This window comes from Corvus moneduloides, chromosome 2, assembly GCF_009650955.1.
Source record: "Corvus moneduloides isolate bCorMon1 chromosome 2, bCorMon1.pri, whole genome shotgun sequence".
Taxonomy (NCBI): Eukaryota; Metazoa; Chordata; class Aves; order Passeriformes; family Corvidae; genus Corvus; species Corvus moneduloides.
In genome coordinates, this window is record NC_045477.1 from 23,622,545 (window position 1) to 23,765,737 (window position 143,193).

A 143,193-nucleotide genomic window follows, 5' to 3' on the forward strand; every position below is an offset into this window, starting at 1 on the left:
GCTGGACAAAACAAGTATTAAAAAAGAAAAAAAAAAAAAGAACAAAATTCAATATATGTAAAAATTCTCCATGTGTGGTAAATCTGGATGCAGTGTGGACTTGAAGGCCAAAGAAAGAGGAATGAAATATAAAATGTTGCTAAAAAAATGTATAAACCCTGCTCCATACGGATCTTAGATGGAGAAGGAAGTGTATATCAGCATTATGTTCTTCCCTGCAAAGAGAAAGATGGGATGTTTGCCGGGAAGCGTGGAAACTGATTTCAACTGGTTTATTACTCAGATTTTTTCCAGATAATAGTCTTTATTTTTTCTTCTCTAATAATTAGGTCTAGGTAAATGGTATTTGTTAATTAGACTTTTATGATTTCAATTTCATGAACAGTAAATTCCTAGGTTTGCATATAATACTTGTTTCTTTATTGTCTGTAAGCAAGAGTTTGAGTGCAACTGTGGCACTCAGCAGAATCACAGAATCATTTAGGCTGGAGAAGACCTCCAAGATCATTGAGTCCAACCTTGACTGAACAATTCTGTCAGCTACACCACGGCTCAATGTGCCACATTCAATTGTTTTTAGAACACCTCTGGAGTGGTGACTCCACCACTTCCCTGGGCAGCCCATTCCAATACTCGACAACCCTTTCTGTGTAAGGGACATCTTCCTGATATCCAACCTGAACCTCCCCTGGCACAGCTTAAGGCTGTGTCCTCTTCTGTCACCGGTTGCCTGAGAGAAGAGACTGATCCCCACCTGGTACAGCCTCCTTTCAGGGAGTTGTAGAGAGTGATAAGGTCACCCCTGGGCCTCCTTTTCTCCAGGCTAAACACCCCCATCTCCCTCAGCCACTCCTCACAGGACTCACTCTCTAGACTGTTCCCCAGCTCTGTTGCCCTTCTCTGGGCACTCTCCAGCACCCCAATGTCCCTCTTGCTGTGAGAGGCCCAGAAGTGGACGCAGGACTTGAGGTGTGGCCTCACCAGTGCTGAGTACAGGGGGACAATCACTGCCTTGCTCCTGTGGTCGCTCTATTTCTGACACAGGCCAGGATGCCATTATAAGGTGGCCCTCTTGGCCACTTGGGCACACACTGGCTCATGTGCAGCCACTGTTGACCAGCACCCCCAGGTCCTTTTCTGCTGGGCAGCTTTCTGACCACTCTTCCCCCAGCCTGTAGCACTGCCTGGGGTTGTTGTGGCCAACGTGCAGGACCCAGCACTTGGCCTTGTGAGCAGGTGAGTGATAGCCATGAAAAAAATAAAAAAGAAGCAATGAATAAAAGAAGTAATAACTTCCTTAGGCCTCCGGCATGAGACATTCTCCTGCCTTCCAACTTGCAGTATTCCGTAAGACCAAGCTCCTCTTGTGATGTTTTCTGGAGAAGCTGGCAAGTGAGACATACTGCAGTCTGCTGCCAACCACAGGTCAATGGGCACTCGGGGAAATTTTCCTCTAAGGCAGGAATCGAGCAGACTTTTAAGTTACTGCCTCTTCTAGTCCAGTCCTGAACTCAATGATGCATCTTTATTTCCTTTCTCTTGATGTGAGAGAGACCCTGTTATGATTCCTGGAGATTTGTTTTCTGCATGCAGGAGCTATGCTCAGTCTTGGCTGTACTGCAGCAACAGCTAAAAACCTGAAATGCTTTTGTTGGTGTGACCTGTTCAGTCCCAGACCATTTTGCTAAAATAAGCAAAAAGAAAGGCAACTGGTGTAGTGTGTTTTGTATTGCTGAGCGAGGCACCTTGCTGATTCCGCTGCTCTCATTTCTCATACTGTAACCATCTTTGTTGAAAGCATTCATTGCCATTCACCTTTAGGAATTTAATTTGCATAATCATTTTTTCTTGCAGGGCTTTGGAATTGGCTGATCTGGACTCTCTACTTCAAAATATCTTAACTGTGCTTTTCAATATGCACACAATGCTGTGAGCTAGAACAAAACGATCTTGTTGTGTTACCATAGAGACTTCCAGGGTCTAAGAAGGGTTCCTGCTTGAAATCGGACTGTTAAAGGGACAAGGGCTGTTAAAATTTGATGAAGGGCTTAATCCTTGACCAGGCAGTGGTATAAATCAGTGCCACCAGGGTGAAATGAACTGGCAGTCCCCATGCAGTGCTTTACAGACAACACTCTTCAATCCAACTGGTCCAAAAGGGGCTGTCATCTTGGTAGACTCAGGGGAAAAAGAAAAAAAATAAAAGAGGTGGAGGGAGCAGGGGAAAGGTCTGGGACATTAACTTGGAAATCCTGAATCACTTCATGCTTTTCCTTCATTTTCCCCCCACCTCTTTTGATTTGAGTTCTAATTAAAAAGCTTTCCTTTGCACTTAGACAACTCAACTTTGCTTTTCAAGCATACATTTTTTAAACACAGCTAAATGAAGGCAGGCATGAGGGAAGGTGCAGGGCTGACAACTCTGCTCTGGAGACTGAAGTCCTGCATTCACAATTAAAGGCAAGTAGTTGGACTATAGCTGCATTCCTGTGGTGTCCTGGTGAAAACAAGATTTGGACTGAGAGGACACTACCTTCTATGATCCTGTAGAGTTTTTAGTGTTGGTGCTGTAATTGCCAGTTATAATGATTATTCTGTGCAATGGAGGGAAGAGAAAATGCCTTGCTCTATACATAAAGGGAAGCAGAAATTGGTTGGGAGTAGATTCAGTAACAAAACCTTCTGGCATTTGTCTTTACTTGGGACTACAGTGTCTGGGCTGCTTGTGTGAGCATCAAAAGAGTGCCTAAGAATCCTACTTGCCAACTTATTTAAAAGCTCTAGCAAAATGGAGTGGGAGGCTGTACTCTGATCCATATCAAGTTAATTGGTGTTGACTCTGGAGTTAAAATTCCTAAATGGCCATTAGAAAGAGCAGTGGTGAACATGTCTTGAAAATTCACCTTTTGTCATTATCTGACAGTGGTGGGAGGTGCAGATCTGCCTTATGTTATACATGGAGCTGTTTTTTCCTCTCCAACCGTGGCTGTTGATTCAGTCCCATAGAACATCCTGGCTCTCAAGGCTGGTGAAGGCAGAGTTTAATCCTTCCTGCTGTCCTTAAGTCAGCTCTGATGACTTCTTCCTCTGGCTTAAATCCTGGCTCTGATGGACTCACCTGATGACTGTTTCATTATGTAAAGAGCACTGTAGTGTCTCTAGGACAAGACAGTTCTGCTCCCTGTCGTTTTGCTGTGAAGCAAATCCTTTCTAGTCCAGGCAAATGTGAATTATGTACACCCTGCCTTGCACAGGAATCCATGTCATATTGTGCCAAAGCAGTGTGTTCAACAGAGCTAAATTTGTGCACATCCAAGACACTCTTAACTCTTCAGGTGCCATGTACTCTCATAAATACTGTGTGGGCCATGACTAGCACTAGGCAACAGCAAGAAATGCTGTCACTAATAGCTTGGGAACTTGCATTCCTGTCAGCAGTGATTTAGAGGATGGTTTAGACTTTTTGCAGGACAGATGAAAGGGAGATCATCTGGCATGGGCTCTGGGCAGCTTCCCAGCAGCATAGCAAATGCTGCAACAAGGAGAGGCTTGAGTCTGAAGTGGAGCAGGGGCAATTAGAAATGTTAGCCAGCAGGTCATGTCAAAGTGCAAGCTTAGTTTTGTTCTGATACTACTTCATTCTTATGTTGCTTCTAAACAGAAGACTTCGTTTGCTTCCACATGGCTGCCGAGATTTTTTAGGAGTCACCCTTGGGATGCCATTGGCTCCCTGTGTTGAGGGATTAAGTCAGACTCGGAAGATGCTGAGCACTTGTCCCATGAAAACACCGGCAGGTGGGGTGAGGTGTATTTAACAGCTACTTCAGTGTGGTGGCAATAGGTACCATCATTCTTTATAGGGGAGAAACCTTGCCCAAATTGACCTTTAGGCTAGTAACATGTATCCCCCTCATCATTGCGTCGGTCACCTCTCTCACCCATGGGCACGTTGCACTGTGGATACCAAAGATCTGAGCCCTCTCCTCCATCAGTCCAACAGAGATGCTTTGCTCAGCTGCAGAGTAACATAGACAGTACTGTGGTCCCTGAGCCAAGCAATCATCTGCAACTGGAAACAGCCATGAATGTATTAGAGAGATACCTACATTGCTCTGTGGGCTTGGAAAGCTGGTGTTTGCTGCACGTGGAACTTTCTGTCCTGTTCCCTCCAGACTGCTCTGTATATCCTCAGGGTTTTCACCATTACCTGGGATATCTCTGGCCTTTGTAGGTAACTTACTGGATTAAAAGTTATTTTTGCAAGTTATTCATACAGGCACCATTAGTGATACCAAAATTAGGAGAAGTGGCCATATGTCCACTGGCACAACGATTTTAGCCTCTTGTTTTCCTGGATTCCTTATCCATTTTCATTCCTCATTGGAAAAGCAAGTAAGTGGCTGAAAAGCATCATGCATAGTTACTAGTTGCCAGTGAAGATCAAAGAGTTAAGAAATGCAGAAGACTGCAATATCTTTTATTAGATCAGCAGATGTAACAAGGAAAAAAACAGATGAGTTTTCAAGCATGGAAGCTCTTCTTCAGGTCAATGTGCCCAAAAGCATGTTGGTATTTTCAGCTACATCAGCTGGTCTAGTAAAAGTTATTGCTTCTCCATAGAAGTTATTGCCCCTCACATATCTTTAGACCATCACAGCCACAGCAACACTGCTACTAAACAAGATTCTCAAAGACCCATTTTGTATCGCAACTGCAGGAATACATCCACATGAGTCCTAACTTTAGTGTATTTCTTCTCAATTTTGTCATCTATTTATTTTCTGTCACAGCTGCGTGTAATAAATTCTTTCAGCAGTTCTGGGGAAAAAAAAGAAGAGTGATTGATTTCCATTTTCTGAGCTTTATGGGGTGTGCTACTTAGAAGAGTTGTCATTACCACCATTTGCTGGTGTTTAGTGGAAGATTTAATTCACCTACTGAAATGATTTGGGGAAATCTGTCGATGTACAATTTAGAAAGTTCTTATGTAAATGGCAGCATTATGAAATGCTTTTATGTGGACACAGCATCCCCTGTTTCCTGACGGGGTGGCAGCATGTGTCTGACAGGGTACAATGGACAGTTGTTAACCACAGCAAGAACAGCGTGTCCAAAGAAAAGGTTTAGTCAGAGCCTTGGGGACCAGTTTGTATAAAACATGTCTGCATGGGCAGGATTTGGGGGAGTGAGTGAGAGATGAAGGATTTCAAAATGTTGAATAAAAAGCTTTGGTTTTGTAGACATCAGAACGCTTAGGGGACTTTGGGCAGGAGAAGAGGGGAGGGAAGAGGATTTTGTAGCTGATGAGGTTTGCTTTTACTGTGGGAACAGCCAGGGAAAACTCAGGAGATGTGAAAACATGCAGAGAGTTGACAAGATTGTGGATTATCTCAAAGCGCATTGGGATGCTCCAGGATAGACAGGAATTGCATGTGTGGGGTACATAGAAATTTATTTATTCCCCACACTACTGGTGGAAAGGAGCACCTTGCAGTGCAGTAAGCAAAATCAGCGTGTCACAGGTACTACAGGCCTGTGATGAAGAAACCAGACAGACCCGTGTGCCCATGAGGGTTGAAAGGTCTAGGGGAAGCAGTGTCTCAACCCAGCTCCTGGAGTTTGGCTGTATGGCTCCCTTCCCATGAAGTGGGGACAGCAGGGAGAGATGGCTCTTGATGTGTGGGTCAAAGTGGTTTTGGAGAAAGAAACGACGCAGTGGCCTACTTCAGTGCTGAGAAGTTTGAAAGTACGCCTAATCCACCCGGGTTTCCATGGACACATCCGCTCCTGCCATCTGGCATCGAAGGAGTGCGGAAATTTGTTTGTTTTTTCAGGGCTGGCTTCCCTCAGATATTCCTGAGGTCTCACTATGTGGCTGACATGCAGGCATAGGCCATTGCTGTGACAGAGATCAGGTTATCCTGACCAACACGTGGACTGGGCTCACCCCAAAGCCTACGCTGGCAGTGCGTTGGATTCACAGCACCTGCAGTGGACTGCGCCTGATGCTGGACAGCGAGGGCATGTGAGAGTAAGCCAGTAAATACCCACCTCTCCCAGTGCTGATGCTCCTGCTTGTTCCACTATGCAGGCTTTCAAAAACACAAACCTTTACACTTGGGACAGTATTTCCACATAACCAGTCCTGTGGCCAGTAGAAAAAAAATCTGTGATAGATGAGTTGACAGGGTTATTTCTGTTTCTTCTTCTATTTAGTGACCTCTGTTTTGTATACACAGGTGTTCAGCAAAATAAATCAAGGGTTTTGTTTGAATTAGTTTTATTGAAAAGCTACAGACATAGTTAATTTGGTGTATCTTTGAAGGGCTGTCATATTTCTTCTCAGATAGGATTAAAACAGTTCAATCTGCAAGCTCTATTTCCTCTGTCAAAGGGAGATAACCAATTCCACAGACTGAAGTTATTAATGATCAACTGAGTGAATTTTATCCATCTCTTTATATCTTGGAAGGACACCTCACTGAAGCTGATTTTGATCAATTTGTAAGCAATGTCACCTTCAATAAATTCCCATCTGACAATAGATAACCCAGTAACAAGCTGGGAGACAGCAATGGTGATGTAAGACCTGGCACCTATTGCAGCCCTTGAACCCAACTGCATCCCCACTGGGTTTTTAGAGCCATGTTAAGGCAAAAGGGGAAAAAAAAAAGTAGAATCATCCTGGAAAAAAGCTTTCTTTTCAAATTTGACTCACAAAGATGTTTTTCATTGAGACATGAGAATTACATTACTTATCATAATTCTTTCAAAACAAAAAGGTGGGAGCAGTTTCTTCCTTTTTTTTTTTTCCTTCTTTTTATTTTTTTTTCCTTTCCTTGCCCAGCCTAGCATGCACAATCTTGGAAGTATCTTGGATGTTCAGTTTAAGGATCCTGTGTGTGTTCTTCTGAGCAGTGTAGCACAACTGAGTCCTGCAGTGGTTATCTGCCAGCATTTGACACCTGGGATATGGCAAAGCATATCTCTTCTATCCATGATGTGCTATTCCATTGATGCCAAGGAAGAGGTATAGACACTCACTGGTGGGAAAATAGACTGCTAGAGCAACAAATAGCTGTGCTCATAGCTCTAGTATCCAACTGGCTGGAGTGTGCTGCACTGACTGGATAAATGGTTGGCATAAGCCTAACATTTTGGGGAAGGCTCAAGGACAGCTAAAGTGTAAATTCAGAGTTCCAGGAACAGTATCTCCTCGTCCACGTCCTCTCTGTACAATCTGCAAGCTATTTTTGGAAGTGGTGATAAGGTGAAGAGGGAGCCAGAGTGAGAGGACTGACTGGTGCATCTGAAGATTATTATTCCCTGTGGCTGCTCCATCCTTCTGGAGTGTGGCCACAGATTGTTCTTGCAATTGCTGCAAGAAGCAGCTAAAGTCACTTGCTGTGTCACTGTGGTTTGTAGGTATGGTACAGTATCTGGTGTGCTGACGAGCTCTGAAAGCTGATTAAAATACTCCCTGCTCCTAGCAGCTTGCATCAGGAGGGAGTAATTTGGGTCCATTTTGGGCAGAAATGCTTTCTCTGACTACCAGGCTCTGGATTCACATAATGCTCACTGCACTTTTTAGGAAGCACATTAATTCATCCACTGTACAGGGTGAACTGATCTTTGCTGTTTACCTGCCAGCTGATGCACAGCAGGATGCAAGGAACAGTCCAAAGTGAGCTGGGATGGCATTTGCTAAATGCAGGGTGTCCTTATACTAAAAAACACACTTATTTCCATTAGGTTAAGACAGCTTCTGAGTCTTGGCAGATCAGGAAGGCAGTGCGGCACTCCTAGGGAGAATATGCAATTTTTCTTGTTTTCATTTGATTTGTCTTTGCATCTTTTCATTCTTGGAAGTGATCTGTAGGTGTAAGGGTAGTGGCAGGCCATTGTGCCCAACATGCTCTGTGCTCTCTGCCCTTGACTTTGATGAAGGAGGTTATGTTTGGCAAGAAACATTCATGGGCCTTCATTGTAGGTGAATGTGTGGACATACCCATTGTATTCCTCCAGGTGGTCACTGTGCGTATGCCCAAGGATGGGGGTTTCCTGGAACTGCTTCTGATCATAAAATCATCATGTTCCTTTGTCCTTTTGCTTGATGAAAAATACAGCAGGTCAGCTGGAGGAAAGAGAAGTGGTCTGAGGGAGTCTGAGAAAACTTCAGTTCCCATATTGCCACAGAATAAGGGGAACAGCTGGGCTGCGACTCTCCCTTCGATGCTTTTCTGAAGTGTTATGCTTCAGCTGCTTGAGCTTTTGCCAAGAGCTGACCTTAATGGAGCAAAACCCTCTTTTAGCCTGCTTGCCATGGCAGGGCTGGAGTGATGGGTGCTTTGCAAGAGCGCTAGAACTGTCAGACCACCCGTATTGTCAGGTTTCATGTCTGAGAACATGCAGCCTGCACCCAACAAACCTGGAAAGAGACTGGAGGGTACATCCCCTGAGTCACCATGTGGCGCCTTCTCGCCTTTCTCTGCCACCACTTGCTGAATGAAATTGAAGCTTATGTGGCAGGCAGCAATTTTGCTGCCTGATAAGGGTAGGTCAACTGTTGCTCCTTATAAACAGAGTTAGTACTTTTATTTCAGAACCAAGATAATCGGTAAACCTGGACTGCTGGGGTGATGTTTTTGCCTAGTCCTCTTGTAGAAGTGTGCCAAAGCTTGACGCTGGGCAAGGCAGAGCTTAATCTAGGCTGGTGAGATGGTAGTTAGCTTGCCACATACTGTTTTCATGGGCACCAGCTTGCTTTTTTTCATGTTGCTTAAAGCAATTTCTGTTTTGATACCCCCGAGGCTTTTCCTTGCCATTTTCACTCCAAGGCACAGCTCTCCCCCACCCCCTTCACAGGGGTAGTGCAGCCATGTAAAGGGTCAGAACACCTTTTCAAGCAACCGAGGAGGCAGAAACCTGAACAGTGCTGAGCAATAGGGTAATCTGGGCAGGGGGATGCTCCCAGGGACTGTGATTGGGAAGGAGGTTGGGAGAAACATCACAAGGTGAATTTGCTGCCTGCAGGATGCAAAGGCTGCATAGCTGTGCTTTGGTGGGGAGGAAACTTTGGGTAGGGGAATGAAGCAATTGGACATTTGACAGAATTGTTAGGGGGTTTTCCTTGCCAAACTGCTTACTTTCACAAAGCAAAATTACCGTGATCAGACTTGGACAGGGAGCTGGCTGTGCGTGAGGAATCAGTCTGTGCAAGCTTTCTGCTTTGATCCTTTCCCCAGATGATCACCCTAAATTCATAAAGGGCCCCTTTCCTCCTTTCCCACCCTCTACATATACACTTGATGTGTGCTGATTTCCAACTGATTAATTTTTCTGTGTAGCCTTAAGGACTGCAACGTGACAGTGACACAAGCTTGTGACACAACTTGTTGGCGATTCCTGTATGACATACTATTGCAGTTCCCCGACTCCAAGAACTGCCTCGCACCCTTTAGAGATACCTTGGTCGATTTTGTAGGAGTGCTGAATGCTCGTGTTTCCCAGACTCCTGAATGGCAGAGTTAGGGTGGTTCATACCTTTGCAGTGTTTATACTGTGCGCTGCAGTGGTGACCAGTCCCATGCAGCCCATCCCAAATATTTTGCTGTGTGCTGCCGCTGTCGTCTTCAATGCAGCTGTAGGCAGGCTCTGGAAAGAAGAAGCCCCCACGCTGCCGCGATGATCCGGAGGAGCTGTGGGGGTGCAATCTCCAGCCCTGCGCTGGACCGCACCTCCTCACCCCGGCCCATGTAGCATCCCTACGGATGCAGCGGCGCCGGGTTGGCGGGGAAGGGGAGGAGGGGGAACCCCCAATTTGTGCGGAGAGAGGCGGAGGGTGGTGGGACGTGCCGCTGCGCGCCGGGACGGTGCCACGCGGGGGGTGACAGCCGCAGCCCGGCGGGTTGCGGGGGCGGCTCGGGGCCGCCAGGCTGCGCTCTCGGTCCGGCCGCCGCGCCTGCCGCCCTCCCCGGGCGACCGGGGCTTGGGGCACGGCGGAGCCTCGCCGCGAGCGGGCGGTCCCGGGACGGCGGCGGCGGCGGCACCACCGGCGGCGGCACCTGCGGCGGCGGGGAAAGGCAGGGCTCGGCGGCCCGCTCCGCGCCCCTCGCCCGGCCCGGCATGACGCGGCGGCGCCCCGGCGGCGGCGGGAGGTGGGTGCCGGCAGCCCTGGCCGCGCTCCTGGCCCTGAGAGGTGAGTGCTGCTCGGGCGGAGCGGGGCGCGGCAGCCGCGCACGGGGCATCGCCCCGGGGCCGCGGGGTCGCCGCCGCCGGTGCCACGGCGGTGCCCCGCTCGTGGGGAAGTTTTGATTGCGGTCCCGCCGGTGATGCTCGGGAATGCGGCGGCGGGCGAGTGCTTTTGCAGGCAGGCGTGGGGAAAGAGCGCTGCTCTGCTCTGCTCCTTCTGCTGCCTCCGCTGCACCATCCTTCCTACTGTTCTTATATATACATAGTCTATTTATTTTTTTTACGGTGCTGTAAAACTTGCTTTAAACTGGGCTTCACGTTAGGCTCAGTTGTCTGGGCCTAGCCCCTTGGTGAGCTCACCTGTGTGGAAAACTCTGGTCTGTCCCTCAGGCCCTGAGGCAGCAGGGAACTTTCCGCAGAGATGGTGACAGGCTGCCCGGAGCCCCCTGTGTCCCCCTCCCATCCTCTGCTCTGCCTCCTCCTTCCAGGCACATGGCGCACCGCTTCAGCTCTAAGATACGTGCCTGCCCCAGGGGACGTGGAGACTCCACCACCTCCCGCCCTCTATAGCCCTTCCGAAATAAGGTGTGTACCGTGGTGTCTGTGCGGAGAGGAAGCAAATTGCGTATGACAGGTGCTACTCACATCACTCAGTGCACTGCCGGGGCGCGCCAGGAGGTGCTGCATTAAGGGCAACAGAAGAAACTACCAAGTGCAAGACGTTCAGACTCATCTGTTGATCAGGTGGCAATGTCTTCTTTCAATAATGCTAAACTTTAGAGCAGGCCTGCTCGGTTGTGGTTTACTGAGGTCTAGAGGGCAGTTTTCTTAAGGTCTGCCCTTTAATGCAGATACCCACTAAGCAGTTCTGCACAACTGTGCTTAGCAGTGAGCAGCCCACACCTTTGAGACAGCTGAGCCACCTTCACTGCTGGGAAACTGGGAAACCTGCTGCAAGAGGTCCCTGAGACAGCGGGAGAACAGTAAGAAATGATGGGATCTCCCATGAGAAGACCAGAGATGTCTCAGCAAGGTCTAGATGAAATCTCCTCACAGTCGGGATCTGGGTGGAGTCCGTTGCTTGAGTATCTGTGCCTGGCTGTCACTGCCGTGCAAGGCGCAGCAGGCTTTCCCCTCTACCCAGGATCTGTTTAGAAACAAGTCTTTTGATGGATAAGATGAACTTTTCACAAATACCTCAGCCTCAAAAGCACCTTGGGTTCCTATCCTTAGAAAATGTTTGGGAGTCTGAGTCTCCTGCATTAACTGGAAATTGCAGCTGCTGACTTAAAAGAGATGAATTATGGAAAAAAAAAGTTTACTAGTATTAAATTGAGAGAAATAATCTCAGCTTTCATACTTCACACTATTGATTTGCTTTTTGTTCTTTTCCCAGTTTGGAAAGCACGTTCAATTACTTTCAGGTTCTCAGTGCTACAGTTTTTTTGTCTGCAGACATTGCAAAGGTGTAAATGTCTAGAAAGTTACTGGGCTTGCTCCAGTTAGAGGCATATAAGCAGTGAAGTGCTTCTGTTGATGTGATATCACTGCAAAACCATAGAACAATAATCAGATTTAAGGTTGAAATCAAAGGAGTATTTAATTTTCTTTTAAAGCAGAAAGATTGACTCAATATTTACTTTTTCTGGTTGAGGGCACATGGGGACAATGACATTGGAGACAACTAGGTGTGGAAACACTCTTTTCCATGAAATATTTACCTGCAATAGTGTAATGGTTTTTCTTGCACTTTCCTTGAAGACTTCATAATTACCTGAATGAAACACCTGTGTCTCAAGCTTGACTTTTTTCATTTTGTCTTAGGAAAAGTCTTTAGAAGATGGTGGTAGATGAAAATAACTGTGGTACACAGTTATTTCTGTGGTACACAGCATGGCCATATTTTCAGTTGTTCTTGAATGTGAAAAGAAAACACTGTAAGGGATAAAGAACAGACATACACCCAGGAAAGCTGAAATTAAATTGGGAGAGTTTTTTCTAAACAACATTTGCAGAAGATTAGTAAGTGTGTTTCTGCTCTGGGCTGCCAAATATGGCTAGAAAGAGTGATTTTTAAAATTTTTTTCCTTTCTTGAGATTTTAGACTGGTTTAGAAGATAGAAGGAAAATGAGGGGGTCATATGCAAAGAGATACCTAAATTAAAAGTAAGATTTAAAAGTAAAAGGATCAGAAATTGTTAAGAGTGTATAAGGCGGCAAAATACTTAATGCCAAAAAAAAGAAAATTGTTGGGGGGAAAAAAGTCCTTGGAGGTCTTTTCATCATTCTCACGCTTTATACCTACAATAATATACAATTAGACTTCACAGTGATATTTAAATCAATTATTATAATGCCATTTTCTTACGTTGTTTTGCAATTTATAGAATAGCAATGGTTCTTTATAACTGGTGCTAGCTGCCCACTTTTTCTGGGCCTGTTATATCCATGTGTAATGGTCCTGGGCCAGGAGCAGCATCTATGTTCTCCCTCTAAAGCATTATAAGCATAATAATTTTTTGTGGAAGTAATATTTTCTCAGGAGACATTTAGGAAAAGACAGGAGGGAATTCACTTTAGAGCTTTGAAACCAAACCTGTGATTGCTAATCAATCCTCCTATGTCTCCAGAAATAGTATCCTGCAAATTGTCAAGTGTGGTAGAAATCACACATCGGGTACAGTTAGAGTGCAGAGCTGACGGGTGTTTTAGCTGCGTGGTGTTTGGATCCTGTGACACAGAATTGCAACAGGTGTGATTTCAGTGTGTTACAGTCCACTGCAGATGGATCTTGCAAGATCAGGGTGCCTGGCTGCAGTGGATTAATGCAACAGCAGGTCTACAACTCCTCACATGACTTTTTGAAGTCACCAGCCTGAGGTCTTCACAGCTGAAACCCTTCTGGCCTTGCAGCACCCTTGTCCTAGCCCACGGGTGTTTCCCAGCCCTGCAGCAGGTCCCCAGCCCTCGCAAGGGAGTACTGTGTCAGTCCCTCGCCCTTCCACGCTTTTGCAGTTTTTTGGGACAGATTGCCATTTGTGTCAAGCTGAGTGGTTTTGTGACGTGTAGATAAATCATTTTGCTCGCGACCTGACCTTGGTCCCCAGCGGTAGGCACAGATGCATTAACTACTTCTTGTGTCTCTGAAGTGGGCATCATTACCTTATTTTGGAAACTGATTCTTTATCTCCGCTTCTTCGGTATTGCCTAAACTGCAATTTTCTTTTTATAAGATTCCATTCTCGAGGGATCTCAAAGTGCCTCAGGAGCAGCTATATTTAGTTGCTCAGTAGTAATATGGATATACAAAGTATGGTATAAACAACCCTTTAACTTAGGAAACTTAGGAATTGTTTTTCCTGCCTTCATGGGGGAGTAGAGTTTTTATTCTTGTAGCAGTAGTACAGATGGAGAAAGCAAGACTCAGAGAGACCTCATGACCCACTGAAGGTCAGCGGATGATGGTAGTAGTCTTGAGTGTCTTGGAGCAAACTGTAACCACAGGAGGATGCTTAAATTTATGCAGCAGGTTAAGCAATAATGTAATGGTCCTCTTTAGGGATGTTCACTACTAAATTGTGGTGAGTCATCTATATTTAGCAGGATGCTACTATCATCATGCTTTTTAAGTAAAGTGCTTTTAACACAGTTTATTTCAAGGAAAAGTGCATGCACAGAAAATCTGTTCTTTGTAGTTTCTTCCTTGTGGACCATTAGTGCTGCCTTCCCTTTTGTAAATGTTCAGAGAAAAATTTAGCTCCTGGTTGTTTAACAGACTGTAGTGTAACAAGGACAGTTCTCTGGTTATTACTACCTTGTGTTTGCACAGTCATTTATGAACATTAACTAATTGAGAGTCTCCAAACTTACTTTGTGAGGGCAGTCAGTTTGATTTATAGCCTGGAAAACTGATGTGTGCAGAGATGAAATTATTTTCTTGCTGTCAGGTAGGACATTTGCCCAGCCTCTCCTTTAGAGAAGTCACAATTACAGGGCTTCTGGTCATATGCCTCCCTACTTTATTCTCCCAAGTGTTTCATCACTTGTGCACCAGGGAGAAAGCACAACATTTTTCACTGTGCACAGTGAACTTTTAAGTTTTTTTTTTGTCTTACAAGTTTTCATCTCTTTGGTTATGGAGGTCACTTGTGACCTGGCTTCTGCCTTTTTTTTTTCACTGCTTGAGCTGGTCTGAGAACAAATGCTCTATTTCATCCGCATTGAGGAATTTGGCTTCATTCTAAATGGAAGTAGAAGTCAAATGCTTTGATGGTTTTCAAAAGAAATTTTTGAGAGAAATTCCATCTTAGGACACTGATATTTTGTCTCTTTGTGGGGTTGTATAGTTATACTACAAGGAAGTACCCTAAGAAGAAAGAAATTTTGATGTGAAAAGTCAAAACTTTTCATCCCAAAGATGCTTAAGTTGGATGTTTCTGTATTTTTGACTTCTTCTCCCCCTGTTTTTCTTTTGAAACACAGTTATGATTTTACAAAACACCCCATGTTTCATAAGTTTTGGTTTAGTGGAAGTAGCTTCAGTAAAAGCCTTTAGTGGTTGCTGCTTTTTATTTCTACAGGGCATTTAAAAAGAACAGTGATAAAACAGGCTGGCATAAGTTGGTGGTACCTGTGCACAGTCTCTGCCCATTATTTTTGCCATCTTGACATGTGTATGCAAACACCATGTACACATTTGTGGCACTGTTCTTGTCTTTTCCTTATTCATTGTGCTGTAGAGCACTGTACTGGAAGAGACAAGTTTCTATTTAAGAAATACAGCAAATATTTGTTAATATTTATTTCCTGTTTGGAACAGTTGCTGTAGAAGTCAGAACAGGACTAGCAGGTCCAGCTCAGTCCCTTATTATTTGTGCATGTGCAGAGCCACAGCTCTCCTCCTGGCAGCGTAGCAGTACTTGTACATTTGCATCTCTGCATGAAGCTAATTTCAAGTGTAATTTTGGTATTAGACCGATCAGATTGCTTACTTAGGGACAAAAACTTGTGCATTTATTTTCTCATACCCTCGTGAGCCAATCTAGCTATGAGAACAGGAGCTTCTGTTTCACAAGCATCAGCAGGAGAAAGCCCATGTCTGAACTCCACTTAGTTACCTCTGGGCTTTGATTTTACCTGAATGCTGAAGCCAGGAGTGTTGTTTGTGGGGAGGCAATGACACCCTGTTTACAATCTGTGGCGCATTTCCGCAGCAGCCTGTCTGAGCAGCGCTGGGCCAGGTCGGCCTGCTGGTCTGTGCTGCCTTGGCCAAATCTGGATGCTCCAATGGGAGGTGCCAAAACCTCCTCAGTGAGAAACTGGGGCCAAACATTTAGCAAAGAGGAGTCTGGTGTCATATCTGTGCTACAGGTTGCCCTACGAGTAGGCTGGTGTATGTGTTGCTCTGGACTTCAATGCCTACACAGCCCAATTTTCTCTTAATTTTAGGGTGTGTCCACACTTCACTTCCTTGCCATAAAATGAACTAAGTCATAAGTATTCTTTCTACCAATACAGAGCGAATAAAGAATCCATCTCCTCCCCTTTCCTCAGGGAAGCCCCCTCCACTTGCAAAGCCGCAGGTGTAAAACCTCCATCGTTGCCAGGGGCCAGGTTGAGCTGGGCTAACTGAGCCCCTGGTGCAGCATCCTCAGCTGGTGTCCAGAAGGGTGGGTGTGCAATGGCACTGGACACCAACACCTCGGCCCCCCGAGTGGAGGGGCTGCGGGTGGGCTGCAGGCTCAGCTCTCCCTCTGCCTGGCACATTACTGGCCTCTGCCAGGAGCAAGTGGGTTGGCACACCCTCTCTGCAGGCCCACTGGGGGGATTACTTCCTAATCCCCACTAATTAGAAGTTGGCTAACGCCTGGACACATGAGGGTATAGTGACGTTATGCTTTTTGCATTCTATTTTTTGGGTTTTTTTGTTCTACCTGACATATCTGTGGATGTTTCCAGTATCCTTATAAATGCATGGGCCTTTGTGATTTCTGCTGAGCTCTTGACTTTACATTAACATGAGCTAATCATTCCTGGTAGTTAATTATTGGCTGTGTTTAGAAGAAGCAGAAGAAGTAAAAACAGAGAAGGAAAATGACAATATTTTCCTTATGTCTGGTCATGTTTCCTGCTCTTTGGTTATGCTGAACCACCTTTCTTTTTTTTCTCTTGAAAAAACGAACACAAAAAGCCCACAATCAAACAAACCCCACAGAGAAGTACCTGTTTCACTTCTTCATTCCCATTTGACAATTTCTTTCTATTTAACTCATCTCCAAGTTAAATTGTCCCAATTTTAACTGTGCTTGACCGGTAAGTGTTTTTGACTAGTGAATGATGAAACCTTTCTCTGCCTTCTGCATTTGCAACTGTGCCATGCAGAAGTAACTGCAGCAATTCCAGCTGAGGGTGCACTCTCAGTGTTCAGGGCGGCATTTGAATACTTCCAGCATCCTTTTCAGCCTCTTCCTTTAGACACCCTGACAGCTTGCTTGCTTCTTTGACCACTGTTGTATGTTGAACAGATGTTTTCATTGAGCTGTTCACAGTGATACCAAGATATTTTTCTCAAGTGATTACATTTGAATTAGAGCCCCATGGTATATGAATAGTTCAGATTATTCTCTCAACTTCTCATTACTGTCCATTTGGTAATGTTGAATTTCATCCTGCATTATGCTGCCCACTTGCTGAGCTTTGTCAGATCCCTTGGAAGTCTCTCTCAATCTTCTTTTGTCTCAGCCAGCCCAAATCACTTTGCCAGCTTCCTGTCTCTCTTCCAGATATTAAGAAATGGATTAAACCACCCCAGAACTGGTATGAAACCTGGGGGTAATCCCTTGTAATCAGGGCCAGAGTGAGGACGGGGGAGAGGGGCTCCCATGTCTCTGAGCCTGGGCACTGAAGAGTGGGGCAGCAGCTCTGGACTCAGCCTGACCTCAACTGGCCTGAACCGCACTGGGGGCAAGGCAAGGGGGGGAACTCCCACACCAGGCAAGCAGGGGAGAGGTCTGGCACTGAACTGGCATCCTGCCCAGAACAGTTTAGCAGGTGCACTTTGAAGTGACAGAAAATTAATTACTTAGTCCTGTCCTTTTCCTTCCAAAATTTGAGTGGATTGCAGGGCCACAAGTTCCCCTGAGCAGAGATCAAGCTGGTTTGTCTCCTATTGTGTGCTTTTAGGGGCTTAGGGTATCAGGCTGGTTTAACCAAGCCCTGCTGCCACTTCCAGGTTAGCCTGTACCCTCTCTTATGGAGAGCATGCTAACTTCAAGAACTGCCTCACCTAGCTTGCTTGTCTTTCCTAGCAGTTACAGCCACTTGAGAAATTTCTTTCTTCAGCTGTTCTGCACTTCTGGACTTGTCCCTTAAATATACTGAAATGATTGGGTTTTGACTTTTGCAGTTGGCCTTCAAATTTGCTCTCAGTCCTAGCTACCATTTCATGAAGCAACTGTTTAGATTGAGTCGCTTCTTGTTCCTTTTGTTTGGCCATACAATATGCTCTCTTGCTTCTCAGCAGGTTTTTGTTTAGGGCACCGAGTACCTTTTCAGTGATGATGCTGAGATTGCTTCAACATGCCACCGTACAGCGTAACAACCTTAGTTCCCCTGCTTCTGGAGTTAGGTTGTTTTGACTGTTTCGGCTTTTAATTGTTCTTTCTAACATGTGAGAGGCCCAATGCAAAGTCCTGTTACTGTTTTTCTCACGGGCATGGTAAATTTGATTATGTAGCGGCCCCCGTTACTTTGTATCTTTGTATCAATTACAGTGTTTTAGCTTCTAAGTGTGCTGGGACGAGTTGTTCCAAGTCCTACTTATGCTCTTTTAGACGCTGCAGAATTGTAACCTGCTGTGACTCTTAGTTAATTCCTGCACATGTTGCTGAACTCATCATTTTTTTTCTGTTTTCTTTGACTTTGTTCCTTTGCTCTCACTCCACACTGTGCAGTAGATGTTCCTTACCTGATCAGGAGGCCATTGGGAAATACAGGTTGCTTTAGTGAGACTTGTTTTTTAGTTAACTTTTCTACCTCTTCAGCCACGACTATCTATATGAGATTTGTGTATCACCCATCTTGCAGTTTGATGTCTCTGCCTCTTTACCCACACTGGATTTCCGGGCAGGGCATGAGTCTGTGATGACTTCTGCAGCTGTGGGCACACAGACTGCAGGGCATGTTGGACACTGTGTTGGTTGGTGTGGCTGGATAAAAAGGTTGTTACATCATGTTGTAGGGGCTGGTTCACTGCATCAAACCTGAAGTGCTTCCTGGAGCCTTTTGCTCCAGCTCTGACCTGTGCTCCCGTGTGGTCTATCAGCATTAGCTGCACTCTGAACCATTTGGTTTAGAGGCGATATCTCAGCAAATGCAGCGCCGCTTCTTGCTTAAAAGGTCCCTGGGAGCTCCTGCAAGGAGTGCTCTGGATCCCTCCAGCTCCTGTGCACCACTGACTCTGCTGCCTCTCACTGCCTGCACCAGTGAAGGAGGCCTGGAGCTCCCCACAACCCTTGGGGAAGGAGACAGGGATGGGTGGAAGATGGGTTGCTTTAGTGAAGCAGAAGGTGATGGAGGGCTTCTGCAGGGCACTGCTGAGCTTGTGTGGTTTCTGGGCTCTTTCCGTAGCTAAATGTGTGCTTGATCTTCACTGTTTGATGGAGTTTGCTGTCTGAATGTCTCCATTGGTTGTGGAGCTGCTCGTGTGCAAACCTGCTTGGCTTTCTGGCTGTGTGAGCTAGTGACTCGGGAGAGGTTGGGAGGACCTTGGCTACTTGGCAGAGGGACAGAATGGCCTCAGTCTGTCTGCAGAATCGTCGTGTCCTTGGTTTGTCAAGGACAGCCCTTCCTTTTGCCCCTGAAACAGCTGGTGCGCCCTGGGCCCTTATTACGGGACTCATCTGCAATCAGCGCCTCGCTCTCTTGTGCTGGAAATGCCTTGGACACGGAGAGCAGCCTTGTGTTTCTCAGCTGCACGGAGTTGCAGCAAGGCTGCACTTTGCTTGTTCTTTGGGGAATGCTCTGTGTTAGCTCTACAGTAGCTTTTTTGCACAGTTTCTTCCGTTGTCTCTGCTCTTGCCCTTTTTCCCAGTGGCGGCTTTGCTTTTTTTTTTTGCTTTTTTTTTTTCTTTTCTAAGACTGCATTTCAGCTGCCACATTGACAGCAGTTGTCTGTTTATGCACAGAATAGGTACAGCGCAGTCCGGCTTCCCCCACCCCCTTGGTCCCCATCCTCCAGCCCTCCTGCACTAGGTGCCCTGTCCTCCACAGCTTCAGCCTCGCTGGGAGCTCCAGCCCTGAGCTAGAGGGCTCACAGCGAGGGGATCGCTGCAGGTGAAGGGGGGGGATCTGAGGCATCCCACCGCCACCGGCTTGTGTTGCATCCTAATTGCAAAGAGCCCTTCCGGCGTCAGCAGTTTGTGGGAATAATTGACAGGAGGTGCCGGCGAGGTGCTGAGTCAGAGCGAGGTGTGCTTGCCAAGTCACTGCAGCAGAAGGAGTCCGATCGCCTCGTGTGGAGGGAAGCCAATGGACGGTGGGTTTCCTAGCTGCCTTTGGGCCTCTTTCTTTCCTCTCTCTGAGGCTGCAATTCAGCAGCAGTGATGCTATGCATGTAAGGGACAAACCAGGGGATCGGGGGAGCTCTTTATTTTTTTCTTTTTCCTTTTTGTTTTTTTTTTTTTTTTTTGGCTGTGAGCACTGGGATTAGGGGATGCAGGCTCCATTCCCACCTGCTGCCACTGGGTTTCTGTGCTGTCATTTCTGTGCTCTGAGCAAGCAGAAGGGGTAGAAAACACATGTTGGGGGTTAGTGTCAAGAGAGTGGCCCTAATGACAGGTTGATGTCTCCTGGGAGAGGAAAAGCAGCGTGTGACATCCTCAGCTGGGCAAGGGGGAGAGCTATGCAAGGCGAAAAAAGCTGCAAAATAAAATGACTGAAAAGGTATTTTGTCCTGTCCTTCCTGAGGGTTGTTTCTGCTGCAGTGTCCTACCATTTATTTAGGGGTTTGAAACTGCTTGCTTGACACGCAGGAAGATGAGTGCTTGTCCTATATACATCTAGCACCTGATGGACCTCCAGGTCAGACTTGTGAGAGCTTTGTCATTGATTCCTGACCTTCTAGAATATGGCTAACATCAGTGTTTATACCACTGCTGAATCTGTCCCAGAGGTCTGGATCCTTTCCTTTGCCTTGCTTCACCCTTGCAGGGTGACTTCAGTTGTCTTTGTCTTTCTCCCTCTCTGTAGCACAGGGTACCATTTTCCAACCTTGGACAAAAGTCAGTTTTTGTTTCACAGTGATCTAAATATATGTGTCTGCTGTGTGCCGCCTTTGTAGGGAGAGCATACTATTTTTGCTTTTAGTAACCACTTTATAGAAAGAGATGAGGAGCATGAAGACAGAGGCCCATGTATTTTTCAGAACCCTTCATATCTATGCTGCGCTCTACCCACCCACTTTTTTAGTGCTAATCCTTGTATAATCTTTCTCTTCTCTCACTCAGGTAACAGCCATGTTATCTAGATCCCCATGCAGCTGATTGGGAAAATCAAGGCTCAGAGATGGGAATTGCCTTTCCCATGGTCATGCAGGATTCCCATGGCCAAGCTGGAGTCAGGGCCGTCATCTCCTGACTACCAGCCCATACCTTTTCCACTGGACAATGCTACCTGTCCACTGATTTAATCAGTGGCCTGCTGAATACTTTTCATGGCAGTGGCTCTTGTATGGTTATCAATCCTGAGTCTTTAGAGAAAATCTGCAGTGACTAAATCAAATGCAGTTCTTCCATCATTCTTGTCTTGACCACCTTCATGATGAATATTGTGAACCCCAGAGGGGTGGCCCTGGGGTCAGTGGTGAGTGGACTGCATGTGTAAGGTATCTGTTCTTCTCGCCTCCAGTTTGCTGCCTGTCCACATGCTGGGTGTAGTCTGTGACACTGGTGGCAATCTTAAACCATCTTAAACCAAAGTGCCTTGAGGGCACTTTGGAGAAAATCTTTCCCCACTGGGCTCTGTTGCAAGATCAGCCAGGACTGATTTGGATCAGATCAGGGCTGGTTTAGGAGGCCCAGGATGGTCTGCTACATGACTGGCCTGCCTTCAAGCTGTGTTTCTGTGTGAGTTTTGCCCTGCATGGTGGAGATGTGGTAGCCAGAGTGCTCCTATAGAGAAGAGTGAGTCTGGTCCTCAGGCATTTTGGAGTGTTGTCTTGCTTAAGGGAACCTTGGTCTCCATCTGGTCTAATGCAGCTCTTCCTCCTTATCCACTTTCTACCCATGGTGTGGCTTCACCCTGGAAACGGAAAAAAAAATAGAGCATTGTCTGTTACAATTGGGATTTTTTAAGGTACCTATGGGAATTAAGCACACAATTCCCTCAGGTTCTTTTTAAACAGCCTAGCTGACGTGAATTTATGTTGACAATAAGCAAGAGTGGAAGCAGTCCTGTCAGCAGAGCCACAGCTATTCTCCCTGTGTTTGATGTAGAAACTGCTGTGCTAAATCTTATTTAGCTTTAAGGTCTGTGGGTCAGGACCTGGGACTGGAGTCTTCAAGAGGTCTCTGATGTGAGTGGACCCCATGCTCTTGCCTCCTCTGGCCCCAAGCTGGGGGTCTTTTCAAGCACTCATAAGTACAGTGGAAATACCAGTGTGTAATAACCTTGTGTGTAGGGCCTCTGCTCTGTGCTGGGCTTGACAAACGCACCTGACATCCACTGGGCCAAGGACTGAGTCTGCTATGAGTCAGTCCAGGATGATGAAACTCTGCAAAATCAACTCTTCTTTCCTTTCCAAGGGGTAAAATTGTGTATGGACGGTGAGGTGTAGCATTTAATTGCAACTTGCTGCAATAGAATTTGCTCTGAAGATAATTGAGAGATTCTTCTGACAGCTGCAAGAATCCTTTTTTATTTTCTTTCTCCATAACCAAAGAATGACAACTTGTATCAGTTTTTCACAAGTGGAGAAATTCAGTGACAATAATCATACTCTTCATTAGAAGTAAACAGTTATGATATAAAATAATACAACAACTGCTGGAGACCAAACAAGTAGTGGAATATAGCTGTCACTTAGAACACATCAGGACACAAACAAGTAGAAAAAGCTGCCTTCATCCTTGCTTATGAGTGAGAACCATTTCTGGGATTCTGTTTTCATGGCTAAAATGAATTTCATAGTGTATTTTAGGTTTCTTTTTGGAATTTGTTCCTCTGGCCATATAGCCAGGGCACATCTGGCAGCTTCTCTTGCAGCTGCAAGAGGGGAAAAGCAATTCAGGTGGAGATGCTGCTGACCCCGTGATCCAGTGCAGAGCCAGTGGGTCCCAGAAAGCCACTGTTGTCTCCTGCCAGTGATGTGCTTCCAGCTCCTCCTCAGCCCTCAGCTCTCTGACACATTTCCTGCATCTCTCACCTCTAGGAAAATGTTCACTGTCTTCACTTGATGGACGCAAAGGAATGTCCACCTCCTATTGTGAATTTATGTGAAATGGGCCCAAGTTGTGGAAATCTCATTAAATTAGTGAACTGTGTAAGACTTCCATTCATTTTTGGCTTTGCTCAGAGAGCAGCTTGGATTATTCTCTCAGATTTGAAGAGTTATTCAGCCTTGGAGCTCAGAATCAACTTACAGGCTAAAATCAGACCAGTTCTCCTTAGCTTAGCTTTTAAAACAGAAATGTATTACACTCAAAGCCCATTAAAGTCAAAAGGCTGTCTTAATGTGTGTGTATATATATAATATATAATCATGCACATATAACTGGACAGTCAAAATAAAGCAGCACTGGGAAATGCATAAGTTAATGGTGCCTTGTTATGTACCCTGTATCATTTATGGCACGAATCCTGTATCCTTTATGGCATGAATTTTATAGTCTAAGTGGTAGTAAGATTAGAGGTAGGTGAATAATTTATAGCAAATAATTTATTTAATGAATTCCTCTTCCATTTCTATTTGCAAATTGTTTGTGAATATCCTGTGGTTTCTTTGCATTTTACTTATTTGAAATTACTTACTGAATAGCTCCTACAAATAATATTTGACATGCCACATGCTTATGAGAAGGTTTGTTTTGTTTTTTTTTTTTTTAACTGTTTCCTAGGAGGAGGAGCAGTATGTCAGCTCCAGGTTTGGTTGTTCAGCAGTGATACAGAGCAAAAGTTCATGCCATAATATTTCACTACCCTGAAAGTTCAAAGTAATTGTCAGAATTAGGCAGTTTCTGAAAGGTATCAAGAATTAGCTATTAATTTTTAATAATTATTCAGACTGTTTGTGTGGATAGGCAAGTTCAAAACTCACTTTTGCCAGTGAGTGCTAAAATTGCTCAAAATGTGTTACTTCCTTGTACATTTACGTCACTAAATTAGAATAGCTGCAGAAATGAACAGAATGCTCTAAGGTCCACAGTCAGCAGTGTGCTGTGCATATGCCTGACTTCAGGCATATTCCTGAGTAGATGCATAAGTGGTAGAGTGGCAAATTATGAACTTCAGCATATGTTTAAGTGGTTTTCTGAATTAGGGACCAAAACAGAGAACAAAGCAAATTTATCTTTCATGAAAGTGAACAGACAAGAGAATTTTTTTTCCTCGTCTGCAATTACAGGGCAGTGCATCTTTCAGATGGGGAGTGTGGGGGAGTGATGATATAAATGTTGCATTAAGTTGCAGTATTTCTGATTTCATCAAATACAAGGCAGTTTATCTGAAGTTTCTCATATATGTCACTCTGTGCTTTCCCCCCCCTTAAATGTTGGCGGAAATAGCATGAAGAGTTGAAAAACAAACAAACAAACAACTGCTCCCCCACCAAATCCTCAGCCATTAGTTTCAGTTTTTATTTATCTTCATATTTTGAGATTTCTCAGATTTCAGAATATTTTCCATGTGCTTTTATTGGCCTATCATCCCTCTAAAAAAGAAAGTTAATTTGGAAATATTAAATAATGCTTGACAAAAGTGACTGTCACAGAAATGAGAACTTTCTCTGGGTCTGCAAAGAATAGGTATGACTTACTTTAGCATCTCAAAGAACAGTTGTAACAATGTCAACTGCTGAAGGTCTACATTTTCGTGTGCAACTTCTGTGCACACTGTGCAAAGCAGCTTCTGAAGTTGCATGAGACACCCTTCAGCTCTGTAATGCAGGTGATGCTTCTCTGGCCTGCCTGAAGGCACAGTTAAATAGTTGTTTTGTTGGGTCTGTGAACCTGTGAGATCTCATACTCTTCCCATTTCTGCCTTTGGGCTGACCTGTGTGGGGTCCCTTATGTCTAGAAGAGGATTGAGCACAGCAGTGAGTACCTCACCTGTACCTGTCCATCTAATTTCATGAAGCTTATGAAAAGTAACATGTTTAAGGCCTTTGCTCTTCTTTCAGAGGAGGGGTTGGTGCAGGAGCTTTGTGTCCCAAGGAAAGAAATGCTTCTGGGCCACAATGCTCATTGGCTTACTGAATTGAAATAGCTAACAGAAGACCACAGACAGTTCAGGGGAGTGTGGTCTGGGAAGCTGGGAACAGAAAGAGCCATCTCTGGGTGATGGATGATGTGTGGGATGCAACTACAGAAATAGGCAATCAGTTTTGGGTGAAGAAGAGCGACTGTCCCTGCTGACTCACAAGACCTAAAATGACCTCCTTGGAGCAGAGAGTCAAAGGAGTAAGGTGTTGTTCCTCATGCCAGTGATCAGAAATGCACCCAAGCCATGCTGTGCACCAAACCTCCAGACCAGACATATCACAAGGACAAGCCTGCAAAATGTGGTCATCGATGCCCATCGGTGCTTGTATGCAAGGAACTTGCAGCCATGGGAGGAGGGCTGCATCCAAAGGGAGGGTTTTGGACCTCTGTACACATTTATTGCCCTTTAGGTGATGGTCTAGATCCCAGTCTTGTATGCACGGAAATCAGTGGGGGAGTTCCAGCTTCGTGTGGTTGGGAAGGTGATGGAATGTTTGTCAGGCAGAAGAAAGGAGGCCTGGAGCTGGACTAGCAGTGTGTGATGTGGGGAGGACTGGGGAGTGCCTGGACTGTGCATTCCCTGATCTATGTTCCTATTTATTGATCCATGCTCCTCATCCACCTGTCCTCCTCCATGTACTGTCCTGTGATTCCAGCCCCAGGGCTAGAAGGATCCTGTAAGGAAAAACTGGCAGTGGAATTCTGAATATTGTGCCAGCAGTCTTCTCTCCTCTTTCTAAGGCTTTCAGAACACTAATCACATGAAATATATCCAGGCTTATTGCTCATCCCTGGCACCTTTTATGACCTCAGTGATGAACATTAAAACATTGAAACACTGAAATTAAAAAGCAATCACCTCTACCAAACAAGGTAAACAGCAAATGGTCCCAGCAGTCTGCCACGTGTCCTAACACACCACAGGGATGCCTTTAGCAGCAAAAGAAGTAGCACTGCATTAGGTTTACAAGGGCAGTGATGCTATACCCCACAAGGGCTGTGGCACTTGTGTCTATGACAGGAATGGCATCAGGAGACTTCTTGAAGTAGTTGCATCCTCATTATTTTGGGACCAGAGCCTGGTCAGCTCAGGAAGGTGGGAGGTCAAAGGCCACTTCTGAATTTAGCTCACTTTCATAGAGCCTTGGGATGAAAATGGCAGAAGAGGTTGGTTTGAGAAGAAGTGTGGCTGTGTCTCCATCCGGTGGCTAGTGCCACTGGTGACAAGTTATCATCCCACAGAAACTCAGCTTTCTTTGGGGAGATCTCCCAAAAGAAGGATGTGGCAGATGGGAGGCTACCATCCTAAAACTGACTTTTACAGAGGTCTAAGATGTGTCTGATCTTGTCTTGGGTCCTTCTGTGTTGTTCTGTCTTCAGTGTTATAAACATAGACATATTAATAGTATCAATAAAAATATAATAATTGCAATAATCATTATTATTTACTGTTTTACACTCCCTTGGGAAAGACCCTGGTTATGCCAAGTGGTTCTGCTGTGACTTCAAGGGGATGGTGCACAGTTTCAGACCTAAATGGCTGTGGCCACACATCACGCTCTCTGTGTCTCTCTCACAGTCAGCCAAGACAAGTCAAAACAGGCAAAAGGAAAGAAAATAGACAAATTTCCGCATCCATAGCAGCTGGAGTGAACGCCAAACAGATGGGCTCTTCCACCCCGATTATCCTAACCTCCTAAATATAGAAATACAAGCTTTTTTTTTTCCCCTTCTTTTCTATTTTTTTATAAATTTAAATTACCCGAGGGGGTGGTGTTAGCTCACGCTAGGGCAGTGCTAACGAGTGCAAATAGAAGTCATCTGCTGACAGAGTCAGATCGAGGCTTCTGCTCATGACTATCCCCCCACCCTGCCCACACACATTTTTTTCCATTGGAAGTGTGGGGAATGATAGGGGCTGAAGCCGTCCCCTCTGTGGGATAGGGGAATATGAATGTGTGCATGAAGAGGATTTTATTTCAAATTCTGTCAGTAGTTATGCAAATACATAGAGTAAATAAGCACCAGAGAATATGGTTAAGAACTACATGTCCTTGCCTCCTCCTGCAGATGGTTTGGTGAGTAGATGGAGTCACTGGAGGAGTTCACAGCTATTTTGGTTATCATTGCACAAGCATACTGATAGATACGGGGTAGAAAGGTGCAGGGTCTGCTTTTTATCACGTCCCAACTTGCGTTTTTTTGCAGCATGCAGAGAGATTGGAGGGATGTCTTCTGGCAGCGGGCTGGTTGTGCCTGAACAGCCTCATCCTTTTTGTTCTGCAGTAGTTGACATCAGCAAAGCAGCAGCAGGGCAGTGCTTTGTGTGATTTTTTGGACTTCTTTTGTTGTACTGGAGGACTTGGATAGGAAAATTCTGGTTTTTTTTCCAGTGGGGAAACACACCACTTCACCAGTGCTGTGTTTTCCATTCATCTTTCAGATTACTTTTGCTCTTTCTTGCCCTGGGGCTGAATTTTATACCTGTTGTCAGGCTTTTTTTCCATGACCAGCCTTGGAGAGCAGGTGGCAGGAGGAGGTGCTGCCTGCACAACGCAGCAGAGGAGTGTGAGGCTGTGTCTGATCCCTGCCCTGTTCTATACTTGCACAGGGCAGGGTGCACACACCTGGGTCTTGCTTTCTCCACCTCTAGGAAGGAAATGAATTACAAGGGCTTGTTTCTGGATGTTTCAGGATGCTGTCAGGCAAAACCATTTTGTTGGTGCTGTATTACTGTTATCACTGTAACCATGAAATAAGATATATAATGAGGATAAAGGTTAGGAGCAGAACTGCACTGTTTTTCCCTTGTCATTATGTACAAGGGTGTGTTGTGCTCTGTGGATGTATCTGTGCTACCATCAGACCAGATATACAAATAGACCATGTGTAAGACTTCAGAGACTCTGTGAAGAGGTTCTTTATCTTATGGGCTGCTCTCCATGTGAAGATAGCACATAGCTTATCAAAGCTCCCAGAGCTCATTTTGCTTGTGTGCTCGTGCTCTCCTGCAGAAACTCAAATAGTTGCAACCTTAACCCCAGGTGCCAGAGTGCCATATGAACCTTTGGGTTTTATAGGATCTGCATCTTCCTTGGAGGTCTCCCACCTGCAGGAGAGGTCGACAGCTTTTGAAGGAGGCTGGCTGGGGAAGGCACGGAGTTTGCACCGTTGAAGAAGGCCTCTAAGAATAAGTTCATCCAGCAGCTGGCAGGGTGACAGAACTGCAGGAAATCCTGCCTTGGGGCAGAAGGATGAAGCTGGTGCTTTCCTGAGGTTGCAGAGCAGGGAATTGTTACCCCATGTCTTTTCAGGGTAGAGTGCTTCTCTAGTTACGCTGAGGTCATGCAGAGTAGCGTTGTCTGGACCGTAAAGCACACAGATGCTATAGATACCAGGTAGTGAGGCGGGAGCAAATACACCTGGAAGCTTCCCCTGGAAACTGTTTGTTTTTAACGTGGTGGGGCTCATTCCACCGGTAATAAGCCCTGTTGGGGCTGTGCTCAATATTTGCATTGCGTCCCCTAGAGCCTGGGTCGGAAAAGGGCTTTGCAGCCTGGATGCAGTGCCAGACCAGTGCTGGCTTCCATGCATTTGCTTAGGACTCAGGATAAGCTCTCACAGATACTGCATATAAGGGATCACAGTGAGAGGCACCTAATTGGCTTTGCAGGACAGGGGCTTTGGCATGGTTTCTTCACTCTGATTCACGAGTGGCTGTATCAAACCTGGCTGGCACAGCACAGGGTCACTCGAGCATCTCCGTGCTGTGCACTTGAGTACTCCTGACCAGCAGCAGCTCAGGGGTGCAGGCACACCCGTGCTGGCTCTGCACACTGCCTGCTTGGCAGAACTGCCTTGCTCCGGCTTTGAGCCACTGCACGCTGGGTCGGTCCCTCCCCGTGGCTGCGTCCCATCCGTGCTGCTGGAGCCAGGGCTCTTCGGGCTATGCTAACCCTGATGGAGCCACCACTGTGTTTCTGCACCCAGGGCATGGCTGATCCACAGCCAGCTTGGATCATTGTCTCTAGAGACACAAACAGCATTTTTAGGTTTTAAAAAGTAATCAGAGGCTTGTCGTGCTGCTTGTGTTTAAGGATGCCTAGTTATTTTCAGTTATGCTTTTCACCTTTTCTTGCCTCAGTTTCACTCTTGGTAAATGTTGTTAAAAGTTCCCCCGGTTACAGTTGTTGCCCCCTGAGTAGCTGTGATTGTCATTATTGTTATCCTGTCTTTGCTTTGAGACTTTACTATCTTGAAAGGATTGAAAGAGATTGCCTGGAACTTTCCTGTCCCTGGATTCTGGCTTGGACTGACTTTGCATGGAAAATTTTACCCCCTCTCTCCTATTTTTTGAGAATAAGTCTGGGGGGGAAAATGGGCTCCTGCATGTATGAAAAGGGAAATGTTTTCTTTTGAATGCTGCCTTTCCACCATGTTGTGCAGCCAGGCCTCGAAATGCAGCAGAAGGGTGATCTGTGTGCTTTTTGTCACCTTTGAGACAATCTACATGAATTAGGCTACATAAAGAGCCCTTGAAAAATCAAATGTGATCGTCCATGTGCTCAGCAGAAGCAACATAGAATTCATCGAGGGAAAAGCCTCAGAGTTTTCACCCTTTGCAGCTTCTTTGTGTAACTGGGACAAACCCACAGCTCCCCTACAGACACCATAAGCTGAGCTGGGGGTGGCCTCTGTTGGAAGGAGCAGGGAATGGGTGTGTGTCTCCCTTACCTGCTGGGGAGACTTCCTTTGTCATACTTGGAGGTGGTGGAGAAGAAAGCCACCTTATTCATGTTCAAGGAGAGAGGGAGCTGGTCAGGAAGGTGACCAAGGCAGGGGTGCCTGCAGACTAAGGATCATGGTGAGAGCGGGAATGCACTGAACAATGGGGAGAAGAAGGGAGGAAGAGGATCCATATGGGACTGAATGGAGAAAGAGTCCCTGGGAGTGAGTCACATTAATGGGCTTCCCCCCAAGCCTTTTCTGCTGCAGGCTGCACCAGCTCTCTCAGCTTTTCCTGGGGGAGACTACAGTCATGCATAGGGATTGAAACTGGGAGTGGGGCTCTTCTTTGTGAGGGATCCTTTGGCCTGATGAGGCTCAGAGGAGAGGGGTGGGATGAGTCTGGGCCTGGCTGGTCAAGCAGACCCATGTCACATCCCAGAGGAAATGAAAAACTAGAAGAACTGAGCACCCTGAAAACCTCCCCAGAGACTCAGCAGTTCTATCTTCTGGCTCGGAACTGAAGGTATACCACAAACATAACCTACAGTCACACACTAATTGCAAAGCCAGTAAACCAGAGGATTAGATATAGGCTCTGTTTCTGTCTATCCTGGAGGCTGAAAGAATCAGGAAGAAACAAAAGTATGTGATTTATTTATTTGTTTGTTTTAGTACATAATCAGCTATATTTTAGCAGTGCCAGTGGATATGGCATCTGTTGCCATTGCTTTTCTGGCAGCATCTGGGCTGAATACCTGAGCTGCGTTGATACTTGAGTGATTAGACAGTTTGTTTATAAACTACCTTGATGAAGGCTGGTACTTGCACCACAGAGGTTAAACAGGAGGTGAATTAACATAATAAGAACGTAATTATGATTAATAATGGCTATATTAGTAACAAGAAGCAGCAATGAATTTTCAAAACTGGGATAGTTTAAATTTCTGCACAGTAGATTGCCACTTTCGTCCTTTCCCTCCAGGTATATTATATTTCTGAAATGTCTCCTGTCCCTTCTGTGCTGACACATTGTTTACCCTGGCAGGGGTCAAAAGGTGCTTTTGGGGCAATAGTGCTCTTCCCTGCTTTTGTTTTTATTCAAAAGAGTGGAAGTTGAGGACAAAAGGGTCTCTTGGCTGGATGTGATGTATATTTTGTAGCAGCTGTTTAACCCAGCCTTTTGCATGGAAAGGACTCACACTACCTGAACTTGGGCCCCCAACCTACAGTAACTTAGCAGGCTTTTGCTCAGAATCCATAATTCAGAAACAAGATAGATGGTGTATTTCAGGGGTTGGGCAGAGCACCACCTATACAGCATGAGGGAGACTGAAGCTCCCAGAGCACCTTCTTCCTGCCTCTCACAGTACCTGGGGCTGCAGCAGCCTGACTGGAAGCGAGAGGTGAAGCTGGTCAAATGGGGTTCTAATAGCGGATGATGGCACAGCATTTTCCCTCCCTTCCCACTCGCACTTCTCCATCGTGGAGAAAAGGCACTAAGGCCTGTGAAACATATGCTGAGATCACCATGCCTTGTCAGCTCCAGTGAGCTGGATCCTGCTGCTCAGTGGGGTCTGTAAATACTCTTTACTGTGCAGGGAAGCTGTGGGGTCTGGCTGTCCTTGTCTGCTTGCTCCTAAGTCTTCGTACAGGCAGGTTCAGTTGCATAAGTGTTTGGGAGATATCTATTTGCTGCATGGCATTCCTGGGAGCAAGGAGGAAAATTTTCTATTTAGCTTTCTTGGTTTCTTGCTGTCAGATTATGACACGACACAGCACCCTGTGGTCAAGGTTACTGACCACATCAAGAGCTGGTGCAGGCAGACTAACTCTCTCTCAAATGGAAAGGGATTTTTTTCCTTAAATCATTCACCAAGTGTTTGTGAATCAAGAGTAAATAATTTTCAAATGGATCATGAATTGAGAGTAAATAATTTTTTAAATGGTGTGTTGTGAAGCAATCACAGATAGTAAAAGGGCTAGAATGGACACCAAGCATTGCCTGGAGAGAACTGAAATGCTTTCTCCTACAAGAATCAACAGCAGCAAGTGATCATCTTCCCCTTTCCTGTCCTCCCATCTCCAGATGCTTTACTTGCACGTAAGTAGCCATTGAATATGTGGCTGGTGTGGCTCTTAATTCCTTGGGGAATACACAACTGGAGAGAGTGTTTATTTCTCTGCAGAGCACATTAGTCTTTCCCAGTATGGAAGCTTAGCTTTTTAACCAAAGCAACCTCCCTCCCACCTCAGTGAGCCCTGAAAAGAGGTACTTTTGTTCTGTCTGTCCATGGCACTTTGTACTTTATTTTAATGGTTTAGATAAAGACTTTCTTACCTACTGGTGGGGTTGGAGAATGGCAGACTTCTGGGAAAATGAAGCTTCCCTGTGTTTCTCCAAAGTTCTATTTCCAAGTATGTTCCTGTTGTCCATTAGAAAGCTAAGAAACAGAGTGAATGAGAAATATAGTGAGCAATTACTTACTAAAGTGAAGGGAGAAGGTAAGCAGGACACACACGTTTTATTTGTTTCTTTAATCCTTGCTTTTTACACTTCCATTTTGAATCTCTCTCCTGTGAATGACATAGGCAGTTCCTGGCAAGCCCCAATTAAAAACCAGAGTTCTGTGTATCATTTCTTTTTTCTTGTGGCCTGTGATCTTGTCCTGTGATAATTGAACTTTGGAGTAAGTCCCAGTGAATTACTCTGAAACTACAGCACCAAGGACAAAAACCAATACCAAACCCCAACTTTTTGTTTTTGCTCATGCCCAAGATAGGAATATACCAACAAAAGGTCATTTTTAGGTTCTGTCTCTTTCCAGTGTCCTGGCTAGACAAATCATGCTTGAGAAAGGGATGCCATCAAGACTAGGGGAGGAGATATTTTGCTTCCTGGTCAAGCCTGATCCAGGATGAAGACTGTGATGAGGAGAGAGAAGTTGACCTCAGTTGCTGGGCTCTGTAGGGCAGCTACTGTCTCCCAGGCTCTTGTTGGAGTTTTTCACCCTGGAGAAGAAACGGCTTCAGGGAGACCTTGGAGCACCTTCTAGCACCTGAAAGGGGGCTGCAGGAAGGATTTTTTGCAAGGGTGTGTAGTGGTAGGACAAAGGGTAATGGCTTCAAACTGAAAGAGAGTAGGTTGAGATTAGATATTAGGAAGCAATTCTTTACTGAGGGGGTGGTGAGGCACTGGCACAGGTTGCCCAGAGAAGCTGTGGATGCCCCGTCCTTGGAAATGTTCAAGGCCAGGCTGGATGGGCCTTTGAGCAACCTGGTCTAGTGGAAGGTGTCCCTGCCCATGGCAGGGGGACTGGAACTAGATGATCTTTAATATCCCTTCCAAACCATTCTGCGGTTCTACCTACAATTTATTTTGACTGGTAGCACCACAGAGTAGCATAAGCACAGCTGTGAAAATAAAGCCACAGGTTGGCTTGTAGAATTTCCTGTGATTGAAGTAATAATGTCTCCTCTTAATTAATTTAATTCTGGTTAAATTTATTGAGTGTTTGCCTTGATTTATTCCGTTGCTGAATTGCTCTCTCAGATGGCTTGCGTGAAGAGCTGCTGCATTTTCTTGCAGACTGGAAAGGTGTGCTGTAATAATCCAACACAAGCTCCTGATGATACTACCCCCCTCCTCTCACCTTGCTCCTCTCCTCCTGCGGGGGAAAAAATTTGAAAAGGAAGGGATGGATTCACAGGTTCTGCTGTTTAAAGAGGAGCAAGACATTTCTTGGAACTTGATAACCATTTTTGCATTGAGTTATCAGCACGTCTCTGCACCAGGCATGCTACAAGGCCATGAACACAAGGCCTTATTCCTTGGAGCTGTTACTTCTCCATGTGTAATGCGGCTTGTTTGCATTTGGGATGTGTTTTTGGGATCATGGGCTTGTTTGATGCCTAGCCTTACCAGATTTGCTTCTCATGGGCAAGTTACACCGGGTGCTCCCTTGCCTTCACCGGCAAAGGGTTTTGTTCTCCATTGTTCTCCCCCTTCCAGCATCCACTTGTGCTGTGTATGTGCTGGAGAGCGTCTCCCCCCTCCTCCATCCCTGTGCCCCCGTATCCTTTTCCCGATTCAAAGTCTCCCAGCGATCTTCTTGTTTGTGAGGAGCCAGCAATCCTCCTCCTCCTCCCGGCTGGGTGCAAGGCCCTGATTTCCATTTGAATAGCAGGCTTTCTGTTGAGGCTTCCCCACCGCCCCGGCGATCGAACAAGGAGCCCACTGTTCCCGGACGGGATGTTCAGCCAGCCCTGACGTCCCCGCTGTCCTCAATGCGGCTTTTCAGCCCCTCCACTGAAGCCCGGGGCGCCGGGCTGGTGGGGGACAGGCTCCCGGCGCTGGGCAACATGCCACTCATTTTAAGCAGTCCCAGCCTGTTCCCACTTCTGCCTTTATGGTCTATCAGAGGCTTGTTTGACTTGCAGCTGGTTTTCGTGCGGCATCGGGGTAATAAAAAAGGGAGGGATAAGTCAGACTGGAGTGGTAGCAGGGGATAGGATGAGATAGGGTCTTTTGCCAAAGGCCTGAAGGATGAGCGGGTGTGTGCATGGGGCTGAGCCTGTATCCTGGCCAGGGCTTCTGTCTCCTTAGCTCATGCTGATTCCTCAGGTCAAAGCTGACCTGTGCCATGTTCCTGAAGTTCCCTTCTGAAAAACACATCCTGCCATCCGGCTCTCTGGATTGGCATTTGTTTCCAGACATGCAGGTACACCTCCCCAGCTCCAAGGTTTCAGGCTAGAGGCAGGACAGAGGAGCAACAGCTGACCTCCTGCCCTGGGACCACTGAGCCTGGGCAAAGCCTCCTGCCCCATCCCACCACTCAGAGCATGTTGTCAGGACTGTCCACAGGGAACTGGTTGGGTTTGAAGCACTGGAGTCTCATTACTACAGTCAAATGTGGATGAGGGCTGACAGCCCTCTGCTAATTTTTTTGAGTTTTCCTTCGGAAAGATGCTGGTGTAAGTGTCATGATAGATTGGTCTCCACCATGGGGAAGCTTCACTTCCCAGTGAGGTGTGGAATAACTTGACTACTTCTCCTGCTGCTTTTAGCATCCAGGAGCCCATGGTGGCATGAGAAACCCCAACCAGCAAGCCATGAAGGAGATCCAGACATTGTGATGTCCCAGGCTGACTGTGGCTGCTGCTTTTGTGAATCAGTTTTTGATTTTTGTTTTTTTTCCCTCTGTGGGCAGAGGTAAGGGATTCCAGGCTTGTTTGTGTTCTTCCCCAAACAGTGTCACACTGATGACATTTAAATTCAGTGGAGCAGGCACAGAAGGGGCAGCAGCAGAGCAGGCTTCCCTCTCTGCTGCTGTAGGAAGAGCCAGCTGGAGCGTGGGGACAGTGATGAGGCCAGGCAGACCTCTGCCAAGGCTGGCAGCAAACAAAGCCCACTAAAACCGGTTACAATGTGTTAAATCGCTAGTTCACAGCAGACACGAAGGAGAAACCTTTCTCTCCCGTGTGTATGGGTAAATTGCTCAGAAGTAAAGGTAATGTTTGCTTTTAGTAACTTAAAATTTTAATTTAGCTGCACCTCTTTTTAGCTTTCTTGGTTCTTCCACTGAGTAATGTTCATTTGTTGCTTGGGTGCTGAGTTCCTGCAGTCCTGATTTCCCTTTTTTGGATGAAGACCCTAATTCAAATGAACTACACCCTTCTGCAGCACACAAATGCTGGAGCATACGCAGGGGTCTGGTGGTCTTACCTTCACCCCCTCAGCTTCCATCTCATCCTGGCAGTCCAATAAGTCTGGTGTGCAGGGGTGGCTCTGAATCCTGCAAGAAATGTAGGGCTCATTCAGGTTGGTGGTGGAGGCTTGGAGCAGATCAGAGACTGTTTCTCTGCTGCCAGCAGAAGCACTGGAAATCCAGCATTCCCCATTTCCTGGGCTGTGGGGGTTGGTGCCCTGAGTGGCAGTGTGAAGGATGGTGCCTTTATTTTGAACTTTTGGGAGGAGTTATTTGTGATATAAAAGGATGGAAATTAATGTGGAAACTCAGCCACTATTTCTTTATTAGAGCACTTCTTGCTCTTTGCCATGAGGAAGAAGAAAGGGATAGAAAACAAACTGATTAAAAAATGTTTCCAAATTAGTGCTAGTGGCAGCGTGCTCTGAGGCAGCTCAGCACTTGGTGCTGTTCGAGGCTATAAGGGCTGGAGTGCTCCTTATGCTCAGCACTCCAGTGGAGCTGTGATAGCTGGCAGCTTCCGTGGACTTCCTCAGGGAGCACTAGGAATGCTAAGAGCTCAGCAGGATCAGACCTTATATTAATATTATCAAATAATGAAGCGCAAGGTGCCTGGAGAAAAATAAGTTTGAGTCCCACTGGAATTCTTGGGCTCCCGTGACAATTTTCAGTATGGAAACTTCAGGCAACTTTTAACACAGTGAACAAATTGTTGAAATCTTTGTATTTTTGGGGTGTATAGATTCTGCAGCAGGGGACCTTCTTACCAGATACCTTTTGAAAGCTGTACTCCCACTTACAGAGTTTACACTGGTGCAGCTTCTGGAACTTGTTTTGAGTGAGCAGCTCTGGTTGTGTGTAAGAGATAATATGTAACCGAGCTGATCATCTTTCTTTTTTTCTTTCTTTTTTTTTTTTCTTTTCATCAGTGGAGTTTGTTGGGAACTCAAGAAGACAAAAATACAGATGCTTGTGTTACTGTAATATTAATGTCTCGAATGAATAGGTTCCTAAATTGTGACATTTAGGAAATAATATCTTGTCTTTTTTGCACTTGGAGAAGACTATAATTTCAGTGTGAATATTTCTTTGTGTTTGTTTTTTTTTAAATTTATTTTTAGAAGACTGTTTTGCTGGATATTGAGCATGTAAAACTCTGGGATGATGTTGCTATGAGAACCTTCACCATTTCATTTCCAGATTAGGAGTCCTTAGCTATGAGACTGAGGATAGCTCAGTTCAGCTTGTTGCATTTTAGTTTTATGAAAGCATCTATGCATGGTTGTCACCTGGGTGACTTGGGTGACTCTCAATTAAGTAAAAGGAAATGCAGAAGTTGCCCCACAAGAAAAACCAAACCCAACAGTTTCCCTAAATATAAACCCCTCTAAATCCAGCTATAAATATGGTCCTAGAAACAGCTCAGTGTTTTCTCTTGACAGCTGCATTCTGAATTCTTAGAACTTTGAATTTACACTTCTTCTGCTGGGAAGTGAGCATCTCTTCACTCTCATCCCTTCTCAATTCAGCAGGACACATTCACTAAGAAAAGAAACCCTTCCCAAGATGAGCAGACTCTTCAGCTGCACAGTGATACTTGGGTACTTTGACTCAAGGTTATTTACTTTTCCTCCCTTTTAAATTTTTTTTATTATTATTTTTTGTGACATTGGTATCCAGTTTGCTCCATTCTGTGGGCTTTTGGGGTTTTTTGTCCCTTTTACATCCATAAAGAAACAGGGCTCAGGGAGCTGTTTGTTCCTCTTTCACTTTACTGCATGACCTGCAGTGACCACCATTGTGAGTAGGTGGTGAGGGGAGGACAGCTTACGCCTGTTAGGGTTTCATGATTTTGATAACAGTGTGCTGTTTCTTTCAGATTCAGGTATGTTTGAACAGCCTGGGAAGGAGAGGTGGGTTCCCACTGGCACAGCAGGTGTATTTCTCCAGCACTCCCAGGACCCTGGCAGCAGATGCTGCAGGCTGGCTCCCAGCTCACTCTGCCTGCCATGCTGAAGGGGGGACTGGGAAGCTCCAGAGGACTGGCACTTCTAAGTATGCATCAATGAAGTCAATTTTTCCAGCAGAAGCCATTTCCTTCCCCACAGCACTTTCCTGTCTCTTTTGCAGAGAGAATGCTGTGGCAGCAGCCACTGCTGCATCTTAACAAGTCTGTGCAGAGAACTCGCAGCAAGTCACAGAGAAAATGCCTCCTTTCCACAGGGGTTTAATTAGGCTGTGAATTATATTAGCAGAGGGGACATACTTACTGTGCCATACGGTGGGCATCACTCAAGCTGGGCAGGAAAGGGCAGGAGCCGCAGGGTGTGCAGCAGAGACCGAGCTCTCTGAGACTTGCAAAGGCTGAATAAAGCACAGCACTTGCAGTGGGCACCTCCACTGAGCCTGGTCACAGGCTGCACCACCAGAACTGTGCTGGACCTCTAGATGATGTGTGAGTGCTTTGGCAGCGAATCCTCGCAGAGTGGGATGTGGTGTGGGCAGTGCGTGTGTGCTGCTGTGTCTACTTGTGTGGTGGTCCCGCTGTCCTACGAGGTCAGGCTGTGTTTGAACAGCGTGTGAGGAAACATGGTATTGGAAAGGTTGCTTTGATGCTCTGAGTGGGCTTCATGTTGTCCTCTGAGCCTGTGTTGGAAGACTGCTAAACATTGTGTCATCTGTCCTTTAAACTGCCTCATGAGCAAGGCAGTGGGGATACTGCCAGACAGGAAGGGGGGACATTGGCTGAGCTGTGTTTCAGGAGGTATTTTCCTGCTTTTTTCTTTGCCATTCTTCACAAAGAGTTAAAACTGGATGACAAAATAGGCAATGGATCCTCCCCAAAAAATGCCGTCCTCAAAACCAGTAGTGATTAGAAGGAAGAGAATATGCATAAACTTAAGAGTGTGCAAAAAATGCCTGGTCTGGTTTATTCTGTGCCTGAAGGCTGAGCAAGCAGCTCTCAGTGAAATCATATACAAGTGCACACACAAGTGTGCACACACACAAATACAGAGCTCTGCATTTGCCAGTAAAAGTGCAGTAGCATGCACTCTGCATATGAAAGATCGTGTCTGTGCTAAAGGTGCATCACCCAGGGGGACTTGTGCTGTCAGGGACTACAAAGGAGAGAATCACTGAGATATATATATACATATTGCTGGAAAACATAAGAGGTTGCAGAAGCAGAACTAACTGTGCTGTTTAGGCTTCTTTTTTACAATTTTATTTATTAAAATGCTCTAGATGCAGAGTAGCTCTTCTCATTATTTATAACTGTCGCTACCACCTTGAAATGAAACTGCAGGCACTTTGATAAATGTGGTGAAAGCTTGTCTGGTGTCCCTGCCACTTCTCTAAAGTGCCTCCTGCGTCCTCTGCTGAATTGCTGTTTCATCAGTTTGGACAGCAGTGTTCCTCAGCAAATTGCAGTAAAAGTCTAGTTGCATCATCCCGTGCTAATGGAAATGGAGCAGGAGGGAGTGAGCATGTGCCGTGAGCATCCTGTAAGTGCTAGGCAGAGCAGGGGCAGGAGGAAGAAGACAGCCCTGCTTCGCCCCACTCACTTCTCCATCCTGGTGAGTTTGGTGGGATAAAGGCTCCTGTTCAGGGTTGCTGTGAGCGTGCTTTTCTTTTGCCTTGTGCTGACTGCTAGGATGTCATTCCTGTTTGAATTGCCTGTGCCAGAGGGCAGAAATTAAGTTGTTCCAGCCTCAGCTCCTCCTTCATATCATCTCACTGCCCATGGTGTGGAGAGATCAACTGATGGGCTGTACTGGGGCTGTCCTGATGGCTGAGTGCAGAGAGCTTTAGAAAGTCTTGAAGAATGCAACTCCCCTGGGATCAGAGAAGGCTAAAATGTTGACATTGAAAAAAATCTAGTGACCAAAACAAAGGGAGAACGTTTGTTTAAAACAAACAACCAACAAACAAGCCAACCAAAAAAAAAAAACAAACCCTGGATCAACAACAACAAAGAAGAAGCCTCTCAAAACCTTGACTTCTCCTTTGAGCAGAGGGACTTGCTCTTAGATCATCTTGCTAAGCAGAAGCTGCACTTGTGCTGAAGCAAGCCTGCCAGGATGATGAGGCAATGGAAAGCTTGTCCTACAAGGGGAGATTAGAAGCGCTTGAACTGTTTAGCCAGAGGAAAATGGTATGGGGAGTATGAGAGTGCTCTGTAAATATGTTAGAAGCCAAACAGTGTGAAAAGGGAAGAGTTTTTAAGGCTAAGGGAAGGCGTTTGCAATGGTACAGGCCCCTATAAATCAATTGTGATAATTTAGTCTAGGAATTGCAACACAGTTTCGTACTGTTAGGTGGGGGAAGTTTGGAAAGCAGCTTCCAAGCAGAACAACGGGAGCAAAATGCCCAGACAGGCTTTAAGATGAGTCTCGATCTGTCTGTGAAGGGGATTGTATTAAGAGGACCAAGCTCTGTGTGCCAGTAGATTCTGTTCTATGCTGCTTCCTGTGTTTCTAGTCCCACATTAACTATTCAGGCTTTGTGTACGAGATATACATAAATAGAAAGCATGGATTAAACTGAGTGGTTTGCAACTTCAAACTCATTTGTTGTGGGGGGGTATGTGTTCATTTATTTTGGTTTTTGTCTTTTTTTTTTTTTTTCCCATGGCTCCTTTCAGGGTGTCCTTTTGACGTGAATATGCCACAGCAGCATTTCACCCAGTGCCCAGGTTTCCCCTTCCTTGTCCTCAAGCCGTCTCACTTTTGTGCAAGCTGTTTCCACCAATGCATAGCACAGCTCAGCACTTTTGGGGGCTGAAAGCTATTTACCAGCTAAGAGGGCAAGAGTACAAAACTATTTTCAGCGGTGTGACCCACCTTGGCCAATTGGATTGTGTCTGGTAATCCTATTTGGTGGAGATGGGTTCATGTAACCTGAAATAGTTGCTGCTCTTTGCCTTCACCTCTGGCTCCCATGCCTACACAGCAACAGGGTTGTGGTGCCTGTGCTGTAAGACCTGGCTTCCAGAGGGGAAAAGGGTGATGTGAGTGCTTGGGCTGAAGCTCACTTCCAGGAGGTTGTCCCTTTTTCCCCACTGGTGCCCATGGGGTGATGTCCTTGTGCCATGATGTGAGGTTGCTCTTCACCCCTGTTGAATCAGGCATGGATGTGTCTATCTCTGACCTTCTAATTACAGCCCAGGCACCAGCCTAAACCTTGGCTTGTCCCTTTGGTGAGGAACAGTACTCTGGATTGCCACTGCAGCACTTTCATTTTCGCCTGCACTCCCACCTCCTGATGGTCGTGTGTATCCTGGAATGGGCAGGAAAGAATTAAGTCAGATAGAAAAAAGGATATCAATAGTCTCTTAATTCATTTCAAATGTGTAACATATTTCAAAGTCATGAAAAATCTATTGCCCAAATTAGGCTGAGAATAGATATTGCTATTTAGCCCAAACTTTCCAGACAGGATTTGAGGCTCTAGGGTTTTATTGGTGCAGTAACTAAGCAGTGAACTTGCAGGATCCCTTTTTTCCCCAGTTTTACTTTGAGGAAAGGATTGTGAAGTTGCACTGTCTACTTCATCCTTATAGCTTTGCACCTTGTTGCCACTTTTAGCCCTGTTTGACAGGAGTCTCCAAAATACTGCATTTGCAGTATTTTTGAAGTCATCAAATCATACAGCCAGATTAAGAAAGGAAACCCTACTGAGGAAAAGGAGGTCTATAATGTGAATTTAGGTAGAGTATTAGGCATAAGAAAATCCAAGCCAGCAGGCTGCAGGAATCTAGGCTTCAGTCCTGCTACTCAGGGATTCTTTGAGTATTTGGGATGGGGGTGGGTGTGTAAAGCTGAATATCTCTGAGCCTGTACAGTACCACAGAGCAGGAATGTTGCTGAGTTTTGTAGTTACCAGTTATAGCTCAGCTCAGCTGAGGCACTTTCTAGCCTTGATTGCTGCAACTTTCATCCCTTTGATTGATGGAGAGTACCATACACAGAGCTGGGCTCATATGCCTGCCTCCTTGCTCATCAAAAAGGAACAACTGTGGGCTAATCCCCTGGGCAGCCCCAATGGCAATGAGAGATCCTTACCCCTCCCTGGAGGGGTAAGATGAGATGTTCCCTCTGGCACAGGTCCTGCAGGTGCTGCTCAGCCCATACCATGGGTCAGTGCTGCTTCTGGCTTGTGCCTGTGCTCAACAAAGCCATCCCTCTTGTTTCGAGGCATAGAACTTGGAACGGCAGAGGCGTGTTCTCTGGAGGAGTGGGAGGAATAGGAAAGCTGTCTGAGGATAAGGTGCAGTCTGCTATGAGAATCACAGAATATTCTGAGTTGGAAGGGACCCACAAGGATCATGAAGTCCAGCTCTTATGTGAATGACCCATACAGGGATTGAATCCACAGCCTTGGCATTTTGGGTTTATTTAGCGCCAGGCTCTAACCAACAGAACTAAATTCAGGATAATTTTCCTAGCAAAAGCTAGGAAACTGGAGTGTGTGGTGTGTCACTAAGTCCAGTGTCAACTCAGGCATGGGGCTTTTGTTGTCATGGGTGCTGGACCAGGCTGAGCCTGACTCCCAATACTGTGTGTGGTGAGCCTTTGTCTGCCCTGTGATGCAGCAAAACAGTTGGCAAGTGTTGTCAAAGACCAGTGTATGCAGTGCTTTGCACTGCTTTAGACAATGCTTTTCGTCATGGGCCATTGCAGATGCTGAGTTAAGCCTGGCAGCAAACCCAGGAGGTGGGCCAAGTGTGCTACAAGCTAGGGCAAGCTGGGGGAGCATGTGGAGTCACCCTTGTGGAGTCATAGGATGGGTAGAGCACGGCCAGACTCCTGGCAGTCTCCCTTTGTTTGCAGCATTCAGACTCAGCATTCATTGCATGATGTCTTGATCACTCCAACCTACAGCTTCTCCCTCACCTGCCCTCCTGGCCCGTGCAGCAGCAGCAGCAGCTGCTGCATGGGAATGAAATGCTTTTCTTGCTACACAAATATCCAGCACTGCAAAATTAGGCTGGAGTTTCTCCCTTTCTCCCTTATCCCAGTATCCTTGTTCCTCTGTTTTTCAGGGATGATGTGAGTTCTCCCCGAGATATTCAGCAGTGACATGTGGTTTATTGTGATTCCTTTTTCCTGCCTTCTCACAAAGTAAAACCTTTCTCTTGTTTCAGTGTTGGCACAGAAAGGGCATTGGATTTGGATCCAGCATGAAGATGAGCAGCCAGCATCAAACCTGGGCGAGTTTATGGAGTAAATAATACACCCAATTCATCTCACTGTGTCATTTGCACTAGATGTCTTGGAAACTAGAGCCTCAGTTGGACAGGAAAGCCTGCACCAACTGGAGTTGAAAGGATCTTTCCAGCCTGAGTGCTGGCATCCCTGGAGGGATTTCCTTCGAGGCTTTCTCAGTTTACCTGGACAATGGTCATAAGCTTAGCCTTTCTTGCACATGCTTTAATCTCATGTTTCAGACTGTCTGTTAGTCATCTCTAGGGTCAGGAGGGCATTTCTCTCTCTGATCAGCATGGCAGATCTGCTGCAATCCGGTTGGGCTTTTTTCCTCTTCTCAGTACTTTAGGGCACATTTTACTTTTTCAAATTTCTGGGCACTTTTGCCTAAGAAGTTCCTCCAGATGGTGAAGGCAGGACCTTGCAGGGTGTCAGTGGAGTGCCTTATGTACCTTCCTGTCCCTGGTCACTCTGCAGTTACAGCTTTGGGTGCTGTCAGGGGCACAGGGCACCTGGAGGAGGGGGAAGTTACTCTTTGTGGGACATTTCCATATTGAAATACTCGTTGCAAGACTGCCAGCAATTATATGGTGTTTTCTGTCCTCCTTCCTAGTGACTGGGATGCAATTCATCCAAGGACTGGCAGGTTGCTTGCAGTCTGTGGTGGGGATCAGGCTTCCTTGGGGACTGCCACCAAGTTTTCCTGCATCCTACTTCAACTGTAGCCTGCGTTCTCAAGCTGCTCAGATCTGAGGGCTCCTGTGCTCCACTTCCCTCCCTCTCTACCCTCTGAATTTTGTTTTTTACCTCATTTAGTTCATAATTGCAGCAGTCAGGGTATTAAAAAAACCAAAAAAACAAAACAAAACAAAAAAACCCAAACAAAAATCTATCAATAATCTGCATTTAGAAACAAGCCTCCAGGGTGTTTAATTAAACCCAGTGTGATGGGAGGCAGCCAAAAGGCATGTGTGGTGTGTGTGTGTGCACAGACAGCTAGGGGAGTGGCAAGTGTGTACATGTGGGTGAGAGAGGGAATAAAAGATCTGGCTAAATGACTCCTTTCTATCCGAGCTCCAAATACAATGTTCTTAAACATGTGACCCACGAGAAAACAACAATCCCCTCTTGAAATACGTGGAGATGCTTGTGCTAGGAAAAAGGTCAGCAGCCTGGCTTCACAGGGCTAGCACGGCTGTAGGTTGGGGTGGCTGAGGGTTTTGGTGAGGAAGGGACATCCCAGCCAACCCTTTCCTGGCAGAGGGGCTGGATTTTCCTGCTGGAATCAAGCTGGAAGGCTGATGGCTCTCACCTATCTTGAAAGAGACAAAAGGCAGGCTGGGAAAGGGATGTGTGGGCCGTTCTTCTACCTAGACTTTGGCTGCTGACAGAGAGGAAGTGGAAAGAGGAATAGAAACAGAGCTATGAGTTTCAACTCCTGTTTTGTCCCTGGCATACATAAAATCGATGCCTCTTTCCTTCATGAACTAATTACCACCTGGATATCATAAGGAACTGATTTTATTTTCTTTTTCAGTTGCTTTGGAAGAGACAAAAAGAGAAACTTGGGTGTACAGGGGGAAGTAATTCTGACCTAGTAGACCTGCCTCTTCTTTTTAAATCAGTTTCATAGAATCATCTACGCACTTTGTCCATTTTTTTTTCAGCTTGTGTTCTCTATTTGCCAAAAATATTTAGCTTCTTCTTCCCTTTCATTGCCCTGCAGAGTCCCTCCTCATTTGCCTACCTCTGCTGCCCCAGAAAAGGGAGGCACCGGACCTTGGTGCCTGGTGGCTTTCCCTGGTGAGCAGGTGAGAGCCCTCAAGGACAGTTGCCCTTTTCTGGCCAGCTGAGGATGTGAATGGGGCGTGTGCCTCCGGAGCTCAGTGCTGGCTGCAGTGGGTCTCCCAGTGGGCAGTTGTCCTGCTGCCAGTGGTGCAGGCTGTGGGTGCCACAGCTGTGTGCAAAGCCAACATCATTCTCGTGTGCCTGATGCCCACTTTAAAACAAGGGGGAACAGAAAAAGGGTTTTTGTTTTCCAGCTGAAATAGCTTCAACAAGTCACGGGCACAGTCCCTGTAAATGCAACTGTTGTGTGCGGCCCTGGGATGACTGGCTCTGTTATGCTTGTCCACAGGGAGCTGTCAGGCCCACAGGGGCTCCTCTGAGCTGGGAATTGGTGAAAGCCAGAAGATGTGGTGGGGGGGAAAGGATCGCTACAGGGATGGTGATTTGCCATCCATTGCAAATAGTCTTGCAGCTGAGAGCTTTGCCAAGCATGAGGTGTAGCTGCTGCTGCTGCTGCTGCTGAGCTTCTCAGCCATATGAGAGCAGCGAGCCCTCATGCTAGCTGAAATAAGAGGAACATTGCATCAAGGTGTTACCTAATGATGGTGGCTTTGCTGTCTATGAAGCCTGCAGTCCTTTGTCTTCCCTGAAATTTAGGTTGGTGAAAATAATTAAGGTGGAAGGGCCCATCTAGTCCACCCGCAGGCGGAGCAGTGCAGCCTGTAACTTTACATTAAGGACTTTCAGCTGCACTTTTGCTGTCAGATTTGGCAACTGCACAACCTTTCTCTTGCTTCCCAGTGAGCTCCATACTGCCTCAATGCGTGTGGAGCTATTGTATGTGTTGGGTCATAAGGAAGGGCAGCTGCTCTGTCGAGCTCCTGGTTCAAGCTGCTCCTCCACGATGACATTTCTGTGCCACAGCAGGTCATGCAGGTTCTTATCGGCTCTAATTAATGCTCCTGGCAGTGATGACAAGTGGCCCACGGAAGTGTGAATCTAGTTTAAGGAGACTAAGAAGCCAAAAGAAAAAAAAAGAAAGAAAGCCTTCTAATCTGATCCGTTATGCTCAGGCCAAGAGATCAGCAAAATGATCAAGCAAGGAAGAGAAACAACTTCTGGCTACTAGATTTTGCATCCCTATCCAGGCCAAGTGCTGGGGGTAACTGTTAAATGATTGTAGCACACTGAACATCAATCTTGTAACAAGCTTGGATAATACCCTGTGGTGAATTAACAAGGACTGCTGACATCTAAGTGCTTTTCAGCTATGTGTTGCCAGGAATAAGTCTCAGTTCTGGGGGGCCTGAGTCTCTCCTCAATCTGAGTTTAATTCCCTCCCATCTGCTGTCTGCATTTCCCGACGATCCTCGCCCAAGTAGGGCACAGCGTGTGTTTTGTGGGGAGTGGGGATGTGCTGGGCTCTCCGTGGGCTGAAATTTCCCAGGCGAAGAATTTGTGCTGTGTGGGGAGATCCAGGGTCTTTGTGCCCCCGCGTGAGCAACTGGGTGCTGCCTCAGCCAAAATGTCCTGGGAGCCTCTGCTAAGGTGGCTCTGCTGGTAGAACAAAACCATCCAAGCTTGAGCAGTCTGGAGCAGGGGACAAAGGCAGTCTCATTCCCACCTCTGCTGGGGATAATTATCTCATTATTCCTGCAGCCTCCACAGCTTCCAAAGAAAGAGTGACTGCTGTGCAACAATGCCTCTGCTGTAAATAACGCCCTCAGCACATTCCAATGAAGCAGAAGATGGAGGTATAAAGCACTGTCTGCCCTCAGACCATGCTCAGATTCAGCACTTGGACTTTGGTCCACTGAGCTTTAAGTTTCGGGTGGTTGTTTTTGTTTTGGTTTGTTTTTTTTTTTTTTTTGAAAGTGGGGCAGGGAGCTCTGTGTGGGCTCTCTAATGTTTTATTTATTAAATCAAGGGCATGGATGCATGTTCAGTTTGCAATGGTTGGAGTTGTGCAAGAAGCCTGTGTCACCCTTGTCCTGGATGTGACTGGCAACCTCACGCAGCAGGCAGGAAGGGGAACTTCTGTCCTGGCTATGCCAGGGCAAAACTGGGGAGTGCCACTTATTCCTCCTGGATCTGTCAAAATGAATCTTCATCTTCAGGCATCAAAAATGTCCCCGAGATCCTTGTTTGGAAGGAGGCAAGAAAGACTAGGGGGTAGGAATGGGAGAGGTTTTGCCAAGGTCCATGCAGCCTGCAGAGAGCCAAGGGCAGAACTGGGTGCCATGACTCAGGTTTATTCACTTTGCCTTGTTTAAAAGGTGTCCCATAAAAAGAAATATATGCTGTCATTAGAAGCAGAGAAGTTTCTTTCGTCAGACTTCTGCATGTTTCACTGATCCATTGCTGGTTTATGGATCTTACTGCAGTGCTGCTGATGCCTGTGCCGTTATCCATGGGTGCCTGAAATCTCCTGGAGTATGTTGGGTTTTTTCTTTACTTGTTACATGAGAAATATCAGGAAGTTGTCTCCCAGGTTTTCCTGGAGGGTTTCTGGAAGACTGAAAAAGTGTATCATGAAGTTTCTTCATCCTTGCCTGAAAATTACATCGACTTTCAAGAAAAGAGCCATTTTGCATAGCCTTTGTCAGGCAACTGGTTTTGCTAAGTGTTAACATAAAGCAGAAGGTGAGTTTTCAATGTTTCTTTAGGTTTCCTTGCTCAGGCTTCTATTCTGTTGGTTGTGATGTGACTATTTCATTAGCTCACTGGAGATGTCTTTGGCAAAAAATAAGAAGCTGAGACTTAATATTTCTTATGTACCTTAAAAACAGCTAAAAGAGCAGGTGTAAAAAAACCCATTGATACATGAATTTTCACCTAGGCCTCAATTGCAGATCCACAAAAACAAAAATGCAAAGACCAAAGCATCCTTCTCCTGCAGCCCTGCTGGGAACAAGTCTGTTGTTGGCTGGCACATGAACTTTCTCTGTGCCACCACTGTGCTGCAGCTGGGCTGAGGGCAGGGGCGGAGTGAGGTGGGTGTGGGTGCTCCTGAAGGAGAGCAGAGCCAGCTGCAGGGAGCCAGGGCAGCCTCCATCACTTTGTCCCAGGCTCTAATGCTGACTTGCTACAAAATTTGAGTGCCTCCTTTTCCAACACATAAAGCTGGGAAGGGTGGCTGTTGCTTGTAGTGAAAGGAGTCAGTGTGTGAATCAATGGGGGTTGTGCTCATGTCTCTGCAACGTGCTGGATGGATGTAAAATGTCTTTATTCCCTGTCTGGTCCAAAACCAAAAGCCCTGTGAGGCTGTGCAGAGGAGGGATCCCTCTTCCTTGCAGGCCATCTGCAAACCTTCCTGCCAGCAGCCTCTGCTACTCCCACACTGAGCCAGCAACTCACTGGTATGTTTGGGCTGGCTGGCTCTGGGCAAGCGGCGGCTTACACAGAGGGTGGAGCTTTCTGAAATCCAAGACCTAACCTCAGCAAGTACAGGCTCTAGCCAAGAAATAAGACTTCTCCATCTTTGCCACACCATCTGTCTTCTTCAACTTTCTGTAATCTTTCAGCTGCTGGATTAGAAATTACCACTATGCGGCCCTGGGCTGAATCCAAAGCAGGGTTCCTCCTTCAAGTGATTCAGGAGAGTAAAGTTCCGCTGAAATGTGGTGTCTTTTCCCTCCTCCTCAGGGCCCTACAGGGTCACACCTGCCCACCTTGGAGCATCCTGGATTGGTAGAACTGGATTTATGCTTTGTGTCTTGATGTCTTTTTCCTATGCATGTGCAGGGGTAGAGGGGAGGCAATCATGATTTAGCAGGACTAGTGCTGGGAGAAGAACACAACTGCTTATTTCTCCTCTAGTCTGGTCTTTGCTAAACAACATTCTCACTGCTGGTGTGCATGTGGGAGAAGTTCTGGGTCCTGCACTTGCTCATTATCAGTCTGACTTCCCGGAATCAAAGGAGAAATTGATCTTTCCTGTGTGTTTTTACAAGACCAGATATTTTGAGGAGTGAGACAAAACGCTTCCTTCCCATGTACTGTTTCCAACATCCATGTTGTCAGTGCTGCATGCCTACCATTGTCAGATGCTTCCTTTGCCTCTTCTTCCCGCACCAATGGCATTCTTTCCGCAGGGGACACAAAATGAGGTGGTAAGGCTCAGTGCAGAGCAATTGGTGCATGATGCTGCTGGTGTCACCCATACACTGGAACAGGCTTTGTGCCACAAATACATGCAGGACTCTGGAACACAACAAGGCATCTTTCCTGCTCTTACCCCACTGATGGTAATGCCAGTTTTATCAGGCTGAGTGCTGCTAGCTTTTTCTTGACGTTTCCCAGTTGTATCTGGAAGAGTGTTTAGGGACCTGTGGCTTAAGCATCTGCCAGTGAAGCTGAGGTTATGACACCTGCCTACCTACAGCAGTGCTGCCACGACAAGTGGCACTGCACATGCCCAGAGTCCCTCAGTCTGGAGAAGTCAGTGTGCTGGCTGGGATGGTGGGGAAGGAGGCAGTGAGCCATCTCAGTTGGAGGACCCAGGGAGATTCCTCATGCCGGTCATGAGCCAGCAGTATTGTATAAAGAGCTGGCTGGTGCTGCTGGTTGTAGGCATTATTTTAGAATGTGTTTTATTAATGTTGAAATTTGAACCAGAAGAGGAACAGCTTAGTTGGTTATGCAGTACCAGAAGGAATAGGGAGCCATTAAAATGTATCTGGGTGAGCAAGGCTGGGCGTGTGGGTGCACACAGAGACAGCAGATCTCAGCAGTGAGAAGGGGTCCTTCGGTAGCACTTATTTTTCTGACAGAAGCTGCACTTTTGTTGCTGCTTCGTGAGGTGCAGTGCAGAAAGGATGACTGCCTGGAGGGTGCTGCTGGGAGGTGAAGCTGTGTGCAGTTTCCTCAGGGAAGCAGAATTTCCTTTTGTGAACCGTCCCTCTGTGTGCCCGTGTTAATGGTGCTCAGTTGCCACTCAGTGTCATATGTCCCTGCCTCCCAAAAGAACCTGCACTGTGGAAAGGGAACAGAGAGGGGGAAATGGAAAGATGAGAAGCGGGGGATTTACAGGCTCACAGGGAGGTGATGTGGACAATGCCTACATGAGATACTGCAGGCAGAAGTAAGCTCACTCGACCTTCTGTCTGAGCCTGTGGATGAAAGCCAGTGCTGGTCTGAAAGCCGTGGCATTGCTTCAGTGCAGCACCAGGTATGAGCTCACGCCCCTTGCATCTCAGCACACCAACCACAGCGATGCAGCTTCACCCCAGCTTGCTCCTGCCCGCAATACTCCAGGTAAATGTACCCATGGCTTTGCAGGTGCCACCTTCTGCTTATAACCCCTGCTTTTCCCAAAGAGCAGCCTGCCTCCAAGTGCGTGTTTAAGGGAAGGCTGCTCAGGGTGTCCCCTAAATAAGTAAAATGGCTCTAATGTGCACCAGCTGGTCCCATCACCTTCAAGTGTAATTGTTTAATGTAGACGTTGTACATTAGCTTAGCAACTTGACAGTCACGCCGTGGTTCACACAGGAATCCCAAATATCACAATGCAACCTTCCAGTATGACCATTACTCTTGAACCATACCTTTAAAAATAACAGGCTGAAGATCCCAATTTCTATTTCTCTCTAAGGTTGGATATTCCCATGCTGTGGACACCTTTAGTGTCCTAGCAGATGGCTGTCTGAGTGTCAGTGTTTGGGAAGTCACTTGCTACAGTAGTTGGAGGATTAAGCTTAGAAGGGATGGGTTTGCCCTGAGGAATGATCCCCAAAATTGCTGATTTGGAGAGTCCTTTCTATACACAGCAGTTGTTTGCACACAAACCTATCAACTGTTCTTCTCCTGGGATTTGCTGTTTATACGGAGAAGAGCAAATAAAGATTCTTCTGCAATTTCAATGGAAGACAGGGAGCTTTTAAGCAGGCAGAGCAGCTACTGGCATCCCTGTTTCTCTCCTGAAGAAATGGGGTGACTGCTAAGAGAGATGTGAGATGTCACAGTTCCTTTTCCTCTGAGGGATGAAAAACACTGTACAGGCATTTAAGCTTCACAAAATCCCCCTGCAAGGTATAAGGAGGAATTTTTTATAGATGGAGAAACCGAGACAAAATGGCTTGCTGCTGCTTGATCCATTCATTACTGAAAGAAATGAGGACAGAAGTTGGGACACCTATTCATAGCACTGACCACAAGGTCCTCCCTCCCTGTCACCTTGGAAGTGACACTGCCCATGCAGCAGTGCTCCTGGGAGGGCTTTCAGTGTCTGCTTTGGTCAGGAGACTATTTTGCAGATGTTCTCCTCCATTCTTGTAATGACATTGCGTCTGACCTGTAGTTCTTAGATATTTTGTAGAACCACCCCATTCCAGATATGTCAGCCCGCAAGACCCATCTGTATGCGCTTGCCATTCCCTATCCCTCCCTGTTTTCAATCTACGCCAGTGCACTGCTTACTTGAATCATAAAAACTCTCACTTGGTGTGGGCTTTTTGTTTACCTGCTTGTGGTTCTGTGCTCCCCTTTCCGTATCACCTTGCCAGCTACGGTGCAAACAAAACCTGTCTGTGGGGGAAGGGAGCAGGCTGGGAATGCCCATCCTCTCGGGGACACGTCTGATCCTGCATGTTGTGAATGAGAGATGCTACTCTGTCCTCCCTTCCTCTTCCCTGCAGTGAGCTGACCATCTGCTTACCTTAATGGACTAGAGATTAGCCCCGGGGTTAAGTTATCAACGTAATTAACCTAGATTTCTCCTCTACGGCTGAGGCAATTTTTACTTATCTACTGCTCAGGTGATGTTGTGAAATTCAGACGGCTCTCGAGGAACAACAGAAACTGGAGCAAGTGGAGGGGAAGACTTTAGAAGTTTGAAATTACTCTGAAGCCCCCAAGGCACAGAGATAAGAGATGATGAAGCTTGTGTAGGGTCATGTATGTACTCAGCTGTGAGAACAGTATTGAAGAGAAGTCTAATATATTATTAATACTGCCTGTTCCTAACGTGAAGGGCTTTTCAGGTCTGCATCTCAAGCCAGGCAAGACTCTTTATCTCTGTTTATGGAAATCTGTTCCTGGAACGTATGCAAAAAGCTAACAAATTGAAAATATTACATCCCAGTGTTTCTGTCCAGATGACTTTTGTCATCTACCTGTAGGACACTTCCCAACCTGTGCTCTGTACCAGTGGTTCAGTGACAGGCTGTAGTTCCATACTGTAGTCGTGTATCACCAGAAACTCTTTTCATTCTGGCTTGGTATGCTAGAGCTAATGTGACTCTACAGCCATGTGTGGGTGGCTTTTATGCTACATTTTCCTTGACAGTAAAAGATTGCAGTTGCCACTTCAGAGCATCCCTAGCTGCCTTTCCTGCCCTAGATTCAGGCTGTGTTTGTGGATAGTGCTATTGGACTTGTGCACAGGCAGTCTTCCTTTGCAGGGCCAGCGATGGCAAGGCGGTGCCCCAGGTTTCCTAGGGCACCAAGCTCCTCCATACACCCGCTGGGGTTCTTCTGCCTGTGGCCACGGCACTGGGGCCGTGTGCCTTTGCACTTGGATTCAGCTTGCCGGGGGTGGAGATCCCCTGCAGAAGCTGTGAGTGTGGGAGCACTGTCTGACCCATCCCTGCGGGCACCTCCCGTGCCAGGGGACATGGCACTCAAACGATCATTGTAATTACCGTCCTGGAAGATTTTAATCCCTTGGTTAAATAAAACCAACAAATGATAGTGGGAGTAGGAAACTGCAGCCGGCTGGAGGACAGCCCCGCCAGGAGTATCGAGATGTGCGAATGAACAAACACCCGCATCCTGCCAGAGACACCTAATCTTCCTAATGATGAAATTAGCATGCAGCTTTGGTCAGATCCCACCCACACCTCGGTGCTCAGCCCCAGACTTCTCATTGGCACAGAGGCAGGCAAGTTAGAAAGAGTTCAAAGAATAACAACAATGATTAGGGTGCTGGAGGGGAGACGAGGAGTGAGGAAAGATTAAAGCATCTAAGTGTGTTTATCATGGGTAATTGGTGATTAAGGGGGGAAACCTAACTGTCTTCCTGTAATTTGAAGGGTGTGAACTTGAGCGGAGCCGATCAGAAGGGTGGCAGGAGGTGGATGAGTAGGAGTGATGTGATACAGCTCAAGGAAAGAAATGTAGGTAGAATATCAAGCGAACTCCTAATTACATTTTTTTGGTCTGGCTTATGAGTGACAATGGTAAGAACATGATTTTTTTGGGGGGCATATATACAGACAGAAAAATCCTGGAGGAGAGACCCTCTAGTAGTAAATTATCCTGTACAGCAAGAGCTGGACTACTTGAGACCATACACGTTTTGTCCTCTTCTCCACATCTTTTTTGTTCTTTACAAATATAAATATATATAGGAGGAAACAAACAGCACTAGCACTTGTGATTTTTCAGTGGAGACATGTTGCAAATATTACATTTTCCAGTAACACTTTACCCCACACTGTCACTGTAAAATCTGTCTGCTGTCAAAATGTGGTGGGGTGTCAGTCCTCATGTCTCTTTGATAAGGTCTGGGAAGGATTTGGCGGACATTAGCAGCACCCAACGCCCCCAGACGCTACTGAGAGCAGCTGTACTCAGTGAAATGGGGGGAGCCCTGGTGGTGCTAAGTTGTCCGGAGATAGAAAAGCCTCAGACCATGCCTGCGTTGATTTTTGTATGTACTGCTTGGTGTGCACTGGCAAATCAGTGTGCCCATCATGCTGTTGGGCTTGTGCTCTGCTTTTCAGTTTAGGCTTGAAATTGGCAGACCTGTCTTTTTGGGTGGCAGAGACCAGTCACAGTGTAGGGAGGTTCTCCCTTATCTTGTACATGAAGGATTTGAATTTCCTTATGAGGGGTTTGCAAACCCTGTCTGTGCTCTTGGAAGCATACAGGGCACAATGACAGACACCTAATGTGTTAGTCCTTTGTTGTCCCATGATTGTGCCCATGCAGAAAAAGCAGGATCACTCTCCCGACAGACAGGTGAAACATTTACTTGAGTGCTTCTAGTGATGGCTGTGCTGCAGCTTTCTTACTAGTAGAAATTATACCCCACCCCTCCTCCCAGTAAGCCTCCCTACACACTGGGACACTCACTATACTAGGGATTGCTTCCTGTATACAGAATCATAGAATCACAGATTATGCTGAGCTAGAAGGGACCCACAGGAATCATCGAGTCCAACTCATGGCCCTGGACAGGACACCCCAAGAGTCACACCCTGTGCCTGAGAGCGTTGTCCAAGTGCTTCTTGACCTCTGTCAGGCTTGGTGCTGTGCCCACTTCCCTGGGGAGCCTGTTACGGTGCCCAACCACCCTCTGGGGGAAAAAACCTTTTCCTTGATATCCAAACTAAACCTGCCCTGACTCAGCTTTATGCCATTTCCTTGAGTCCTGTCACTGGTCACTAGAATGAAGAGATCTGTAGCTTACTCTCTGCTTCCTCTCCTGAGGATATTGAAAACCACAGTGAGGTCTCCTCCTCTTCTCCAGGCTGAACAAATCAAGTGATATCAGCCACTCCTCATACAGCTTCCCCTCCACATCCTTCATCATCCTCGTGGCCCTCCTTTGGACCCTCTCTAACAGTTTAATGTCTTTCTTATATTGTGGCTCCCAAAGCTGCCCCCAGCACTCGAGGTGAGGCCGCCCCAGTGCAGAGCAGAGCAGGACAATCCCCTCCCTTGCCCAGCTGGTGATGCTGTGCCTGATGCCCCCCAGGACACAGCTGGCCCTCCTGGCTGCCAGGGCACTGCTCATTCAAGTTCAACTCTCCATCAGCCAGGACCCCCAGGTCCCTTTCTGCAGAGCTTCTCTCCAGCCTCTCATTCTCCAGTCTGTGCACAGAACCAGGGTTGCCCCATCCCAGGTGCAGACTCTGGCACTTGCCCTTGTTGAACTTCATATGGTTGATCCAAATGCCTACACATAGTTACATGTAGTTGATCCACATGCTTACACATTCACCACCCCCTTCCCTGCCCTGCCTCTGCAGTGGCTTGCATGCTTTCCATAGAATTTGCAGAGTTTTGTTGGCAGGAAATGTTGCCTAGAATGGGTTCCCATTGTAAGCATTTCACCTCAATAATCTCCAAAACAATGTGTTTACCAAGTTTGCAGCTGCCCATGCTATCCGTAATGCACACAAATTCCTCACCTTGTACCTGATTTGTTCTCCTGCTGCTGCCTGCCTTTCTCTCCAAACCTGCAGGACATCCCCCTAACTGCATTCCTGTTTTTCACACCAGCGGCCCAAGAGCTGTGACACCAGTACTAGCATGGCAAACACTGTGACGCAGTGACCGTGCTCTACCGTGGTTCTTACCCGGGGCAGCTCCTCCCCATCTTCATCATCCTAACACGGAGAGACTCAGCTCAAATGCCCCTGCAGTAACCTGCCTGGCCATAAATATGAGACCTTTACAGCAGAAGGTTTGCCTCCAACATCTTTTTTTAGCTTGCCTGGTATAATTCTCTGCTCTGTGACTGCTTGCAGACACCATTGCAGGTTTTATTTCTAAAGCAGACGGCATTGTAATTAAGAGGTCCCAAAATGAACTCAGCCTTTCAATAACAAAGCATAATAAAATGAGCTCCTAACAAGACTGATGGGAGAGCAGTCAAGCTGTTTCAGCATCCACATAGACATTTTACCTGACAGAATAATAGCCAGTTTCTTTCAGCTGTTAGGTTCACCTTCTCTGTTATGTTCTGACAGTTGCTGTCACCTCAGGAACCACCAACAAAGGGGTGCATCCTTGTCTTTCCAGGGAGGTTACAGCACCAGCTAAGAGGTAAAAGCTTTTATCCTGGAAAATTTCCAGACACCTCTAGAGAGGAAAATCCTGCCACTGGCAGACACTGACCATGGAATCAGATAATGCAACCGATGGCAACTGCAGGACTGATCCTTTGCCTCCTCCCCACAGGCAGGCAACTCTGAACAGCTGTGGTCTGTGACATCATGCAGAAAATCAGGGTCTTTAGCATTATGTTGACATAGACAACCAAATTTTGAGATCTGGTGTCTTGAGAAACTGAAGGCACCTTTCTCTCGAGCAGACTTGTATCAGCTATTTCACAGCTAATACGTACTTGCTACACACTAAAATGTTTGCCGACTCGCAGCTAGGCTGGTGTGCTGGGAGGCTCCACCTCTGTGTTATGGCCCACTTCTGGTGCTGTCTGGTCCTAATTTGCTTCAGGAGGTGAGACTGAGCTGCTGGTCCTGGCCCCAGCAATGCTTAATGAACCTCTGAATCCACTGGCCTGGATAAAATTTGGCTGGGTCTTGTTACTGGGTCTTGCCTTCCTTCTCTGACAAGGTCTAGCGAAAAGCTGCTTGACTGTCACAATGTCATGGTCATCCTGTGTCTGTGAGAGAAGGCAGGTGATTGCCTAAAGAGCAAAGGATCCTGGAACCCTGAAAAAGCCTGAGCTTCTTGCAAAGGTAAAGACCCCTCCTTGAAGGCATTCCAAACCCACAAGATCTTGTGGGACAGCGTGAATATAGAGCAAGAGTAACCTTTCCCCTGTGTATCCAATCCCTCGTCAACTCAGGGAGCCACTGGCTGCCTTCTTTGGTGAGGCTGGTCAGGGTGGCCACACAGTGCTGAGGACGTGTCTGCCAGCAGGTAGCAACCCTGGACTGACTCTGCACCGGGGAACAAACCTGAGCACAGAGACAGTGCTTCTTTTCACCTGCTCCCTGCCAGAAGATGAGGCAACTCCTTTCCTGGGTCCTTCTTACAGGGAGTGGGTTGGTGGCTGGTGTTGTGCTGCAGGGAGCTGGCAGTGCTGGCAGGGACGTGGGGCCAGGCTGGAGAGCTGTGTTGTAGGACAGTGCACTTGTGCAAGTGGCTGTCAGTCTCCTGGCATCTCCAGAGTGCTTGACAGCTGGGAACACAATGCAGGCACGCTTATGTGAAAGGAAGTGACAGCAAGGAAATGGAAACGTCTGGAAGCATACCAGGGAGTGAAGCCTCGTCATAATATACCCCCAGGCCAGATCAGAGTTACTTTAATGCAATGATTCATTATTTTTTTCCTCTGCTTTTCTCTCAGTGAGGAGATGCTACGGATCTTGACTGGTATTGCTGAGTATGTAAAATACCATGTTGCACACTTCAAGGAGATGCTGGCCAAATAAAATATGAGTCCTGCACAGAAGAACTAGTTTGAATGTGAGTTTTCAGGATAGCAGAGCCTTGGCTTTCTGGAATCAGAGTAGCTTAGAGTTCACTTTATTTTGCAAAAGGAGCCCAAATACTTTGGGGCTTCTGCTGATCAACCACAAAGTACAGGAAGAAGTTTTCCCTAGCACCTCCTCCCATGTAAGTTTATATTTGATATTGGCGGGGTCTGTGTCTTGTATTTCCACCAGGATCAGACTGATTTTGGTGTAGCAAGGATGGATGAAGCCCTGCTTTATTAGAGTCTGGATACCATGGGGATGGGATAGACCATGTGGTGACCATCTCTCTTTTCCTTTTTACTTTACTGACAGAAAAACAGCATCTGATACTGATTTTCCCTTTCTCCTGAGGGGGAAGAGAAAAGATGGGAGTAATAGCACAGTGGACATGTGTGCTGATGCCACAGCTGTCATCGGGAACCCTTTGAGGCCAGTGGACATCCCTGACTGGTGGTCATGTCATGATTGGGGACCAGCATTTGCCCACAGTGGAGCTATGATGGCCAAACAGCTTATTTTTCCTCTGCATCGTGATCTAAATAAATCTCGTAGAGCAGAAGGTGGTTATGATCATTTATCATTTGCTGAGCTTCAGCTTTGTGTCTGGCAGATACTAATGGAGAAAATGTTGTCATCCAAATCCAAGCAACCTTCAGGTGGAGTTAAACTACAGCACTGCTGAAGAGCTACAGATTTGAGAGAGAAAATAATAACAGGTGGGCAGATTATTAAAATACAATGCAGACAATACCTGGAGGGTAAATATAATCAGCTTTGAGATGACAGTGAAATCTGAGGAGTGTTTTGACAGCAAAGAAGGCTGGTATACGTGTGCCTTCACAGTGAGGACCCCTGCTTACACAGCTGGAGAGCTGATATCTTTATTTTAGCAACTTGTTTTCCATCACAGAGGAGGGCTACTTGTACCTGATAACTCACAGGCAGCCTGGATGCACCTTATTTCGCTTTCCTTTGCAGTAGGCTTCCTGCAGCATCCCAGAAACCAGAAAAGTGTTGCTGCAAAAGCGCGTGCTTTGAGAGGCATTGCAGAGGCTGAAACCAGCACTGGGTTGCACGGCTTGCCCTGGGTTCCTGTGAACCACCATGTGGCTTTGAGCACAAGCAACACCAGTCCTGCCCACCCCTAATTCCAGAGGAGCAGTCTTACCTCTTCTCTGGATATGGGCAACCTCTCTTTCTGCACAGGTGTGCTTTCTTCTCCGCCTCACGCATGGGCTCACCTCACCCTGGCAGCCTCTTGCCCCATGTATCATGCAAGATTTCCACTGTCTGTCCTGCACACACTTCAGCTGTTTGTTCTGCCGTACCTTTACCTCACTGGCTGTCTGGGGAAGACACACTGACGCCAATAAAACTGATAAATTGCCAGAGAGGGCGAGATACAGTTTTAGTAACTGGCATAACAGTGAATTTGCTGACCTGGCACAGGGAGGGGAAAGGGAAAGGCTTGTGAATTAATTACAGTGCTGAAGCAGTGCTGAGGAGAGCCTGGCTTTCTGCTGGAACTGGTTCAGTCACTTGGCTGGAGATAGGAGTCTAACTGCTGTGCACTTGAGGAGGTAGCAGATGCCCAAGGTTGACAGTCAGGGCTGCTCAAGGAGTGGGCCTGGGTCTTGTAAGCTGTATTGAGACCATGCTTCTACACTCTGCCTCCCATCCATGACTTGCCACTGCTTCCCCTGTACTGGCATTTTAAATCACACCCCAGAACGGACTCTTTAGAAAGCTGCACAATTGCTGGGGCTGATGTGAAGGCAGCATGACAAGGTGGGAGCAAAGCTGGGACATCAGCAAAGCAGGATTCAGTCTGCTTTGAGTCCCGTTCCATACCAAATCCTGGTTCTAGCTCTGCCACTGACCTGGGGGAAGACAGGTCACCCCTCTGTGCTGTGACAGAGAGGGACAAACTGCTGCTGTGGTCAGTATTGCTCACTGTATCCCCAGATGCTTTCCAGTAGTCTGGACAAATCTGGTACCTCCTTTGTTTTGCAAAGCTAAAGCTGTCTCTGGAGTGCCCCAGCCATGCTGTGGTCCCCTGTCCCACTTGCAGGGCTGGAGGAAGATGAAGATCAAGCTCTCATCTCTCAGCATTGCTGCTTTCTTTCCTGCCCTTAATCCCAGGCACCAGCTTGGGTTCCTGTGAGCCACCATGTGGCTTTGAGCACAAGCAACACCAGTCCTGCCCACCCCTAATTCCAGAGGAGCAGTCTTACCTCTTCTCTGGATATGGGCAACCTCTCTTTCTGCTCAGGTGTGCTTTCTTCTCTGCCTCGTGCATGGCCTCACCTCTAGTAACGAGTAGGTAAGTGTCTGTGGTGGAGCATTGAATGAAGTGGCTTCAGTGTTGCCCTGTTTTCTGAGAAATTCTGGAGAAAGATTTAGAGGGTGAGCAAACTTGTTACCCATAGGAAGCTTGGAGGCTCAGGGGCTCAGCAGTGGGTGTTAGTTCAAAGAGAAAGGCAACGTGTTGAACAAAATCTCCAGAGATTTCAAGTTTTATGAGTCTAGAAGGGAGAGCATCTCTTTTGAAAGGTGTATTATCTCTGAAAGTAGAAAATAATTTTTACTGTACTGGTGTGATAGTTATCTATCAGGTTTACAAATCTTTGTTGCCAAAGGAAAAATATTTCAATACATTTTGAATACAAGTTGTCTCCTTAGGGGCCACCTTATCTCTGATGTATGACTGATTACTTGGCCAGACAAAGGTTATTGCAAGAAATAGACTTGACCTTTTAAGCATACTTCTGAGATTTGCAGCAGGAGTGAGCACCATACTTTCTAAATGAATGTGTTAGTAGGCAATGAATGCAGAGGAGTGCAACTCATTAAAGATGCATGTCAAAGAAAATAGATAGAATAATAAAAGGTAAACAAATATTAGAGAAGACATTGTCAAAACAGAAGTTAAGGCCAGCCAGCACAGAGTGGGAAGAGTCCCATGTGGAACAAAAGCAGCCATGTTGAGAACTGTGCTTAGCATTAAATTGCAAAGAAATATGAGAATAAAATGCAATTATGGGTATACAGCTGGAGGACAAATCTGTTACGATGATGGTGCAGAGCCATCGGTAACTGTATGATAAGAAAATGCAAAAAAAAACTTTCAGCCATCTGGTCAAGCCTGGTACTTACACAATTCTCATTGTTAATAGTCCTCACATCAAGTGTGTGTTGTGAGGCTGCATCCTTAGCAATATTTTAAGACTGGATCTATAGTAATAGGACATATGATCAGACATGCAACCAAATGCACACCAACCTCTAAATTTCTCATCAGCTTTTAAAGAGAACATTCCTGGCTGGTAGACAGTTCAAACACATTTTTTGCTTATAGGCATTTGTCAAAGTCTCCTTGGCTTCCACAACATCTGAAGAGAGCCTTCCCTGAGCTTGGCTTGCTGCTTTTGCTGTGCCTCCCCTGTAAAATGAATGTAAGTTACTGAGCAAGTATTGGCTTACTATTCCTACCTCCAGTCAGACCTGTGGAGGGGCAGTGGGGGATTAATGTAGGGAGCAAGTAATCACCTGAGCTGTAATTTAGCCTTGACACTGCCTTATCACTTTTAATATTATCAAAAAATAGGACCACAGGATCTCCAATGGCTAGAAGTGATCTGGTCCTCAGCTTTATCTCTGGTCTGAAAGTCAAAGTCACAAACAGCATAGCTCTTCTGTGGGAAGCCTGGGCTTGGCAGAGAGAACAACCTGCTGAAAACTCATCTTGGGCAGCATTTGTTTTTTTGCCTTGAAGGTCTCCTTGCTTTGCTATGGGCTTTTGCCTGTTCAGGCTCAGTGAGTGTGGGAGCAGTGGGATCCTGGCTCTCTCAAGGCTGTTAAGGAAGGGTGGTTACAGGTTTCTTGTGTTTACTGGGATGATTGTTTTTGACACGTCTTTTGGTGCATCTCTGTTTGGGGAGGACTGAAGGGAGACCTGATGTCAGAGAAGACGGGATTGAGCGAGGGTTGGAGCAAAGCAGCTCTGTGAACTTGAAGGGGGTGTCACCATTGCTGTTGTTAAGAGCTCTGGGGCAGAGCAGGGGATGATTTCAGTCACAGCATCTTTGTGTATCTCGGTGAGATGCCCATTCAGAGAGACATGATTCCCTAGTGTGGTCTGACCTCTGTGGGCCCTGCTGAAGAATGTTGAGGGAGTGCAGTGGAGCGGTGCTCTAGGCTGTGTGGGCACTTTTGATTCAAAGTGATGAACCAGTGGTAGCTGGTACAAAGGGCTACCTGGCATCAGGCTCCCCATGAAAAATGCTCACTGGCCACTGCCAGCTCGGGTATTGCCAGGGCTGTTGTGGAAGGAGGCTGACTGAAGTCACGAGTTCAGTCCATGAGGACCTGCCCTCAGCCTCAGCAGGTGCCCCAGGCCCGCTGGTAAGGCAGGGGCACAGCTGCTCTGAAAGGGTCACTGCCTTCTACCGCTGCCACTGCTGTGCTGGCTGTGCACTGGGGACAGGGAGGAAGAGGCGATAACAGTTTTTGTTGACAAAGCTGTCTTGATACCTGTGTAGATCTATAGGCAGAGTTGCCTGAGGAAAGATGAAAAATTAATGGGGACATTTTCACCCTGGCTGGCTCACATGCCATTTTAATCCTGCTGCCAACATGACGGGCATTTCCGCCTGAGAAGTGCTGATTGAAATCCAAATCGTTTGACAAGGAGGAAAAACAGCTACTGATGGGGCCTGGGGCAATAAATCGGTTTGTAAACACTCTGCTTTGTAGAAGGTCTATACACAGATTTTGTTTGTATGATGGCTTGGGCCGAGGTCTAAACACCTCTGAAGTGTGCACTGTCTTCAACATAAGTCAGTCTCTGCTGCAAATGAGGAGAGATGGCCTGGTAGTGGGGAGCAGGCATAGCATGGTGGAGAAAGCTGTTTTATTCCAGACTTGGTTTATGTGCAAAGTAGCACCTGTGTAGTGGAAGGTATGATTTGTGCAAATCTTTTGTCTGTTCCTTTGGTTGAAGGAATCTCAGTGTTTAGCTGGTAGTAGCAGGCACAGTGGCTGCTAATGCCAAGGGAAGTGTCCAAAGCAAGAGCTGCTGGATTTCAGACAGAAATGCTGAACAATGTGCTGAGCTCAAAACCTGGGATGAAATAGAGATTTAATTGCTTCGGGGAGCAGGGGCAGTGGGATGTATAGGCACAAGAAAGTTAGAGCAAGAATTAGTAACTGAATCAAGGTTTATCCAGGCCTATGTAGTTCAGGTTCCAACACCATCTCCCATGGATCTCTACTCGGAAGCTGTGGGGTGAGCAACCAGTCAGTGCACCCCAGGGGTCAGGATGAGAAGGGACACGCTGCTCTCCATGTAGTCCTTCAGCAGTCACTGTGTTTTCACAATTCATTCTTTGTAAGCCAGGCAAAAGGACTTGTCCTCTTTCCAGAGAGATCAAGCCTGAAATGTAAAAATAGTCCGATTTGGACTGGAGCTTAAACCTAAAGTGATTACATGACTTCTATTAAAGCAGAAAGCAAACAAGCAAACCCTATTTTCCTCTGGTGATTACATAACTCACAAATCAGATGAATGGACAGTCTCCAAAGCCATGGCCAGAGGAAACCACCTGTACAACTTGAGCCCAGTGACTGTGGGGACTGGTGCTCTAATGGAGGCTGAGCCTTGGAAACACTGTTCTTGCCCTGCACATACCTTGCAGCCTGCTGCTCCTTCTCTTCAAGGGGATGTGTGCCTTTCCCCAGCTATATATGGTGGTGTCACAACCTCTCCTTCAGTGTGACATTCCTTACTGCACTGCTGTATCTCTGCTACAGGGTATAGAGCTGCTCTGTCAGGCACTTGGGACTTGGAGAACTGCAAGCCAACTGGTTTTGCCATTGTCTGTCAGCAGCACAGGCAGCAGGGAAGCTGTGTGTTGTACTGGGAGAGGTACAAACAGCAAACGAGGTCACATTTACAGGCCCTGTCTACACACAGTGCACGCTGCACATGCAGTACGATGTACGTGCTCCTAAAGAGCCTCACAGACATGTGATCTGAATGCCAGACCAGGATTTCTCTGCAAAAAACTCCAGTGAAAACTTGTGTAAATCAGTATGCTGGGATCTACTGTGGAGATTTCCCATAGTACAAGGAAGTTTACTTAATTGAGGCTTACATACCCCAAATGATGGTGTTCTTGAATCATCAGCAGCTGAGAGATAGTTGTGTGTTGTGACTTGTGCTCTGTGTGATTTCTCAGGTGCCTTTGTCTTCACTGCAGGTCATCAGTCAGTCTCTCAGCTGGAAGTTGCTGCTGAGCATGCCACGCGGTTTCATAAATGCTGAGGATGAAGGATATGGTCTTTCATCTTTTTGATACATAGCTTGAGGCCTTTGAATTTTTCCTGGCCTGAAATCCTTCCGGAAACCTGGCTTGCGTAAAGCCATCATGCAGTGGCAGATTTGAGCGTATATCTCCAACTCAAGGTCCTCCCACAGGCTGGGTGTCCAGCAGGCCGCTGGCCTCTTCAACTGGTAAAGGGGTGGCAGAGGAAGTGAATGATTTCCCATCAGCTTGCCTGCCCTCTGGAAGTGAAGTGTTAATGTGAGGAACAGCACTGCAAAATGTGGTTGTTAAAGGTTGGGTGTGGGGAAGATAGGTTTCCAGGAGATGATGGATACGCTGGGAGTGGGTAGGTAAGGCAGGGAGTTGCCATGTCAGTAGAGTTACGGGCAGGACCAGGAGGACACCTTGCCCGCACTGCTGAACGTGTAGGGTTATCTGCAGGAGTGGAACCAGCACTTGGGCTTTAACCTGGGCCTGTAGCAAGGACTAGGCTCACATGCCAGGTTCAATTAATGCGTAAGAGCTGGGACAGAAGCCATGGAATAGCTAAGGGTAACTCTGCAAGGAAGATACTTGTCTGGAGGGGAGATAAGGGGCTCTGCGCTCACCTGAGCAGCTGGGTTACTGAGTGGGAGGCACTGAGAAATAGAAAGCTGAGCAGTCCAACATGCTGCATGTTGGTGATGGGATGAGCCCTTTGTGCTGCTGTCCTTTTATAGGGTTTCTTTCTTGCACTTCAGCCTCTTGGATTCATATCCTCAGGCTGTTTGCTTTGCTCAAAAGTTATCAGTATTCACTCCTAAGAAAGGGGTTGTATTGTCTCCTGTCCAGGGACAGTTCACAGTCATAACTAGGTAGAAAAAGAGGATTGCTCTCCTTCATATGAGAGCATTTGGATCCTGCTCCCAGCAAAATGGCCAGTGCTTCATACTGTGCCAGAGGCCCCACTGCCAGCCCCACTTGTGTGCATGTCACAGGATAGATACAGGAGAGAAAATAAAACCTCAGACAGTGCTGGGTGTTTGAGGGTGTGGTGGGGGCTCCGAGTTTGCAGCAGGTTTTCTGCAATGAGTCACAAAAGGCATTTGCAATGTTTGCTGTCAGAGGGGCAAGAAGACCCATTAGTACAAACAGAGGTGACCCAAACCCCAAAATGTAACTGCTGGTGGAGTTAACTCCTTGATCACTATCAAAAACCTCCAGCAAATATGTGAATGCCCCAAGTCTTGACTGCCTCTAATGTATTGCTGAAGTGTGAAGCTGTTGTCTCATGCTCTGCTGCTACAGCATCCTGACAGCTCCTTTACTTCAGAGACCTCATGTAAAGACATTGATAGTTACAATGGGAGGGGGGAGGAATATAGGAAGGAGCCAAATCAAAGCACATTTTATGTAAGAGCATACGTTAACATAGATACCACATCCCTGAGTGTGTGATTCTCGTTGCATTCAATTTGCTCAAAACTTGCATTTAGGTGTCATGGCTGCTGCCCATGTCAGCCTGCTCTCATGGGCCCTCAGCTGCTGCAGAGTACACTGGGTTTGCCTCATCCAGTTTGGCACCTCTGAGCCATAAGACTGGTGATGCTTTGAAGCTGTCTGGGGAGGGAAGCTGCCTGTGGAGAGTGTCTGGTGAAATTCAGACATAATCCTGCTTCCTGTAACACTATCCATGAAAAGGACTGTGTTTCTCCAAAGGAAGGCAGTGCCAGCAAACCATGGCGCTCAGTCTAGGCACTAAAATTTCTTGTTCTTGAGGTATTTAAAGAATCCTGCATTATTGATCATGATATCTGTAGGTACTGGATCCTCTAGACAACTTGATTGCTTCAGCAATTTGCATTGATTTCACTTATTGCCACATTAGCAAAGGTTGGTTGTTTTTTTCCTGAAGAGCTCTACCTAAATGTGTACCACCTCCTACCAAAGGATGCATCTCGTTCTCTGTGCCTGAGATGCATTGCACAAGTGACACCTTGACTGTGTTCTTCCAGGTTATTCGCAGGCTTTCTCCTTCCCCTCTTCCCTCGTATTTCTTCACTGCTCTGTTATATAGATGAAAGTGTCTTTTGTTATGCTAGACCTGCACCAGGCGCTGGGTAGTGGAGCTGATCCATTGCTCTGCTGAGTCTGGTACATCACACACAAATTATACCTAGAGTTACCTCCTTAGAGTTTTACAGCTTTTTTTCTTTTTCCTGTTCATGTCCTCATTGGGTTTTTCTGCATCCATGGTCTGTCCCAAGGTAATGCAGAGCAGCTGCATCAAAAGGGCTGCAACCATAGGTGACCTCTGTCTCTTACAGAGAAGATGTAATGTGGGATTCTCCTCTGAACCATGATGGGGTGTTATGCCACAGTCAGAGCACCCCATGAAAGGTGAGGAACTGAAGCCCAGATCTGAGGCTGAAAACCTGCAAGGTTCCTGGATTGAGGGCTCCAGACCACCAAACTGGCCCTTTCACCAGCCCTCCCCAGTGTGTTGGATTTGATTGGTCTCATCACCTCTGTAGTGCTGCCGCCTTGCACACTGTTCTGCCATCCTGCCTGTGCTGTGTGCCTTGTTCACCATGGTGCTGCGCCACCCTGCAAGAGCTGCATGGGTAGGGTAGTCCTCTGACCTGTTCTGTGTGCTTTGCTCTGGAAATGCCTCATCTGCTCAGGCAGAGGGAAGGTTTATCTTTTTTTCCTAGTACATCATTGGTCTCATAAATGACTTAAGTGGTTCTGTTCAGTGGTGCAGAAAAATGGACTCTGTGTTTTCTGTCTAGTGGCTCTTCTTCTTTTTAGTTTTCTCTGAGTCTCATTCTTTCCCTGTGTCCCTCTGGTCTCCCAATTTGTCCCACTCCAAGCCACGCACAATCAGGGATTCTTACACTTGCTTCTGCCTTTCTCCCACCACTTCCCTCCATGCTTCTCCCTGGGCTTACACAGACACACTGTTCTCTTGGTCACATGCCTTCATCCAGTGTCCGGGGCAGGATGCCCATGGACAGTGGCTCCTTTTCCAGCCATGCCTCTCCCATGTTTCGTCATGTTCATCTGCCAGCCCAGGGCTGTCCTCACCTCCCTTGCCCTCCAGGAGCCTTGAACTACTCTTCCCTCCCAGCAGTGGCTCCTGGGGTGCACATGCCCAGCCACTGCGTCCGTGTGGACCTGGCAGAGCTTGTACACTCAGTTTCATTTTACCTGTGATGTGGCACCAGTCTTGCCCTCTGTGAGCTGTGTTCCAGAAGTAATGCTGGCTTTGCTGACCTGGAGCCCCTACAGCAGGTCCAGGCTGCCCACCACACAAACACATCGTAGGCACTGCATGTGAGCAGTGCCTGCCAGTGCTGCTAAAGGGCTCCTGGCATGCTTGGCCTGGCTTGCAAGTAGCAGTTGAGTCTGTATTTGCCGTGTTTTTCGAAATCTTTCAGGAAGGGTGGGATGAAATCTGTTGGGTTTGGCAGCAAGACTTCTCAGCCCTTCCTTCTGCTCAGAACAAGGGTGATGTCCGTGTATTTTTATCTCCACTTTGATGTCAAATTCCATGTCTTTATTTGGCTCGCTGTCTTCGTCGCTCTGCCAGGATGCCTCTGGCTGTACCTGGTTATATCCAGCCCTTTGGTATCCATGTGGGGATTCTTGTGAGGGTGGTGACCACCCCCTCCTTCTCCACCTGTTACGATGATTTGGGGATAGGGTGGGGGTGAGGACTTGGCTAACAGTTGCATCTGGTGCACAGAGTTAATCCCTGGAGTCTTGAGCATCTCCTGTTCTACTGGCCCGCCTGGTTTCCTGCGCCCAGCCCCTGCCCTGCAGGGGTAAGGTTACTGAAGATGGAGGGGGGTGGGAGCCATGGGGGGAGTGTGTCTATTCTGAGGAGCCGGGTCTGGTTACCACTCCAAACACGTGGCATGCCAGAGACGCTTGGGTGTCACTGGCAGGCAGACGTGTGGTACTGGGGCAGGGGGGCAGGCGCTGCACCATTGGGAGCAGGAGAGCATGGCCAAGGACCTGCCAGGCTGCATGACCCATTTCTCTTTACCCAGATGATTGCAGAGATAAAATGTGTTGAAGACCAGGAAGCAGTGGCACTGAAAGAGCATATAGCAGTTCATCTATTAACCTTTAATTATTCCTCCTCCTGAACTCCCCACTACTGTGCTTCCTTGGCAGTGAGGAAGAGGATACAGATCTGTTTTTTGCATGGATAGCCATGGTGAAGTGACTCATCTGAGGATGTGGGGGGTTTGTGGCACAGGGATGACCAAAGCCTGGATCACAGATGGTCTGGTAGATCTGTAACTTATCTGCTAGATGGTAATGTGTGTTGCAGAGATTGCTTGTAGATCCAGTATTTTGGATATCTACAGATAATGATAAGGCATCATTCACAAGTAAAGTGCTGTTCAACACACTTTGTAAATCCCTCAGGTACAGAAACTCAGTTTGGAAAAAGAGGCAGGAGACTTTATGACCTTAGGAACAAGAAACGAGGCAGGGATATGATGAGTTAATGTACTCAGCCTGGGCTTGCTCTGATTTCTCTGTGCTCGCTGGTGACATATGGGTGAATGAGGACAGTACTGCACCTAGATGTGTGTCTAATGTCACTGTGCAGTGTGTGGGCATGCCTAGAAGAAACTTTCTTACACCAATTTGCATCTGTACCTACCTGGTACCTGGTACTTACCCCTCTTTTGTAGACCTTTAAAGAAAATGGTATTTTCACCTGCTGACACACACAAAAAAACTCATTTGGGAAACTTGTCTGCCTCCAGGTTCTTGTCCTACATCCCACACTCCTGCAATGCTATCCTCTTCTGCTGACATCCCCAGGATCAAGCAGCACAGCACTTGCAGAGAGTGCACACATCTTCAGGCACCTCATGCCCTGCCAAAGCATTCCACATGACCACCCCCGCCCCTGCCCAAACTGGTAACACTGAGCTTCTTCCTACATCTCTTTTGACCCTTAGAAATATCTTTTACTTTCTCCTCTCCTTCCTCCTTACTTGACCAGGTACTGGGCTGGCAAGTGCTTGTCTTTGGGATCTGTGTGTGGTGATTGACTGCCTGGCAGGAGAAACCAGGCAGCTGTCTGTTAAGCTGTTATAACAGTTTGTCACAACACAAATTTACCCATCTCCTCAGTGTCACAAATCTTACAGGAACATAAACCTTGGAGATGTCTACTGCTTTGTTAAATTTTCTGACCAGCAGGTTTGAAAACTGTGTGGGTGACAAAATACTGATGTACACCCACACAAACTCTTGGTGTGATCTCAAGAAATGACGTAAGTGTTGTATATATAGACAGTAATCATAGCTCTTTGTCTTAAAAGCAAATTACATCTCTCATTTGACTACCAATCAAGTTTTGTCATTTTTCCCTCTAAATTACCTGTGCAAACTCTCTTGGTCTTTTCTGAGCTTCTCTGTGGCGGATATTTAGCGGGCAGTTATGCTTGAACCAGTGTCCAGGTCTCACTGCTGCTGTGGTCCTCTGGCTTGCTGACCTCAAGCATCACATCTTTACCTAGCTAGGGTCTCAAGGGGCCAGCCCCCTACCCATTTCCCAGGCACATACCCAGTGTGTGGATGCTCTGAAGCCCACAGCAAAATATCTGTGCCTATTTGTTCCCTGCTTGGCACTGCACATGTAATTCCCATTTGAGAGGGATGTAGGAGAGCTGTATGGGATAGCACAGCACTGCTTCATGAATAAAAGGGTATTTACAAAACAACAGGGTTTGTTATGGCTACTTGCAGGCTTTACACAAGACAGCAATGCCTGCATCCCTAAGAACTGCAAGCAGAAGGACTGTTCACAGGCATAGTCAGCCAATTAATTTATTCACTAACAGTAATTTTTATGGACAAGCAGTCTCGAAAATAGTATTTAGGAAATAAAATCAATAGTCCTTCTCTAAGAACTCCAGAGCTATTGGGGGAGGGAAGTAAAGTTGTTTCATACTTTTCATTATGTAATGCTTGATAAAGCACAGAGGAATCATACTCTCTCAGTCTGAGCATTTTTTTATATATTGCCACAGTAACCAGAACTAGTGCTGCTGTCTTGCAGCTATTACTTATTGTGCTGTTTCAACAGATAGGTTCAGCTCTTACTGCTTCTTTGCCTGCAGCATATCAAAGTTTCATATTTTTTCCTCCAGATTTTTGCCTATAATGTTATGTGGTACTCCCACTATGGCTTTTTTCCACTACAGGATGCTACTGTGGTGTCCCCTGTTCTCTCAAACTTCTGTCCTTGGTTTTAAAGCTTTCCTACTTTAGCCCCTCATTCATGCTTTTACCTTTTTGTGTTCTTTTCCCCAAATATCCCACCAGTTCTCCATCCAAACATATTTTATTACAGTCTCAGTCACTAGTTCTGCCTGTAGATATTTCCCTTTAACGTTTTTTTGGTCTGCAGTGGGTTTTCTTTTCAGCCTTGCTAGGGCTGCTTCCTTGCCCTTGTTTTTTTTCCAGGTCTGTGCTCCATTGTCTTACACTAACTTCTTGTACCCTGTTTTAGATTAAGACCTCTTGGAAGCATATTTTACTCTTAAGGTTGCCAAAGGCAATGGTTCCATGGGGTCTCTAAGTGCTGCTGTAGTACAAATACATATTTAAAATTCATCATCTTGCTAGGGCACATTCCTGGTGTCCCAACCTAGCAATTTCCTTGCTCTTAGTGCGTGGGCATTTCAAATGATGTGATAGAGAAGTATAATGTAGTCACTTAGCAACCAGAACCAGCTTTTTGAAAGTAAAAATATTGGTTTTGTTTGTAATTTTGGTTTCTGGAACCTTAACAATTGCGTGCTCAGGAAATCAATTATGAAGTGTTTGCAGGGTTGCAGAATGAAGATGCTGTGTTGGTTTATGGGCTTGCTTACACGCTCGTGTGTGTGCATGCTGACTTGCTTGCTCTCCTTGGTTATAGATGGGACAGTATTTTCTTATCCTCTTCTTCTGTACCTGATTTTCGGGAATGTTGTTGAACTCCACTTACGGTCAATCAGTGGGAACTTTTGTGCTCAAAAATCTGGAAAAATCTGTTCCTCTGCTGCAGATGCAGGCTGCCTCCAATGCATCCCCAGCTGTGAAAAGTTCCAACTGCCCTTTATTCAACAGCCAGTGCTTCCAGCTTTGTCCCTGGCAAACTCTGCAATGCAGCTCCAAGTGATCAATGCAAAAGATTTTGGCATAAGAAAACTGAAAGTGTGGGTACAGCATAAACCAAATTGAATTGCAAAATAAAAGAGCACAGGCAATCCTCCTGATTGTATTATCCAGCTTCACATTTATTTAATTAAACCCAGGCATATTCTAATTAAAACGCAGCCCCTGCAGGATTTCCCGCTTGCTGCCTGCGAGGCGGGATGCGGCGGGCAGGGCTCGGGGAAGCCTGTCCCTGGGAATGGGGGTGGCCTCCTCCTCCTCCTCCTCCGGCGACGATGGTGCGGGACAGCCGGGAGACACCGTGCCCGAGGGGGTGCCCGTGGCCCGGCCCCAGGGTGGGACACACGCGCACATCCCGCTTCCAAGGCAGCGCACTGCCCTCTAATGCTGCTCCCTGGTAGTGGAGGAGGGAAGCCCTCCGGAGGGTGCCCGCTGAAGGGAGCCCCGCCGGCGCCCTGCCGAGCCTTCGGGAGGAAAGGGGATTTTTCGGTCCCGCGAGGAAGGGGGAGAAGCAGGGCATGGTTTGGAGGGACGCCCCGAGGCCAGCAGAGATGTCAGACTCTCGATCCCTAGGCGAGCCTGGTGCTGCAGCCTTACAGAGGAGCTGCTGTGGTGCCTTCTGTACTTACTTGGCCTTTACTTTCTTGAAGTAAACTTCTCCTGAAACTGGCTGTAAAAGAGCTCCAGGTCAGAAATGTTGCCCCAGGGCTTTACTTACAGCTGTGACCTGTCTTAGGTGAGGCCACAGCCTGAGCTGCTGCAGAGGCAAGGCTGCCCTTGCTCAGCGCTGCCCTTTCTGCTTTCCCTGTGCTTGGGAGAGCCATGTCCAAGCTGCGCACTGCAGTTATGTCAGAGATGTCCAAAATTACCGTATCTTGCAGATCTTGTGGGGGGTATTCCCATCCCCTGAACCTGTGTCTTAACAGAGGAGCAGGATTTGCTCCTTCTGCTTCCGAGAAGTGAGTGCCTGGAGGTGGGTTAGCCTTTGTTTTCTTTGCCAGGGGCTCTGGTGGTCCTGGCAGTGCGTTCACCTTTGTGAATCGTAGTTTGCCATAGGGAAATCAAAGCACTGGGAAGTGCTGGTGTTTTAGGTGCTGACCTGTGGGATCCAGGCTGCAGCACGGTAGAGGCTCCATGCAGCCATGGTGCTGGAAAGGAAGGGCTGGAGGAAGGCTGCAGAGGTGGGTGGTGTGGGGTGACCTCCCTGTGGCACAGGAAGGAGAGTGGTGTGGGGCAGAAAGCCTCTGCCAATAATGGAGTTCAGTGTTTTCCTGACCTGAGGGCAATTGGGCGCGAAGCTTGGCTAGGAATGGCTCATCATAAGACTGTCATCAGTTGGTTTAAGTCGATACCAATTACAAGGTTATTAATTAAAAAAATGTGACTGCTGTGAATAATGATTGTAACCCTTTATCTTCCAGACAGTCACATTGCATCTTTCTGGTATGAATTAGAGCTCTCTACGTGCACTGACTGATAAAGGCTCTGCTCCATTAAACATGTGATTTAAATGTCAAAATAACATCTTTTTAAGTGTTAGGATTTATGTTTTTTTCTTCAGGATTGTGTTTTTCCAGCCTTGAGGAATCTTCTTTGATTCAAGACTCCCTATTCATGCATCTTCTGCTGTCTGAGAAAACATAAAAGTTTCCTCAAACACAGCCCAACATGAAAGGGTGAATGCTCAATCAGGCATAGAAACATGCCTGATGTCATCTCTTGTTCCCAAGAAAGTTTTCCAGCATTCCACTAAGTGTTCCCATGCTTTGATCTGTGGGAAAGAGATACTAGAGTAGTCACCATCTTTTGCTGGCCCTGAGATAAGAGCTTGCTGCTCATATTATTGCATGTGAGCCGTGTTCTGGGGTCAGCTTCCTGACTGTGTGGCTGCCATGTCCTGGAGGATGGAGCCTGGGGCTGGCTGTTCTGCATGAGGACTGGAGTGTTTGATCAGGCAAACCTGCACCTCTGAGAGTTTCCAGGGTGGCCTGGTGCACCCTTTTCTGTGTTCACAGAGGGGCACAGCCTCCATGGGAAGAGAGGAGTAGAGGGGGGCAGTGAGAGAGCTACCTGTACACTGTCTCACCTTGTGAAGCATGGCTTTAATCTGATGCTGCCTTATTTCTCTCCTGCACCTGAGGCTTGAGAGCAAAGAGCTGCCTGGCTTTGGTTTGTGGTTCATCAGCCAAACTTGGACAGCTCCAAAATGAGCATACCCCTGACTCCAAAGCTCCCCTCTCCCTACCACCTCTAAGGCAAAATCTAAGCCTTACAGTGCCGTTCAGCTGTGCCTGGAAAATGCTGTCCCCACCCTTGCTGACACACAACTTGATGGATTTGGGGGCATGAATCCTTCTCAGGGATGCACGTAGCCCTGGCTCCATCACCACTGGGCAGGACAGATGTGAATCCACGTGCATCGGTGACGCAGGCAAACTGGATTTGGCCAGCTGCCGGGGCTTTGAATGTTCATTTTGGGGAAGGGAGGGAAGGAGGGAGGGAGGGAAAGAGGGGGGGAGGACAGAAGAGGGCAAAACCTGCCCTGTGCCTGCTTCTGGTACTGAGGTGCCTGGGGAGGGAGCGGGGGCTGTGAGCAGAGGAGGAGCCGGGGCAGGACTGCTGCTTTGCCAGGAGATCCTTCCCTCGTTTAGTGGCAGAGATGTAATACCAATGCACAGGAGCTCGCTGGAGCTGTTTGTCCTTTTTCTGCATCCAATGGGTTTGCGTGCATCTCTGTGTGTTGCTTTGTTTTTCCACCCTGTGTTTTTTAGTAATAATCCCCTCCAAGGTTACAGAGATATCATTTGTCAGGCAAGCCGACAGAGCTCTTTCTTACTATGGGATTACATAAGAGAACACAGGCTTTATTACCATTTTAGGACGTATTAGCATTGTGGATTATTTCCATAGAGACTGAGCACAGTGGCAGTTTTCACTCAGGGTTCCCTTGTCCTTCCTCCCCCCCCCAACATCTTACTTTATAAAAATGATATCCATTATTGAACACACAAGCAGGAAGCATCCTACGAAGCCTGGTCCATGATCAATGTTGTATGTGGAGGGCTGACACAAGCACCAAGAGCGCATTGCAAGACTGCACTCAGAAGGAGGGATTTCAAGGAGATGATGCAGAGCAGCAAGAAAACAGGCATGCCTTCTTCATTCCTGCCTGTCCATGTGCCTTCTTGTGAGGCTAGCGAGGGCTGCTGCCCCTGCTTTGATTGTTCTTTGCCTGTGGGATCATGGCAGGTTAAGTCAATGTTTCCTGTCTCAACAGAACAGTCTGTAAAATGGGGAGGTTAATTATGCTGGGGTATCCTGTTGGCCATGGTAATAATGAGACCATGATTTATTCACAGCATCTTTTCTGTGACAAAGACTGGTCCTGAAACAGCTGTCTCATACTGGCTGTGCATCTTTTGAGCTGCCAGTAGAGTAGGAAAAGAGTGTGGAGCACTGCTGTAAATAAATGAAACTGCACATTTCTCCCTTGGAAAATCATCTTGCAATGCTTTTAAGTCCTGCATTTCTGATGTGTGCTGAAACCATGCTGTGGTGGGATCTACTCCATGGATGGACTAGCAGGAGATATTTTGGGTCGTTCCTCTTTTCCTCAAAACTTGCAGAGAACAGAGGTAGTCTTCTTGAGCAAGTCTAAGGGATCAATGAACTGTAAAATTTGGAAACTGATTTCCTCCTCTTGATGTGCCTCTGCTACAGCACAAAGTGTTGGCATTTCTCATGGCCTGGCAGACATGGTAATGGGAAATTTTTGGCCTTCATATGTGCTGGAGGTGTCTGTTACATGAAGGGGTTCCTCACGAACCTTAAACTGCATTGTGTGAAAGTGACAGACACAACTGCCAAGGCACATGCCAGCTCACTTGTCAGTGACCAGTCTCCATGTCTGGGAAGGAGTCTTTTGTTTCACTTCTTCCTGGTCTTTTCAGGGATCATAAGTCATCCAATTAGTGTTTCTGCTCCTGATGCTGCTCATATATTACCAGTAACATGGAAGTTGTACTAGACCTGAGCAACTCCCAGCTTAGGGAACACCTGGAATATTTTGCACTGCAATCATATGTCGTAACAGTCCCCCAGGGCCAGTCTTACAAGACAGCAATCAGAGAGCTAAATTGTGTCCAAGAAAGAGCCTGCTGCTCTGTTTCTTGAATGCCTCTGTTCAGACTCATGCCCTGGTGTGTGCATGTGCATGCCTCTTCCCTGCCAGTGAAACCAGTGGGATCTGAGTAGCAAATGTACTCCAGTGGCAGAACAGGCCTCTGCAGAAGAGATGCTTTCTACAGGAGGAGCAAGAACTAAATAAAAAGTCACTGAGTAACAGTCATTCTTGAGTAAGTTGTTGAAGAAAGGCAGGGAATTTGAGGTTGTTGCGGATGTGTGGGAAGGTATTGTTCAGTTCTGTGATGGCTGCAGTAGAAACTCACATGAGTTCCTGGACAGTCACATACTAGACAGTTGTAGGAAACCAGGCTTCAGATATTCTGCTCAAGAAGCTTTTGGTTCATCTTTGGAAGAATAAGTTTAGCCAGAGCACTGAGAAAGTAGCTGTCCTGTTGTGACCCTGGCAATTGCATTGTTTCTGTGCTTTATCAGCACAGTGCATCCTTACCTGGGATGTTACTCTGACAACCTTGAGCTTTACCTGTAGGCTATCTGCTCCTGAGTTTTGGCTTCTTTTCTGTCATTTTAAAAAATTAAGTGTATTTCTTGCCCATGAATAAATAGTGTATTTGCTTCTGTAGAGAAATGTGTCCAAGAGAGGAAAAAAAAAGTGAAATTCTCATTTTTGTGACCTGCTTAGACTTACCAACTTTGTGTTCTGTCATGTGCCAGTCTCATGATTTCTTCTCAACAAAAGGGTCTAAAGACCCTTTAAAGCCCTCAAGAAATACAAGTTTCTAGCTAAAGACTTGTGGCTGTGCAAGTAACAGGATTCTTTGCTCACACAAAGCAGAATGGGGTTGGATCTTAAAGATTTGTAGTTGCACTCCTCATCCAGTCATAGGACACTGGTTAGCCAACAGAAAGTGCCCTATCATCTTTACTTTCTACAGAAGAGACCAGGTGTGATGTTTAAAAGACTGAATCTCTCAGTCCTTAGAGAAATGCATTTACAGAAATGCTCTGCAACCTAAGATGTCTTATCCTAGCCAAAGTGGGCTACTACAGCAGACTCCAGCAAGGCAAACTTGTTTGTGGGAAATAGCCTAAGGAAAACCTGTTTTGGCTGGACTAAAAATCCCTGTGTGTTCTACTCTGCACTGGTATGGCCTCACCTTGAATACTGTGTGCAGTTTTGGGCACCACAATATAAGAAGGATATTAAGCTATTAGAAAGCGTCCCAAGGAGGGCAATGAGGATGGAGAAGGGCCTTGAGGGGAAGCTGTGTGAGGAGCAGCTGAGGTCACTTGGTCTGTTCAGCCTGGAGAAGAGGAGACTGAGGGGAGACCTCACTGCAGTTACAACTTCCTTGTGAGGGGAAGTACAGGGGTACACACTGATCTCTTCTCTGTGATTCCCAGTGACAGAACCTGAGGGAATGGCCTGAAGTTGTGCCAGGGGAGGTTTAGGCTCGGTATTAGAAAAAGGTTCTTCCCCCAGGGGATGTTTGGGCATAGGAACACATTCCCCAGGTAAGTGGTCACAGCACCAAGCCTGGCAGAGTTCAAGAAGTATTGCTGGCTGGAGACCTTACCCAGAGATCTGACTTTCCCTCAACTGAGAACAAGACAAAGAGAAGGAGCTTTCTTCGGTGAAATTTGCTACAGTTCAGAAAAGGATTGCTTTAGGATGTTCTTATCAGCTTATGGAAAACACTAGGGAATCCCTTAAGTATCCGATCCTAGGCACACTGCTCTGCAGGGCTTAGGACATGTACTTTTCCTCATGGCAGCAATGCCAGAATCCACGCAATGCAACAACACCTTGGTGTGATTCTTGAAGATTTTTGGTATTTGTGGTTGAGCTGCAAGTGTTCATGCCTTGGACTGATGACTGACCTGCAAACCTGCAGGCCTATGTAAGCAGTGGGGCTGGCTGCATTTCTCATGCAAACAACATGCTCTCTTCCAGGAGCCTCAGGGAAGGGCACACATCTGAACTGGGCTGTCTGTGGAAACGATTAGTATCTGTTTATCACAGTTACTGTGAAAACAGAGTAGCAGATAAATAAAATGGAGAAGGACCTTCTTTCTACCACATCAGTTCCAGGAGTTCCTTCACCTCATACTTGCTCATTCATGTAGCACAAATCAGTTTTCCTTGATGGTTATCTGGATCACATCTGCAGAACTACAAGGAGATGAGCAGGCATCATTTCTGTCTCTCGTGGTCTTCAAACGCTCTTTGACAGAAGTTCTGATTGCAGATTCTCCAGTGTCTGCAGCTGCTGAAGGTGCAGGAAGGTTTGCAAGTTCCAAACCTTACTACCCTGTGTCTTGCCTAAGGCTGAGATCTGCTAACTTTGGTGCAGGGGAAAACCTGTGAAAATGTTTGTCAGTGATGGAGGGTGATCACTTGGGGTGGTCCCACTAACCTCCATCAGAGCCTATCCTGCCCAGGAGCCCTGTGCACACAGACTACTGCCTTGGGAGCCATGGGTGTAACTTAATTCTTGCTTCTCCTTGCTTTTGTTTGATAAATCCCTCACCAAAGTAAGTGTGATGAGGACGTGGGGTAGGTTAGATGGGCTGCACGATGGCTGTTTCCTGTGTGGAAATAGCACAGTAAGCTGATGTGTCCTACCTGCAAGCAGCCTGGCACGGCATGTGGACAGAATTGTTCTTTTTTATAAGTCATCAGGCTGGGCCTGCACAGGGCTCTAAAAAGACTATGGTAACAGCCCAATTTCTCTTTTTCTGTCCTCAAGGTTTTAGGAGATTAAAAAAGAAAGAATTAGTTGAGGGGCACCTGGTCATGCAACAGTCCTGTGGGTGTGTTGGTGTGACCTCTGTGTGGCTCATGATATACTCTGAAAATTTAGAGGAGCTCATCCAAAATGAAATTCCTTATCTACTTACTTTGTGGGGTCCTGCCTTCATCTCCAGAATGGGAGACATTTCAGGGACCATAGCAGTCACTGTGGAGCGGTTTTGCTTATCTGCTCCAAAGAACTGTGGTTGTGATATCAAACTCCTTGTGCCTGCATTGTATCGAACCCTCAGTGTTCTTAAAAATTGCCTTTCTTTAGACACCTGTCCTTATGTAATGTTTTATTTGAGCATTGTATGTATGGTGCATTTGTACCCACCACAGCCCTAAGAATTGCTTCATTGTCCAAACGGTTCATGCTTTGATCTGTGAAATGAAGATAATTATTCATCTCTGGGTTTAGTATAGGATGTTTGGTAGTCCAAATTTCACTCTGCATGGGCTTGCCTCTGTGTTGAGATCTTCTGAACTGGGCCTGATTTGATGCCTTGGGTAGGTATTGTGACTGCTCTTCCAAGTGACTTCCAGAGTCACATATATTGCTTGTAGCACAGAAGGGAGGAACCTGAAGATGAGCCTTCAATGTGAGAAAAACACCCTAATTTCAGAGTTATTCTCTATTGCCAGGTACACTGACACTGTTCCCCAGTGTCAGTTCCCACATTTCAATTTTTGGAAGCCAGTTAGTCACGCAGCAAGAAGAAAAACACCCTTTGACTTATAAATTGAGGACATTTAATGGGGAGAAGCAGAGGAGCAGTCATTATTATTAATTATTTGCATAACAATAGCCTTTCTTCCATAGATCTCGCAAAGATGGGCAAACATGAATTAATTCAACCTTAAACTACCCACATGGGAGGATGAAAAGTATCATTATCCACATGAACAGTTTCTCTGCGTGATTTTACTAATTATAGTATAGCACTTAGGTGTTGTTATATGTGCTATGTAAGAAGGTAAATAACATTTTACAGAGAGAACCAAAGGCATTTCTTACCCAATCAGACTCTTTCCAGCACTCACACTATATTGTCTCCAGCAATGGGCAGAATTATTCTGGCAGAAGGTGAAGGAAATGGGCAGCATAGGCAGAGCTATAAATAGGTGACATGCCTTGCTTACACCCCGCAGGAGTGGGCCTTTCAAAGGGGTGGATCGAGATAGTAACTCAAGTTGCACACCCTGCGCCATACCAGAACAGCTTCCACCTTTCTCTGTCACTTGGAGGAATCTCATTCCTGATCCTAGCAAGGCAGTGTAATGCAGCCTTCCCAAAAAGGCTGTGCTGCTCCATTAGCGCTGCCTTAAGATATAACCAGGCTGGTCCAAAGAGGTATGGGAGCACCTTCTGCTTTACGATGCTTTGAGCATTAGGGAAGCAGCTACTGCCTCAAAGCCCTGGGGAAAGGCCACTGAAATACTTCCAGCTACCTGGGAGCCTGTGGGTATTCCTCCTTCCTGGCCTCTGAGACTTCCAGCAAGGCCTTTGCTGTGCTTTTTTCCTGCTAAGCTCATGGAAAATAGCTGGCTCTAGGTTTTTCTGAGGACAGCCCAACAACTGGGCATGGCGGTGTCTGAAATAAATATAGTTTTGGAGGAGAGTTCATTTCCCTTGAATTAATGCAGCCTGACACAGAGCACAGGAGCATGTGCCATCTGGTCAGATCTGCCTTGATTTTCTGAACAAGGGGGAGGGTAACCGATACTTTTATGAACTGCGCTTGCTGCACAGGCGAAAACAGTAATCCCCTAGGTACTGAAAATGAGAGATGCTAATCTGAAATTAAAATGGGTAAACGTGCACAGGCCCGGTAAGGTCGTGAAGATCAAAACCTTGCTCTCTAAGGAAATGAACATTTTTATCTTGAGAAGCCCCAGGCACAGCCATGTTGCCCACCAATTTAATAGGAGGTAGTGTGGTAGCATGCTGCTTTTTTCTTGCGGAGTCAAGCTTGTTCCCCGCCCATATAGGGTGTACTGTAATTTCCTTCCTTCATCCCATGATGTATGTATGTTCTTTGCAGAGGTTTCACTCCTCTATTACCCATCCATGCCCCCTGCTCCACCCTGGGCCTGTTTTGCCATTGCCTTCTGATGCTGATGTATAAATTGGGCTGGAATATGTCCCTCTCATTCCTCCTTAGCAAGAGAGCAGACATCCAATTCTACTCTCGCCTGCAGTCCTGCCGAGCATGTAATGAAATGGCCGGGTTCCATGGATTCTCCCTGGGAGGGAGTCAGGAGCAGTCCAGCGGTGTGTTGTAAAGCAAGCTGGGATCCTGGAGGAGATCCTCATCTCTTTCCTTGCACTGCCATAGGAGCAGGGCTTGAGTGTTCATGAGCAATGGGCGAGGATTCTGCACAAGCTGCCGGAAAGTTCAAGGCAGCCACGTGTGCCCCGCGGCGATGGCTACGAAATCATGGCTGGCTGTGACTTGGGTACAGGACGGGCTCTTAAGGCCAGCCGTGCTGGCCTTAATTTAGCAGATAATGGCTGAGTAACCCAGAGGCATGTGTAAGGCAGGAACAGAAAGTGTTTCCCTTGTTTTCCTAACAAAATTGTGCCCTGGCTGCGTGCCTTTCAGACTTTCAGCCATCACCCTGCAGTACAAAATAGCGATGAGGGCTCTGAAGCCTCTCTGCAGATCAGGTGAGGGAGGCCTGCAGTGCCACCAAGAGCAAAGAGGACAGCAGGGAGGTGGCAAAAGCTGCTTTCATATGCAGCAAAGCACTGAGGGAATCTGTCAAGGTGCGGAGTGAGATGCAGGTAATAACTTCCTTTACCTCGCTGAGGTTTGTAGTGCCTGCACTGCTCAAGGATAAAACCTGTCATCCTTTCACATATGCTTGGGATGAAACAGAATTGTAGCCTAACAGAGACCAGCAAAATCGGGGTGCAGAAACACCAGCTGTGGTCATTGCATTTTTTCTGGGAGTGTTTGCACACATTCATGGCCAAAGCCTCTGTCATCCTGGGCTTCATTTCACCGAAACACAGTCTTGTGCTTCCCACCTAAGGGGGTATTTTTTCTGCTGCAATTGGGTCTTCCCTTGGTGTTGTGGGTTCAGGCCTCAGTGAACAGTGGGTACAGAGCACACAGAGCCAGTGCGCACTGCTTGGTGTTGGGGCCAGCACCAATTCATGTGGATGTGAGGGCTGCAGGAAGGACAGAAATTGGAGGTGTGTTTTCTGTGTGCTTAGTTCAAGGAGAATATTGCAGCTCATTTGGCCAGGAAAGATGTGTGGGGAGTGGACATTTTCCTGGGGTAGCTTGGTTGTCCTTTTTCCCTGATGAAAAGCCGAAGCAGTACCTTGATGTATTCCTCCCATTCTAAGATGTAGTAAAACTTTCCTGGCTTTTAAGGGGGAACTGCATTGCAACTGCATATTTGGATAAAATATGCTATAAAAGAGGGTGAAGGTTTATCTGGCCTGAAAAATCCTGATAAAGGGTCAAGATTTAGGTTTAATTCATGACAGAGAGATTCTGGCTCAGAAATTTCCATTGGGTTCAGGAGTGCTGAACTCTGATCATTTTGCAATGGGCGTGTTTCTATTAAGATACTGTATTTGTTTCTCTCCTGTCCCCCCTCATCTTTTCTCCTGGAAAGAAGATACCTCCAAAACCAGGGAACTTGAAATACCTCTTCTCTTTTACTTTTTTTTCTTTTACTCCCAACCTTGGTTTTGTTTCTGGACCAGAATGCCCGATACAATCATGCAAAGGTCTTTTATTTATGTTTGGCTGAGAGCTGACCAGATGCCCCAGCCTGTGAAATAATCACCATCTGTTGATTGTAATTGCAAGGCAAAAGCCAAAAGCCTGGAAGGTTTTTTGAATGATGTATTCAAAGAACTGCAGCTTGACTTTCTGAATAAAAACAAAAGCTTCTGCTTTGGGTCAGACTTTTTTTTTAATACCTCCCCACATGCTGAATGCCTATGAATAGCTCTGCTACTCATTCCCTCCTTATCAGAAGCAATTTGGTTTTGAGCTTTCTGGGTTTTTTCACTGCTGTCTGAGAAGGTGGCACCATCCCTGTGCCCTGCTGCATTGTGCCCATCATCTGCAGCTCGGCACTTCAGTGGGGAACACACTTGTCTGAGGTCCCCCACACACTGAGTTTCTTCTCTTCCTCTTTTTGTCTCTCTGACATCCTGCCATTCTCACATCAGTCAAAGATGTCTCTGGGGAAGAAGGACAATGCTGAATACTGCAGGTGCAGTGAGAATCAATAATTCATTTAATCATAAATTAATAAATGATGCTGCTGCTTGGGGAGAATGGGAGGAAAAGAAAGAACATTAATAAAGTGGTTTTCAGATCAATTCCACAACTCTGAGAGACTGAGGGAAGGCTCCAGAGGGCCTGAACTTGATAATTGTCAAGATCTGTAGGAGTCCCTCAGCACCATCATTGCTGTTGCTTGGGTTTAATTCAGTGATACGGCTGCTGTCTGCCCCCTGTCTTGTGGAATTTGGAGGCTGCAGAACTTCGGTCTTTGCAGGATGCAGAGCAAAATGCCTCTGGGTGGGGCAAGTGAGCCGTATAAAGTTTTTCTGCCTGCTGGATGAAAGCGTTGCAGTTCCTCAAGTGCTTCTGCCCGGCATTGAGAGGAAGGCAGGTCTTCACTCCTAGCCCCCCAAAAGCTGCGCTTGCTTCTCGGGGACCACGGGGTGCAGCTGAGTGTTGTTCCCACGGGGTGACCTCGGAACACTCAATGCTGTGCTACATCTGGCCGTGCCCAAAATACATGGTGATGAATACATATGTGCATCCCATCTGCTTGACACTGCAGCATATGAAGGCAGGGCAAGCCAGGATTTAGCCATCAGAAAATGAGGAATAAATTTAATAAGGATGTTGAGTGTATTAACCTCCAGAAGACACTTCTCAGGCAGGCAATGACTATTTGTTCCAGTAAGTGGGCAAAGACTCCCAAAACACTCTGTTCTGTAGTAGTGGGCATAATGGGTAGCCAAATTTGTCACAAGCTGCTACCAAGCAGCACGTTTCTCTCAGGTGTGCCCTGTCCTTCCCTGTGCCTGCAGAAGTGCAGACCTTTCTCAGCAGCTCAGATGAAGGCCCTCAGGGCTGCTGAGCACTATTACTCTTGTTTTCTCCTTCATTGGCTCTTAAGTAACATCTGACACGGGGGTTGGATTTTGCTTTTTGAAAGTATGTTTGACCCCAAGGATGTTTCTCCTGCATTAAGTGCTCTGTGGGCGTACCTGCAGTTTGAGCTGACTTACATTTCTATGAGAGATAAAAATGTTTATTTTTGTCATTGTCCAGGAGAAGAGGTCAGGTCTGTTTATGCAGCATGTTGGTGCTTAGAGAAATTCAGGAACTGTGCCCCTCTCCCAACCCTTCCTACGGTCAGCAGGCATCTGGAAACATGAACTCCCTAGGGGCAGGAGGTCTTTACTTTGTATTTGTATGTTACTATATTAGTAATGGTAATGAATAGTGGAATAAGAGCCTTAGTATCTCTTTTATGTAACCCTGCATGTTGCTAATGGGCATTAGATTAACCAGAGCTGCTCAAACACCCAGCAGTGCTGTTTTGCCTCAGCAGTGGTTTGAATTCTGCCCACTGCTTGTGTACTGGGTAAAGTGTCTGCTTTTCCTAGAAGGAAGGAACAAATCGATGCAACCAAGAGTGCTGCTGGAACTTGGGAGCTGGGATCTCAGACAGTGCAAAGACTGGGAGACAGGGAAAGGATCTCTGAAATGTTCTCTCTGGATGCAGTAGTATCTGTTTTCTGTGCTCCTTCTTTCCTTTTTGTTGAGCTATTTCTGATTTAAACTGATTCAGAGGCATAACAAGGCCAACCTATTTCCTGGTGTAAGGTCTACTTTTTTTCCTCCTGGTTTAATCTCATAACTCCTAGTTATTACCTCCTCTCACTCTGCAGTGTTCACATGCATCAAGTGTACCTTGCAGTTTACTACCTTAGGGTTGTTCCTTAATAATCTGTATGCATTTGACCCTCTTAGTCTTCTTTATATATTCTTCCATGTCTGTTTATCAATCATCTGAGATTTTTTTCTAGTTTGCTGCTCATCTATTGGTGATGAGAAAAACATGATGGAATTAATAAAATTGAATCCTTGGACTGGTTGCATTGAAATGGTGTGGACACTCTCCCCTCCCTTATTCCCTTTGCTGTGATGAGATGCACCTCTGCTTCCCACTCAAAATTGTGAGAGCCTGATTTGCTAATGTAGCACATCAAGATTATTTTACTTTCTTCCTTTCTGTAACCCCAAGTCTCAGAATGAAACAGTGTCTGTGCTTTCTCCCTTCTGCTGCATATCCATCTTTTAGATTACTGTTCTCCAGAGACATTAACTGTTTTCTTTTTTCTGTGTTGATGGGTTCAGTTTGTGGCTTTGATAAGTACAGATGCAATCATCCTCTGTCCCACTCATGCCACTCTCTACTTTAACTTTCAGACCATTGCCTTCACATGTTCAATTTTAAGGGGCTATGTGCTCATTGAGGCCCTCTTTCTTTGTCTTCCATTATATTTGCAATTTCTCTGTAAGGTGGCAGCTGCAAATTTCATGGACGGTTAATGTTGTTTTCCTGTGACACTGGTTTAATAAGGCCAATGTGGATGAAAAGCCCTTGGCACGTCATTTGTCATTTCCCAGTCTAACAAAGCATATTTTCTTTTGGTACCTTTGGCCAGTTTTTTGATCCATGGGCTTTTGGTTCCAGTGGGGCAGTGTCAAATAATTCAAATTCCTAAAGTTTCAAATTCTCTTCACTACCTTTCCTTTGTGTGCTGATTGTGTGTGTGCTTTAAAAAGTAAAAGACTAACTTGTGTATTTCATGTGATTTTATTCTTTAGATTCTTAATGACCCTACATATTTGTTTCATTATTTCACTAAGGCTAGACATTGACTTAGAATTAAATATTTCCAGCTCTATTCCTTATTGAAAATCTTTATTATGTTTGCTTTTTGGCTGGTTTTGTGGAACCTCCCTAGCTCAATGTAAATTGTCAGATTATTTGTCACTGGGATAATACGTTTGTCAATGACCCACCATAACAAATTAGGCTCCTGATCCTGCATACACTTGCACAAGTGCTTATATGTATAGATTGCCTAATGTTCAGCCCTGTATTAGTTCTGTTGAAGTGAAAAATGCTTTTTAAAAATGTCTCTGTCTTTTCTGGATTAAGTTTTAGGATGTTGCTTGCTTTATTTCATTTGTGGACATATAATTCTTCAAGCTCTTTTTGCTTCTGCTTTTTTAAAACTTGCTTTCCCCCCTCCTTTTCTAGTCCAAAATTCCTCTTTTTATTCTTATGGCTAGAGACAGATTTAAAAAAGCTGTTCAGCCATTTCTGAACTATTCATTTCATCCTCATCCTCACTTATTAATGAACCCACCTTCTTTCTGGTGCTGCTTCCCCTCCTGATGAATTTGTAAATCCCTTCTTATTCTCCTCAATGCCTTAGGCAACATAAATTCATTTGGGTTTTTTTTCCTTGCCCTTATCTCTTCCCTGCATCCTTAACTGGCACTGTATATTCTTGTTCAGTCACAACCCCCACTTCCATTTGCAGCACTGGAATTTCTGTGATTTTCTTAATGAAAAGGCATCGTTGGAAAACGCCATGCTGTACATTATAGTAAGATCTGAAACGTTTCATTTAAAAGTTGTGTGTCGTGGAGCTTTCTCAGGGTCAATTTATGTTGCAGTCACTGTGTAGCAAAGCCATTGTTTTGGTTTAAGCATTTCTTCTCTAAAATATCCAAGTGCTCACCATGGCTTGAGCAGGGCAAGAGAGGCAGCTGAGCAAATGGGAATTCCTCTGCTTTTTGAGTGGTTTCATGCACTGTGCTGTGTTGTGTTCACTACAAGAGCTGTGTTCACTACGAGAGCTCTTCTCTTTCCCTGCTAGGAGATATAGAACAAAAGCTCCCTTTTTAAGGGGAGTCATTCTAACCCAAAGTGGGTGGTGGGGGTCTGTGAGTGTTTCAGCCACTTGCTGCTCAGGAGAAGGCAGAGAGCTAAGAGGAAACCTAGGCTGAAACACTGAGTGGCTGTAAAACGGGAGAAGAGGAAGGAAGTCTTCCATCCTTCCGAGCTCCACTTCAAGACAGGTTGGCAACAGTGCCATGCTTGAAAACAGGTGTGATGGTGTCTGAGCTCCATCAGCATGTGGGGCAGGCAGAAATGTCCCATGTCCACTGTGGCTGCTGCTACCAGAGGTGGCAAACCTGCCCTTGGGCAGCAAGGCTGGAGAATGTCTGGTGGTGGTGTTCCTGCACAAGATCTGGGAACAAATAAACCTGGAAGCTAAATTTAGGGGCTCATTAGAGACCACCTATTCAGCCAAGGCTGATACTGTGACCTGTAAAAATGCCTGTAACTCAGCTCATGGGAAAGGGGCTGTACCACTGACCTGCCTTATCAGCTCAGAAAAGTCTCTCCCCATGTTCAGTTTCCCAATCTCTAAAACGGGGACAGTGATACAGGGTTGTGGGGTTTTGGCCAACACCTGACTGTGAAATGCTCCAAAAAACTGGGTAGAAATTGAAGTGTTTCTTTCTTGTAGGGAGTCAGAGTGAAGCTTTTTGTGGGGCAGTGCAGGAAGAAGTGGATTGTGTTTAGTGGTTCCCACCACATCTTTTTGGGGTGTTCTGACCCACCTTTCTCTCTCCCTTCCTCCCTATGTGGATGCCATGGAGAGCAGCTATGGACAAGCAAAATATAATGAGGTCATGAGTTCTCATGTGACTCTGAAGCCAGAAGCCATTCTGTCTTCCTCTTCTTGCACCATGGCATCCTTCACACCCTTCCTGGAGATGGATAAGTCAGGAGTCATGCAGAGCCCTGAGGAGGTGGAAAAAAAAGGAAAAGCACAAAATATGCTTTAAAGTAGAATTTACCCCCATAGACCCATACTTTCCCCATAGACCTTTACTTTCCCACAGACCTGTACTTCACCCCTTCTTCTGTGCCCCACAGTGTTGGGCTACATGAGGGCAGGGAGCCTGCCTGAGTTCTGGTCAGTGTGTTGGTTGTTTTCTCAGAGGAAATGTCTTTTTGTTTACATGGGGGAGAGAGAAGCTTAGAGAAGAAACCTGGCACAGAGCAGTTGGGATTTGGTTAATCTGCTTAGAAATACATTAATCGGAGGATCAGATGCTGTCAACAATACTCTTTCCCCTCACTCTCTTCCCCCTTTCAGTACCTTCCTCATCACTGCTCCCACTGGATCCTATTCCTCACCCTCCTCCCTGCAACTCTCCTCTCCCCTGCTGTGAATACCAGGGAGTAATGAAGGACAAAGAGATTAAAACAAAATTAACAAATAAAATATAAATCCTAGACCTAAATGAAAATTAAAAATGGGTATTCAGCTGTTTATTTATTTCCCTAAAAATAGCCTTGTGCCCCAGCCAAAATAAATGTAGCCAGGATTTCTGTGGGAAGTTCTGGGGAAAACAGTCAGGTTTCAAAAGATGAACAACTAGTGGAAGTTGTGTCTGTCTGCTTTTTCCTTCGATTCCATCCATATGACATTCCCATGGAATTATGACAGTAACTAGAGAAAGGATTACTCCAAAGTGCCAACCCTTGCTGCCTTCAGCAGGAACTGCAGGTACTCAGCCTCTGGCTGTCATCTTTTGTCTAAAGATGGGAATCTATAATTGTCAGCAGTCACAATTCAGGGGGTGCTGTGATAAAAACTGAAGCCAGGCAGTTCAGTTTCTCTTTTGGGCAGTTGGGATAATAATACACACAAGGACATTACCTATACAGGGAGAGGAGCTCTGAAAGAAGTTGTCACTGTTAGTGGCACATTGCTCAACATCTTGTGCTTTCCTGCCTAGCCTCTGGTGAATTGGAAAGGAGGCTCAAAGGTGGCATTCCATGACTACCTGGAGCCAAGGCTGAGGCCAAATTTGCTGGTCCCTGAGCTCTGTTGTTGGAGAATTACTGCTGTCAGAGGAGTTTTTGTTCTACATGCACTGTTTTCTTCTAACTTTTTTGTTTTTCGGATTTTTGAAGAAAAGAAGAACAAAAGGCATTGCAGTGAACAAACTATCAGAGCCAACTGGAAGATAAAGAAAGGAGATAGCAGCTGCTATCTACTCTTAGTATCTGTTTTGCACACACAGACTTTTATATTCCTGGGTTTTGTTCTCATGTGCAGCACTCTGTTTCATTCTCTGTATGAAGGTTTAATCATAGGCAATGCAGGATATGTGGTGTAGCTTGCTTAATTTCAAGGAAAACCTTTAAATTCAGGGATCTCCTGACCTCTGAGCCATTATTTTAACAGCATTACAGTTGCATTAATTTTGGAGATATTGCAATCCCACGTTAATCCAAATTCCATTGAAGTCAGTACACAGACACCCATTGTCTTAATCTGGGGTTGGTTCAGGTCATTACTCTTCAAATTGTGCTAAGGGAAAGGATGAGAATAGAATGAAGGATGCAGTGGTTATCAGAGCTCAGGCTCTTTTTGTGTTTTCATGGATGAAGTAAAGGCTGTCTTAGAAAGAAATTGAGGTGGTAAATGTTTTTACAGGAGAATTGGCGTTTTATTGAGAGAGCAGGAGGCATGAGGAAAACACAAGGCTGCTACCTAAGGGTGCACCAGTACTTGCCCCAAATAGGAACAGAATGTTTTGGCCACAGAGATCTCAGTTCATTATCTGCTCAACAGGAAGATGTGTCCTTGTGCCAGTTTCCCTTCTCAGTTCCCTCACACTAGAACACTGAACTGAAGAAAAGGTGAGAACTCACCCCTGGTTCTCTCCAGTGTGCTTTAGAGGAAGACCCAAAGGAAGCAGTGCCACTCCCCTGTTTATATAAACACATGAGGAGATGCACTCACCTATTTGAGGGCATGCGAACCACGTTAAAATTGGTGCACCCCATCTCTGCTTGGCCTGCCTCCTGTATTCCTCCAGCCAATGTGACCCCGTTGCCAGCTCAGTGTGGCTGCCAGGGTGGGTGGTGGTATCTGCTGGCTGTGTCCTGCAGGTCCTTTGCAGGCCTCTTTTTCCTAACGTATTTTCAGTCCTGATCTCATGACCTGCACTATAGTGTGAACCTTGGTGCTCTGGGACAACACCTTCAAAAGATCTGGATTTGAGTGTTGGACTTACAACCAGAAAGTGGCCATAAAACTTTCCTGAAAGCCATGTCCAGACCTTGTGCCAGTAAGGCAGAAATACTGAATTAGCATAGTCACAGATTCCTGTGCCTTGTCCTCCTGCCAGCAAGCAGGAGATAGGGATCCAATAAACCTGTCAGAGATGTGTACCTTGGACAGCAGCCCCACACACGTGAGGTGCTCTATTGCTCCTGGTTGGGAGCTGGGACTTTGCTACCTGCTGGATGAGATTGCAGCACTGAACCAGTGCATATAGGGGTTTTGTCTGTCTGGGCAAAGGAGGGTGTGGTAGCATTGCTGCCTCTACTTTGTTCAACATGAATAAGAGTCAGAGGGGCTGTGGTAGCAGAAATCTTGCTGTGAGTTGCCATCAGGAAAGTACATAATGTCCTTTCCAGCATGGCATTCTTGCTGGTTTTAGCATGCTACTTGGATTAAACCTAGTACAGACACATGCTGTGTCTGCTGAGGACAGATACTTGTGGGTTTGGAGCTAGACTATATCTCAGAAATGTTGCTGGGAGCTGGTGCATGTTTTTTCTTGGCAGGTGCTTTCTTAGCCATGCTTCTTCTCTTAGAAAGCTGTGTCATCCACTGCTTTCACCATCCTCTTAACAGCAGTGGCTTTGCTGGGTCTTGCCTCAGGCCCCATAACTGGGCTACTGGTTGGAATTTGGGTTGCAGCAGAGATTCTGAGAAAGAAGCCCTTCGAGGAGGCATCTTTTCCCATGTACCATCTCCCTGCAGTGTCGTGAAGGAGGTGTGAAAGAAGAGTTGCTTCCTACCAGTCTCTTCCCCTGACCAGGGTGTTGCCACTGACTTCATTGCTTGTAGCCAAGACCTGAACTAATGGAGTTCACAGCCTGATGTGCTCCTTCTCAGGCTCAGTGTTGTATGTTGCTGTGGGTGTGTGTTGTTGGACTGAGAAGGGGTTTGGAAGCACTGGGGGGGGTTGTCCCTTCCAGCGTGGCTACATCCAACGCATGCACTATTGCTGAACAAGCTGTAGTCCTTGGGGAAAGTGGACTTCCTACACTTCATTTTTTTTTTTCTGTGACCTCCTTCCCATCTCCTGGAGACTGTCCCTACAGTTGTAGCATGCAGAAGCTTGAGATCCTGGGGCACCATTTTAGTCCAGTGATACGTGGATTGTGGTCTGGGACACAGGTGAGCACTGTGTAGGTAAACTTTAAAACAGTAGAAACTCAGTGATTTCATGCAGCTACTCTCCAAAAATCAGAGTGGATTGTGGGCCAGAAGTTCAGGCACCATGATGCTGTTCTGTGTGCTGCTCAGCAAAGTAGCAGGCTAAGTCTAAGTCAGCCTTATGCCCTGCATTTGAAACTGCCCAAGGTGGAATTTTCACAGCCTCCATGGAGCAGTTTGTTTCAGAGCTTTGCTGTTGTCACAGCTAGATAGCTAGTCTGAGATCTCAGTGCAAATTTTGTTGCTAATAAAGATGATTGGTGGGGAAAAGAGAACTATTTTTCTCATGCAAATTAAAAGCATACTACATTTATCTTTTAGCATTTTTCTATTTTTCTTCTGTTTCTTTTCTGTCCCTTTGATGTATCTCCCTATCTCTATCTCATTTCCTACCTTCCTTCTTCCATGATTATCACTTTCTCCTTTCACAGGGAGCAGAAAGAAGCATCTGCTGTGCTTTCTGGGTTCCCACTTAATCCTGCCTGATCTCCCATTGTTAGAAGGCTCCTTTCCCTCTGGTACCTTTGTGTTTGGTACAGATGAGTGTGGCAGAGCCCTGCAGAGGGTCCTGGGCTTTCGGGATGCTTCCCAGGCAGCGCCTCCAGCCTCATCTCCTTCCTCACTCAGTCCAAACAGCTCGTGCTCAGATGCTAATGTTATCACTCATTTCTTCCAGCGTGGTGTTGCCTAGAGCTTTCAAATATGTTCATTAATTAGGCCTCCTGGGGTGTATTCCTGGCTGACCGCTCTGTGTGCGTATGTGGAGCTGGCGGAGGGGAGGAGAGGGTATGCTTGGCTCTGGAGCATACGCTGTGCATCCTGCCGGTTTGCAGGCTTGCTTTAACAGTTGGTCATTCCTTAAAGCCTCATCCCCCTGCAGAAGTGGAGAGAGCCTGGGATGCCTTGGAGGGGCGAAGAGACACAATTGGGTTTGACAGGATTTGCACCACAAATTAAGTGCTGAATGTTCACATTTGACACTCCAGTTCCATGGAGCTTTTGGGTAGCCCTTTGCAGAGAAATCTGTCAGAAACCCAAGCATCCAGAAAGCATGGGGAAAACCACTCTGCCACCTCCTGTTTTCACTTCTCAGATGATGCAAAACACCAAATTGGTTCTGCATGGCCTTGTCAGCTCCAGTGCACTGGGGAAGAAGGTACTGTCAGGGCAGGGAGCTTGCACACTGCCTGCCCACCTCCCATCCCACACCTCCATGCTTGATGTTTCATTTTAGATATAATGGGGATGTGGAGGCAGCACCACCATTCTCCTTGATCGATTAAAAGAAAAAGTATGAACAAAACTTGTTTAATTATGTTAAGCCAGGGATGTTCTTGCCAAAAAACTAACAGAAGCTTGCATTTCATAGATTTCCACTTTCCAAAGGTAGCTGTATTTTCTTCATCTGTCTTCTGTGGTTATGGATTATTGCTGTATGTGCTGTCTGGAGCAATGCTGTCTTCCAGCCTAGCAGAAGTGCTTTACTCCACTGTGGTATTGCTTCCTAGAGCCTGGAAAAGACTTTACCTTTTTGTGACCTGGGTACAGAATTACATATCAGTAGGTTGTGCTATAAATGAGAGCCAGGCAAACAGTTCTAAAAAGCTGTTCCTTTGATGGAAGTCATCCCAGGATGGGCAACAGCCTTGTGCCAGTCTCAGTACAGCACAGCCTCACACAATAGCATCTTGTCATTAGAGCTGAATTCCTGTGGGCTGTGTTTACTGTGAACATATGGAGCATGCCTGTGGCAGCACCAAAAGACAACTCTTTCTGAGCTCCTGTGGTTCTAGGATTTACCCGGTGTCTTTCTCAAACTCTTGGTTCCTCCTGCTCAGAGACTGTTCTTGTCCTGCTATATTGTTCTTTAGCCATTCCACATCCTGCTTAGAGATAACCAAATTATCTGTGGAGACATGGGGCTCTTGCAGAAGCATCTGGTGGGCAGCCTTCCCATGTATCTCTGTGGGGTGTGTGCTTTAAGCCATGCTGATTTACCTCCATAAGTAGCCATCAAGTGTACACTGTTGCATTTATTCCTCTCTGCCTTTCAACAAATGTTTTCCCCAGGGTTGTATTCTAGCTTGCAACCTATTGCTTTGTGTATTTATTGCTTTCAGCCTGCATCTAGGCCTCAGAGTATGGTTTCTGCTCCTTCCATAAGTCTCTCTGCTTTTTCACCTGCTTTCCCTCAATACCACATACCCAAGCAGCACAGAGCACTCGTGGGGTGAAGGGACACTGCCACAGTTCACAGCCAGGAGTCAGGCAGTCAGATGTACTTTTGGGACAGCTGCTGAGGTGGATGGAGAGGTCAGAGGCTGTCCCTGCTCCCCTTCCCCTGCCAGAGGTTACCCTCAGTTCAGGTTGTCAGTGTGACCACCTGCATTCTTAGTCTTTAGCCTAATCCTCTTAGTGTGACCTACGGTAGAAAGAAAATTGCCCTTACTCATTAACCAAGATCTTTTTGCCAGAACTATGTGGGGGAGAGAGCTATTACACCAGCAGTTCCACTAGCAGGTCTGCGGGGGAGGCAGTGGGATGAGGAGTGAGAGGGATGCTTACCTGCACCTCTGAGGGCAACCAGCCACAGCAGCAGGTATGGCCTCAGCATAAGCAACTACCCTCTTCTCCCAGCAGGTACAAACTGCAGAGCCCAGGATTCACACCCACATACAGATTTTTCAGTGGCAGACCAAACTTTGATCAAGTAAGTTTTAGCTTTCTGACTTTAGGCTGATTTATCTTAGCTGGTTTTTTGGAGTCCAAGAAGCAGCCTGCAACCCTTGAAAGGTCAGTGTACCAGAGACTGGAAATTCCTCCTCCACCAGGCAAAATCATCTTCATGTTTATGTGAGTGTGTGCAGCAGCTTCTCCCTCACGTTGTCTTTTTTGAACCAGGGAGAGCTGGTGTGAGCACTTGCAGAAGGCAAGGAAAGCAGGTCGGACGAATACTGTTGAAGCAAATTCAGGCTTATTATTCAAACAGATGTTCATGAATATATTTTGCCATACTTGCAGAGTTTTAAATGTAATCTTACTTGATGGGCACATGAGTTTAAAAGTAGAAGACTGAATTTGTGGAAGGAGAAGTGATTTGGAAGATAAACTACCAAGCTGGGCTCTGGAGAGTGAAGGTTCATGTCTGGCTCTGCACAAGCATAGGCACATCACCTGGGCTTATTGCTCCTTGCCTCCCCTGGGTCCCAGGGGCATTCAGATCCTTCTGGGAGAACACACTGGCATGCTGAGCAGGACTATTTGTGTGCTGTATTGTCTGTTCATTCATAATTGTTGTTTTCTTTGCTTTTCACTGTTGGCAAATATAGTGGAGATTTTTTTATCCTCCTGCCTAACACTCCCCTGTCCCCAAGTCAAGGGCTCTCCTCCTTTACTCTTCTGCTTTCTCAGCCTCCATGGGAAGCTGTCAAAACCTTTCTTGGTGGTGCTTCTCCTGCAAAACCAGGTCTCTGTGAAGTTTTGGTGATACAATAACTTCACTGCCTGGTGAACAAGAGGAGAATCTGGGAAAGAAGCCAAAGCATGATTCTACTGCGGTGATTATTATTATTTCCATTAGCAACTATGGCAGGACAAGTTATGATAAGCAAGGGAGAGATAAGTGCGATTTGTAGGTGTTTAAACCCTTCTGTGCATTTTTGTTTTCGTTTTATTTATTTTTCTCCCTGAATACCAGCACTGATTTAAAGATAGGAACAGACTGCTTCATTTTCACCCGGAGCCTGGTGATATTGGGGGTGCCCACATGTGGGGCAGTGCAGCCTATTCATTCTCACACAGTACCTATCACACAGCAGGCAGCAGTCTTGACTGCAGATGAGATGTTCTCTCTGACAGCATCTGGAGGGTCAGAGAGGCATCAGCACCTCCCTGAGGGGGACACTCCCCTCCAAGAGCTGTGCTGGCTGCCCATGCATCTTCCTCGCCCAGGAGGTGCGTGGGCAGAGCTCACCTCAGCTCGCACCGTGGTTCATCTGGTGTGGACCCAGCTGGCTGCAGGTGAAGGCAGCCTCCTGAGGATGGTCTCAGGTGGAGGATTTGGATGGAGATGAGCCTGAGAGTGCAGAAAAGAGGGTAGGAGAGAGGCTGCTTTGTGATGGTAACTGCTAGCGTAACTGTGCTGAGGCAGCTGTTAAAAACAGTGATGCTTAAAAAGCAAGTTTTACCCCTTATGGTAAACGACGTGGTAGCACAGACTCTAGAGATGGAAACCTCCTGCTCAGCCTCCTGCAGACCTGTAAGACAGCAGCCGGTAAGAGAACAATGGCTCCAAAAATACTTGTGGAAACTGCAATACCTCTGCACATGCTGCCTGGTCCCTTGGTTCCCCCTCCAGGCAAACAAAAAGGAGCACAAAAAAGTAAGTAAAATTGAGGGCTCAGCCTTTCCCAGCTCTTGGGAATCACAACTAGGTTTCTCTAAGGATACATGAGGAGAGAAGTGAGTACCTGCTCTTGGCTTCAAGAGAATAGAAAGAGTTTGGGGAGACTTCTTTATGCAGAGTAGCACTGATCTGAGCTTTCAATAATGCAGTGGACTTGTAAGTGTTCCAAACTGTGAGATTTTTGAATTAATTTTTAATCCATGGTTTAACATTAAAGATTAACGTGTGTTTCAAATTTCGGAAAGGGAATTTACCCCTGAAAGGCTAAGACTCTCTTCAGTGGCTTCTTATGGTTTTTTGTTCTATTTTACCTCTTCTTTTTGTTTTGTTTTTTTTTCTTTTTCTTTTTCTACCTGCTGAGTGCATAAAATAAAAAAACAAACAAACAAACAAAAACCCTCCAACAAAAAGCAAACAATAGAACCCCCAGAACATAGGAAAGGGAAAACTGAGCATATAGGCTGTGTTTAGGGAGTTTTCAACTTGTTGTTAAACCAGTGTCCAATTGGGCTCTTTCATATTAATGTTGCTGTGTGTGCTCTTAGACTTGGCAAGAGAAACAACATCTGTGTGAAAAACTGAGCCAGCTGTGCAGAAAAAAAATGTTAGTTCAGAGCAGTTGTGTACTTTGCTGCTTGGGCATAAGCAACTTCTTGCATCTGTTACAGAGGGAAAATTTGCAGAGTGTTTTCCTGGGACTTCTACTCCAAAAGACAAGGGAAGCTTGTAGCAGTCTTGCAAAAGTTAGCAGCTGTTGTGAAAGGGAATTTAGTACATCATGGGAAGGGAAGGGGGCAAGCATAAAATCAGACAGCACTGTGAGGCTTGGTCACCCGGGGTTAACTCTCAGATCTTGGCATCAGAAAATAAGGTGGTAAGGAGGGATGTGCACTGCCAGGTACAGTAACAGCAGCATCTGCATTCACAGAGTCTCCTTTCCGCATTTCAGGCATGTTATGATTGTACTCTGTGTTTTCAGAAAACCTGCTCAAGAGGTTTGGAGCATTTTATAAACATTTGACATTTCCTTGAGAGTGCCTGCTTTGTGGCTCCCAGCCTGGAATGCTTTGGGGCAGGGCTGCTTGCAGAAAATATTTGCTCTTAGAATCATGTTGGCCTCCAATGGAGCTGAACATAGTGAAACTTCTTGGTTACTCTTTTTTCTCCTTGATAAGATGTGGGTGTGTGTTAATTTGAAATCAATACTAATACTTGGTACAGTGGTGGAGAGAGTGATTAATTGGCAGAGCAAGGCTCATGAATCAGGTTCTAAAGTCCTGTTCCTGTCTTGCCATTGACCTGCTGCATGGTGTTTGGGTGAGTTATATCCTCTCCATCCCGGTTTTCCTCACTGCAAAATGGAGACTCTGCATTCCTTCCTGGCATATTTTGGAGCTACCAGTGCAACTTTCTGCACCTGAGTTTTTCAGCATCATGCTGTGTACAAAACTAGAGTGCTAGAGGGGAAGTGTATAGCATTTGTGAAAAATCAGGCTCAGTGATCTCAGCTTGGATGCTTAGAGCTGCAGATGTTCCAACTCTGGGTACACCATGAGCGGGGAGGGCCCCCCAGCTCTGGAATGTGTCTCCCTTTGCACCCCGTGCTGGCACATGCCAAAAGGACACACAGGAGATGGACAGCAGTTATTTATTAATCTGGCTGTGTACATTTCATCTGTTGGTCCTGCTTCCCACATACAACATGGGAATGATTAGCCCAAATGACTGGAGTGTTGGGAACTGATCTATAGTCAGCAACACTTGTACCAAAGCTTTGGGTTTTGGTGTAGGCAGGTTGGAAAGATCACACTTCCAGAGGGCAGGGAGCATGGAGTGACTCTCCTTCTGGGAACAGACTGCAAAGTGCTTAGATAGATGTGTTGCTGTGGCTTATGTGTGGACATCTCTGTGCCTGACACTCTCCCCTTGAGCAACATGGGGACCAAACTTCACATGGAAACATCTAGAGCTCCAGCACTCTGGGTGTTCCCATGAGAAGATGGGAGAAGATGGAACTGTTTCTAGCTAAAGCTGGTAACAGACTGGACATTTATCCCAGGGAAGTCCTAATGTACCCTCTCTGTTTCATTTCACATCATAGTGAGAGATCAGATCTTCTAATGGAAGGACCAAAAGTCAGGGTAAATTTCCACCGGGAAAAGATACTATTCACACGATGCTGAAAGGCCATAGCATATTAAGTATGTGTGTGTGTGTATTCACTGCACTGCTACTGCATAAAATTATGCAAAGTCAGAATTTATGTAATATCTAAATATATGGCAAAAGCTTAAATGGATTGAAATAAAGTGTTCTTACCTTATTGAACTGAAGTGTGCCAATACTACCATAATTAAATGGGGAAGTCAAAGCAATTCATTTTGTCTTCACTCACTGAAAATGTCATCAAAGTTGATATTCTTACAACCTATTTTGATTTTAATGAAAACTCTTCTTTTCCCAGTGGAAAATTGTCCTTTTACAACCTCTTTTAGACAGCTCAACTCATAATCTGAAACATTCAATTACTGACCTGACATTTGCCAGAGCGAAAGACAAATTTGGGTTTTCCTTTCTTTCCAATTAAAATGAAAAAGAGCCTGCCTTTTTTTGTTCCCTTTCTGTTTGCTTGTTTTTAATAATTTTAATAATTTTAAATCCAAAGTAGTTTGGGATTAATGAAGTTTAAGATATGGAAGTCTAATGTCTTTGAATATGCCCATGTAAACTAGTTTCAATCCGACTGCTTTGAGAGACTTTGCTTTAATCAGTCTTGTTTGGAGACAAGGAAGCTTCATGGTGATTTTTCACATTCTTAAGCCTTAAAGGCTCTCCCTCCTACGATCAAGCTACAGGAGTCTTGTTTAAGCCCCAGTTTGGCAAGATACCTAAACATGTGCCTAATTTTTAAACATTAAATATATTTCCACTGACTTACCTGCATTTAGTGGAATTTCTAGGACATATCAAATGCACCCAGGCATCAGTGTCTGGCTGAGCAGCCTGGCTCCAGGTGGGCAGTCTGCTGGCCATGCAGGTGGCACCGTTGGTGAAGCAGGACTCAGGTCACAGAGCACGAAAATTTTTAGGGGAGCTCAAAGATGTGGTGAACAACAAACATTGGCCAAATATCCTCCCACTTGCAAAGCTTGTGCACTCCATAGGATGAGAGCATTTCATACACAAGACAAAAAACAGGTTTGGAAAGCAGTTGGGCCAACTTATTGGCATTGCCTCAGCCAAAACCTAGGGGCTGCTGGACCAGATCCTTTTAAGAATCTGATACTTGTCCTGGTGACAGTCCCTCCTGATCTCAAGGAAAATGGGATCAGTCTATTAATGAAAACTTTTCTTCTCAGAAAAGGCTTGGGAGGTTGATTCCTTGGGGGTTGCTTTTATTTTAATTTATTTAAATATTTTAAATTATATTATTCAAATACTTTAAGAAATTAAATATTATTTTGTTGTGTCTTACGCACCCCTTTGTTAAGGGGTGAGCCCACCATAATCCTCCATAGGCAAACATAAGCAACCATGGGGTGATGATGGTGCTGAAACATCCTGGTAACAGGGGAAAACAGGTAAGGTGGGTACCCCAAGCAGTTGGTTGGACCATAGACTGGGATATATGCACTGGAGTTTGACCTAAGGGTGGTTGTGTCAGGCAGCTGCACCCCATGTTCCTGCCTCGCCCCACCACACATGGGTTCTATATTCCAGCCTGCCCACCCATTCATCCTGCCTCCCCCTGTGCCAACTCCTCTCACTGGACTTTAATCCTATTCCTTATGGGCTCTGTCCTTCCCACTCAATATACCATTGAATATATTTAAACCTCAAGTTGTTTTCCCTTATTAAGCAGTTTATCACTGTTGCAATCTTTTTTTTTTTTCTTTTTTTTTTTTTTTTTTTTGCCAGAGGAGAAGGAAGAAATTTATTCTTTTGGCGATAAATCATTTACAAAGCTGCTGGGCTGTTAATGTATTTTTTATGTCTAGGCAAACAGAAAATAGAAGTGAGTGTCTTAGTAAAGCTTTGCCGACCTGTTTTAATTTCAGCTTCCTAACCCTGCCTCTCTGTTCCCCAGTCTTGGGAGCAGGTACATTTCTCTTGTAGAGGCACCAGTGGATATCTTCTCCCCAAGGAGACAACTTTGCTGTGTCAGCAATGTCACGTGCTGTTGCCAGCACTTGGCACTGCTCCGCAGCGTGACACATCCCTGCTGACTGGGCTGTGCTGGGAGAATACTAGCAAAGAAATGGGATCAGGGAGGGCGGGGACTCGAGCCTATTTTTGCTTTTAGATCCTCGGAAGAGCTCTCATCAGATGCCCGCTCTGGGGTAAGCAAGTTACATGCAGCTCTCAGTTCATCCCATGCAGCCTCAACCCCTACTTTTCGTGTGGGGGCTCAGGTGTGGTTACAGATACCTATGGGGATGCTTGAGGATGCCTTCAGGGACAAGGACTGGCCATGGTGGAGTTTCCCAAATGTTAAGAGCTGGCTCCTGCAAGGTTTTGCAACCTACTTCAGGAAAATGAAGCCAATGTATGCCTTCACTGCTCTCAGCCAGCTCTGTGCCTTTTCCCTCTTTCAGGAAACATAGACACCAATCTTTGTGTGAAAGGTGAATTTTCCTTTCTGGTGTGCTGTGACAAGCAGTAAGATAATTAAGAGGAGGGATGTGGGAGGTTTATGTTGGCATCCCAGCTAGATGAATGGGTAAGTCTGCAGCTCAGAGCTGTTGCTGCAGGCTTTTTGCAAACTCAAGCTGAGTTTCTTACCTTAAATGCACTTACATGAACGTTTGATAAACTTTCATCCCCAAGTCACTTTAGCTAAAGTAACTGGCTGTGGTCATTTAAAATGTTCCCATCCCTAGATATCCATCACAGTAGGATGATGCCTCTACTGTAGCAGTGAGCAGAACAGGACAGCATGTCTGCAATGCAGCTTTCCCCTCTCACAGCAAAGGAAGTTAGCCTGTCCCCACACCTTCCTCAGCAGGTTATGCTGCTTAATGCCTGGCTATGAGATAGAGGCACAGCTTCTTTTCTGCTTTGGCTGGCCTTGGGGCAATAGCCTTGTGTTGAGTGACAAGGCAAACAGCAGAGGATGACAACATCTTAAGTTACTGCAGCAGGATTCCCCAGAGCTAATCTATCACAGGAGTAGGGGGTGAAGGAAAAGGAACTGTGTTTGCCAGTCTTAGATTTGTAAAAGACAAAGAATAGGGAAATAACTTTCTGTGCCCAGCTAATCTTTTTCTTTCCTCCTTGTCTGTGCCTGTTATTTGGAAAATGGTGTTTCAGGCATCTCTGAAGGACCTGAGCAGGGAAGGAAAAGGACACACCACCCTATTTGTACCTTGGGTATCCTGCCTTGCTGTGGCCTTCAGCCATCTTCTGTAGACAGATTGCCTGCTCCTGATTTGCCCACCTGAGTCCCAGGGTATGAGTCATTGATGACTCTGATTCTAAGCAAACCCAGGGATGGACAAAATTGACACCAAATGGTCCCACAGAGTGGGTTGAGTTAGCCGTACCCACCCTTCCACTCCCAATTTAGGGGAGCAGTGAGAGAACTCTTGAATTCCCTTCTTTTCCCCCTGAGTCCCCTCTGGCCTTGTTCATCTGCTACAGCAAAAAAACCCCAATGTCCAAAGTGCAGCTGCTTCTTAAGTCTTCTGCAAATGCTGTGAATTCAAGGACTGCCAGCTCAGCTTGCAGCAGTCTCTGTTTTCAGCAGCATGCATCGGAGGGAAGTGTTAAACTTCCCATAATGTACTTAATAGTGCAACACTATACCGTGGAAAGGGGATTACTGCATGCCCAGAGCACAGCCATTTATTAGTTTTATCCTAGCTAATGTCATTGTAGACGCTATTTTTGTTCCTATCAATGTTCTTTTGTATTTTTACAATCTTGCTATAATACGATGCAGTTTTCCTGCCTCTAACTTGCAGGCATATTGCATTCAGAGCCTCTATCTCTCAGCAGAGATAGATGCAAGGCATCCATCCCAGCTTGCTGGAGCTGAAAAGGCACCAGCTCTCCTGGCAGCTTCAGAAAGGCTTGATAGAAGCACATAAGAAGAGCCTGTACTGGGAGCACAGCAGGAGTCCAGAACAGGAAAGGACCATTTGGGTCATTGGCCCCCTGATGCTGCATCTGTAAACCAGATTTGGGTTCTAGTTCCCAACTTAGCACATGCCAGCAAGCTGCTCTAACACCATATTCTTCTCACAGTTCAAAAACCTCTTTTGCATTTCAAGTCTGCGACTAATTAAACAGAAGCATTAAGATGTGCTGGAAAAGCACAGTTCAGGTGCTCAGGGAGATAAATATCATGTGAACTCTGCTACCTGGACAGCACAGCCCCTCTCGACTTCCCTAGCAGGTTTGAGTGCTTAGCAGATCAGCAAATCCAACTCTTGAGGTTTAAACCTGAGCACATGAGGATCTCACACTAATGGGGACCCTCTGAAGACACCTGAAGCTGTCTGGCTTGCTCAGCAGGACCCAGGGAGTCTGTGCCAGAAAAAGGGAAGGAATCAAATTCCTCAGTGTGTCATGGGAGCCCCTTTCCTACCCCTGCAAGAGTTAATCCAGTTCCTCTGACAAGGACACGGAAGGCAACTGACACCATTCTGGTGGAAGTATGTGCAGCTGAAAGCTTTCCTGCCTTTTTTTTGGTCGTAAAGTCCAATTGTCATCCTGCCTCCGGCTGCAGGTTGCAGAGGTCAGCACAGGGAGATATGTTCTATGCCATCCCAATCTGTCACTTGTTTGAAATCCTCCTCCCAACTGGCCTGCAGAGAAAGACCTATTTTCAAAAGAGAAGATGGCAGGGGTGGTAGTGACTGCTGCTCACCAGGTCAGCAGTTGAGGCCAGAGCAGAGTGGGTCAGCAGAAATTTTCCCTGTTAGTTTTCTGTCTAGTTCAGGTGAGATTGTAAATGGTAAGGAAGAAGGGTCAGTGTGATCAGCGGAGTGTCACAGGTAGCCCTCATCAGCTAGTCTAGTTCTTGGCAAGAAATGCTGCAGGGCTCAAGATCAAGACCCTGGCACTGTGTTTTCTCCCTGGATTAGTGTCTGCTGGCCTGTGTATCCTACAGGTTGGGCAGCAATCCTGAGATTACTCTTACTAGAGTAAAATGGATCTTTTCACTTGGGAGGCTCCATTCTGGGGGGATGACTAGATACCACCAGCTGTGTCTGATGGTTTTTCCAGGGATAAAGCTGCCTATTGACGTGCATTTAGTGGGAATACTAACACTAGAAACACCTCAGATGAAACGTTAGCGTCAGTATAGTTTTAACACCTGTGTCACACAGATCTTGGTCTAAACCATGCTAGATGCGATTGTTTTCCTGCTGTATGTTCCAGTCTGTCCTGCAGAGCCAGCAAAGATAAGAAGGAAGGAGTCGGAAATTATTTTGCCTTACACGCTCTTCCATTGTCCCCCACAGGCTACTATCCCACTGCTAGACCTGTCAGGCACTTGTATAACATGTGACCTCAAATTGGGACACAAAAGCAATCCCCCTACGAATGTCTGGAGCAACCTTTGCCTTCTTTCTGTGGGCTGGCAGGAGGGCTACTCTTTGTTGGAGCCCTTCCTCCCTCACTCCATTACTCCCACTATTATTGGTCCAAGGAGGTTTCTACCAAGCATCCTGCCCAGGGAAATTTGTGCTAGGGCACCTTGGACCCAGGATGCAGTCTACTACAACAGTGTGAATCCATCCAGATGCCTGCCCTGCAGAATGACTTTGGAGCCTGGAAGTTTTTTCCATGGTAGAATTTTCTTAGTGAACTGGAAATAATTCAGTCTAGCTGGGCATAGATTCGGATCTGTGCTCCGTTGAAATGCTTGGTGGTGTTAGTTCCCCAAGCAGAGTGGAGTCTACTGCAAGCTGCCTCGAGACACTAGGCTGGTTAAATACTGTGTTTGGTTAGATAGATTCTGAACAAGCAAGTGTACCCCATCCAGAATGAAGTGGGATACACAGTCCCTGGTGAGAATGGGCAAGACCAGTATTCAAGCAGCTCATTGAGCAGCCAGTTTGGATGCTGTCATATCATGCTGGATAACTTCAATGTTTTCTGTGTTTGCAACTGCAAGTGAGGCTCCTTCAGGGGCTTTTGAATGTTTGCTGCAGAGGCAGGACCTACAGCAGATGTACTGACTGCATCTGTTCCACTTTCCTCCTGCTGTGAGTCGCTCCTTCCTGGGTTGTAGGTTTTGCTGCTGCTCAGTGTGTTGGGTTGGCGATGTACCTCAGCTCATTTGAGGTGGGACACATTTCTCTTCTTTAGCACAGGGGGTAACTTTGGTCCCAGACTAGAGATGTGAGGCAGGCAAAAGGCACGGCAACTTGTATTCTCCTTTCATCTCAGGAAAAAGACTGTTCTGCAGTTTCTCCCTCCATTGCCTGCGGTTTCCAGATGGAACACTGTGTTTCTACCCTGTTGATGAAACTTCTGTGTGACCTCATCTTTGCCTCTCTAACAAGAGACCCAGAATGTCATACTGCCAAAGGTATCTTCCCCAGCATGTAGCAACAGGATTGCTAATTGTGCTGGGACAGGAGGGAGCCATTCAAGCCATTCCCTGGGTTTCAGATGCAAGCTGAATCAGCTTGAAGCTTTATTCTCATTTTCCCCACAGCGACACACATTCCTGCACATTTTCACTTGAGCCTGGAAATGCAGAATGCACACAGTTTTCTTTCATGTCTTTCACACCTTCTTCCCTCCTTCCTCCTCTGGCCATTTGCTTCCCTGGCTTGCCAGCACTGTAGAGTGAACCTGTACCCTGGTCTCTACCTTTGGGTGTCAGGAGTTTGCTGCTAGCAAGTGCCAAAAGCTGCTGACTATGCTGGTGATCTCTGGCAGGGAGGTGCAGCAGTGAGCAGGAGTTGGGAACGTTTTTTTACCAACTCAGAATGAGTCAAAGTGCTAAGATCTGCCCGTGTCTTTCAGCTTCACTGTATCTGGTGTATTCTGAAGGCTCTGAGGCTTGCAGCCCCTCTAGGGCAGCTAGAAAATGTGGCAGCATCTGAGTCCTCCTTACACCCAGCAGGGAGGGTAATGCTTGTTGTGGGACTGTGTCCTACATGCTTGTGTTGTGATGTATGTATGAACTATCTACATGGACTCCTTCATGGATACTGGGGAGGGAGCGGAGTGTGCCCCTTGGAAAAGCAGCAGTGAGCCATCAAAACCGAAATCAGTTCTGTTGCCAGAATAATTACTTGATCCTGAGAATATGAAGAAATTCTGAAAGAGACTCTGCAGCCAAAACATTCTTCTGCTGACTGGTTCGCTGATAGGGACAGAAAAATGGAGCATCCATTCTAATTAGTGATGGGAGCTTGCTGCCTCAGGATCAAAGGAGAATGCTCTTTGCTGAATCAAGCTAAGATCAAAGTGTCCTATGTACAGGAAGGGCCCATTCCTCTTTCTGCTGACAGTGGTGTGCCCTGCTCATCCTCTGGGCATGCTGCTTACAGGGTTGCTTAATTACTAAGTAAGGAGGAGACTGCAGTCACAAGAGAGGGTGTAATGGCCATTGTAATCCAATTCTGAGAGATGATTTCATGGTGATCGATTCTTTGTCTCTCAGAAGTCATTAAAGTTCTGAATGCTTAGAAAATACATGGATTGTATAACTTTGCAAAAGGAGACTTTTTACAACATCCTTTGCTTGATTTTTCTGACCTCTTATGTGTAATTTGACTTAGTAGGCTGTATGTGTGTGCATATATCTATATTTGCATTTATATCTACTCAAGGGAATTCAAGTCCTCATTCCTTAGGCTGCATTGAAAAATCCTTATCCCAATAGATATGCTAAATTTGAAATCTCTTCTTCCCTCTCTCCCCTGCCTCCCTCCTCTTGCATTAATACAAACCCACATTTTTGCAATGCTTTATTTTGAAATGTTTAAACACGAATCATTTGGTTGAGTTTTCCTAGTAGGTGTTTCCCTGGGCGTACAGGTTTATAAGTGTATGTGACTTCGTGTGCAGCCATCTGCATTTTGGGCCATGAGTATTGGTGTGGAAGAACACAGTCACAAAAATACTTGCATAGATATACAAGTGCATGTGTAAATGTGTTACATTTTCTAGTAGTCTTGAGATGCTGCAGTTTCTGAAGAGGGTTTCATCTTTACTCTTTCATCTGTTTCCCTGGGAAAGGAGTCATGTTGTAGCACTGCCCCCCTGCCCCCAGTGCTGTGCTAACACACCACCCAACCTCCCTGTTTATGGTGCTGGAAGAAGACTTTGCCTTTGTTTCCTGTTGCCTTGTTTAAGCTTCCTTGTCAGAAGTGGCTGTGTGTGTTTTCCCCAGCTGTAGCCTTCCAGGTGCCACTCAGCTTAACAAAACAAGTCCTTAAATGCCACCTGTCTTGTACACCAAAAGAAAGAAGAAAGGGCCAAAGGGCAGCTGGCAGGCACTGGGATGTGGGAGGTAAGGGCAAGTCTGAGGAACAGGCTTGCCTGGTGGTTTAACAAGGACAGCATGGTGTATGTGGATGTACTCATTTTGCAGGCCAGGTTCAAAGCAGCTCCCCTGGGCAAGAGAAATGAATGGTGATCTCAGCTTCTCCTTTGTGCTCCCCTGATCCATGGCATTCAAATGAAAAGAGATGCTGTGGTGCCTTCAAAAGAAAAGGAGATAATGGCTGTCGGGTGTTGCACCCTAAGAGTGGGGTACTGGCAGGGAAAAGGGAATATATATTTTCTTTCATTTTTTAAATTGCTCATGAGTACATTTGGAACTCCTCAAATGTATCAAAAATTATTTTTACAGTGACTAAATTATGCGTGTTCTATTTTATTGTTTTTATTATTCTGCAGAATGTTTGCAATCAACTAATAATAAATATTAGGAGTAGCAAGAGGGTGATTAGACGTGAAAATCTCACCATCTTGACAACTGAGTGATTGATGTAACTAATCCTGCAAAGTAAACTGCAAAGTCTAACTTTTGCAGTAAATTGGAACACTCACACTTAAGCATTACTTTTTCTGGGTGACAAGAATTTGAATGTGTGGGTTTTTCATGAAGTGGAAAGTGGAAGTGATAAGGAATGGGGCTGAAGAACACATATTGCTGTTCCAAATTGGATGAGTAGTTTCTTTCCCTCTCATGGAAAGCATCTCATTAAATCTGTGCTGAACATAATAGAAGGACTTTCTGCACCATGTTGGAGAGAGACATCAATCCAATAAATGTTCAAATCATTGTGACTCCCTGCAGACTGGTTAGCACATGGATGATGCTAGACTAGATGAGTAGTCATGGCAAGAGAGCCTTCAAATTTCAGCCTGCAGAAAAGACAATCCCTTGTCAGAGTCACATTCAGCAAGAGACATCTCCAAATTGACATGGATCACTTCTGGGCTTTGGGCTACTGCCACTGCTTGGCCAGCCATAAGAAAATGAGGAGTCCAAATCCATTCCCAGCCTGTTGCCCACATACACAGCTGGAAGGCAGATGCCTCGTGATAAAGGTGATGCTTATTACTGGCTCTTCAAGTTATTTACTTCTGCTCGCTGCTGACAGACTTGCATAGGAGATTAATGGATTAAGCTTTCACCAGCTGTTTCTCATCCAGCCACCTAATTCTGAGATGTTAGCACTGGAGATTAACTGTTTCCCTAGGAATTTCCAAAATGTTCCATATTTTTAAATATGTCCCAAGACAAGAGGAAATTCAGACTTGGGGTGTTTTTTTTCCCATAACATAAGAAACTTGTGAACTTCACTTGAAGAGGTTAAAGAGAAATTTTGTCTGTTTCTGTTCTGAAGCATTTATGAGCCTTGCTGAACCACCTGAGGCTTTAGAAGTAGGAGACGTGGAGGAAGGAATGGAAGTTTAGAGGAGGTGGTTGAGCCTTTGCAAACTGATGGAGTACTGCAACTCTGGAGCAGTCAGTTCAAACCCTGGAACACATGGGAGGCTGTTCAGGTGCTAGAGACTTTGGATTTGTAGCATCTGAAGCTCAGCATTTCCAGGCTCTGAGTGCTGCATTTCTACATTAGGTTGTCTGGGAAGGATCTCAGCAGACAAGCATGTGGGAGACACCTTTTCCTCAGACATTAGCCTGTTCAATTTCTTGGTAGTTCAGATAGAAAACTATTCTCATGAAGCATTTCACCTTCAGCAAACCAGTGTCTCTTGGCAGAAAATAGAAACTTTGCAGGCAGCCCTTCCTGGATTCAGCAAGAGAAGAGGGTGGTCTGCAGACAGCACCTGGATGTTAGCAGTATTCTGCTGTTGCCTTGGAGCTTGAAAACTCCTTGCCTTCTTCTCCAGTACCCTCCCACATGCTTTGAACAAGAAAATGCTGAGCTGTCATACAGAGACATTGCTTTTTGTAGTCAAGATTTTGATTTTGTGGAGAGAAATAGTTTAAAGCATTTTAGTGCTGCTCAAAATGGTGGTGGAGACCCCTTGGTTAGTTGCATTTGACAAGATTTTGGTGATAGGAATGGAGATATTTCCCTGTGTGACTTGCAGTCTTAAAATGGCAGCCTTGAGCTGCTGTACTGGGAAGCTGGGGCTTAACAGGCTTTCATCTGTGTCCAGTCTGTGTGGAATGCAAAGAAGTGGATGGTGGAAAGTCTGGAAAATAAACGAGATTTGATGAGATCTCCCAATATCTTTCAACCCTTTAAATTAAAAATATCACTGAAGTACTTTGGGTCTTGCTGGACTTTATGAGACATAGAAGTGGGAGGAGAACTGTGTTTCTTGGTGAATACTGCAGTTTCTTTTTCTGTTTCCCTGATGTTGGGTATCATTAAGATTGATGGGTTTGAAAACATATCTCATTCTCTGAGACACAGCTTGGCTGTTCTTAATGGCTCTATGCCTGTTGCCAAAAGAACCCCGGTTGTTTTCAGAGGCTCTGAAACTAGAGTGCTCTCATTTAAAAGGGCCACATATCTCATTTGCCTGTAAAAAAAGACTGTGTGAGAGCAGACTGATCTCTGAGGAAGGAATATAATTCCTGTTAGCCTGACGTAGCTGGTAGGGTACAGTTGCGTAGGAATGGGATACTGTGTTGTGACCTGCAAGTGTATGGGTGTTGCGGTTTTTTGACATTGGCTAAGTGCCAGGCACCCACGAAAAAATTATTCACTTATTTTCCTCTGCTATAGCTCAGCAGGGGAGGGGGAATTAAAACAAAAACTTCATGAGTTGAGATAAGGATTAGAGGAAATTAATTTTAAGGGCAAAACAGGCTCAAAACTTAAACAGTATAAAGAAAATTTATTATTAGCAGAATCAAAATAAAAAGGGTAATGAGGACAAAAATAAACCTTACGAACACCTTTCCTTCCTAGTCCCTCCCTCTTTCCCATCAACTGCGCAAGGAGACAAAACACGAAGTTTTGGTCAGTCTTTCACTTCTTAAAAATCTTTCTTCAGTACGCTTAAGGAAAAGAGTTTCTTTGCTGTGCCGTGGGATTGTTCCCATGGAAGATAGTTCTCTGTGAACTTTTCCAGCGTGGCTTTAACTTTCACAAACAGCAGCCTGCCCTACCTCCTGTAATGTGAGTCCCTCTCACGGGCCAAGCAGTCTTCCCACAACTGCCCAGCATGGGTCATTTTAGTTCATGGGGTTTAGTCTTTTAAGGATGAGCTGTTCTAGTTTGGAAGCAAGGGTTCTCTATCTCTGGAAGCAAGGGTCCTCTCCCTCTGTTCGAGTTCCTCACTAGATTACAGCTTTTTAGCATCCACGTGCTCCAGCGTGAGCACCGTTCCTCATGGGCTGCAGGTGGATCTCTGCACCCCCCCATGCACCTCATGAATTACAGGGAAGCAGTTTGTTGTATTACAGTCCTCACCATGGCTTGCTTGGAGCACTTCTTCCAGTGCTTGGAGCACTTTTTCCCTCTCCTTCTTTTCACTGACCTCGATGCTGCCATGTTGGTTTTCCTCACATGTCCTCACTTTTCCTTTTCCTCTGACTTGAGAGAAAGTTGTTGTCCGTAGCTATTATTGTTCTCAAGTTCTATCTATTGAAAAGTTCTTACAGAGCTTCACTGCACTGAGAAGGTTGATTTTGTCTGGGCTCCATATCAGGGAATTGTTTGCCATGTTTTCCTCGCTGGCCACATGGTCTCTGCTGGCACTGCATGGGTGGCCCCAGCCACATGGTCCCGGCCTCGGGAGGGCCCTGGCCACGCAGTCCCGGCCTTGGGAGGGCCCCGGCCACGCGGTCCCGGTCTTGGGAAGGCCCCGGCTGCACAGTCCCAGCCTCAGGAGGCCCCCGGCCACACAGTCCCGGCTTCGGGAAAGCCCCAGCTGCGCGGCGCCCAGTGGCCCCTGATGGGATGGGCCCCTGCAGCCCCCGCCAGGATGGGTCCCAGCAGTCACCTCATCACCCCTCAGGAGAAGAAAAGAGAACTTCCCACCGTTGTTCCTTTCTTAAATATGTCATCACAGAGGCGTTACCAACTTCTCTAACTGGGCTAGTAACCTGCCCATTGTGCCCATCATTTTAGTGATTGGCTCTGTGCCGGACACAGTAGAAATTTCAAGCGGCTTTTTCCTGCCCACTAAAACTAGGCTGTGTTAAACCAACACAATGGGGTGACCTTCAGTACTTTCAACTGTGTGTCTTTCTCTTGAAGTGCTTGAACTGTGTGTCCTTCTCGTTCCAGGTCTGGTGTGTCCTCTGGAGGTGTCAGTCAGTTCAGGGAGTATCCAGGTTGCCCGAGGCCAGACAGCAGTGTTGCCCTGCACCTTCACCACTAACGCTGCTCTCACTAACCTTAATGTCATCTGGATGGTCATTCCTCTTTCAAACGCCAACCAGCCTCAACAGGTAGGTCTTTTCTTACTGGAGCATGTATTTCCTTGGGGCTTTCCTGTTCTCCACCCTTTTCTGGATGTAGGCCCTCTACAATGCTGAGTCTATGGTTGTCCCAGAATTTCATTGTCCCTTCACTGCTGAACATGTCCTCTGGATCTTATATGAATCTGTTTTATTCAATGTTTTGTTAGCAGATGCACATTATGTCCTTGGCTGGATGTGAAGCAGGGGCAAGTGTATGTGATGCTGTAGTACTGCCCTGGGCCTCCAGTGGTTTGTGTGTTCAAAAGAGCACAGGAGATACAATCCAGGTTTTGGTGCAGTGGATATGGAATTTGATGGGCCTGGGAGCAGCTGCAGCCTTAAGCCTGTGAAATCTATGTAAAATATCCTCTAACACATAACCTCTCATAGAATCATTGCCCCTTTTACTTCCCTTATTTTTTCACTCTGTTGCTTTTGCAAGTCCCATTCTTACAAATATTAGCAAATGAGAGTATATAATTGTGGGCACAAGAATCATAACCTGAGATATACTGGCCTGTTTTTTGCCCATGTACTCTGACAACAGAAGAATGCCATTTCTCTGAAATACATCTGTCTTGGGCCATGCTGCCCTCACCACATTTTGTATTCAGTGTGAGAACCTGCACTGAAGAATACTTGCTCCTTAGGGACCCGGTCTGAGTACAGTCTGACTGGCGGAGGCTGTGCAGGTTCGAAGGTTGCATTGCCTGTCCAATTCAGCTCATCCCAAATATCTTCAGCAAGCAGTGTCAAATCATGGCAGGATCTTGCTGATGGAGACTCAAAATGATACCGTCCACTGGGCAGATGCTTTTCATCAAAGTACTCACTGACCTGCAGAGAGCCTCTGCTTCTGTACACTGATCCTGTCCAGACGGGTAATGACTATCATATGAAGTAGGCTGGTGTTGCCAATCCAGCTGTGCCAGAAGATTTGGGTATCTTTCTGGTCTGCTACCTCTGTGAACATTTTCATTGACATAAAATGGGCTACAGAGTGTGTTCCTCTTTTGGAAAAAACACCTGTGCTAGGATGTATATCGAGGTTTGGTTATTCAGAGATCCTTTAGTAACTGGTCCTTTCGGCTTTGTAAGCCCATGTTTTGCTTGCTGTTCTTCCTCCTTGCTCAGCTTCTGCAGAGTGTTGTTTGAGCCTTCCTTTCTTTTCCAGGTTATTCTCTACCAAGGGGGTCAGATCTTTGGTGGTGCACCCCAGTTCTATGGGCGAGTGGGGTTTGCTGTGACAATGCCAACCACCAGTGCCTCCATCTTCATCAACAACACTCAGCTGTCGGATACTGGCACATACCAGTGTTTGGTCAACAATCTTCCCGACCGAGGCATCAGGAATATTGGAGTCATTGGACTTACTGTCTTGGGTGTGTTTATTGGTATTATGGGGGAGAGGGGGGAACAGGGACAAGAGGATCTCTGTGCATGATAGTGCATCATTAGCAATATAGTACTGTGTTTGCATTTGAGCCCACAGACATCCTGTGGTGAGGAATGGGCTGCCTTGTGAGTACTGTGGGAGTTTGTAGGGCACATAGACTTCATATGCAGGCAGCATATAATGAAGCTGTAAAATATGGTGGAGAGAAAGTTTTTGTGCTGGTATTGTGATGTGGAGCTGCAAAGAAGCAGGAATAAAGTACGAAGACATCCTGGAGGGCTGAAGGGAGCGTAAGGGGTTTGGTGCATAGCAACAGAGGAGAGAATGACTTTCTATCTTTGCTTCTTTTCCATGAAAGCAATTAGTTCTGGATGCTTCCATTGATGCTAAATACTCCAGAGTGCATGCCATTATAGGGATATGAAAGCAAAACCCAATCACAGTAAATTTTGTCTGCAGCTCTGTTAACTTTCACCATCCTTGATGTCTCAAACACAGAAATATTCACCTTTTTCTCAAGGGAGGGATCTAAGGAGAACTGGGTCCTGTGCAAATCAGGAGTAGTCTGTAACCTTGATGGGCTGGTGGGTCAGGAATCTTTGTGTGAATTGTCACCCCCCAAACCACAATGAGTTCTTGTCTGCTGCCTCAGTCTTGTCCCCTTGACAGCTCATGCCACTCTCCTTGCTTTTCCCAGCAGCCCGTGTCTAGAGTGAGCCTACACTCCACTGTTTGGTCACATTTCCTGATTTGCTATCACCTTCCCCTCTTCTCTCGCAGTTCCTCCTTCTGTCCCGCTTTGCAGAATCCAGGGGTCCCTGGACGTGGGCAGCGATATCACACTGACCTGCAGCTCAGAAGAAGGCATACCCCGGCCAACATACCTCTGGGAGAAACTGGACAATGTCCCCAGGTTGCCCCCAACTGCCACACAAGGTGCTCATTTTGTTGATTATCCTCTTACTTCCCAGGTGGCAGCCTGAGCTTTCCCTTGTCTGAGATGCCAGAGGTGGCATGGCTCATTGAGTGTCTGCCATCATTTGCATGGTCCCTTTACTGGAACGAAGATTCCTAAAGCCCATGGTGGACTGGATACCCTCCAGAGGCCACTTAAATTTTCATAGGTTTTTTTGGTACAGAAACATGTTCCCTATTGAAAAACAAGGATTGGGTTGAATGGAAGAGAGAGAAAGTGGTTGCTAGATGCTGGCATGTGGCTGGAAATTTCATCTGCCAACTCACCTGCATTTTACACCAAATGAAAGGCTTATAGAATGGAAACAGGGAAAAGAGAGGCAGAATCACATTAGGAAAATACTGCCAGCTTCTCACACTGATGCCACTGTTCTCCAATAAATTACTGCCAGAGCTGCTTTTCAGATGTGTGTAGAAGCACAGCTCTGATCAAACTGGTGCTTCCCAGCCTCAAGCCCCACCCATAAGTTTTCTTAGCCTAGGTGTCCTGAGCAAATACTCATAGCTGTACTTTTGCCCTTTATGTTGCTGTATTTTAAGAATATGCCAGCTTTCAGTTTCATATAATTCAGGAATGAGGAATACTGGCAGAGCAGAAAATGGAGAGCCAAGGGATACGAGAGTAGGGGTTCTGCAGTTAATTTAACAAGTAGATCTGGTATAGGTAATTTCACATCTCTTTCTTCCCTGCTCTCACACAATACTGAGAGTCCTAAGCTTTCATCTCCAGAAATTCCTTTATAAGAAGAAAAAGAAACATCTAGTGTAAGCTCCTTAAGACCTAATCTTGTCTCTGTGTGTGTATGTGCATGCACAATGCTTCCATCTCAAGGTTATTTCCTAATTTATTTCTCTCTTAATAGTCTCACACCAAAGTTCTCTATTTGCTGGCTTTGCCTTTTCATGGTTTTCCTCAAGCGGGGGAGGGATTTAAATCCGTCTTTTCTCTCTGACTAGACCAAGTCCAGGGCACTGTCACTCTCCGAAATATCAGCACTGTGTCCTCAGGTCTTTACCAATGTGTGGCTTCAAATGCCATTGGAACCAGCACTTGCCTTCTGGACCTGCAAGTCATTGCACGTAAGTATTTTGCCAGGGGAGGCTTGACCACCTGCTTCTGTCTTGTGACAGCAAATGTGGTTACACACCTTACTGTGAGCCATCACGTGCCTCTCTATCAGAAGATAATAGTGCCCTGGAATGGGAACATTGCCTTTCTCCCTGCCCAAGCTTCATGTGCTTATAGATGGCCACAGCCCATCCCTGATTTCTTCTCCATGCTCTGTTCAATCATCTCCACAGCTCACCCACGGAGTATCGGCCTGATTGCAGGAGCGGTGGCCACAGGTGCCGTTGTACTTGTTGTTTGTATTGTGTTGGTGGCTGTAGCACTGTTCTACTGGAAAAATAAACACAAAGAAGAAGAGGAGGAGGAAATTCCCAATGAGATAAGGTAAGGGTCAGCGAAAGCTGATAGTGGGGGACCTCCGAGCAAAAGCTGTGGCTGACAGGAGTGGAATTGGAAACCTTATTTTTGTTAATCCTGGGTGTGTTCCCTGGGATCAGGGGAAGATGTCCATATATGTCCAGAAAATTGAGAAAATGAAGAATGGTAACAACAGATTTTGTTTTCAGTATTGCCTTTAAAGAGAGATTTTTCATTTGGCTTCATAGAATCACAGAACAGCTTGGGTTGGAAGGGCCTTAAAAGATCATCTAATTCCAACCCCTCTGCCAGCAAGAGGGATGGGACTTCGTGTTGTTATCTCTGTAGAAGAGTGATGTGGTGGGAATTCTGACCCATAATGCCAGACAGTGATAGCTGAAAAGCTCTGGAGATACAGCTGTGATATTCTCTGTTGTTACAGTCACAGGGTTTCCCTCTGGCAGCTTTCTGCAGGTCCCTTGAGGATCAGCTGCACTGATTGTACAGTCATACTGACTGCCTGTGAAGTACCAGTGGCTGTGACTGTGACTTTCTGGGTAGACACATGAGCATGGGTCATTTGCCTCAGTGGTAGGCACATGGAGCACACAGGTGGGTGCTGCAAAGATGGATGAGCAAACAGGCCAGGGAGCAATGCTGATTCACCTTCTCCTTGAATCTCCTTGTCCTTCTCCTTGAATCAATGGTGTTGACCCCAGCATGGTGGTAGGGGGTGAGGGTGTTGGACAAGTGGGCCAGCATCCTCCATATGCCCTCACACCTTCTCCTTCCCAGGGAGGATGACCTGCCACCCAAATGCTCCTCTGCCGCAAAGACGTTCCACGCTGATGCATCCTCATCAGAGAACGACACCCTCACCTCCTCCAACACCTACAACAGCCGCTACTGGAACGACCCCAAAGCCAACCACGCCACAGACTCCTTCACCCGCTTCAGCAACAGCAACGATGCTCACCAGCCCCCCTTCTCCCGCTCAGGGAGCACGAGTGCCCGCCCCGTCTATGCCAACGGCGGCCACCCATCCCCGGCTCCCCCTAAGACACTGGTGGTGACGGCCAGCACGGCGCCGTCGCCTCAGGAGGTGATCCGGAGCAATGGTTCCGTCAGCAGGAAGCCACGGCTGCCGCACACCCGTTCCTATGCAGTCAGCCAGGCCACGCTGGAGCGGATCGGGGCTGTCCCCGTCATGGTGCCCGCCCAGAGCCGGGCTGGCTCCCTGGTGTAGGACCGTGTCGGCGGCTGAGAGCTGAGCAAGGGGCCTCTTATCCCTGGTGGGGTGAAGAGACCCACCCTACTCCTTCCTGAAAGGCAGCGAGGTGGCGGGGTGTCACACACTTACGTCTCCTCTTGCCCTTCCCTCTCGAGGCTGCTGCCAGCTAGTGGGACAGCCCTGTCTGAGCCGCTTTTCCCCCAGCTGCTGGAGCTCCTCGCGCCGATGGACGCCACAGATGTGCCAAGGCCAGACCAGCAGGGAGGTTGGGACATGCTCCCGGGCTGCTGGGCCCCAGCTGGGACACGCACTCGAGCCTGACCCTGGGGGGAAATTTTGCTTTTATTTCCTGTTGGTTTTGTTGGGGACTGATTCCATCCATTTGGGTCTTTCAGGGAGGTTCGGGAGATATATATATATATTATTTTTTTTCCATTGTTGTTGCTGTTTTGTTTCCAAGAGGACGACGGCCTGTGTTGGGGCAGGGAAGGCTGAGCAGCCCCAGCTTCCCATGGCCTTGGTTCCACTGCTGGATTAGGGAGTACTGTGCACTGGGGCCAGGTGTGAGGAGGCATGGGACAGGCTGGAGGGGCAAGATGAAGGCAGGCACAGCCACCAGCCCAGCCAAGGGGATGGCTGGGTGAGGGTGCAGACTTGGGAGCATTTGTGTTTATTTTTTGCAGTTCTTACTCCCACCTCAGCACACAGAGACACACACAGGCACTCACACACAGACACATGCACGTCCTCAGACTGGGTGTTTCTCCTGCACTAGGTTGGAGTGCTACCAGAGCCCTATTTATAGCTGTGGAGGATGCAGCCGTCTGAGCATCTTTCCCTCAGACACTTGGTGCAGGGTGAGGCTGCATCGCTGCTCCTGCTGCTGCTACTTCTGCTGCTGCTCTAGGGCTTACAACTCTTTTTTTTCTTTTCTTGGGGTGTTGCCGGGGTTATTCAGGAGGCAGAGAGGAGCTGGACGGTGTAGGAGAGCACCAGACAGGTTCATGAGGCATCTGTTGCCCCTGGGCTGCTCTGGTTTAGGGCAAGTGACTTCAAACCCCACAATTTTGATGTTTGCATGGTGGGTTTTATTCACCAGGATTTGCAGGGCTTGGCAGCATGGCAGGGAACACATTGTGCTTGAAGCCTTCACAGAGAGGCATCAGAGTTTTCATTCCCACTCTCCCACATGCACAGACATGTTGGCAGGATTTGTTTCCTGCTTTAGGAAGCCAACACACTCTCTCTCTGCCTCCCCCACTTCCCTCAGTGTCCCAGGACTGGGTACTGGTGGCATCTGCCAGTGGCCCTGCCATCTCCTTGCAGCCTGGCAGGTGGTTGTGGCTGGCACCTCTACTTTTTTTCTATTGCAACTAAGTAGCCTTAATCAAAACCAAGAGTTGAAACCTCTGAAGGAACCTGATGCCATTTGGAGGGCTGGACAGAGGGCTGGACAGAGGGCTGGGATTTCCCCTCCTAGAGAGCACTGGTTCAAAGAGGCCACACCTGGATAGGTGTCTTGGCCCTCCTGCATAACACTAACCCTTGCACGGGCAAAGGCAGTGATCACCTCAAAAAGCACCAGAGCCCTCCCAGGTCTGCTCTTAGAAAAGCAGTGTGGGGAGTCACAGGTGACTTCCCATAGTTCTCACATTGGAAAAACGGTCTGTTTAAGCCAACAGACTTGGCCTCATCCCCACTTTCCTTGTTCTGGCACGGCTTTACTTTCCCTAGCAGTGCACAAACCTTGGGCAGGGCCTTCTACCTGAGCAGTACAAATGCAAACACAGACTCTGAGGAAGAGGAGGGAGAGGTGAGGGCTGGGTTCCCACATAGACACACTGGCTTTTTGGGAGACTGGGAGCTCCCAAGCAGCACTAGGTTTGAAGCTTGGCTGAGATTTTGTGCCTTCTTTTCTTAAAATAAAAACAAAACAAACCAAAAAAAAAAAAAAAAAAAAAAGAAAAAGGAAAGAAAAAGGAGATAAAAAATCCAACTTCCCTTCCTTCCCCTTCTACACAACTGCATCCAGAATACGTGCAAACCCCCCTGGTGGTGCAGGCAGGAGGTTGCTCTGTGTGTGCTCACATTTCACTGGAGCAGTCCTCTTTCCTGCCTGTCTGCTCACTTTGCTGCCGAGTGGTAGGATTGATGGGGGAAGAAGAGTGGCTTTAGAAACCCTGATGTGGGAAGAAAAAAAAAAAAACCAATCAAAGAAAAGCCCAGACACATTCTCTCTGCTTTTGTAACAACCCGTGTGACATTTACAGGAACACTGCCCTCAGCAGGTGCCCTCCTCTACTGGGAAAGCTCTTCTGGTTCCTACCCTCCATAAGACTGTTTGCTCCTCTTTCTTTGTTCTTTCTAATTGTAAAAAATTCAATAAAATTTTATTCATATAAAAAAAGGACTTCTGCCTGCCTGCTGCTGCTTTTTTCTTCCTCCTACCTAATTCTGTAACTACAATGACTTTGGCCATTAATACTTATCCTTTATGTGACTGGCAGTGAGCAGCGACCACGCAACCAAGAGCTGAATGTTATTAGGTGAGCCTGTTTGGTAGTGAGCTCTGGTACTAGAGCCTTGTTTTTCTCATTCATAATAGTCTGACATATTGCCCATGAATGTACAATTTCCCAGGCTTGCAAGGTCACTACTTCTCTAGATAAAGGTGAGTTTTATTTTCTGTCTTTTGGCAGGGGAGACCCTATGCTGCTTTGAGTGATGTGGGAAAATGTTTTTTATAATTGCCTAATTTTGCTCATCTCATGCATTTGTTTTCCAATCAAAAACATGGCATGTTTATCCCAGATTCAAAGTCTAAGGCAGTCACCGACTTTTTTGGGCATTTGAATAAGTTTGATGGGGGAAACTGTCAGGAATTGAACAGAAGTGCTGATCCCCATCGACAGAGCATGTGAGGTTTCAGTGTCTGAGCACTCACACTCTCAGGGCATAAGGGGACTGGAAAGCATACACTTCTTAGTCTGTATCAACAGCTGCTACCAGAAGGTTATTATTAGTTAGGGCAACCTGATGTTTTGCCGAGGATTTTGCATTTTTCTCTCCATGTTTCATTTTCCCTGCTTCTTCTCTAAAATCCCCCACATATTCTGAGAGTGATTATTAAACCCAGAAACCTACAGATCCAACAGCAGTGGTAATTCAGCCCTGCTGCACATGCATCACAATCTCATTCCTGGGTATTTTTCAAAACCTACTTCCAAATACTCTTGTAAATGTGTTTTCAGCTATAGACCTTACTGTAAATAAGACAGCTGCATTGCCATTTTCAGGAAGTTGTCATAGGAGTCTTAATGTTTCCATTTATCATCTTTTGATTGTGCAATCTTGATGTGACATTAATAGCATCTTTACATTTTATTCCCATGATAGCCCTGTCAGTATTCTGCTATACTATCCATCCCTTGCCACTGTTTTTCTCCTTACATCATCCTTCTGCACGTCTTGTTGATCCACAGCAGAATTTCCTAGCATGCAGGATAGTTTACTAGGTTTGTGCAGCACCTGAAATGCTGGAGTTTTAACCTGTAAATTGTACCTGGTAAGGCATTGCTGCAACACAAATATCTAAAAAAATAATACAAGTTAGATAACTTGGTAGTGCTCCAGATTTTTAATTTATCACTAAAAATCAAACAGAAGTTCATGCCATTGCAGCAGCAAGGGAAAGTCACGATTGAAGTGACTGAGTTTGCTGATGGCATTCAGCCCCAGATGTGCCATAGGGATTGTCCACCACATGCCATGGATGTTACTTTAAATGTTGGTACCTATGGCTGTGTCACCTTCCACCAAAGAATATTGGAGGGGAACTTGTTCTAAAACAAGGATTAACTGTACATTTGAGTGCTGAGTCAGAAATAACCACGAGAGGATGCTTCACACATTAGAAGTGGCCATCTTTTTAGAGGTTGGTGTAGATGAGAGCTCAGTTAAAAATATTTTGAAAAACTGGTCTGTAGACTGCCAGAAGTTTTTTTTGACTTATGCAGCTTTTGGACTCATATCTGCTGATTCATCTGAACTAAAAAAAAAAAATTAAAATTACTCAGATGCATTCACTTCAACACACGCCGGAACAGAGATGAGCTTCCAGCGGAAACCAGTCTAACAGATGGTATCCTGCCTGCTTTCTCCATGAGGATGGGGGATGCTCAGGAGATCAGTCTTCCTTACATCATGGTTTAGGCCCTTGTACTAGTTTGAAAGCAAACCAGTGAAGACTCGAAGTCAGAACTACAATTTGATAGGAAAATTAAAAATAAATGCAGTAGTACAGAAACACTGACAGAGTCAGGATACAACCTGACACCCTGTCGGGCAGGGTGGTGGTAGCAGTCTGATTAGATGGTGGCTGCAGTCCTCCTGAAGTGAGAGATGTGGTCCTGTTGAAGTAGTGATCCTGTAGAAGGGTCTGGTCTTCCTCTGAAGGTCCAGTGGTGGCTGTGTAGCTCCTGTCCTCCTTACCAGTTGGTAAGGGCTGACTGTGGTGTTCCAAACCTCAGATTATATCCAGGTAGGAATGCTTGGTTCCTCCCCCTGGGCGGAGCATCTCACGATGGGATGATGCAATTCTGTGAGTCACGCAGTGATGCTGGATGGCCCATTAACAGAAGATATCCCTCCGGAGAGGGTTATCAGGGATGTGTCATGGAAGAGATAAGGAGCACTGCCCCACCTGGTTTTAACAGAGGGTGATAGAATACATACTTCTGGTTGTATCTTACATCGTAACCTAAGACAGGCCTCATGAAGAGGACATAAAATCAGGGTTGCCTCAGATGACACCCAGGAGGTAACTGGGTGATGGATGGTACTGGGCAGAGGAAATCAAACAATTATTTTTTATATTGGAGGAATGTTCATGAGAATCATGGTTTCATCGAGTAAGCTTTTGCAGGTTACTGGGTTTTTCTTGAAGGCAACATTTTGCATCCCAGCCTCATTTCCTTCAGGCATGCAAGTGCCTTTCTCTGTCTGCACTCTAACCCAGATCTTCCCAGCCATGGCACCATGGTTTGTGAGCAGGTGGATGAGTCTGTGCATGTGTCTGCCAGCACCAGATGAACCCAAAATGGTTCAGCAGATCCTTTTATGATGGTCTTGAACATTTCTAGCACAGGAAAAACTGAGGAAATACATGCCTTTCAGAAGTTCACTTCTGAGCAAATCCAACAGGTGCTCACGTTAACTCCTGGCCTCTGTTTAACAGAGGCCTGGAGCAGAGCTATTTCAGGTATCTTGATGACTTGAGTCACCCTTCCTTCTGTGCTTTTTCCAAGTGCTGCTGGCCATCCTGCCTGCAGCTTGTTTTCCTGATGCCAGCAAAGCAGTGTTCCCCCACTGTGCCCTTGTTACATGTCTGCACTTGCCATGAGAAAGGCAAAATGTGCTGGTGAGGATCAGGAATATGGGTGTTGAGAAAGGGAGCGCAATGTCACTGAGCTCTCTGAGGTATGCATCTTCTTGGCTGGGGAGTAGGTGGACATCAGGGACAAAGCAAGCCTTAAAGCAGGAGAGTGAAAGGTTGTGGCTCTTTTTGTCACACTGCTTTCTTCCACGTCTGCCTCTGTGGATTGTATGTGCCTGGAGGATGTTACTGAGAATTACCTGGTCTGTGACCTCCTAAGCAAGGGAGGGCACATGCAAGGCAATTCCTGAGCCTTGGCACTAGCTCAGAGCTCTTGCTGGCTGGTGGACAGCACAGAAAAAAGATTTTCTTAGGTCACCTACACAGCCATGGAGGGGGAGTGGGACATAATATGTGGCAAGAGCTTTTGGCATGTGAAGGCTGTTTTTTAGGGAGGAGAAACTTGATAGTCTTGGGACATTCCGACTCTAGGGCTCTGGCATATTTTCTTTGATGTGTTTCCATGGACAACGACAGCTAAAAAAGCACTTTTCCTTTCCCTGTGGTAGAGAGCACTGCTGATGTGCAGGAATGGGGCAGTGCACATGGCTAAGGAGGCTAAGGATAAGACTCCTTCCTAAGCCTTCTAATGCCATTTTCTGCTTGTTGTTTGTTCCTGATTTCCTCCTTCCTCCCATTTCCTCTGTAACATGTTTGAATGAGAAAGTGGGTTGGCAGGAAGTTTAATCTATCCATGTAAAAACAAGCAAAAAACCCCCAACGCCACAGAACAAATAGCAGTAGAGAAGAGAGATTAAGACACAGCTTGCATGGCTGGCTGGCAAGGGATTCTTTAGCACTGGATGTAGCCTGGGTCAGGTCCTGGATTTGGACTTATTGAATCACACTAGGGAAGGGATGATGACTTACTTCCAGTTGATATGCTTTAATGGGAAAACTGATGGGGTGCATGCGCCAAGAGAAACCTTGGCTAAGGGACCCGATACAGTAAAGCCCAGAGGTTCTGTAGTTTCTTGCTTGTATCTAAACTCACTGTGTTTGGTACAGTCTGCCTTCCTGGATACTATCAATATCTGCAGAATTTCTTTCAGGTAGCTTTTTCTTGAATGCTCACAAGACCCTTTGGCAAGCAATCACCAGGTTGTTGTCCATGTGGACATTTCAGACAGGGAAAAGGTGTGTGATTTGGGTTGCAGCAGCACTCTTTAGGTTGTGGCAGTTTCTAAGGTTACACAATAGCCTAGAGACTTTTTTTTAGTGCTTGGCATCACTGGTACAGCCTTTCAATTTGGGATCCTCTCCCCCTTCTTAGACTGAGTCTTGTGGCAAAGGCACATTTAGCCCTGTGCTCCACATGAAGGACCAAAGGCAGCAGGGGCTAGAATTAGCGCCATAGAAAAGCCAGTGTGACTTTAGACTCTCGAAATTAAGATTATTAGGGATATAAATTATTTCAGAAATACACCATGGACAGAAAGTGCTTCTTTCTTTTGGCTGTGGTTTACTGCTGGGATTAATATGTACAAAATCAAAGATTAACTTTTGGTGACACAAACAACAGAAACAGGGGATCAAGCACACAGATCTCCCACCAGCTCCCTCCAGGGTGCACTTCCTCAATGGCTGCAGACTGCAGTCTGTTCCTGCTGGCTGCGTACACGATCTCCATAGTTTTGTTTGCTCATCTTCCTTGTGTGTGAACGCGTCCTCCACATGCTCATCCATGCTCAGGGACACCGAAAGAGGCTGAAAAGCACGACAGTAAAGGGTGTGAACGCCCCATGCTTTTGCTCAGCCCAGTCACCCAGAGCTCACATCCCGTTTGTTTTCCGGGATACTCGGTTGCATATCTCCCAAATCGCGTGGCTTTCGCCGCTCCTCCCGTCATTCCACCAGTTGCACACTGGCCAGGGAAAGTTGGTTACTTCTGGGAAAGCAGGCGGGGAGCTTTGGGGCTATTGTCCGCAGAGCGGCTGCACATTGTCATTCCTCGCTGCCGCCAGATTTGGGTCACAAAGATCGCCTTTTTTGGTGGCTCTAGGGTGACATCCTCCGGAGGGATGAAGAACTACAGTGACTCCCGTTCACCTGCTCAGTTTGCCTGCGTGGCTGCACCTCCTTACGAGCTCCGAAGGTGGCTTGTGATCCTGCAAAGAATAAAGTGCTCTGCCCCTTGAATATGAGCACCTCTTCCTTCCTTCTCCTGCGATTGTCACTTAGGATCTGCTCTCATTACTGTGGTATCTGCTATGCTGTGGTGAAGAGGCTTGAGTACTTTGTGTCCCAGGGGCAAATGCTCTTCACCACAGCCTGCTTTTAGCTTCCCAGCTCCCGCTCTTGCTATGATGGTCTGTGGTTCAAAGGCAAAGGGAATGGGCTGGTACATGGGCAATGCTAGGGAACAAATGGGACATAAATAATGTAAAGAGGTGCTTCCCCCATATTTAACTGTATCCACCAGAATATCCACCAGTGCAACTGGCTTCTTACGGTCTCATAACTGACTTAAATTTGTCCTGCTGCCCTGCTGAGGCTGAGAGGAGCTGCCTGGCTGAGTTTTTAGGTCCTCCACACTGGAGGAATGCTTCAGAGCTTAGGAGAGCACCCAGTGGAAGAAACACTGCAAACTAACTCTTATGTGCCTGCCAGCCAGCTCTGGGGATTCAAGGATTTACCGACCTTGTGAAACCAGCAACCATATCCATGCTCATTAATGGGCCCAGATTAGTAGCAACATCAAGGACATACAGAGTTCGGGGTCAGATATGTGAGCAAAGTACTTGCTCATGCAAGTCTGGTGAGGCTTTGGTTCAGAAGGCAAGGTGATTACATGCAAACCTCCCAAGTTTGATTTTCTTTTCAGCTATATGTTGATGGAAAGAAGGAAACATGACCCTAATAGATTTTGGATGTGACTAAGACTCCAAAGGTTTTCACTTTACAAAGAGCCACCTCCAGCCCCAGGCAGTGGACTCCTGGGATATTAGAAATCAGAACTCGGTTCCAGATCTGTGTTTACTAAAGATGGTGTATGAAATGGTCCAAACCACAGTTGAAAGTTCATCTACTCAACAAATATTTTTTTCCTTGAAACACAGCTCATAATCAGGATTTCCATGTCATGCCCTCATTTCTATTCTTGTCAGTCAAATCAAGAACATTCAGCCCATGGGGATCTTCTGGTAGCCTTTCAGCTGAGTTTTATTATAAACATTGTGCCCCCATCTGTCCCCAGCACACGCCAGACCCACGGGATGTCTAACCTTTCCTTCAAGTGACATGAAGTTCCTTGTCCACTGGCTGGGAGGGAGCTGCAGCTCCTGACGGCTCTGTCATATTTCTGAGCACGGAGTTCAAGGTCTGCATTAAAATCGATCAAATCAGTGTCTGCCAGTTTTAAGCTGTTTTCGTTGACCACAAAGGATTCTTGGACTGTAGATTCATGTTTCCTTCTCTTTCCCAAAGGTTTTTGGAAGTTATCGGTGACTGTCTGTCTTGTAGATGTAACGGCCATGCATCTTTGCCTCGTATTTCAGTTCTCCTAAGCTGAAGTCTCAGCATTAGACTTGTGTTATTCAGAGAAAATCATTGCTTGTTAGAGTGAAGCACAGAGGAAAGGGAATAGCCCTCACAAAAATGCAACTGCTACACAAGGTATTAGTGGGAGAGAACAGTTGCTAAGTTGTTTAAAACATGGTCACTATGATTCTTCCCAACGTATTAATTTCTTTCATGTCCTTTTCATTGTTCATTTAAAGCTTCTGGTGGTGTTTCTGCTGCTAAACTGTACTTACTAAGCAAGAAGAGTATTCCTTTCATACTAACAGGTTACCTTCAACACTCACTACTGTCAGTGCTACTGAAGTCAATGCTATTCCACTGGGAATCGCTCCACTCCTACATTTCCTCCTGTCTTCATCAACGAGAAGATCAGGGACAAAATGAAATTGTTGCATGACTTAGAGAAGTAAAGAGAAATCTCTGTTACCTTGTCCCCACCTGAGAGTGGCACACAATGGAATGGAGCTGTTAAACTGATTGAGTTAACTTGGGGCAAAGCCTGGTGTGTGTGTGAGTGTGCGTTTGGGGCTGAGAGCAGGGTAGGTCACGTTAGGGGAAGTGAATGAAGGCAGCATTAAGTTAACTTGCAGCAAAGGTATTCACCCACAGTAGCACCACAGTTTATGGAATAGTGGTTTGCAGGCCAGATGGTATTGAAGCCATAAAACACCTTCATATAGTTAAGCCAAGTTATATTCACCAGCCAGTCAAATCTCAGCCACTAGGGAGTTAAATTCAAGGTCCCTTTTGAGCTTAAATATAACTGTTCTTTAAATAATTCTTTACTTTGTAGGTGTGTGATTTATATCCTTTAAGGGAAGGAAATTACTCAAGAGGATAGAAAAAATAGTACACTAAATGAAGACAAATACATTGGATGCCCGTGATCCAGCACACGTGCTGCTGGGGTTCTAGTCACATCTGGGTTTCACTCTCAGCTTGCCTTTGACTTGCTGCATTACCTGAGGTAAGCAGGAATGCAGACACCCACCCTGGGGGGCACAGCTGGGTGCCTGGAGTGCATGTCAGAGACAGACCTGGTGGTTAATCTGAACGTAGGAGCCTGAGAGTGAAAATATTAGCTCTAGTCTAGGAGACTTTTGTTCCCCACCTGGAAAATGGATATAATCATAAAGAGTGGGCTTGAGAACGACTTCTAGAAAAACCCCATATAATCTACACACACATGCATGTGTGCATGTGCACACACAACCCTCCCCAAGGTCTGACCTAAGAGGTTCAACTATATTTAATCCCCTGCTGAAAGATGGTTAACTTGCTCTTAAAGATCTCTGCTCAGACAGTCCACAGTCTTATTAGGCACAAGGATAAAAGGGAATGCTTCCAACATTGGTTTTGACTGACTGCCTCATAAGAGTTTTATATTTGAACGATAATCTACATATTTCCTCATATTGCCAGCTCCGAGTGTTAACTTTGCCAGATGCTGCAGAGAGGGTATGTTAGAAATACACAGAAGTCTGTACTCCTCATTAATTTGTGCTCAGAGACTAGGATTTTCCTTAATCCTAACCTATATTTTCAAGGAACTGCCTAGTTCATTCACCTCTTCTGTTGGCATTGCAGGTCTCCAAAGTAGGAGACTGGCCACATTCAAGTTTGCTCTTAGGAGATGCAGGAAGGGATTAAATTCAGTTGTAGTAATTTTTGCAAATCTGGTGGCTTCATCCAGTGGACAGGAAAGCCATGGGGGGCTGGTTTTCTTTAGGACCAGGTCCCAGGGGGTGCTCCCTAAACCCAGGAGAGCTGTGTATTATCTCCACAGGCAGGACTGTGGTTAGAGTACACCTGGCCAGTGGTCTTATCACTCCCAGGTATGGCTGGAAGCTCTGGGCTCCCAGCTGACCCCAGAGCCCTCCTCAAGCCTGAATGGAAAGACAAACCTGCTTTGCTAATTGGAGAAAAAGAGGGAGCTATGAGTTTCATGTTTCATGGGTGCTCCTTGTAGAAAATAGAGAGCCTTGATTGCCACATTGCTTGACCTTGAAAGAGTGACCATCCAGTGGTTTTGGGGACCAGAAGGTGGGTTTTTAGACTTGCCTTGCTGATAGAAGGAGCACTGCTGCTCTTTGGAGCGGCACAAAACCCAGTCTTCTTTGTGAACTGGTGTCAGGACTTTATCAGTGCTGCACTGGTGGTTCAGCTTTCTTTCAGGATACCAGGTAGAAGCATCAGCTCCGTTGCCTGGGCTACTGCAGCACTAAGAGCTTCCCAGCATGTTGGCTACTTGCAGTCATGGAGTGTGCTCAGGGCGAGCTGGTGAAAACAGCTGCTGAGAGCCTTCACAGTGAATACTGTTCCCTTGCACAGTGACAGCCACAGCACAGACAGGGGCAGCTGTGTCTTTCTCAGTGCTGTCCCTCCTCATATGCTGCATTCCCAAGACAGCTGGCTTTTCAAGCCAAGTCCCAAAGGCACAGTGTCCTACTCCCTCAGCCTCCTGCTCCCAGACCTAGGCCTTTCTGGTTTTCTCCATCTCTTCCCCTCTTCCATCCCTTTATCCTCTCTCAGTGTTTACCTCACAGAGGATTTTTGTTCCTCACCTCAGTTTTGCCTCTGCTGGTGCTGACCAGTGTGTTCCCTCTCTGTGAAGTCTGTTCCTTCTCTTCTGATCCTTCCTTCTCTTCCCTATCCCCTACCATCTTTAGTCCTGTCCTCTCTAGTCCATGTGGCTGAAGCCTCTTGTTCAGTTTCCTTTTCCTCACTCTGGCATTCAAATCTGTGGCCTTTACCTCACCTATCCTCCCTCTGTTCACCCATCTTCTGTCTCCTACCAATTACCTCCATCTCTCTCAATTTTCCCAGTTGTGTGGTGAGGTCCAATTAGCTGCAGTGGGAGTCCCTGAAGGAACTCAGGTTATGGCTGGCAAGTTGTAAAGATGGCGAGCTCAGTGATTTCACCAGCACCCAACTACTTTGTTTTACCATCTCTTCAGAGGACAACTTAGTCTTGTCCATACCTCTGTAATCCAAGGGTGATGGCAGCACACCTCAACATGGTGCCTGTGTAATAGGCTTATCTCTTGGGCTTTGCCCTGCCTCCAAGGTGCAGAGCTTCTGTGTGAATCACAGCATCACAGAATGATTTGCATTGAAAGGAACCTTAAAGATCATCTTGTTCCAACTTCCCTACCTGCAGCAGGGACACCTTCCACTAAACCAGGTTGCTCAGAGCCCTATCCAGCCTGGCCTTGAACACTTCCAAGGGTAGCCACAACTTCTCTGGGCAATCTGTTTTAGTGTCTCACCTCACTCACAGTGAAGAATTTCTTCCTAATATACAATCTAATTCTACCCTTTTTCTGTTTAAAGCCATTCCCCGTTGTCCTATCATGCCACTGTAAGAAGACCCTCTCCATCGTACTTGTAGAGCCCCTTTAGGGACTGGAAGGTTGCTATAAGATCTCGCTGGAGCTTTCTCTTCTCCAGGCTGAACAGCCCCAATTCTTTCAGCCTGCCTTCATAGGAGAGGTGTTCCAGCCCTCTGATCTTCTCTGTGGCCCTCCCTGGACTTGCTCCAACAGGTCCACATCCTTCCTATGCTGGGGGCCCCAGAGTTGGGCACAGTACTCCAGGTGGGGGGTCTCGCAACAACAGAGGGGCAGAATCACATCTCTTGACCAAATGCTGATAGCAGCCCCTGAAGTCCCGAATGATGACATCTACATCCAAATCCACCGCCTCTCTAGAGAGATGTACATGAGATATAAATAGCCTTCATGTCACCTGCAAATCACCAAGGACAGTAAATAAAAGGAGTAATGAAAGCAGCCAGCCTTGTTCCTGACCTCCCCTAAGGCTTATCAGGGAGGCCAGACAGGATGTGGAGACCAGTTGGCCTTGTGAGCTGCTACAGGTTGTTGTTGAAAGACAAGGAGTGAGCTCACTGGGCAGGAGCCAGTGTTTGGAAGAAGCTCTCCGTGATACTATATGGACAGGCTATACTATGTGGTTACCTAGTGGACAGAGAGCTCTGGTCTCCGGCGCTGCCAAGGCAGCAGCTTCAACTATCAACCCATATCTTTTGTGCCAGGTATCAAAACCAGAGTTTGATGTTCAGATGCCAGATGGAGTTTGGGGGGGGGGGGGGGCGGGAAATCTTTGGACAGAAAATAAATCTCAGTGACAGGGAATAAATGGAGGGCACCGGGTTGTCACTTTTAATAGACCGTGAAAATGACGATTTCTCTCGGGGTCACCTCTGCAGCCCCTCGGTTCCCCTGGTCTGGCCGCTGTGACCCCCGAAGCTGAGAGGATCCCGCCCCGCGCAGGGGCCGCAGCCCGGTCCGGTCCGAGCCGCCGGGGGGGCCGCAGCCCGGTCCGGTCCGGTCCGGTCCGATCCGCCGGGGTCCCGCCCAGCGCAGGGGCCGCAGCCCGGTCCGGTCCGGTCCGGTCCGATCCGCCGGGGTCCCGCCCAGCGCAGGGGCCGCAGCCCGGTCCGGTCCGGTCCGGTCCGAGCCGCCGGGGTCGGGCGGGCGGCGGCCGCTTGCGGGCAGGGGCCGTCGGGGGGCAGTAGCACCCAGCGCTTCGCAGCGGCGCCCCCGGGAAGCCCCGGCGTGCTCCCGAGTGACGGTGCGCTGCACCTGATCCCCGGGGCCCGGCTGCCTTCCAAATCCCCGTGGCATCGGGCTGCCGGGCGGTGACACGTTAACATGCAGCATATGCATCTCATTTCCCTAGTCACTGGGTTATTTGTAAACCTAATTTAAGCGACATCCCTCCCTGCTCTTATCGTTTCACATCGCTCCAAAGGAAAGGGTGGGAGGGGGGAAATAAAATCAAATAAGAGAGGTGCCAGCAGTGCACTTTTTTCCCTTCCCCTTCTAGTACAATAGCTTTGTAATCATTCATTTGCTGCGTAGGAAGGACCTGGCACCCTTGGGTGCAACCTTCATGTCTTTAAAGGCCAATATCAGAGACGAAAAATCCTCTAGGTTTCCTGGAAAGGGCTGAAGGAGACTGAGTAGCAGATGCACTTCCAGCTGGGATCCGTCACCCTCCTGCTTTGGTAGGGAGAAAGGCCTGCCTGAGTGAAGGGCTGTACTGAGCTGCTCCATGGCTGGGGTGGCAGCAGGCAGATACACGGAGGGAAGCAGTGGGATTTTGAAGAACTGCACAATTTCTTCCAAGTGATTAAAAAATGTCATGTGCTTTGTTTGCAGATCAGTTCAGTTTGTTTGTTTTTGACAACACTCACAGCTATCACTGGGGAGCAGGGGGAGTGGCCTATGGTAGGTATCCCAGCAAGTAAAACCCATGAAATTTGATTAAATTTTACAGTTAGAAAGGTAAAATATTTTACCTCCATAAATTCCTACCAAAGCAGTTTTAACCAGCTACAGGTTTTTCCCTATCATTCTTCCCTGCCGAGGTGCAGCTTTGCTGTTCAGCGTTTAACAGCTGCTGCTGCAATAAAAAGGGGGGTTTAATTTCCATCCCAGGTGAAGTACTGCTTATTCTTTTCTTTGTTGCATTTTTTTACTTGTTTGTTTGTTTCTTACCATGATAAAAGTGGTAGGAACTTTTAAAGATAGAAAAAGGCCATGGCAGTTGTTCCAAGGAGTTTAGAGTATGGTCTTCTGAAGGATGCAAGAAGACTGACAGTAAGAAGAATGAGAGGGCACATTTCATGTGTGCCTTTGTAGTTTTCTATTCAGTAATGTCAGTCTGTTTGGAGGAGCAGAGAAATGCTCGCAGGTGTCTGAGAGGAGACCTTGAAAAGGCAAACCTCATCGAAGGAGAGACTTGTAGAATGACAAAAACAGCTTTGCAGAAGAGATCAGGAAATCAGCTGTGGTCACAGGGCCCTTTTGGAAGAGGCAAGAGACTAACTACTCAAGAGACTTCAGCAAAGCTGCTCCTAGAAAGCTGAGTGGAGACACAGGTGCAGACAAGTGGGTGGAAGATGGGTTGTCACGGTAAGGGCAAAATGTTTCAAATGGACTGCAAAGGGGAAAAAGAACTGGTGAAGGATGGTTTTGGAGGTGTTTTGAGCATAAGGAAGACAGAGAGGATAATGGCAGGAGCATCTTGGATACACTGAGGCTCAATGTGTTTCATGGTCAAAGCTCAAGGTAACACAGGTCCAGAGATGGTTTTGTTGTCTTGTGTGCTTTCTGAGGGGTCTGTATCAGGGCTTTTCTTGTACAGTGAATGCAAATACCTTTCCAATGGCAGCTTGCAGATGTGTATAGCTATTATTAAGCCTGTAGCAGACCTCCTCTGAAACTGACTGGCAAAAAAAGAAAGATGGTGGAAAGTTAATATGAAACTTCTGTGCAATATTTTCACAGCAAATGTATGATTTTCATGGGAAGGAGCACAAATATCTTTCATCAAAAAAGGAAAATTTTTCAATTTTGACAGTTGTTTACTAGGTTGGGCTATTTTTTTTATTTTTTCTCCTTCTCCCCATCAGCTTGTCTTATTTCTTGTGGCTTTGAGGTTCTCAACATAAAGTCAACATTTCCTCCATGTGGGAACATTTGCTACTCTCTTCTAGCTGTCAATGTATTTGTCTGAAATCTCAGCTGAGAAGACCTCTGATTTGCTTGTCCACTATGAAAATAGCTACATGGAGCAATTCAAACCATAGAAATGAGAAAAGAAGCCTTACAATTAGCGATGTTGTATCAGCCAGTGAAATCTCTTCCTAAAGGTACACCAGTGGTACTGAGAAGCCCACATAGCCCCTGTTGTTATCTGTGTGAGGTTTTTAAGGTGTTGCTGCCCTGACCTGCTGCTGAGGAAGATGCAAGGCCAGCAGGGGCAGCTGGGTGGCTGTTTGGAGCCCCTGTGCAAGGAGCAGCTGGATTTGACAGCACTGGCAGCAGCACTCTGCAACACAGTGATTTGATGAGAAGAATATCTGCTGGAGACAGATAACAGGACAAGAGAAACCTGCAGACTTGCTGAATGGTAACTCCAACTTCAATCAAATGTTTGCAATACAGTGTGTTCATCTTCTTTCTTCTCCAGAGAGGTGAAGGATGCTTACAGATGCCCTGGAAACATTCTATATGGATTAACCCACTGGGAAGTGGGTTGGCAAGAGGAAGCTAGGTCTGGCTGCAGCTCAGAACTCACCCATGTTACCTCACTGTGAGAATGTTAAGAAGTGATTATCCATCTTTCTTGGGTAACAGTAGGAAGCAAGGAGATGCTGCCCTGTAGCCATCTTTCTGATTGTGTCTGGTGGTCACCCTTTAGGAAGGAGTGAGGACATCAGTTCTGACACTTCACAGCTGTCCAGTGGAGTATTCCCATCCTGCCTCTATACAGAACAATATCAACTGGACATCCCTCAGTTCCTTTCCCAGTCCATTGTGCTGCTCTGGACAACTTAACCCACCCAGTTAGATTAATTAGGCTGATTCCTCCAAGGGCTGAGTGAACAGAGGGAGAAATTCACTGTGAATATTGGTTCATATTTGAAAGTGAATTTTCATTCAGAACAGAGCCACATCCACATGACTGCTGCAGCTAAACCAACCAAGCATTGAATTGAGGCTATTCATAACAAACTGTCCATGAATGGCCTGCAGGGCAAAAACTATCTGCAGGAGAAATTCATGGCCAATTTTGACTAATGAATGAATTTGGGAATTTGGCTTACAGTTTGCAGACAATTCACAAATGGAAAAAAAAGCCATATGAAACTTATTGAATAAATGATTTACAGTGAAATATTTGTTCAGCTCTAATCTCTGTAACATGTGTAGTTTATGGTGTTAGAAAGCATTTTAGGATTAGCTGTGGGAGCTATATGTCAATGAATAGTCTGTGAAAAAACCCCATTCCTTGCAGAGCAAATATACGAAAAACTGCTAATGTCACCCAACACAGAGGGAGCCTGGTAAAGAGCTCATGCTTGGGAAGGACTGTTGGATTCCAGCAGTGTCCCTGGGCTCTTCAGAGGAGAAGTTCAGGCTAGAAATCAGTTGTTTGTGCTGATTGCAGTAACTGAGAACAAAAAGGGTGACGGGCCTATGCATGGCAGCCAGCAGCCATTCGAGAGTCATTTTGCTTCTGCAATGATATTCACTGAGAGACCGAGCTGTGATCAGTTTTCACCAAGGTTGTAAGAAACGTAGCTCAAACCTTGTTATTTAACAAGGGTATTTATATATTAGAGGTACTAAATGTTCATCTGCCTGGGAGTTCTTTGCAGCTAGGTAGAGCATGACTTTATGCCTTTAATCCATAGCATTTTAATGGTGCTAATACTAACAAGTCCTGCTGGGAAAACACTAGCTACACCTCGAATGAATATGCTTTCAGGTTCCTGTGGAGATGTTCCTAACTATCCTCTCTTTGGTTGTCCTCTAGATTTTGTTCCACACTGCATTGCCCCATTTTAAGAGCAGCCTTCTCCTTCTGTGCATGGCCTCTCCTATTGCAGGGGCCCTTTGCCTGGGCCCTATCCATATATTCAAATGCTTGCTAGCAACCCTGAGTGCCTGTTCTCCCTCCTGAGTGGCACGCAGTGGGGGCAGCTCAATGCTTCTACATGACACAGGCAACAGGAACTGCTCCGTACCACTCCTTTGCAGCACCAGGAACTGGCTTCACTTTGGCAAAGCTGGAAGTGGAGCTGACTTCTGAAACTCATCTGACAGTGGAACTAAGGTTACTCAGAAAATGACGATCCAGGACAAAACTGAAAATGTTTCCTGTCGCTGTTGTACCGGGGACAGCGAGAAGAACAACACAGAATTCAAGTCCAAGAGAAAATGGGCTTATTTAATTAATTATAAATCCATTTATATAACTTGGTTCACAAGAATGCATGGTATTATTGGTCCCTTGATCAACCACCTCCCAGAATGATTGGTTGAGACTCTACAACACCCATTTCAAAATAATTTTCCAATGTACCATAACAATACTAGAAAACAAGTTAGCAGGTGTTAGATAAAGTCTTGGTTTACAAGAACTTTAAACTGTTTTCAGCTAGCTTGCGTGAGAAAGGAAAACTTCACAGGAGGCTGCAGAAAGCTGGAAAATTCCTCTGCTTCTAGCTTGTTAGTATCCACAGTTTCCATTTTGTGTTGGAAGTCCTGGACAGCACTTCTGCAATCACTTTCATGTGGTGCAATGAACAGCTCTTTGTTAAGTCCATTCTGCATTTCCCCCCCCAAGTGCACCAAAAGCTTCTAAACCGAGTCTGGCTGGGAGGAGATTCCTGATGCACAAAGCCATTGTATGAAGGGAAGCTATAGAAGCAGCTTGCAAGGGATTCCATTGGAGATTAATAGTAAGTTTGGTGTGGCATTTCATGACAAGTATCTTCAGAGAATAAACCTCATCGTATGGATAGGAGTTTGTGCTGCTTCTCTGTTTCTCACAATCTTATCAAAGATGGATCTCACCCTTCCTTTTCTTATGATCACTGGCCTTAGTTGCTCCATGTCCCACTTCTGTTACTGTTCCCTGCTCATTCTTCCATCCCTTCATCCACCCACTGTGGCTCAGTTGCTGTATCTCCTCCCTGGCCTGCTCTTGGCCTGCCCCTGGCTTCAGGCAGGGGTTAACTAGTCCAGCATGTTCCATAGCAGACTTGTTTATGGTAGCAGTAGAAATAGAAACACAGACACTGAGAGCAAATGAGCTTTGGCTCATACTCTTGTTCTTCTTTGCTTTTAGTAATGTTGATGTTTCAGGGAATAGATGGCTCAGATTTGACTGTGAAGGCATTTCCAAATGCATGGAGGTTTCAAAGCACTAGAAGGCATTTGACTTTAGGACAATTACTGTTAAAGTCTATTAATTTTGTGGCATGATTCAGATGTCAAAAAAAGAGAACTTACAATGGTAGTACTCTATTTTGGTACAAACAATGCATAGCAAAGTGACTTTCCTGGAAGTGCCCATCTTGCAAACACTTTCTTTCAAATTCTGATTCATCAAGAGGAATAGGAACTGGAGAAAACTATCCTGAAGCCATAATGGAGAATTCTTAAGTTAAGAATGATCTTAATAACATTGTTCTCTCTTTTTACAGCTCACTTTCATAATTGCAAATCAATGTTTTTAAGTGAATGTATTCTGTTATCCTCAAATCTTACCTGGTGATAAAGCAAATTTCTGAATAATAGGACATACATTCAGACACTGCAATCTTTTTAGGCTTTTTTTGTCTTTATTTAAACTCAGGCTTGCAAACCCTTGTTTCATCTACTGTCCTGTGTGTGGCACTGTAAAGTCATGAGGAAGTCCACCTCTGTACTACAAGAAGCAGGGCCTTGGCAGGCCCTCACAGTACAGGCTCCTGCATTGTGAACAGACAAGAATTACCATGAACCTCTTTGGGAAGGGACAAAGGAGCAATAGAAGAGAAATCAAGAGAAAACAATCCAGTGAAAACACGGTGCTGACTTAGGATCTGTAGAAATGCATTGAACCCAAAGACCCGTTCACAGAAGTGTGAGCAGGGCTCCTTTAATTTTTGCTTTTCCCCAGCACTACCCTTAAAGAAAGCAGGACCCTCGACAGAGAGTCCAGAGGGCAGTAGTTTAATCAGTGTTCTGACAGAAATGAACTATGGAAAAATGTTGAGTGAATTTGGGTTAATTAGCCTACAGAAAAGAAGGCTGAAGGGGGAAGGTGGTAACAGTCCATAAAAGACTGTTACAAGGAAAAAAGCAATAAACTGTTATTCTCATCCATTGTGGATAGGACAAGAAATAATGGGCTTAAATTGCAGCAAGGAAGATTCAGGCTAGAAATAAAATGGCCATGGTAGTGAAACCCCAAAATGTATTGCCTGGGGAGAGTGTGAAGATTCCATCACTGAAAAGCTTCTTAGGAGCAGATTAGATGGTCATTTGCCATGCATGCTTTAGTTCTAGTTCATCTTACCTCATGGCAAGGGATAAGATAGATGGTTTCCTGAGGTTCCACTGTGTCTTTTTTACTGTGTGGTTCCAGATGTGCCTGGAATTCAGTCAGCTCCGTACATGGGCTGGAGAATCGGTGTCAAAGGCAGAAAGAAAAGCCCTGTGACAATAAGAACATTGATTCTGCGCTCCCTTGTGCTGTGCTGAGTTATGTTCTCAAATGCCTATTGAAAATACACTCAGCTGGGCTCCCTTCCAGTGGTGGTGGGAGATAGGTGTTAGGGGGAGGGCTGGAATCATGAACAGTTGAAACAATAGGTGTCCTCTGCAAAAAGAGATGTCCTATCACATTTATTTTTCAGGAATATATAGGGTTGGTTCAAGATAGTCGGTCAAACGAAGGTGTAAAAATCATGCTCAGGCTTCAAATGCTTTTCAGATTTTTTTCTCTAAACCTTCTTTGTCCTGATCCCTGTTACAGTTTTAGTAATTCCTGGAAGTCCTTTTCCCCATGCTGGTTTATACTTTTCCTGATCTTTCTCCTTTTAAGCCCGGGGGAATTAACCAACCAATACATCTGAAAGCCACGGAGTTCCTCCTCCTCTTTCACCCTCCCTATGTCCTCTCAGCCTGCCCTACAGAGACCCCACTATCCTCAATGCTGTCAAATCCTGACAAAACCAAACAGAATAAATACTTTGGTTGCTGTGCATTCATGCCCCAGTCATTGCCTTTCCCCTCAGAGGAGGAGGACTGGGCATCTCTGGCTGTTTCTTTGACCATATGGTGACACCAACTCTGTCTTTGTCAATTCATAATGTTCAGAAAACGTTCACTTTCTGCTCCTTCCCAACCCCCAAGGTCTTTCCTGTGCTGTCCCAGATGTTATGCAAAATACAGCAGGCATTTATCACACCAGGCATGTTTAGATGATTTATAAGTCAGTATCACCTGCCCTTCAGTCTCCCAGAAACATGTGCTACTGACATTCTACAAGGAAATGCTTGTTCCTCCAGTCTAAAGGCCTGGTGACAGGCTCTGGAAACCAGGTGGGCTGGCTTTCTTGTACACGAAGGAAGAATTTTAAAAGAGGGAAGGAAGAAAGCAAGTAGTTTGCTGAAGCTTGCTACAGCAGACCAGCCCCTGTGCACAATGTTCCTGAAATCATGAGCCTTGATTTCCAGGCCTTCTCACACTGAGGCACAATCACACACACCTTCCTGGCTGCTGCTGTCCCAGCTTTCTGGCCTGGCCCCCTGCCTGGGGTAAGTTTCTTTTGATACCTGTGTGCTGAGGTGTTCTTATTCAAGGACACCTTGAATAAGATTCAAGGGCCCGACACCTTGTTTTAGCCATTTGAGCTAGGTTAGCAATGACCTGTTATTAAAGCTAAGCCATCTCCTTCAGCCTGAAATGGGGATGGGATTGCTTTCAGGAGCATCTCGGGCAGCAGATCTGACCAAGCAATAGTGTCTTCTTGGCTGCAGCTGGAAGAGGACATGACATCCAGCCCTGATATTTGTGACTGTGGAAGTGTCACCAAACACAGGCAAAAAGAGCTATGAGCTTGATATTACTTTAAGTAAGTCCAATAATGTTTTTGCCTGATGTGTGAAGGACAGAAAATAAGGATAGAGAATCATTAGCCTGTCTCTACATCTTCTGTGCAAAGCTATCAACAGCCTAGGTGAGATATGTTGCAGTTCCTCTCGCAGGGAGCTCTGAAGGGAAATTTCCACTGGCCTCCTGAAGAGACAGAGCTGGTCATCCATGCCATGTAGGGCCATCTTACTGCTTTAGTCATGATTATTTCAGCTGAAAAGCAGTGCTCTGCCAAGAAAATATGATCCCAGTTAGTGTCTAGCCAAAGTAAATAAACAGTAAGTCCTGCTTCTCACTCATACTGCTGTGGTATTGAAAGCCTAAGGAAAACCTAACTCCAGATCTTCTCACATCATGAGTTTTCATGCTTGCATGCCATCACAGCCTTATTTTGTGTCTTCTGATGGCAGTACCCATTTGTGTGGCCTCTATTTTATCAGACAATATTTTAGAAAGAGTGCTGGAAACATTCACAGTGTCGTCGGAGATGAACTGGAAGTTTGTCAGTTCAACCCCTCCTCCAGCCCCATACTTCTTGTGTATCTGACATGAAACTCAGTATATATTATACCAGAGAGTATAGAGCAGAGCAGAATTCCCTTTAAATGCTTGAAGTTTAATGAGAGTGACCATGGAGCCCCCCACACACCGTGAAGTCAGCTCGACAAGCAGTGAGCATGCACTTTGTGTCAGGAAATTGCATGTAAAGCAAATGAAAAACAGGGATGGCCTTAGAGTGGATGTCCTCTGAGTATGAGAACAAGCCCAAAAGGAGAAGAAAGTAGGTGTAGAAAACAGACAGCTCTCTCTTTCCTTGTGTTGCTTTGTCTTGGAACTAAGGAGGGGAGTCTGAGGGTTAGGTATGGAGTCTGAGGGTGGAAAAGTAACTTCTCCCAGTGGGAGACAAGGAGCACTTGAGAGGAGAGAGCAGGTTATAATGACAGCCCTTGACAATGTTTGCAGAAAGTACTCTGGTTTGGGCCACTGGAGTGAGCTAAAACCTATCTATGCACACTAGCTTTGGGTGGTGAAGATTATATACTGCAATGGCCTCTTCTCACAGCAGCTGTGTTTTTCCCTGTTTCAGTTAGCACAGTTGTGAGCTCTGCCATCGTGACATTTTACAGCAAACACCCATCTGCAGTATTTCCTTAATGACAAGAAATGTTAGATTTCAGTCTCTCTGTTTTCTGACAAGAGCAACAATGCCTCTTCCTCTAGAGCAAAGGGCTGTAGGCACTGAATGTTATTACAGTAGCTTTGTGTTTCTGGAGGCGGTTGTTTGGTTAGACTCTCCAGTGATACAGATTTGCCGGGAATCCCTTAGCTGTCATCAGAATTTATGAAACAAAACCCCACCTGACCCCCAGTGACAGGCTGTTGGGACAGGAAACCTCTGTTAGTCCACAGAAACTAGGTAAATAGAGCTGGGAAAACCTCTAGAGTCCACTGCTGTACCAGAGAGTGATTGTCTCCCAGACTCCCCTGCATGAGCCAAGCAACAGGCATTCCTCAGGGAGACAGGTCAGCATCTCCATTATCGAGTGTGCCCATCAGAGGCTAAATCTCCACCCTTTTAATTTCACCCTATTCTTCATAGCTGTAAGACCTTTATTCCTCCCAGGACAATTATTCTTCCATCAAATACTTGTAGCAGGTTAAGTATGCTCCTCTGGGTATAGCTAGGCAGCTATACATATTTAGCTCTTTTCCTCCCCAGGAATCAATTTCCCCAGCCCTTTAATCATGTTTACTGCTCTTCTCTGAATCTGTGCAGTTGCTGGTATTTTGCATTGGTTCCCATACATCTCTGGGCTTTTGATGAGCTGTAAGGCTTCATCTTTGCCCTTTTTTCTACCAGCAATCCAATGAAGCAGGTGATACTGAGCTAATGGCATTTTGTGACTATGATTCTCTGCCTCCTTAAACTGCTGGTTGATCTCAGAGATCAGTTGCTTGTTGCAGCCTTTCTCATTGGGTGAAAAGAAACAACAGTTCCCTCTCCTGTGAAGTGCTTGGAGATCTCTGTGTGCAAAGAGGATAGAAAGACTAAACTGTACCGCTGTTATGGCTGCCAAGAGGAGTGGCTGGCATGGGGAGAGGTGTTCTCAGGCAGAGCCCTGCCCAGCCTCCCTCACACGCCCACTCACCAGCAGAGATGTATTAGTCTCTGTAGAGAGTCCCTCTCTACTGTGCAGCTCACGTCTCTGAGTTGTGAAAGTCTCAAAGGAAAGAGGGCAGCTTAAGCTCAGGTTGAGGGCAATTATGTTGCTTAATAATTTCACCTCCCTCTGATCCTTCCTTGTCAGTGAGGGACCAGCACATTAACTCTCAATAAATTAAGTAATTATGTTGTGTTTAAATCTCTCTGTAATATTTCGCCATTGAGTTTTCTAACAGAATCAGGACACTTCTTGGCAGCTTTTTCTCCTTACTCACCCTGGTATTTGACCCCTACAGGAGCAGCTTGGTTTCTCCCGGGATCTTGGATGCCAGTAAAGAGCTCTGCTCAACTTTCTTCCCTGCCATCTGCCATCCTGACATTTCTTGGCCTCAGAACAGCAGATCAGATTTCACCTTAATCAAATTGCAAAGCACTGAGGTAATAGTCTTGGTCTCCAGGCACTGTTACTTGGACTGAAGTGGGACACCACAGTGGGCACAAGGTAGCAGATTCCTGCCAATGAACTTCCTGGTGCCAGTGCACAGAGCGTGGATCCCTCCTGGACAGGACCTGAAAGAAAAGACAGAGCAGCTGCGAGCTGGGTGACTCTGCTTTGCCAGAAATGTTGAGCAAACACTGCTGGCTGCCCAGCTGTAAGGAACTGACTCCAAGCCTACTTACTACAGGCGTCCTATCAAGGCTGATATGTGTCTGCCTGGCTGGAGAGGCATCATCAGCCAGTGGCAGAGACAGGGCAAATATGTGCCAATGGATGTGACTCTGGAAAATGTGGCAGGCTGAATCCTACAAGCATCTTTCTGTGTCAGGAGAGACGAATTGTAGGAGAAGGAGCTTGGCTTCTTTTAGAGTCAGGGGAGGGCGTTTTCTTCAGCGAACTGTTCAGAGAAATGTTATGGTCCACGCTGTCTGATGCCCAGAATAGGACTACAGTGAAATTCTGGTCTTTCATTTAGGACGAAGTCACCTTCCCATGCAGTCACAGCTACTGTCCAGCTCTTGCAGCTGCTAAGACCCACACTTTACTCTATTTTTATCTATTCTGGATCTACCCAGATGTCAGTAAGTCCCCTGGGCTGCATGCAGATACCCACAGTCGGAGGGCTCAGGCAAAGAGCTGAGTACCACCTGTCTGAACACTGATGAATAGGGTGGGCATCCCCACTTCTCCCCCTCTGTGGGTGCTCACAGTGCATGGCCCATGCCTGGTCACTGCTATTCTCCACAGCAGGCTGGGAGTAGGTTGGTGACAGGTGAAGTGGCTGCACAGTGCAGATGCACAAGGCATGCAAGCCGTGGGGAACAGGAGGGTGAGCACAAGGGCATGAGGGATTAAGAGCCAGGCTGGAGAGAAAAATTAGTTAGAGATAACATCAAGGAATTCAGTCAGGGAAGTAGGAAAGTTTGGAATAGAGCTAAGGAGTAGGAAGGTCACTGGGGAGCAGTTTGGCCATGACACTCAGCAATAACATTTATGTACCGCTACAGCTTTCAGTCAAACAGAAAAAAAAGAGCAGAGGCCTTAAGATCTAGTCCTAGCCCCAGCCATGTACTCTCCCTTGGGCCAGGCCTAAGCTTCATGTAGGTTTTGGCTGGAATTGTGGTTAAGTAGCATTGCAGGACATTTGATGTTTAGATGTACAGTGTCATAGTATATCCAGACAAGTAGAGATGCTTAAATGACACAGAGATAGGTGAAAGGAGAAGTTGTAGACCACATACCCTTGTTCTACCTTTTAGTATATAAATTATGGGCTGTGTCTTCTGGTTTGTTTTGTTTCAGGGATGATCTTCTGTTCTTCAAGATGTACAGTGTTCATTTTTGCTCTTTGCTCAGTGTGATGGCTATTTTGGAAGCCATTTTAGATGCCACATTCTCCATTTAAGCTGCAGAGGGCAAATCTAGGCACTTGCATGAACATTTGTGATTTTAACTTGGGAAGGGAGGGAAAGGTGAGGTATTGAATGACTGAATCCTTGATTGGCACTAGTTGCACGTGAGAGAGATTGTGGTGAGAGCACAGGCAAGTGTCTCTGGCAGACCTTGATGGAACAATGTAAAATGCTACAACTCTTTAAGAATACTTAGATGTGTGTTTTTAGGTCTCAACTGTGAGGGCAGTCCTCTCCTGTGAAGGGCTGTAACAAAGAGCAGGAACTGCTATCTTCTTAAACTGTGTTGGCTCAATTAGTAAAGAGCTGCTAGTGTGGCAGTAAAAGAGAAAATGTCTGCAGATGTACCATAAATACGAATTTGTGATCACTTGGCTTCTGTGTTACAGCACTGTTCGGAATCTCTGTTCCTGGGCACTGTATGGGGCCATGGGCTATCCACACCAGCAGTTTGCAGTTGACCACTCAAGGCAGATTGTGAGAAAGGTAGAAAGAGTGCTGTCACCCTGTTTAAGAAGAGAGCATGATTTTCAGTTGTCACAAGCTCTAAAATCCTCACAGAGGAAAAGGTACCACAGCTGAGTGGTATAAAATTATATGATATATAAATACCATGCCCAGGCTTCCCTGGGAGCTGCCAGTTGTTATGGCAATGGTGATGCTGCATAATGCAGGTGAGGTCCTTACTCTGCTCCTTCACAAGAAAGATATTTGCCCTTAAATATTTCCTCAACATAAGAGCAACAAAGACGGAAAGGAGTGAGCAGCTACTACTTTAGCAGAGAAGCTACTCTGGAGTAAAAAGCTGCTCAGAAGACTGACAGGAATAGAAAATCTGAAGAAACCCAGCATGCTCTAGTGCCTTGTACCATAGGTGAGAGTGCACTGGACTAAGGGAGCTGTTGTTCCTTCAAGGATACTGGCCTACAGGGAAACTGAAGAGCACCACCTCTTCCCACTGTTCCTAGGAGGCAGTGGATCCCTGTTGGGAAAGATACTCAGCTTACTGGCTATCTGCTGCAAATTTATGAAAGGAGCTGTGCTTTTCTTCAGTACCTCTCACTTGAAATGTATCCAAAATTACTGACTTGAAATATGAGGCCATAATATGTTTATGGGTGGAATCTAGGCACCAGAGAGAGGCAAGGTGCACAGCATGTTAGCATGGATTACAACCCAAAAATACCAGTCACACAATCTATCCAACCTCATCTGAGAGAAGGGGGACAGGCAGGGGAGACAGATGTTTGACAACAGGTTTTATCTGAAGCTGTGAGGTGATGCTTACGAAGGGGTAGTTTTTAAAAAGAAGGCTCCTAATATTTTCTTCTGCTTGGCACAGGCCATGTCCCTTTGCCAGGGAATGCAGATGCTGCTTAGCTAGAGAGATGAGTGACTCGGGGAAAAATCATCGCTTGTTTTCCTGTTTAAACAAAGATGCTTTCTCGTAATGATAACCAAAGCAGAAGTCAGCATCTCTTGGCAAACAAAGTGACATTAAAAGCATTTGCTGGAAATGCTTTCCACTTTGTTCCTGAAAAATGTCCAGAGGATATTGATAGAGTAGCAGAGGACTCAGTTCTGCAGCAGGGGCCCAGTAACTGTAATTTGAAGTTTGGGAGGGGAAGGACCAGAAGGGTGGTGAAGAACCTTTAGTGAGATCTAGGAGTTCCTTCCTCCAGGAAGCTTCGTATATTAAACCCACTAATCACTGGATGCCATCTGGCAAAATCCAAAGACAGAAAATACACTCTTTCAAAGCATGTTTAGAAGATATTGGAATACGTAATCTCTGTTGGGGCGATGATGCACCAGCATGGGAGAAGGAAACCACTGAGGAAATCATCCCTAGCATACAGATGAACCCAGGAACAAAGCCCAGCAATGTTGCTTTCAACACATGGCTGCTCTGTCCCCATGGGATGAAGGCAGCAGCAAGGACTGACAGAGGATTTGGTGTTCCTCAGAGAGAGCAAGCTGTGCAGCGAAGCACAAATGCCTTGCACACTGCCTGGCTTTGGGCTCTGCATCTCCTTCACAGCCAGCCCATGGGGTTGTTTTGTAGGCTGTACCTGGCAGCAAGGTATATGGGGGCTCCTGTGGTCCTACACAGGATGGGAATCATGGTTCCACTGTGCCTGAGGCTATGCAGCTTTCACTGTGGAAACGAGGCAAGGCAATTCTTAAGGCTGTCCTCTAAGGCTGAAGGGGCAGACAGTGCCAGGATGCACACTGCTGGACAGGACTCCAAGAACCAAGTTTCTATCAGAAAGAAGCGAACACATTACAAGAGCTAGTCTGAGATCAGCAGAACTCCTACCAGAGCTAAGGCTTGTCTGCTATCTCACTGACCTTTCCAGAAAGAGCGAGAGTTCCTGGTCACAAACAGAAGTGCAGTAGAATACAGGGCCCAAACCCTGTTGAAATAGGAGATGAAAAGAAGAAAAGAATAAATCAGAAGCGAATCCCAGTACTTTACATATCCTTGGAAAACAGTCAGCTCTGGTAGTAATTGGAGCAACTGAAAAATCAGTTTAAGAGTCAAGGCAAATACTTTGCCCACTGTCTAAGTGTCACCCCAACTTGCTTGCATCCACTGAGCCTTACAACAATTTATAAAATCAGAAAAGATTCCTTGGCCTGTGGATATCTTACAGAACCTCAGTGCAACGAGGGAAAGTCTTGCTTTCTACCACAAAGATAGGACTCTCTTCTAATCAATTGTGTATCGAGACCTTGAGTGTACTCCTGTGGCTTAACAACCCTGAGCATCCTCACCTGCACCCTCCACCCCAGCACCCTCCATCACTGCTTTTAGGCTCCAACCCAGCCTCCCAGTCCTGGCTTGAGCTGTGTTGCAGGTAGTCTTATCTCCACCTGCCTCAACTGACTGGACTTTGCATGAGCCCAAGACCTGGCTTGCTTCATTTCTGTTCCTCACTGCACTGTCAGCAGAACCTGCCCTGGCCCTGTTTGGATACCATGGGGCTGTGCCTCTGATTTGAGAAGACACTGTGGGTATCTTCAGTTTTTTGCTCATCTTCACTTGGAGAGTAGTTGTGTTTTTGTTGCCTCCTGCTTTTAGGTGGATAACCTCAGCCTCAGGTGGAAAGGGTGGGTAAAGTAGAGTGTTTTGTTGACTTCCTCAGCAGCTACTGACTTCTCCCCCACCAAAAAAAACCCCAAAAAACAAACCAAACCAATTATTTGTCCATTATTGCTTCTCTTACGGAAATGAGGGAATTCAGAAAAAGTGATCACTAAAAGGAAATGACAGATTTCCACTTTTTCCCACATGGAAAAGAAATGTCAGGCTTTCTTCTTTATTCACTTATTTCTGATGTTTCTAGTGCCAATAGCTTGAATGAGTCTGCCTTACAAATCAGGAGCTAGCATCTGACCTCTCAAAGAAAGAAGCTGAAATGAAGCACATATGTGAGTATCAAAATCCTGTGGAACCCACTGCCATGTGATAACTTTGGGGTTGGAAGCTCGGCAGAATTCAGGAGGTGAAGGGGTGTTAAAATAGCCAGTGAGAGTATACATATTTACACTAGACAGGTGAAAAATGCAGAAGGGGTGCAAACCTTCGTGCTTGAGGGTGTCTGCTCCCTGATAAGTGCCTGCTTTAAGGAAGAAACTTCCCCTGTTGCTGGGTTGTTACCTGGCAGGATGGCACATGCTCTTGTGCAGCTTCTTGTGCACATCACAGAGAGAGTCGGGCCCCTGCGTGGCCTTCACACATGATCCAGTCTAGCACTTGTTTTCTTTGTTTCCTCCTTTTGTGAAACACCAGAAGCTAATGGTGGGGTTGCACTGAGAATGTAGTGAGCTGGCAGCAGTTTAGTAGGAGGTGAAATTATTTGTACAGTGGTGTGTTGACAGATGTGTGAATTGTACACAAACTCAATATATGAAGTTGTGCAGCAAAGAAACAAGTGACGTGTGCTTCTAAACAGGATCTTCCTTGCTGTGGAGTTCTCACTCCTGCTGCTCATTTCCCACCTCCAGTCTCAACAATAAAATTTGGCAATTTGCAAAGTGCTGTGAAACCTGTCTCCAGGTTCTGGTGCAAGTTGCAAACCTGCTTTTCTTCTGGCTCCTCAGGGTTGCTGTGGGTGCTGGGTGGTGCTGGAGAAGGGAATGGGGGGCCTATGAAACTAAACAGTGCTCAGAGCTGTGTGGGGAAGGTGCTGCACGAGACTAAGGATGATAAACGGAACTGAGAACTCAAGGAACAAGTATTCAGTATTTAGTCACTGTCAGAGCCAGGACAAAGAACTGAGTTCTTGATCCCCTTGCATGTGCTCC

General features: G+C 46.3%; 1 protein-coding gene across 3 annotated transcripts; it reads left to right on the forward strand.

Annotated features, from left to right (window-relative positions):
• The first annotated feature begins 10,104 nt into the window (after positions 1 to 10,104).
• IGSF11 (immunoglobulin superfamily member 11) lies at positions 10,105 to 115,800 on the forward strand. Of its 3 annotated transcripts, none has more exons than XM_032098506.1 (7): positions 10,105 to 10,198; positions 108,187 to 108,350; positions 109,537 to 109,744; positions 110,539 to 110,694; positions 111,691 to 111,813; positions 112,036 to 112,186; positions 112,955 to 115,800. In XM_032098506.1, exons 1-7 carry the CDS (start codon positions 10,126 to 10,128, stop codon positions 113,403 to 113,405), a joined length of 1,326 nt encoding a protein of 441 aa, XP_031954397.1. In that variant the 5' UTR covers positions 10,105 to 10,125; the 3' UTR covers positions 113,406 to 115,800. The 3 variants fall into 3 exon arrangements, with proteins under 3 accessions (XP_031954397.1, XP_031954399.1, XP_031954398.1); XM_032098508.1 differs by lacking the exon at positions 10,105 to 10,198 and adding an exon at positions 19,704 to 19,726; XM_032098507.1 differs by lacking the exon at positions 10,105 to 10,198 and adding an exon at positions 34,857 to 34,900.
• Positions 115,801 to 143,193: the final 27,393 nt, after the last annotated feature.

What these genes read in the sequence shown, in the direction of transcription:
- IGSF11 (XM_032098506.1), top strand. Translation starts at nt 10,126, where the DNA reads ATGACGCGGCGGCGCCCCGGCGGCGGCGGGAGGTGGGTGCCGGCAGCC. An exon ending in ACGCCAACCAGCCTCAACAG is followed by an intron (nt 108,351 to 109,536) that starts GTAGGTCTTTTC and finishes TTTCTTTTCCAG; the next exon opens with GTTATTCTCTACCAAGGGGG. An exon ending in CATTGGACTTACTGTCTTGG is followed by an intron (nt 109,745 to 110,538) that starts GTGTGTTTATTG and finishes CTTCTCTCGCAG; the next exon opens with TTCCTCCTTCTGTCCCGCTT.